This window comes from Nelumbo lutea, chromosome 1, assembly GCF_056320005.1.
Source record: "Nelumbo lutea isolate HS-2025 chromosome 1, American lotus-T2T, whole genome shotgun sequence".
NCBI classification, from domain to species: Eukaryota; Viridiplantae; Streptophyta; class Magnoliopsida; order Proteales; family Nelumbonaceae; genus Nelumbo; species Nelumbo lutea.
In genome coordinates, this window is record NC_142684.1 from 149,216,760 (window position 1) to 149,360,938 (window position 144,179).

A 144,179-nucleotide genomic window follows, 5' to 3' on the forward strand; every position below is an offset into this window, starting at 1 on the left:
TCTTTTCTTGTGTTGGATTGAATTGGAGACAAATTCGAGTGAAACAAGACAGCTGCTTTCTTCAAAATTCTAACTACTTTGATTCAAACAAGTAATATGCAATTTTTTTTCTGTATTCACAGATAATTAGGACCAAATTATTGAATTTAAACAATATAAAGAAAGAATGAAATTGTAATATGCTCTTTTACCGACCAAAAAAAAAAAGGAAAAAAAAAGACCTGTATAATCTCATCTTTTGCTTTTTTCCCCACCACAAAAAAAAAAACAAGGAAAAAACCCATCAAAGAATAAGAAAAGATGAAGATGAACTATGGTTTTAATTCCCTGGAAAAGTTGAGTTGCTAATTTTGTTGTTATTTCCATTGCTGTTGCTTGTGGTGGTGGTGTTTCCATTGTTGTTGCCGCTGTTGTTGTTATTATCGTTGCTGCTGCTGTTGTTGGTCGGACGGGCTCCTCCAATGATGGAGGTGATGGCAGCAGCAAGAGCCGCAGTGAAGTTTGGATCAGCGGTGATGGCCGCCGTCGCCGCGCTAACTGTGTCAGCCAATGAGGGCTGCTGTGCCTGGTGTGGTGCTGGAGCTGGCGATTGGTGGACGAACTGAGAAGGTTCTACATCCTGAGAGAGCTGTAGTCCAGAGAATTTTGTTTGATTGTAGAGAGCTTGGCCGAAGACCTGAGTCAGTGGGGGAGCTGGCTGAGAAGGGAAGCTCTGGGCTTGGTTAGGGAATGGAACATGGAATTGACTGGGTGGCCTTTGGAACTGCAAAAGGTTGGGAGTGTGGGTAAGGTCCAACGTCACGGTGGGAAACGGAGCCGAAGCAGAGATCGTTGCCATGCTTGATGAGCAAGGCAGAAGAGTCCTTGCCAGGAAATTTGAGTTCAGTAGCCCATCAGTACTGGACATTGATCCAGAGAGAAGCATGGAAGCTGCTGCCGATGTAGTCGATGCCATCGCCATAGCTGCTGGAGGGAGTGGGTGATTATGGTTTCCTTCGTAGGTTGTTATGAGGATTGATCGATCTTCTGCACATCTCTGAACCTGTTGAACACCATAATCCGGATTAATATCATATACACACTGGATTATATTGCCAATGATCAACGAACAGGAACGTCCATTTAAGTAAATAATTAGATTGGGAAACGTACTTGCTTCCGAACTGGACAACCAGCAGCCATGGTGCAGCGGTAATAAGCTCGAGGGCAAGGATTCCCTTTTGCCATCTTTTGTCCATACTTTCGCCATTGGCACCCATCAGTGATCTGAAATCGATCGAGTTTTGATTAATTGAGCTGTGACTTCATTAATTTCAATAAACTTAAACAGAGAAAATCTGACATGCGATAACTGCTTACCATGGGAGCCTCTGACCGTGCTCGAACCGAGACCCGAGCCTTCCTCATAGTGGCTTCTGTGGTTTGATCAGCGTTCTTGGAGGGATTCAGTTTTGGGATTTTGTTAGCAACCCATCCTTGGTCAGGGCTCTCTTCCCTGCCAATCCCTTTATCCTCTCCAAAATCACTCTTGTCCTGATCGAATGGAACAATCTCGTTGTTGCTGCTATTCTTCTGCTGCCGGTATTCCTTGGAGACCACTTCTGCATTATTATGAGGGGATCCAGAGTGATCACGGCTCCGCCCTTCAGAAGATGACTGTGAAGGCTCATCAGTCTCAGCTGTCGCAGCCGGGCCTAAATCCATAAATTGTCTTGGAACTATCAACCCTTCGCCGGCTTCATGTTTCTTCTCTTCTAGCTTTCCATCTAACATCTAAACAGAATAAGACACCCATGGAGAGAGGAAGTTAATTGCTAATTCACTAAAAAATTAAGTTAAAATATCAAAACTCGATTTCTAATTAGATGAAAGGCCCTAGATCTGAATCTGAATTGAGTAATAAAAAACAGAAAAAATATATATATATACCTCCTGATCTTGGGCGCTTTCAGCCTTGCGGTTCTGTTGCTGCATCAATGTTACGAGATGCATCTGTAGTGCGCTATAGTTGTTGGTAACCTGACTAAGCATCGCTCTCAAGCGTTGGTTCTCCTCGTTCATCCGGTCTAGCTCGGTTTGAAGGGCCGCCAGCTGAAACAATATAAGTGGGCAATCTTAAAAGTTAGAAAACCATCTTTAACCAAAACGATTAATTGATCCAGACCTAGCTAGAGACCATAAGAATTGAAAACCCCAATATTGAATTACAGGACTTCGCCTTCTTACCTCACTCTTGGCACGCTTGTCGTCGGCATTAGGTGAAATCCCGTCGTCCACCGTTGATTGGTCGCTGCCCGTGTTTGCCGTAAGAAGGTGCAAACCAGTCTGTAATTAATTAAAACAAGAAAAAAGGATGTTAATTGATAATATACTAATAGCGAGTGAGAATTGAGTACGTATCTCAAGCACACATGAAAGAGTATATATCGAAAAGATTGTTTACAGTATAATTTGAGCTGTTCCTGCTTACATTTACAGCCAAATCGAGTCTTGGTGCCACCCCACCATGGGAATCCTCCTTCTTAACATCGATAATGGATGCTTTGGCATCGAAATCTTTCAACCGATTCTTATCGGAAAAGAAGTCCATTTCATCGACCCGCTTCTCGTTGGACGGCACTGGAGAAGCTTGATCATCTCTACAATTAAGATTAACAGGAAAATCCATGGGATCGTGCTTCCACTTGGGATGATTGGTTGTCAGGAATGACTTGATCGCAGTAGGCTTGGTGACAAAGAACCCAATCTCGGAAGAATCAATAGTGAGTCCACCTCCTTTGTCCATAAATCAATGAAGGAAATAAGAAAGAGTGAGAAGGGATGGGAGATGAGAGAGAGAGAGAGAGAGAGAGAGAGAGAGAGAGAGAGAAGGTGTGATGAAGTCTGAAGTCTTTTACCGGTGCAATGGGCTCGGCAATAAAAAGGGTTCGGACGAAGACCAAACAAGTAGTAGATTTGAGAAGAAAAATGAAAGTGGAATGAAGAAGTGACGCCATGTGGTGCGTCAGATGGGACAGCTGGCATTAGAAGACCAGGGAAGGAGAGGAGTGGGGGGGGGGGTTCTTACGTTCGTTCGACAGATCGTCTCGTCTACTTTTCGTCAAAACTGGGTTTGACTCGTTCCACAAATCCACCGCCCCGATTGGCCCGGCGCGTTCCACGTGAGGAAAGCCAGAGGGGAGCCGAGTCAACGAATTTGACGGCCCGGCTCTGTGACGACTACTAGGCGGGGCCCGGTCCCCTTTTGACTGGCGCCACGTTTCAGATCGGCCGGAGGATGCAAAGTTGACTCTTTCGGTTCCAACTTGTGGGACCGAGTCCCCTGCTTACTGCTTCGATTTTTCCAACCCCACGCATACATCCCTACTCTCTAAACTTGTTCCCGATCTGCTATGCTTTAGCCTACCATATAAACTTGTTATCACAGTCCCCAGAAAAGCTATGAGCCTATGACCTATGACCTACGAATGAATCAATGGTTTTTGCTCGTTTTGGGATTTTGTTAATCGTTATCGGAGAGATTGATTTGGTTTTTATATCAAAATTTTAGAATTTTGAAAGAAAATTTATCCTCATAATCAGCAAAAAGTCTGAAATAGCTAAAATGTTCAAAGTTTAAAACCTTGATTCATTCAAAGGCAGACAGAACTAAACCTACTAGGGTTGAATTATCTTGTACACGAAATACTAATGAAACCCATGTAATTAGGTGGGTCCATGTCCATGACTAGTCCATATGATTGATGACATGAGATGTCAAGGTAGGAAATTCATTTGATCTGCCTGGACCCTCATCAATTGGAGGGAGAGAGAGGTTCAGGATGCGTCATCCAGGTCCAGCCATGTGGTCTCAAATTAAATGGCAAATAAAATAATCAGACATCCATTAATTTGTTCCAGTTCCACATGAGATGTGCAGTCCAGATTTCTTGTTGCATGATAATATACATGGGGCGGGTATAGATGCATGGATTGGACAAAAGTACTACAACCCACCCATTAATTCAACGGGTCAACCCAGTTATGTATCATCTATATACTTTGTAGTAGAGCCTAAATGGGTATGACCCATGCCCATTAGAAGCCAAAATGGGTTGGTCAACCCACAGTGCAAATGATGGGTAAAGAGTAAGTGGGTAGCATGGATTGGATGCATTTTGACAAATACCCCAAGTGACGGGTGAGTATTGATGGATATCCTACTTCCGTCGAGGATCATTACTCAAAAAGTACGTTGCATTTAGTGTTCAAAACGCGTATGTGATTGTGATTATTAGTTAGCCATACCATACATTAATAAGAAGAAGAAGAAGAAAGAAAATAAAGGAGAGAGAGGGGTGAAACTGAAGAGGTGAGATGAGCCATATTATTGGAAGAGAAGTCAAACCAACAATCAACAAAGTGACAGAGTACTGAGGGATGGAGATATATGCCTAGTCCCTAGTAGAGAGGATAAGTCTCCCGTCTGCGTCGTCTCCCCCCATGGACCATGTCATGTGATGATGGGATTAGGACGATTACCACCAGTTTCTTCCAGTCAGGTTCCTTACTTTTATAACTTCACCTTTTTTTTTTCTCTGTCTAATCCTATCACCAATTCCGCCTTTTCTTTTATTGCTTCATTTACAGCTCTCTTCTTTATTTGCTTCAATGTTTGACTTCTTTCTCTCACGAGTTCTCCATCAATCCGCATGGGAAAATAAAAAGTAAAAGTTTGGACGCCATGAACAAGACTCGGAGCGGGCAGGATTTAGGGGTAAAGGTATGGCTTTAAAGAGGAATTAATTTGGTAGATTTTCCTGAGGTAGACTTCATATCCTAAAAACCTTGAAAAATAAAAAATATATGTGACTGAATCGTAATCGTCGTATATAGAATATGCATAGTAACACAACGCTAATGGTATAAGTAACTTCTTTTCCTTATCTACGACCAATTAATCCCTCTCTTGCAGAGAAGCTTCCAGTCAGCGATATTCTCAAACATCTAATATTCAATTTCGTAGACCGATCCCTCCTCCCATCTCTCTTTTGACTGCTCAACACAGACGAAATATTAATTCGGCAGCAATCTCTCTCTCTTCCAATGTGAAGAAGGTCGATGTTTACGGTGTTCCCACCACCTGATCCGGGAAACTTAAAGGAAATATGCTTCACTCAAACAAACGGCGCCCAACGTAAAATGTTGATGCACGAAAAGGAATTAGAAGTCCAAGGAATAGATGCTATTCAAAAGGAAAAAAAAAAAAAAAGAATTCCCAGAATATGGAAAGAAAGGTTTCATTTCATTCACGGACAGTTCAAATCAACCAGCTGGTTTAAACTCAAAGCATTTTTCTTTCTTTTTCTCTCTCTACTTTCACGATAAAGAACACGCATAAATTCACTTTTTAATAACATTGATTTTGGTTTAAATCAATCTTATTAGACTGACATCTTTTCTTTTCATTTTCTGTTCCTACTCTTTTCCAAGTGACAAGTGTTGTTCGTCAATGTTCTCCTATGGACGAAGATAAGGTTTGGTCGTCAGCAGTTGAAAATAAGTGCAAGCTAAAGACAAAGGATTCACAAGTACAGGGCAGTGACAAATTAGAACGTCAACAATGTTTTTATTAGGCATTTGTTAATTGGGGGCTGGGGGTTGGATCAATTCTTAACAGCTCTTAAACCTGTGGACCTGAGTTGGACTAAGAAGTTAAGAACCCAAATAAATTATGCTTGGGAAATGGGTAGTCCAAAATTTGTGGATCCAGAACCTACTAATTGGCGCCAAGAGTGCCAGGTAGGGGAGGGCCCACCTGGGGCCAACCATCAACGCTTACGTGTGGGACCGAGACACCTCAATTAATCAAAGCCATCAAGATCAGATGGTTATATGGAACTATCATATTAATTAATTAAATAATCACCACCCAGTCTCCATTATTTATTATTTAATGGGTCTTGGTTCCACGAAAGTCCTCAAATGACGAAATAAACGCAATTCTGTTTCTTTCTTTTTTGTCATTACGTAATCGCAGCCATTGGTGAAAATACTTGGCACTATATACGTAAGAGTTATTGGACTCAGTTTAGGGCTTCCTTGGTGAAGAATACTCTACCTGCTAACCTACAAATGTGGAAAAGGGAAGTATGGATAGGTCGAACACGGTCAAGATTAAATTAAAAAAAGAAATGGAGAAATGGGTTGGACCTTTTGAGGCCCCCATCTCTTTCCCGTGAGGTGGACTTTTTATTTTAAATATTAATATAATTAACAGAAATATAAATACTATGAAAGAGAGAGAGAGAGAGAGGAAAAGGCTGAAGTAGCTGAATTAATCATATATAATAAAATATCAGGTAAATGGTATCCTTACATTCGGTAGTAGTTGGGAAGATTTGGCCAATTATAGGTTACCTGTTTTAAAGGTTAACGTTGTAGCTTAGCTAACATCATTGAGTTGGGGTGTGCATTTGATCGGTTTGGTTTGGTAATTAGGTTTTAAAATTGAATTGAATCGAATCCAAATTAGTTCGGTTTGGTTTTAAATTGGTAAATTTAGAATATTGAAATTCAAATATATGTTACATTTATAATTAAAATACGTATTATATATTAACAATAATATTAATCTATATATATACTAAAGTGTGGCCTCAACAGTCTCCTTTACCTCAACGGAAAACTCTCATTCCCTTTCATTTTTGCCTTTCTTATTCTCTCATTCTCTCATGAATCCACCTCATCACTCTCTTCTCCATCTCTCATATCGACACTTCAACCTAATAGGAATATTCATTTCTCTCATATCCACACCTCAACGTAATAGGAGTCTTGACAGAGTAAGAGTTGTCCCACCTCATCACTCCTCTCCCGACTTTCTCACTCTCTCATATCAGCAACTCAGCACGATAGGAGTCTTGACAAAGTAGGTCTTCCCACCTCTCATCGCTTTCAACTAGGAAGTTCATCTTTTTCCAATTGTTCTGGACAAAGCAGTTGCCCTAAAAAAAATAGCAACTTAATCTATCACGATTCACCATCGTGAAAGAATGATATGTTCGACTTTACTCTCTCTGTATTCTCTCTCAAATTAGGAAGATATCATTATGTATAGGGAGATCACAATTCATAGTTGCGATATGATAGGAAACAGGGTCAAATATAGTCTCTGCACCACGAACCAGACTTCACTATCCTACCGAAGAAAGGTACCTAGGAAGGAACTTTTTTCCGATCGTCCCTAACTTTCCATTGTCGCCCATTTTTTTTGGACAAAATAAACAACGTTGGTTACTTCTATCTCTCTTCCCTCACCTCTTCCTTTTCTTCCTATCTTCGCTCACCATTTTGGATGAAAAAGTAGGGCAGATTTGTTCACCACGAAGCTGGGGTAGAGCTACTTCACTCATTGTTCTAAACGAAAAACAAACTTTTAGGTATGTCTTTGCACTGGTTTACAATCATTTTTTGATGAAAATATTGGCCAAAACATTATTTGGGTATATCTTTGTTGTAAAATAATAATAACATAGGCAAAATGGAACTTATCAATAATAGCTTTCCAAAACGAGAGATGGTAGTATTACAAAAATGCGGTGATGAATATGAGAAATTGCAGAGAGAATGAGGGTTGAGTCGTGCCACTTTGTCACTCTCCTTAAAACCGCATTTCCCCCTACGATGCAGGTTGTCAAGATAAAACAACCCGCAAGCCACTAGTAGGCATGCACTCGCTTACTAGACCTCCACGAACCATTAGGAGTGATGCTTAGAGATCTGACACTCAATAGAGAATAGAACTGTATTGTGTGCATTGATCTGTGTTTCTAGGTCGACTGGCACTCTCTTATAGAATGCTCTTAGTCACTTGAATGGACACAAAAGTGTCTTTTCAGAGAGACGTCTCTTCAGAACAGTGCACCTAATCGAAGAGACACAAAGAAGAAGAGACAGGAAAAAGAAGAAATGTGGTACTAGTTCGATTTGCAAAAAATGCCCATAATTCGGTTAACCAAACCATCGATACCCCTAGATAGAGCAAGTTTATAGATACACTCAAACACAACTCCTTTCCCAAGCAATGTGGAACAAGGAGTTTTTCCATGCATTTAAAGGAGGAATGAGAAAAAGACAAAATGAGAACATAAAGGAGATGAGAGATTCTTGAAATTTTGAATCCCCTTTCAACAATCCCCCATAAGATTCAAAATTACAAGAATATCAGACATCCTAAGCATCATAATGAGAAAAGCTTTCATGGTGATGTCTTTTGGACTTTAATCAACACTTAAGTATCACAGACTATGTTACAAAGTACAAGTGGAGTTAGACTCCTTCAACCTTTCCTCTTTGTCGTAACTAACTAATCTGCCAACCAACTCAATTCACAAATTCTTTAGTGGTTCTTTTGTTTTGAAACATTTTGGCCTTGTTCCCCTCTTGGAATCATGAGTGTTTTAGAGAGTTAGCCCTTAGATATCTCCTAGAAACGATCACACTTCACACTCACTTAGGTCAATTATTTAACGTGTACTACACACACTGTTTTTAATCGATTAGGAGTCTTATACTTAACCTTCTCATTTTGCAGTCAACACCATTTTACTTTAGCATCTAGTAATGGGGCATAAATTGATAGTGCTTTCTCAAGTCATCTAGCAACTTGTTTTTACCCGTTCAACCTAATTCCAAGGATCTCCTTTTACATAGGTTGGGTGTCCATCACTAATGACTTATGTAATGGGCTTCAACCCTATTCCTACCAATGCCTCATAAACCACTTTAGAATTTTGTGGTTTGGTTAACGAATCTGCAAGGTTCTTTTCAAACCTCACAAAATATAGAGCGATTGTACATTCATTGACGTATTGTCTTACCAGGTTATGCCTTGGGCAAATGTGCATTCTTTTACCATTGTAAGTTTTGTTCTTGGCTTTATCTATCACTTCTTAACTATTACAATGGAGAGATATAGATAGAACCAATCGTGGCCAAAGTGGTATATCTACCAATAAGTTTTTTAGCCACTTTTCCTCGGACCTTGCTAATTCTAATGCAATGAATTCGGCCTCCATTGTCAAACTTGTATTGCTTGATTGTTTTACTGATTTCCACGATACTACTCACCCCTCCTAAGGTAAAGACATATCCACTAGTGGAAATACTATCTTTTGAATATAAAGTCCAGTTTGTATCAATAAAGCTTTTTAAAACAGGAGGAAAACCTGAGTAATGTAAACCAAAGTTTATGGTTCCCTTTTAAATATTTTAATAGCCTTATTAAAACATCCCAATGTTCATTTTCAGGATTTATTATGAGTATATTGACTTAATTTTCCAACAACTATTGCTATATCCGGTCTTGTGCAATTCATTAAGACATAGACCCGATTATACTTGCATACTCCCTTTGTGAAATAGGTTCTTCTATATGTTTCCTTAAGTGAATACTATAATCAAGTGATGTTTTAATAGGTTTACAGTCATAGTGTTTAAACTTTCTAAGAATACTCTCTACATAGTGTGATTGGGAGAGAATAAAAATTCATTGTTGATAGATTTCAATCCCTAAGATCACATCACCTTCACCCATGTCTTTGGTATCAAATTTGGACATTAAGAACTGTTTTGGTATTAAATTTGGACATAGATATCTATTAATATTTTATATTTTAAATATATTTTTTTTAACACGGAAAGTGTTAAAATTCCAATATTTCTTAGGCTAAAATAGTTTATATCATAAATTTAATTTTTAATAATGTCATTGTAATGTTTTTTTAAATTTGAACTTAACTTATAACTTTTATTTTTTTTTAAGTTTAAATCTTTTGAACCAACTGACCAAACTGAAAATTGACCCAAACCGATATAACCTAAGTGACCAACCCCCAACCTGACCAGGTTGATTTGGTTGGCTAAACAACCTACAACTGAACTGAACCAACCTGTGAATAATAGTTTAATCTCCAATAATTATTAAAAAATTATAGTGAAAATACACAATAAATTAAATTTAGAATGCTAAATAATAGTTGTTTCAACTCCAATAATTATTGAAATTTTTCTATTAAATAACAAAACAAAAATTGATTTATACATAATTATTGAAAATATATTTATCACAAAAAACAATAAATAATTACTAAAATACAATAAACATTAATTTTATTATAGATAAATATATATTTTCTAGAATTATTATTTGGTATAAATGAAATTAGTTATTTGCAATATAATTTATTTATTGAAATACTAACATTATTTAAAATTTTAAAATATTAATTACTCATTGAATTTAATAATCCGTAAAATTATAGTACTATTAATACATAATTTTGTTATTTTAACTATTTAAAATCTAGCTATGTTAAATATTTCATTATTTAAAATATTTAGTTTTTTAACTAAATATTTAAAATCTTAATCTATTTATTATAATTGAAAGTTATTCAATAACAATTTAAAATATATTATTAATTAATTTAAAATATTAATTTTAATATTTTGTTATTTAAGATATTTAGTTATTGAAATATTTAAATAATATTTCATTTTTAATGTTAGATTTTTATTAAGAATAACATTTAGATTGAATAACCTTGAAAATCATAATTTATATTGTTTGTACATAATTTTGTAATGAACTTTGTAAAAATATATAATTTTTAATAATATGAATATTATTAACTCGACTATAATTATTTTTTGTCTTTTTAATAAAAAGTGGGAAAAAAGATAAATAATAATTAGAGATAATTTAGGAGAGAAACTCTCTACTAAATTAGAAATAATTTTGGAGAAAGTTGGGGATAGTGGGGGAGGTTGTTTTGGAGAAATTTTAGGATATTAGATTATTTAAGTTATTGGAACATCTATAGAGAGAAAGAGAGAGATTTTAGGAAGACTTATTGAAAAAAGTATAGTTTCTAATTGATAGCTTCAAAAATGATATAAATTAAAAAAATAAAAAAATTCAAAATAAATCCATATAATGGATGATTGATTTGTTTGGACCAGATGGTTATATTACAGAAATTGAAATCGGAGGAAAAAACCGGCCCCGTTTTTGGATTGGTTTTTGAAACATTGGCCCAAAATTCCGTTCAGTCATTAAGGAAAGTTGACAAATCACAGCCTATTTGATGACTTGTTGAGTTGTTGGTCGAAGGACAAATTATTCTGTTCAGCTAATTCAGCCGTACGATACTTTTCACACGTTGACATGGTTTCTTGTCGACCGAGCCTGCCCTTCTTCACCGTTCTTTCTTACTCCCTTTCCTAATTTAGATAGTGATTCTTCATTTTCAATCAACGTTTTTGAACCGTTGTTGTTTCGGACGGCCGGACCGTTCGAATTGGAAATCGGTCACTCGAACGGTTCCGGGTTTACCTCGAACTGTCATTTAGCGAAAAAATGTTGACAAAGTAAAATAATTGTCGATCCGGCCGGTCGAACCGGCCAACGGTTAACGGTTCGGTATTTTATAAATTCTATTTTTTTATTTTAAAATAAAAATAAAACAAAAAAAAAATGCCAAATCTATCCTAACATCTAACCTTCGAAAGTCTTATCCAGTTAGCCTCTTAGGGTTTTGTTTTGCCAAACCCAAAACGAAAATCCTTCAGGCGGCGATACACCGAAACCACCCCTCCCAGAATCCGAGCAAACGCCTGCCGGCGACCAAAGTTGCAGCGGCAGGCGGCGACTAAAGCTTCATTGTGGCTGCCGGCGGACACTGTGAAACCATAAGCTTTCACTCTTTTTCAACAACATCTTGAAAGGAACGGCTCCGGCAATTATCTTCGCAGCGGTTACCGGCGAACACTGTTGACTCCAACTTTCGACGACTATCTTCAATTCTTCACTGCAGCTGCCGGCGAACAGTGTGATTTTTCAGGTAACTAAGTGAGCCGGTTACCACTGTTCAGTTCTGAACTATAAACTTTGTTAAGCGTTTTATTTCTCAGTTCGTTTTACCTCTTCTCTTCATTGTATTAAACAAAAAGTGAAAAAACAAGGAACTCATACTTTTTTTATTGGAATTATCATGTTGTAAAGCTACAGAAAGTTATATATGAGAATGAGTATAGGACCTATAGGTTCGGATTTGGTTTTCCTTGTACAGATCTTCGTTGTTCAGGGCTTTGTACTTTTTTAATATTTTTAATGAAATAAGAAAAAGCCTTGGATGCTAGGTGGTGGAAGGTATGTTCAACTGGTAAATTTTATCTAATGCTTTGTAATTTTCTGTATTTTTTGGATTTTTTTTGGATTTTTTCTATAATTTTTGGAATTTTTCTGTTTTTTTTTTGTATTTTATTATTTTTATATTTATTTTTTTCATATATTGTTTTATTTTCTGTATTTTATTTAATTTTTTATGATATTTTTGTTATATACAAATACTTTTTTGTTTTTTTAATTTATTTATAACATCACGCATCGAACCATTCGACCCAAACGGTTGAACCGTCGAACCGAAAAACAGTGCCCAAAACGGTTCCGTTTTCGGATCGATTTTTAACACCTTGTTTTCAACAACTGTGATAAGTTCATCCTGTTTTTTATACGCAAAAGAAAAGGACAGGGCAAGAACTTTGAAATTAAATAAATAAAAAAGATTAATACCAGAAACGGTCAGTCATAGGTTTCAACGTTCCAATAGACTTCTCTACTTTTCAAACTCTTGGTGACCCCAAAATTAAAACGAAAAAGTACGGATACATATCGTGAATTTGGCATCAACTCACGGTTAGGATGCATTCCCCTATACTTTAGGGTTATATATTCTGATTTGGACTGCTTGGTCATTCTCCCAAATTAAAAATCGCCCAAGCTTTACACTCTGCTGCTGCCCCTTTTCTTTAAAACGAGAATAAATCCCCATCACCATCTGTCACGGGGATAATCAGCGAGGCCCCGTGCGGCGCTCGATGGGGTCGAGGAAGTCTACGAAAGCAAGCAGCAACACACACCAGGCAACAAAAATGCACACAGATTAGACAAAAGGTAACTTGTATTGCATTAATCAATGGTAAGCACAAGCACACAGTATAGTGTCGAGGGGATCTCGTGCTTAACCTTTACACGCTCATGAACTCACTCGACTACCTACCTCCCCTCAAAGAGTACGTTAAGCTTTTGGGGGAGTGACAGTAAGAAATATCAAAAGAATGAAAATTCATACTATGTATTTACAATAACGCCATTGGCAGTCCCCCCTTACAAAATACATGCGTAGCCCACCCATGACACACATGTTGACACCTTGAAGGCACGCGGTTAACACTCTGATGGCTCATGGTAGGTGCTTGATGGCGCGGCAAAGGAGTCACTCGTGACATTCTCCCCCACTCATTTCGATCTACGTCCTCGGAGATCGGCTTCGGCTGGTCCCTTAGAGTCACTACTGCGGAAGGAAGGTTCTTTTGCTGCTCCCGAACCTGCTGTCGTCCAAGGCCGAGGTGTATAGTCTTGTAGCATGGTTGGGTTGGCCTAATCTGTTGTGGTTTCCTAGGGCTAAGTCCTTTCCTAGCGGCCTCAAGGTATGTTAATGGCTGATTCGACTTGGTTATTGGGTAGGTTTGGGCCAGGTAAGGGTCAAAATGATGGTTTGGATTGTTGGGGCGTTGGTTCCCATGAATATTTCCCCAAGGGTGACTCACAAGGCTCCTACATGATTCAGTCTGAGGGATGGTGCGAAAGTGGTCCCTAGGCAGCTTGGGTGGCACTCGCTTTCCCCTGTGGTTGTGGTGATAGGCGATGTTGAACTTGGACACGGCTTTGGGTCTTCTACTTTGCTTGATGGTTGTCAACGCGCACGAACTCTGTTGCTAGAGAGGTGTAGACGGCTGGATGGCCTGTTGTTTCCTACTGCTGCTGTAGTTGTTGGCTCGAGGTGCGGTTTCTTCAGCTTGTAGAGTGGGGAACTTCTTTGCTTCCTTCATGTTGGCGTTGAACAAGACTTCTTCATGAAAAAGTTGTAGTGCAGAAACTTGCTTCCCATGAACTCGGGTAGAAGTCACAACTAGTACCATGCAAGGGGAGCGTTCGTCCAAGATGCACAGAGAGTTGATGTGAGGCAGGAGCGCGGCTTCTGCTTGTCTCATGAAGTCCATTCCCAAGACAACTCAGAAGTCATCCAGGGGTACAACTGAAAGATTAATCTTGTCTGTCCACGGCCCAACTTGGAGGTCCCGTGCCTTCAATCGCCTTTGCCCCGGAGTTCACGGCCTTGATCCACCCAGTCTCTTTCACGGTGTTCAGCTTGAGTCGCTTGGCCTCGGTAACTAAAATGAAGTTGTGGGAGGCCCCTGTATCAACAAGGGCTTGAGTCGGCTTCCCGCCGAGGAGGATGTCTACATACTTCAACCCCCTTTGGGCTCTCTTTGGCCTTCCATGATTGGCCTCTTTCTTCACCGTGGCATTGAAGAGTTGAAGGGCGTCCACTCTTGGCGCCTGCACAGAGTTTTCCTCATCACTTTGCTCATCATCACTGAGCTTGGCAACAAGGGCATTGATCTTCTTCTTGGTTGGGCAGTTGCGAACCAAGTGATTTCCCCCACAAAGGAAGCAAGAAATTGGGGACCCAGCGGTTCTGGGCTTGTAATGGTGCTGAGGGCCTTGCTCTCCTTGTGGCTTCTTCCCGTAGTCTTGTCTTGCTGGCTTGTTGAAGCTGGTGTTGTCGTACGGAGGGCGTGAGCGACTTGCTCCCCCATTCAAATTAAGGGAACGCGGGCTTTCTGGCTTAGGAGCTTCTTCATCTGACAAGCTGGTCTCATTGAGTTGCTCTGCCACTGCCATTGCTGTGGCGAGGTCCTGTACGTGGTGGCGTTGGAGTTCTAGCTCGGCCCATGGCTTTAGTCCATCCATGAAGCTGAACAGTAGATCATTGTCGGACATGTCCGTGATCTCCAAGGTAAGGGCTAAAAACTCTTTAACGTAATCGTGGAGTGAGTCCCCATGTTGGAGTGCTTTCAACTTCTTCCGCGCCAAGTACTCCACGTTCTCTGGGTAGAATTGCCGCTTTAGTTCTCGTTTGAAATCAGCCCATGTCTCAATGGTGCATGTACCCTGTTCAATGTCTTGGCATCGCCTGCGCCACCATAGCATAGCAATGTCAGTCAAATACATGATCACTGTACGAATTTGTGTTAGGTCATCCACAATGCCAGCGGCATGGAAATATTGTTCCATCTGCCACAAGAAGTTGTCAAGTTCCCTAGCATCTCGGGAGCCGGCATAAGGTGTGGGCTCCCGAATCTTCACACGAGCAAGGGCTAGCGTTGTGGAGGGGCTTGGAGTGCTGGCCACCAGTCTCTTGAGGAGCGACATGTCTCCTCTTAGTTCATCCACTTGAGTCTAGATGTCGGAAGGAGAGGCCATGGCTGCTTTCATGGCCATCCATTCAGCTTTCATCTCATCCACCTGGTCTTGGATGTCGGATCGAGATGAGCTCCCTTCTTGTCGGGAATTTTGTTCCAAGGACTTCCTTAAGGGTTCTATTCAGGACGTCTTGGACCTCATTCATAATGTCATTTAAACGGGCTTCTAACTCCACCATGGAGGTCTCAATTGTTTCCCCATTCAAGTGGATTTCTTCTACACGGCCACGCATCTCCCCAACAGTCACTTCACTACGAAGGATGCGTGTGTCGAAAGCAGCAAGCATATCAGCTGACTTGCCAGGCTTGCTTGTCTTGGATGTGCGACCCTTTGGGGCCTTCTCTACAGCGGCTTCATCGCCTAGAGACTCATCAGTCTCCCTTGCATGGGCAAGGCCATGCCTAATCTCGTCAGTGAGTTCCTTGTTGTGCTTCATTGCGCCACCACTAGTGTTGCTATGCAAGGGTCATGAGCGTTGAGGAGCAACCTGCTCTGATACCAACTGTCACGGGGATAATCAACGAGGCCTCATGCGGCGCTCGATGGGGTCGAGGAAGCCTACAAAAGCAAGCAACAACACACACCAGGCAACAAAAATGCACACAAATTAGACAAAAGGTAACTTGTATTGCATTAATCAATGATAAGCACAAGCACACAGTACAATATCGAGGGGAGCTCGTGCTTAACCTTTACACGTTCATGAACTCACTCGACTACCTACCTCCCCTCAAAGAGTACATTAAGATTTTGAGGGAGTGACAGTAAAAAACATCAAAAGAATGAAAATTCATACTATGTATTTATGATAACGCCATTGACGATCCTCCCTTACAAAATACATACGTAGCCCACCCACGACACATATGCTGACACCTTGAAGGCACGCGATTGACACTGTGATGGTTCATGATAGGTGTGATGGCGCGGTAAAGGAGTCACTCGTGACAATCAGTCATCACACCTTACGACTATTAATACGAGACGACACTGGACCAACTTTGTTCCTGCTTTTCTCCCTTTCTCGTAAGTCGTAAGTCGTAAACCGCCATCTCCTTCGCGGGTTGTCGAGTCGGGTCAAGAAGTGGCTACCCATGTATGAGGTTTGACGGTGCGAAACCATGGGTTAGGCCTTGGGCCCTTCTAGATGTAAGCAACTAACTCATGGCTTTATTAGAGCGTCATCGTCTGATTAAGTCAAAATTCATGCCAAACAGATTTATTAACAATGTCAAAGGACCCTGACTCATAACGCCAGTCGGTGTAATTAATTAATCGTCTGACGTCAAAGGATTCGATGACAAACCATGAACTAACTACCCGGATGGACGACCATAAAGCGGATAAGAAGAGATTGATCCGCCCCCGTAGTCTGATGGAAAAGGAAAAGCTGTTGGTTGCTTGTGCAAGTTAAACACTGATGCTGTGCTTATGCTGTCATATCGTCACCCATTTGCGATTACGGGTCTGTTTGCTACTGACAGAAAATTTTTGGGATAAGTGGACTACAATCCACCTCAGAAAAAACCCCAAAATTTTTGTTGTCCCGTTCGATACTATTCGAACACGTCACATTCTCTCACTCATTTTGAAACTAACGGAATTAGGATTCTAATCGCAGTGTGAACGTCAGTTTTTATCAAATTTGTTTAATACCTTTTTAATTCCACCGTTTTCGTCCAGAGATCAGAGACGAAGCTGCATCTGAGCCCCGCTGCAATTCTCTCTCTTTTCTCCTCCCTCCCCACTGACACGTTGCATCGCGATGTAAATCGCAACTCAACCCTTCCGCTGCAACTTTCTCCGGTGCTGTATTCTGGCCTTTTCAGGAACCCTCCTCGCCGATGCTGAATTCCGGCCAGCTCCATAACCCTCGCTGGTGCTGATTACAATATATGCTTTGATTTGCTTTGTTTATGTTTCAGTCTTTCTGTTTTGAAGAATTTTAAATCTAACATGGATTGAAGATTGGATCTTCTTTTCAAGTTTGGGAAATATCATATCGACATGGTCTCTGTATTGCAGACGGGATGAAAATCTCACAATTGATAATTGAAACCTTACAGAGTTACAGGCCATAAATTCTATGTACACTGTATAGAACTGGATTGAAGAGAAACAAACGTGAACGGCTCTCTTCCCAATTTCTACGATGTTGACAGATAACTGTGTCACCATGTTGTTTAGAAAATAGACCCCTGAAATGGCCGAAATAAATAAAAAATAAAAAATCTGGCCGGAATACAACACATTAAACCTAAAGTGGCCGAAATAAGAACTATGAGAGTTGAAGGGGCGAGGCAGGGTTGCGGCGGTGGGGTTGGGTTGCGATTCGCGTCGCAATGCAGTGTGTTTGGTGGAGAGGGAAGAGAAGAGAAGAGAAGAGAGAGGGACTTGCAGTGGGGCTCAGATGCAGCTTCGTTTCCAATGACAGTGAGATATTCGCTTTTAGACATATGTGAAGATGAAAGGACGGTGGATGGAGAGGGAAAGAAGAGGAAGAGATCTCTCGACAGGAACGGTGGAATGAAAAGGAGGAATTAAACAAATTTAATAAAAAATGACGTCTACATATGCCGTTAGCATTCTAATTCCGTTAGTTTCGAAATGAGTGAGAGAATGTGACATGTTCAATAGTATTGGACGGGACAGACGATCCGAACTCTGGATTTAAGGCCCTAATCAGAGGCGTAGTAGATAAGGGTGAGAGTAGTACTGTAGCTAGTATAGTTGGGACTACTTGGGAGTTTGGGACTTGGGAAGAAAAGGCTTTTTGCCGAGTGCCTCACCCTCAGTGTACGAGATGATCCGATAGTTCTCAGCTCATACCCTGCCTCATAGGTCTTTCGTTAATTGTAATGGTTCATCAGATCATGTTTTAATTAATTATGGTTTGTGGTGACGATTGTCGATCTTGATGTGGCTATTATATCAACCCCGTTTTGTTTGATCGGACGTATGAGGATGATCCATTCATTCAAGTGTAGTGGGATGAATCATACTGCGACGAAACAACACACGCATGGAAATTGCCAGATGGCACCGCAAGGAAGTCATCCACGCGTCTCAACTATTCAACGAAGATGTTTGTACCAATTGGGGGTGGTTTGCGTACGAGCAGCTGCAGAGATAATCAAACAAGTTCGAAACTCCTTTCCTTTCCCTAGGCATAGTAGAGGGACTCGTGAAACATGTGAAACCAAACAGTAGAAAGTCGACTTTCTGGCTCATCCTCTTCCTTTGTTTACTATTTTTTGCTTTTGCGTGGGGTGTCGGGGACCGGTGCAGAGACTGAGAGCGCGTGGTGGGGGAGTCTTGGGCTTTGCCGTTGGCGTGGCCCAAGCCCAGCCATCCTCTTCTTACTTCTCTATTCTCCAACCACTACTTGGTCCATCCTTGCTGAAAAGTGAAGAATAACGTTGATAAGTGGTCCAAAAGCGCGGGCCTATTTAAGTGTGACTTGAATTCATGAGTTGGGCCCCCCAGAAGTACGTAGTGATCGGTTTTGGTCCAAGGCATTGGTGGGTTGGGTTGGGTTGGGATGTGTCACATGCGGCTTTTCAAGCTTCTTCTTGGTGGTCGTCGTCCACAATGAATGACTTTTGATTTGGCTTCACATAATGAGTGTACATCCATCTAGAGAACTCAGTACCCAATCGCTAACAAATGCCTACGAAAAGTAGAAAAGGAGGACCTCCCGGCCTTGGTTTTCAACCAGCAGAGACAGAATTGGAAGTTTTTGATAATTTTAATTCTTGTCCTTTTGGAGACAATCACATACACAGCTTCACACTTTCACAGTGAAGTGCAACAGCTACACATGCATTGTGAATAGGTTCCAGTTCAATGAGGGAGCGGTACCCTCACGCCCTCACCTCACCTGTCACACGCTGGTCCCTGCCTGGCTACGAAGATGACTTACATTCAGTGCATTTGGTTGGAACTTAGAAGGCGATAAGGAAATGAAAATGCAACTCATCTCAAAGTTTCAACAATTCAACATGGTTTGTTGTCATCCTATTACTTAATATATAGCTGCATAGATCATCACTTTTTTTTTTCATGAAAGCGGGATCTTGGGTTTGGGGCAAGAACCATGATCCACCACCACAAAAAGGGTTGGGTTCCATGGAAGAGATTGCATGCATTAATTAACATTTAACAGTGAATTATACTATCATCCATGTGAATATCATCATCATCATTTATCATACAAACTATTATGGGTCAGCTACATTGAATCCTGTTTCTCCATTTCATTCTATTAAATGCTATCTCCATCATTAAATTATGATCCCTTAAATCATTTAATGTCATCTCAATCAATGACCCCTATCTCAACCCATTTCATTTTTTAGCCTGCCCCTACCCCAGGCTTTTTTAGATTCTTCAAATTGTGATACATCATTTCTTCTTATAAGTGTCATATATGATATCTATATGAACATAGAATGTTTAGGTTGTCTTTGGTACCATTATAATTTTTACTTATAACGTTTTTAGATTGGTTAATATAAATTCTTGAGAAATTGTCTTGTTACATCACATTACATAATTGTCTTCATTAGAAAAATATAAACATTAATTAAATTGGGTGTTAACATTTATAATAGAAACATCAAACTTAACCTTTCCTGAAGAAACAGCAATGATACCAACTGTTGTATTAATAATTTAATAAGCATTTGTGGTAGAAAATTATTTACTTCAATTTCTATCTTATTAACTATAACTATTAACCTCTTAGATTAGAGGTGCAACTTGGGCAAACTTGGCCCGCTTGGGCCCAGATTTTGTCAAACATTGAATGGACTAGCCTGGAAACCCGGGCCAGATGTGGTGTGAAATGCTAAAATCGGGCACCTAACTTGCACCCGAATCTTATGATAGCAGTACCGATTAATAGTGTGACTCAATAATCTGTTAAGTTAAGCAGCTGAGGCACATGTGAGGGAGGCGCTTATTTACTTGACCCCATATATGCCCATCAGAAAAGCCTGCAATGGTGCTGTAACCTTGACCCCATATATGCCCATCAGAAAAGCCCTTGACCCCATGTAGGGTTTAGGTTGCACTTATTTACTTGAATTGTCCTTGTAAGGTTAGTTAACGACCTAATCTTTGCCATTTCATTTTAAATCCTGCTACCGTGTAAAAAAATTGGAAGTAGGAATCGGTTTGGGCCGGGTTGGCATGATACAACTTTGCGGGCCACCCATGCTTTGGCCAGCCGTGTTGGGCCATTCTTGTTTCTTTTGGGATACTTTAGAGGTCAGGCCCAGTTTGGCCCATGGCACGAGCCCAGGAGGGTCGTGCCCGGCCATGCTTGTCTCCTCAGAAATATTTCAGAGGTTAGGCACAGCCGAGCCTTGGGCCAGGCCAAACCATGAGAGCATATTTAAAAAATTGAGAAATCACAAAATTTTATTTTATATAAATTTTGATGTATACAATTATTTATATATGAAATAATAAAATGAAGTTGAAATAAAATAATTATAATATAATAAACGATATCAAACGCATAAAAAACATCATATAATTTACCTAAAAAACTTCAAATCACTTTATCATTGGTTCACAGAGCATCGTAGATTTTGCCTTTTTATTTTTGTGTTTTTTTACAAAGTAGCCACTTTAAAACTCGAAGCCAAATTCTTATGCTTGTCGGCAAGTAGTAACGCCTTTGTGATGAAAATAAAATTATAAAAAAAAAACTTAAAAATATGTATAGATTTTCAAATTGAATGTTCTGGAGGTTAGTAAAAATGCTGATAAGCTTATTTAGAAAAATTGGTGACTTTAGGCATTCGTACAAGTATATAGCATGTCAGAGAAGTCATGTTGATCGTGTCATTGCCAGTTCATACACCTCTTTTAAAGTTTACCAAATGCTACCGTCTAGAAATAGGAAAAAGCAATCCAGATAAACTTTATTTTATTGAAAGAAGGAACCTCATATGATAGGATTGACTGAATTAATTAGCTGGCCAACAATATTGCTTGAATTTTAATTTGCCTAAAGGTTAGGTCTGCAACCCCCTGGAGCTATGATGAGTTGGATCACTTGCGAGATTAACTAACCAGTTGATTCTTTGGCAAACATAACCCCTAATACCTCTAACTCCCTAGTGAATAGAGTATCTCCATCTTCTTTAATAATATTCACCTCCACAGCATTAGAAGGTAGTTTTTGGGCTAATTGGTGAAGATAAACCCTCTATTGCTTTGTAGTGTACCAAAAGGCAAGGGAGTTCCCCACTTCTGTTTAGGTCCTTTCAACGGCAAGGCTTCCAGGTGGATAAGCAGTGTCAGTTCGTTGCCATATAGGCGTTTGTACTAAAATGCTATTTAGTAATCATTTTTATCTAATAAACATTTATCTCATTTTATGTGTAAGTTTATCATTGGGGGAAGTTTCATTTTAACGTTTCCTCCGGCATCAAGATATTTATTTACTGTTCCACTTATGTGATGCTGAATGATGCCTAACTATCAATAAACAGTAGAAAAACGCTTACCAACCACTTTTTCTCATTTTGAAGATAAATCAAATACAAACGTTTTTTAAAAAAATGAAAACCATTCCAAACATCCCTAAAATTAAGGTAGATCCTTTTCTCTAGAGTAAATTTAAGACTTATATTATAACAGCTGTTTGTACATTTATCTACATACATGCTTCATCCTACATCAGATTTAGGGGGAAATTGGGAATTAGTCTATGGAACTTTGAGGCATATGGGGACCAAGCTAAGGCACTCCTTCAGTCCCCGCTGGCTTTGTCCCCAACAACATATGGATGAGAAGGATTTTTTCAAAACATCATGCATGAAAAGAAGGAGAAAAAAATAAATAAATCTTACATGTTGGCTGGTTTAATACATGGCATATTAACTATCGCAATTGACACTTTTATCCTTTTGCATATATATATATATATATATATATATATATATATATATATATATATGAACAGAAGAGCTGAAGTCTCAATGCCCACTTAAACATTGTTGGTTCTGTTACCCACTACTCTTTTTGAGTTAGCAGATTCAGGTGTTATAAACAAATTTCGAATTTTTGCATAAACAACTAAAGTTTGGCAAATTTATATGATATATTTTAATATAAATCTTTAGATCATGAAAAGGGATAATATATGAAATATTTAGATGCAAATAATTCATAATTATAATAACATAATTTACATGTAAAATATGCGATTTTATTATCCTGAACTTTATATATTATGAAAACATGTTACAAAGCCATTTATCTTAAGCTTATGCTTGACCAAATCTTGATTATTTATTTTTATTTTCCGTGACATATATGCCAAATTCCTAATTGCATATTTTTATTTTCCCTCTAGTTCCTTATAGGAAATAGTTTGCATGGAAGCCTAGAATTCATTTTATGGCTTCATACAGGCAATAATTATTTGAAAGAAATGTTTATTTTTTATTATGCTCTAAATAATGACACACATTCAAATAAAAATGAAAAGTTGTAGAAAACTATTGCCCTAATGAACAGATATTTCTTATTAATTAGCAAGAGGGGACCTGGGGAACTATAGACAAATAAATTATAGAGAAATTAAGAAGATAGAAGGAATAGGCTTTATACATGCCCAACTGATATTCCTTCATATTAGAGCTGAAAAAATCAAGCTATACTAAAACTCACTTTTTTTGTTTTATTGGTGGACAATTTGGACAAAGTGTTGGCATATATTATACATATATTCATGACCTTAGATGGCATTGAAAGGGATACATTTGGTCTTATTTGTCATCTCCATGCTACACCCACTTATGCAAAGCTACACCATATCAGACAATGACTGATAACTAAACGACACATACTGATGTGAGAGAGTTTTAAAGCAGCTGGAGGGGTGTTTTGGTAACTTAATTTGCACCCTAACGAATGCACCAAAATTGCACTAGTACAAACTTAAGCATTAGAGTCATGGTGGTCTTTTTCTCCTACTCAAAGAAAACATCTTTGGATCTTCACGATTTCCTTTCACGATCGATGTAGATGGATAGTCATTGACCGGAGACCCTCTTATGACCTAACTCGTTAGAAATCACAAAACCCATATCTGTTTTCCTTCTCTATAATTCTTAGAACTTGACTTAGGTCTGGAAATGGACAGCCACAAGATTTTTCACAAATGGCTCTGTCCAATTAGGAGGATTATTGTTTTTCTTTTAGACAACTTTTTCTCTGAGTTTCACTAAACTCAATATGTAGAATTCAACAAAGAAAAGAGACTTGTATAAAGAGAGAGACATTGGACGCTGATGGGTCATCCCAACCATCGAGTTACTTGGTGTGATGGAGATATGGATTCATAAAGCGATTTTTTTTGCCCTACCCCCCATTTGCATCTTTCAATTTCAACTTCAAGACAGTGGGTGTATAATATGACCTATTCTTCAAAAATCCTGATAATTCAATCAATCTCTATGATCATATATAGTTGTGAAGGTGATAAATAGGGATAACAATGCTCCTATGATCACTGACCAGACCAACAACCAACCACTGGTATAAATATATCAACTATAAAGCATGTTCAATTGTTCTCTCTGTGTATATATATATTCAACCAAGTTAGCAAGTATATCTGATCATTATATGGAGCAAAATAATTCAGTATGAGGATTTTCAAAAGTGCTAATCTAATACCTGCCATTAATCATCCATTAAGTGATATTTGAAAAGATACAAATGTCCTTCGAGTGTCATATAATTTTCTTTATCAACCATCCAAATGTTGGCAAAAAATTAACAATCCAAAATTCTTGTCTCCTCTAGTCAACAAAGTTGGGGTAATCAGAATGTCCACTGTGATGTGACCCTAACTTTATTGAATAGAAGAGCCAAGGATTTGGGACTGTTCATTTTATTTTTCAATGTTAGAATAGTTAATAAAGAAAATTAGATGATACTCAAAGGACATTTGTATCTTTTCAAATGTCACTAAAGTAACACTAGGCATAAAATACAGGTACTAATAGAGAATTTATTATTATAAACTTTATCTTTATAAATTTAACCAAACTCAAATCTTAATTGGATTGGATGAGTTAAGTCCATATATGACGTGATCTATCAATTGGATGCATCTTACGAAAATCCGAAGTGTTGAATTGGGTTATGAACTTTGAAAATCCATTGACAGCCCTACTCACATAAACTCTGGGAGAGTGATCTGGGCACATTCCATTTTTGGTAGATGTGCTACCTCTGATCATGTACCTGTTTTATAAGGCTAAATACGCTAACATGTCTTGACCTTTATCATAACAAATAAAGCTTTCATTTTCATTTCATTGCCGCCTGGGGATGTGATCTGTTTATCAAAATTATAATTTTAGGTCCGGTCCGGGGACCTTTCTTTGGTGGGTTGGGAGGGTTTCCCGCCCCGGAATACCCATGCCCAGACGACCCGGACTGGCCTCGGTAAGGTTGTCAACCAAAGCCCACGGACTTGCCGGGTCGCTTGTACTCAATTATAATTTATAATTACTTTGTGTATGAAAATACTTTGAGAAAGCAAAGAAAATTTAGGTTGCATTTGGATAAACATCTGGATTTATATTTTTAAAACCCTCAAAAAATAGACAATACCGCAATTTAAGTGCCCTTTTGGTGGTCTGAGTGGTGACTTAAGTTGTCTTAAAAAAATAAATAAATAAACTAGTTCAGCAGCTCCCATTAAATTATCCAAACAGGCTGAAGCAGACAGTTCAAAACCTTATTATTACATTTGGGCCCTCCGGATTTTTCACCGATCATAGCTTAAAGACTATCGATGTAGGACCTATCTCGGAAAGGTCAAAATTATTGCAATTCAGTGCTAGCTCCCAAACTAACACTTAGGCTTTGTTCCTTAGACTGTATTTGGAATCAGTGTAAAACGTCATTGATGATATTTTATGTTTAAGTATCATTAAGTGTGATCGTTGTATTTTTGAAAAACGTGATATAATTGGTGTAAAATTTTTATTACGTACTAATTCATGACATAAAACATGTACAAAACTGAACCGGAGTAGAATTTTATGTCAATTTTTATTATTACGTACTCTTTCCAAATGCAGCATTAAGGCTTAAAAGTTGAAAGTGTTTTGGTTCCAATTTTCAAACCAGTGATCGATATTTTCAAAAGCAACCTTTACCAATTGTTGAAAACACTTAATTGCCCAACCTCTCTTTATAGTTTTGTCAATGTATCCGCAATAACGACAATATTGATGCACCAGCAGAGACATTTTGTTCAATGAATTTGACTATGATAGTAGCTAATCAGATCAAAATCCAGAGATGATTTTGACTGGCCAAAGCCCTTCTTTTGATATCATACCTTTTCTGGCATCTGCTTGATCTCCTATAGGCTAGAAGTGTAGAACAATATTGGGACAGTTTGAACCCTAAGTGGCCTACCAATCAATAATGTATTGATATTGAATTCAAGTCTCATAACATTGACCCAAACCCTCTACGTCCGATAAAGGTAATTTGGAAAATAGGTGCATGGAAATCTTCACACAGCCCTTTTGCCTAGACGACTTAGAAGTTATATCAATCATTCAGAATATTGGTGCAAATTAGGACTGGGTAGGCTAGGTGAACCCTAGTCCAATCCAACGTATTAAAATCTTCAACTCAAGGGTTTCAACTTTCAACTAGGTTTAAACATTATCTATCAATTAGCACGTATTTTACATATAAACCCAATACAACTTTTATATCATATTAGCATTTTCCAACCTTTACCGGTTGAACCCAACCCTAAACCCACCCTTGTAGGTTGGGTTCGGTTCGGTCTGGCCTAATCCCCCTGATAGATTAGGCCACAACAAGTTTTTAGACATTAACGTGGGGAAAAAGGAACAACACTATGAATTAAGGGGACTAGATCGACCCCATGCACTGTGGAGATGTGAAACTTTAGTTGAAGAATGCAGAAAGATGGTGGAAGAGAATGAGCTGAAGGCCCCTCGTTCTCATATCTAGTGTAAAAGCAATCAGGCAGCGGACGGACTTGCCCGTTTCCCTCTTGCTCACATGTTGTATCTCTCTCTGGCTTGGATTAGAATTCCTGAACCTGACTTAAATGATTTCATATTTACATGTATAAATGTTATATAAATATGTATTTGTATATGTTTATTGATGCATGTATGTACATGCAACCATGCATCAATAAATGTATATATCTATATATTTATGTTTTTTTGCTACAAATATTTACATGTTTATTTATGTACATAATTATTTATGTATATATGTATATGCATGTATATTGTATTCCAAAGATTTTAGGTTTAAAGGCATTTTTTTTCTAAGTATGATAAATATGATATTTTTAGACATAGTAGTGCTAATATTGAATAACATGAACCCTTATAATCTAGTAAATAAATACATTTAACAAAAGAAAATAGAGAAATTAGACCAACCCGAACCAAACCTAACCTGGGCTGACTTACACCCCCCAAAACAAAACATATGGCGTACTTAGCAAGTCAAATTGTGGACCGGACTTGTATTAAAAGAAGATTAAACTAAGGCTGTGTTTGATTGCAGTGCAACATTATTTGCACTAACACAAATAAATGGGAGTGCAAATTTTGATTTAATTTTTATTTTGGGTTTTGTCTTATTTTATTTCATTTGTACTGTAATCAAATAAAATAAGGTAAAATTTGAAATAAAAATAAATCAAAATTTACACCCAAATCATTTACACTATCAATGTTTTGCAACAGTACAAATAAATTTGCACTACAATCATACGCAGCCTAAAGCAAACATCACATTGGGAAATGGGATCTGCTTAATCAAAGTTTGAAACGTTTGACCCGACAGATTAGGCCAAATTAATCGAAAGAAATGTGGCTTGGTACAAATATGACCGGCACATGAAACCAATTTGCCCCAATATATAATATGGGCACTCTTGTTGACCAAACATCCTTTGTTGGTCAAAGAATCAATGCAAGAAGGGATATATCATGTATGTGCAACAAACGCTTGGTCCACACATTGAACTGTTAATTAGACTTGGATGGAATATGCCAATCTCTACCTCAGTGATTCCTTTGACAAATACCATCATTTGGAACCTTTCAACATTTTTTTTTTCTTTTTCTTTGAAATTCTGACCCTTCAGAAATTTGGTCCTAAGATGTTATTTTTAGGTGAGGTGTTTGGCTGCTTAACTTTTAGCTCCCACTGGAATGCTTTCCAGTGTCAAACAATAAATCTTTAAGGAAGAGAGGGCTAAATTGAAGAAGATTCAACTAAGTTGGTTCAGCTGCTTCAAAGTGCTTTCCATAAACTATTCAAAGAGCTTAAGTGGATAGCCCTTCAAATAACTGATTGACAGTCTGTATGGGCTTTCCACTCCGGATTTTTCACCAAAGCTTATGGGCTGTCTGTATGAAGAAGCCCACCCTGAAAAAGGCACATGCTTGGTAACATGTGGAAAACTGCATTTTTTGTTTCAAACAGCCAATAGACTATGCTGTAGACTCGATGAAAGGCCACCACCTGTTCTCTACATGCTTGTGGTTTCCCCTCGTGTGATAAGCAATGGACACTATAAGCATCATGTCATGTGTTAACCTTTTCATATGTTTTTTAAACATCCTGAACCTGTCTCCCAAGTCCCATCTCGGCATCTCCTTCTCATCAGACTTGACCCTCTCCTTTCCCAGTTCACCGAATCACAACCCACCTGTCACTAAGGTTTTTCAAACAAAGCAGGCACATTTGCATCGCTAATCAGATCAAAAGGGAGTGGGCAAAACGAGATTAATTTAACCCAGTAAATAGATTCATGAGAATGCAATAAGATCTAGCCATGAAATGGAAACCAACCCATTCGGATGGAAATGTTAAGAAATCTAATGTTGTTTTTGAGTTTTGGAGTGTTTAAAATTCCTAAAATCCAAAGCATTAGGAATGCGGGTTTTGAAGGGGATTGTATTCTATGTTCTGTTTCAGAGTTGCTTGGTCGTGTAGTTTCTTCGTATGCTGTTGTTTTGGTTTAGTAGAATGGAATCGTTTTTCTACCAAACAACAACAACAACAAGCGCTAAAATTTTAGAATGCTGTGGAGAAACTGCAGAACTCAGCCCATTCATGACTCCCATAAACAAACCTTCACGATCTCTCATTTTCACCCCAAAAGATGCAAGCACTCTTCTTTTAGAAGCATCGTCACATTGTTTCTGGTTGGTTTATCAGCATTTTAATTGAAACAGAAACAGGAAGAGGGGGAAAAAGGAGAAGGATAATGGAATGTTTTATGGTGCCTTTCTATTGGGTCTACAGAAAAATCTACAGCTGTTAGACTACATCAGATCTGGATTCCCAGTTCACATATGGTTACGGCAATTCTTGCGACCCCCCATAAGTGTTGGTGCACATACACACATACACACAACTATTAAACAAAAATAAGATAATTCCTGTATTATTTGAAAATACTGCAACCATGGTCACAGCAGATGTCCTGGAACTAGGTGAGGCTTTGTTCAATATGATGTGAAAAACATACATGTGGTTTCATTTCATGGAGTTATCGTTTGTTGTTGGCTAAGAATTATTTGGTAAAATCTATAATGCCGAAAAGACAAGGTATCAAAACCTATCCAAAATTTTAATAAATTCCACATGGTTGAATAACAAGTTCGTGATACCAGTTAATTATTTTAAATATCATATTTTTCCGCCATCATAATCGTACTACGGCTTAGATCCCTGTTAAACATCATGACTAATGACCAACGAGAATGGCCCATCGCGGACCTGATCAGCCATGATTGGATGCATTATTCTACAAGCTTGTGTTTTCTTGACGGAGTTTCTTTGGGGGAAGTGAATTCACAATTTTGTAATGCGAGAAACAGCATTAGGAGTTCCATCTCGGTTGACACTGCTTTTGAACCACCGCAAGAAGGGCTTTAACAGGATGTCCGAACATGGTGTTATCTCTGGCGATTGTATAAAGATCAGGTTGGGCTCAGGTTGGCCCAACTTTTTTATTTCCTCTTGCCAAATGTACTTATCTGGCAGACTTGCTCATCTTAACTCAATATTAGCATTATTATCTGTGTAAAATACCCTAGTTATGATGTTTAGAAAATATTGCCTTAAACTGAAAATTTTTGACATACAATATACATGCATAAATGCATACATAATGCATAAATAGGTAAATAAATACAATATTAGACTATGATGCTGAAAGTTGTAACCAATCAACAGTGAGCTTTCATCAAAATTCACGAGTTTTGATTGGTCCTAGTCTTTCCAGTATATATCTTTTCTTTCCAGCATCATAGATTGATACATTTATATAATGTTTATACATGCAAATCAGGTTAGGGTTGGGCCAAGTTAATCAAGGCTAAAGCCCAAGTTGCAGCCCTATTTAGCAGAGTCCCTCGATACAAATTATTTTTATAGCATCCGCAAATCAGATGATATTTTCGATGACGCAGAGTGAATGAGTGAGTGAGTGTGTAGAATGCAGAAATATCGAAAAGCAAACATGGGTTATGAAATGCAACCACTAGACCTTCAATTCTCTATCTAAAGATGGATGCATTATTTTAAGATTTCTCAATTCTCAACCATCAACCATCGGTCCATCTAACACTAGAGATCCTAGGTAACATAGTGACAGGATAACGAGGTCAAATGCATCTTTTAACCAGTTGTTTTATATTGAAGCTCTTAAATTATGCACGCAAGTAGCGACTCATCCACGATTGAAAGCGAGACCATGCCAACTCCACTGCAGCACTGTCTTCATCTGTCAGTCCCATTCCTTTCCTCCTCTTCACAGCTTCAGGAGATGTGTTCAAAAAAGCATGCCCATTGCCTGGATAGATATGCACCTCATATGGAACTCCTGATGATTTAAGCTTCTCTTCCAAGGATTTAGCAGCCTGAGATTTCAAAGTTTGAGAGGGGGGGAGGGGGGATCAGTAAATACACATGTAACTTCTAATCTCGGATGTTGGAATTGAGATTTGCTCCTACCGACCTCACTGGCACATCCCACATCCCACCGTCTATTGGGAGCATCTCTAAACTCCAATGAATAATAACACACATGGACGGGAGATGTTCCCGATGTGGGGTTGAAACGTGCCGTGAGAAGCAGATCTGGACTCAAGATGTTGATACTCCTAAAATAATTTCAAATGGAACGCCAGGAATGGGGAGTGAATTTGATATTATCTAGCAATCTCTACAATATTTTATCAAAAAAAAAAAGCAATTCTCCAATATGCATTTGTTTTAAAAAAATGTGCCACATTTTTCCCCGTATTTACCAAAACAAAGCAACTGGGAAAAGATTCCACGTAGGAAGCTGGGGCATTTTACAGGCCTAGCAGAAAACGCCAAAACAACAATGCAATGCCACATGCTTATTTCATACAAAATTCCTTCAAAAGTGAATCAGAAACTAAACAAGAGGGCCTGACAAAATATTCCATATCACTCTCTTATTGAGCTTTTGATGTATAATACCCAGATAACTCTACATGCTTAGCGTGCCAATATCATATCTGATACTCTTCGGACATGATACCGGATACTACAATAGATACTTCTAGATGTACCCTGTAGCATTTAACACTTCTAACATACATAAAGTGTTATGCTTTAACCAAGGTTCAAAACATTGATACTCGCCATCGTCATCGTCCATGCCTTACCCACCTATATGGGAGACAGGATGGACTCCCCACACCCATCCCTCCCATGAATTGGGAACATCTCCCCATGGCAAGCACAGTAGTTATTCCCAATGCACCAGGGGGTTGGACTGTGGGGTGTGCTCTGTGGGAGCCCATCCGAACTCAACTATATGGGGTTGGCTACATGACTCTTGTTTTGCCATTCCTTTCTATTTAAAGCCATGTTGAATTATTAGTGATATGTAAAAAATGTGTATCATGAGTTTTCAACAAGCAATGCTCCTTTCTTTCTCTTTTTCTTTTTTTTTTTTACTATTGCAGTTTTCTTTTATTTTTTTTTTTTTACTCTTGCAGTTTGATACTTCACAGATAAGTATGTTAGGATGGGCATTAACATTTGAAATCATTAAAATGCTCCAACTCTAAGTATTTATCATTTTGGTGACCCTTGATACCAGTGTGATGCAATCCGTTGAACCTTAGCCTTAACAAATTATACTATAAAAATATTTGCATGTTTTAGAAATTTAAATAAATTTGGCAAGACATAAGTCTGGGAAATGATATTTTTCTTCAAAAACTAGATAAACACATGATATAAGAAATATTATATGGGATGCCTGTAACCATATCCCTGTCCAAAATTTTAGGAAATGGACTATAAAAATATTTGCATGTTTTAGAAATTTAAATAAATTTGGCAAGACATAAGTCTGGGAAATGATATTTTTCTTCAAAAACTAGATAAACACATGATATAAGAAATATTATATGGGATGCCTGTAACCATATCCCTGTCCAAAATTTTAGGAAATGGAGAGTTGTATCGTATTTCCTGTATCCAGGTTCATGTCTACATTCATACCTAAGCATCATAGCTTTTGATTATTTTCCAGTGATTTTCTGTTCAAATTGGGAGATATTAGGGGATACTATGGTGATCTAAGATCTTTGGGGCAAAAATTTAATTCCATGAGCATATTTCACATACATACACCCTTTAAATAATTATGGAAATGAGAAGTACTCAATGACAAATATGTGATAACTAAATATACTAGGAAACGAACAGAACGAAATTGATAAATGTTAACAAATGATCTTACCGTGACATCTGAAAACCCAACGAAGTTATCCAGCTCCCCAAAGTGAGCCTGCACTGAAGCCTTAGCTTGTGCAGGGTCAGCCAGCTCTGAGGAAGGAACTCCATAGAAAGCAACGACAGCATCAACTTCAGGAATCAAAACAGAACTTGCAATTGAGAGAGCACCGCCCATGCAAAATCCTGTCACACCTACCTATTACAGTAAAGCAAGATGGTTACATGTAGGGTTTAGTTCAATGCATAACGTTGTTATGCTAATTGATCATGACATCAAAACTAATTTGAATGGGAGCTGATGGAAACTTCTAAGGGGTTATCCTTTTATTTTCTTTTGGTTTCTGTATTTGTTAACAAATGCAATGCTATAATGTTTGATAACATCTAAGCCTTTTGTAAGCACCCTTTCATCAGTTTGTTGTTAGGTTGAAAGTGCACTTTTTTTCTTGATGACATAAATTATACATTACATAGGGTCTGTTTGGTTCACATACAGAATCAGAGTCCTTCGGAATCAGAGTCGGAATGGTCTATTCCCATAGCCTGTTTGGTCCAGACAGGAGTCGGAATCAGAAATGGAACCAGTTGGAATGGGATCTCATTCCTGAGGGGGAGGAATGGGGGAATGACCATTCCACCAGGAATGGGAATGGGATTCCGATTCCAGATCCCTATTACCACAAACTAAACAAGTCCTTACAAAGGAAGATATAAAAGGAAACTCCCTAACAGATCTACCATTCTACAAGAAAAGGAAGAACAATAAGGCCTTGAGAATAGAATCAAAATGTCTACAAGATTCATAATGAGTATAACAGTAATAGCAGAGGTCCATTAAATAACAGAAAGAATTATCATACCTTCTGTGAACCATTTGCCTTGAGCCAACTAACTGAAGCACGAATATCTTTAACAGCACCTTGCCAATCAAGACCATCCATTAAATGCTGTGCTTCAGCAACATCTAAACCAACCTTTCCACGATACAAACTGCAAACAGCAACAAGACACAAAAATTGGGTATGATGGTAACCAATACCGGAAGATTCATTATTTTCTTTGACAATTATTAGAAGCCTAACTTTTACATATCAGAAGATAAGTTTGCCACCTTCCAAACACAGGAAAAAGAATAAAAATACAATATCATTCATCACTGAAATCTAACTTTTGTGCAAAAGCAAGACAATATCAATAGGCACAAAGAAATCTTACTCTGGGATGAGTGCTTTAAAACCAGGATCCATCTGGGAAATTTTCAAAGCATGGTTCTTGACTTCATAATCAACCCCCCACCACTCTTGCAACACCACTATGCCAGGAGCACCTTCTTTGCCCACCACGTAAGCATCAAATGTCTGAAACAAAAATGAAAATTAGAAGGTATGTTCTTTACAAATAATCATAGGGTATTCTCTTGCAACACTACTATGCCAGGAGAACCTTCTTTACAAATAATCATAGAGTTCAGTCCACCACAGAATTGTTTTATTGGTTTCCCAAATGTATTTATGCCCACCCATATAAACAACCATCCCCCCGTGAATTGGGAATCGTTCCCCCTTGACATTGACCCGAATTGTACGATTGCATTAGGAATTCTGAGGTGGACCGAACTCAAATTACCCCATCATTTAAAAGCTTGCCATGTTCAATTCAGTCATGTCAATTACATTTCTAGAATGAACTACCTTGTACCTAGTAAATCAAAATACAGAAAGCATTTTCTGTGACTGTTGCATACGACCCCAATACCAAGCAGGCAAGCAGTAAATTTCTTCTCCTCAATATAAAGATGCATATCTTACAGATTTAATTTTGCAATTATACTTTGAAATATTTTTTCTGAACTTCTAGAACTATTCTTTTAATTCGTTTTTCTTTCACATTCATTTGGTAGATGCCCATGTCAGCTCTATAGTCATCGACCACCTCGTACCCAGTAATAACTCAAATAAAATTTCTTTTTCATTTTCTTTTTGAGCTTTTTTTTTTTATCAAAAAAATTTTTTGATCAATTTCTTTTTTGAGCTTTCCATGAGTTTAGGATGTGGCTCTTTATTTTTCTTGGAAGATAAGTGACTATATTAGAAAGAAGGCAAAAAGAGGGATAGGATGTGGCTTCTTTATCTGAAAAGAGAAAAAAAAAAAAATACACCTGATCCTGATGAAACTTAAAAATCGAAAGCACTGAACCCCAGTTTATGGAGTGTAATTTGTAGGAAAAACTCTCATTTTGGGGCATTTCCTTAAAATGGACATGATAGGACACATCTGACAAACAAACAATGCGCCATTGAAGAACTAAAATCGAGAAATCGATGCAGAATACTATTATTTAGAAAACCGCACAAAATCGATATCACAATCCATGAAATGAACACCGAAAAAAAGTGTACCTTAGTTAACAAAAAAAAAATCAAGAGACAAGAATAACTAAGTTACAGATAATGAAAAAGAAACAAAATGAGAGGTCCAGTAACTCACAATATCGTCTCTCTGAATCTGAATTTTCTTCAATTCGGAGGTCGCAGAACCCGCCATCGAGCGGATTTGGAATCGGCAACGAGAAGAAGAAGAAGATGAAGCAGAGAGTGCTCGGGGGTGGGTGAAGGTTCTTGAAGCGAGGGTTTTAACAGCTACTCCAACTACTCGTAACGCCATCTTTTTTTATTCCCAAAAATTTCTGATAGTATAAAGGGATGACTAAAATTTCCATCGGTCCCTATGATCGACGGATTGAGCATAAAATAGTTAGATCATATGAAACACGTGGCAGGCGTAACGAGTAGTTGCTGAAGTTGGGCCTTGGAGCTGATCCAACTCCAGTGGTTTATGTTAAACAACCTGGGCCTAGATCCAGTAGGCCGACTCAAAATAGGGTTATTTCATGGGTCCCACTCCCGCCCAATGTCTTGTCTATTACTCTACTCTACACGAAATGACGAAACTGAAAGCAGAGGTGTAAAAGCATAATTTATGCCACATTAGAAAGCAAAAGCAAAAAGCAAAAGATGTTGAATAAAAAGAAAAAGAAAGACTTGACCGAGATTCTCCATCTGTCTTTAACTTGAGAAACCATGATCACTTTCACTTCTGAGTTCTGTCGCTATCTCTCTAATGGGTTCTCTCTTGAGCCACAGACTGATATCAGAAACAGGGTCACCTTCTCGTTATTGGGTTGCTATAATCACCATTGTTGCTCTTTCCTTCTTCAAATCCACATTTGCGCAGTCAAGCCTCTGTAGGACCTCATGTGGCGATATCCCCATCAACTACCCTTTCGGCATCGACGATGGTTGTGGAAGCCCTTATTACCGACACGTCTTCATCTGCTCAGATTCTGGAAACCTTGAACTGAGAACCCCTTCCGGGAGATACCCAGTTCGGAATGTGAGCTACTCCGATCCCCACATTCTAGTTTCTGATCCATTCATGTGGAACTGCGACGATGGCGACAACTTCCGTCCAACCAGGCCGTTCAGTCTCGACACCAGCAATCCCTTCTCCCTCTCCTCCCAGAATGAATACCTCTTCTTCAACTGTAGCGAGGACGATGTGCTCATCGAGCCCAAGCCCAGCTTCTGCGAGCGGTTCCCAGAACGGTGCGACTCGTCGTGTGACAGTGCTAGCTATCTCTGCCGGCATCTACCCGACTGCCCCGCGGAACTGAGTGGGAGAAGTTCGTGCTGCTCTTACTACCCCAAGGCAACGGAGTCTCTGAGGCTGATGCTGCAGTATTGCGCATCTTACACAAGTGTTCACTGGAGAACCAGCGGTGCAGCTCCGCCTTATGATCAAGTCCCCGAGTACGGAATTCGGGTAGATTTTGATATTCCGGTGACCACCCGTTGCCTTCAGTGTCAGGATAACTCCAAGGGAGGTGGGACTTGTGGATTTGATACCCGCTCGCAGAGTTTCTTGTGCCTCTGTCGTGAAGGAAATGCCACCACTTTCTGTACAGGTATGTCATCCTTACCCATATATAGCTCATCAGCCATAGCTTTGAATAATGAATATTCAATGATTCATGAACATACAATAATGCCAAGAGCCAACCCAATTTTCTGATCAAGGCCCAACAAGAAGATTTCTTAGGTCTAAAATCATCTGACAGATGATCTGTGGTCTGAAGAACATCATAGTTTTTTAGCTTTGCATTCTTTCTTGGTTCTCTATTTGTGCACTTTTAATTTATGTAGGATCACTCATATCCACAGACCCCACCATTTTGATGAGCCCATGAATCCATGACATTATGTGGGGTGGGTAGAGGTATGACCGAAGACAGTGGCCCTGGTAATGGTAGACTTTACATGATCTTATTAAACTGATTTATATTTTCTTTTTTTTTTTTTTATGGCAGATCATGGAATTTCCGGACATAGTAAAAGGATAAGAGTAATTGCTGGTAAGAATCCCTTCTCAAAATGAAAAAAAGGCAAATTTATTAAACTACCTTACTCTCTTAGTTAATTGACTAACTCTACCCTTACTTTACATATTATGTTATAATTAGAAAGAAACAAAATGTCTAATTTACTCTTCACTATTCCTTAAATTTTTAAAATAAAACCCCTGATGAAAATTTTGCCCTCCCCTCTTTCCTTCCATCTTCTTTTCCCACTATTTGATCGATAGTCTTTGACATCTTCTGAATTCAAATACAGCCATGCCTTTGTATGTGTGTTGCAGCTCCTCCTCAGCCACAGCCTGCAAATTAAGGAGGACATGGAATGAGATTTCATTCCACAACTACTTCAATTTTTGGGTGGAAGTTGGCCGTTCTCTTCCGACCCTCCCTCCAATATAATGACGTTCATCGGAATGGGATAGCTTGCTGGCTGGTTTAGCTATCATCTTCGTCATCTCATCATAACCCACCACCATACGCCAGCCCCATACTCTCGTAGCCATAACACATTATTTCGTTTCACACGAGCCTTCTCAGCCTTTATTTTCAGGTAAAATTGATGATATGAGGCACCAACAATAAATAATTAACTCCAAACATTCTACAAAGAAATTTAGAGGCGAACAACGGTCAAAAAAGGAAAATATGGGTTCTAGGATGGCTCCTTAAACAACACCTGGATCCTTTATCAGATTGGTTTAAGACTGTTCAACATGTCTCTGCCCTTTGACTTCTTTGGTCGACCTTCATTTTTCAAAGAAAAATCCCACACATCATCAAGTAGCTCAGTAGAATGCTCATGCATTTCACCTCTGTCGTCCTTTCTTTTCTATTTCCTGTCTACCATTCAACCGTATCATGCTTCCAACCTTGATCACATGCCGCCTGTGGATTTCACTACTTCACGTTCCCGTCCATGGTGGGGTACATGCTGCCCTATGCTTGGGTGGGGATGGAGACGGTGAGAGGACATAGAGGAATCAGAAGAAGAAGAAGGGGTTGTTGTCATCGTCACTTTGCTCTTCGTCTTAAGGTTGAGGACGATGAACAGTCCACGGGAAGGGTATTTTAAGAATTTTAAAAAATTTAAGTGTAATAAAAAGTTAACAGCAAGAGAGGATTTAGACAATTGTCAAAAACAATAGAAATAATTCAAAACAATACATAAACAATAAGGATAGAGTTAGTTAACTAAATCATAAGCGTAGTTTAAGAAATTTTCCGAAAAAAAAATTATACATATAATTGATGTAACGATTAGTGTCCAAAATGGGCTTATGGCTATGTCTACGTTATTGCAGGGACGGCATCTGCAGCTTCTGTCGCTGCTGTGGGGGTTGCAGCTGCTGTGTGGTATATTAGAAAAGTGAGAGCTAAAGCACCAGTAACATGTGGAATTCAGAGCAATGAAAATAGGCTATTTTGATTTTTCAGCAGTTTTGACTTTTGAGGGTAGACAAACTTTTACTGCATTTTTTCAGGTCTCTCTCTCTCTTTGCTCTTATTTCCTTCTTTTTAGTCGGCTTATAAAGTCAGCACGGAGTATGGTTATTGACGGATCATCTCATACCAATGGACGTCAAGATTTTGAGTGAAAATTTCCCTTGTGCTTTTATGTGGCCCAAAATGAATTAGTGATAATATATTGTAGGAGATTTTGAGAATGTATTCTAGAGCAACTTGTACATGCACCATTTAACATTTAAACTAGTTCTCAAACAAATTTAGTTATCGGAAATTCGGAATTCTTCGAATTGTATAGCATTGTAAAAATATTCTAGAAACTAGAAAGCTTACGAAGAAGTAGAATTCTTTCTATATATATAACGATAATAGAATGGCAAAGGCAGCAGCCAGCAGGAAATGATCTCGATTCCTGAAACATCATATTTCCAAATTCCAAATTCCAATGCATTGGTGTTCGAACTCTGGATTTTCATATCAACTACCAAAAGAGTCTGTCGCTTGTACCATCAACAAAAAAACGTAGTGAGAATAAGTATCCAACTCTAGCAGATTCTATTTAGAATGACAATGGAAGGAGACCCATTATTTGTATATCCCTACGATTAGAAGTGAGGTTACATTGCATAGGCGTTGTGATGAAGAAACGACATTCTTGATGATCAAATGACTGCTTTACAAGCCTTTGTATTGATATTTTACCAAATTATAAGATGAAACCGTCAGTTATATTACAGATGAATAACTTAGGAGCCTCTGTAGAGGAAAAAAATACAAGCCTTTCACTAACATGTCCCTCAGACAACAACTACACACGCATCTCTCGAACAGGCTAAGTGTTTATCCAAGATGTTCAGTGTTGATAGCAGATACTTGTCGTTAGCATTCAAACAGGACTTTGCAATCTCCATTAGCCTAGAGCAGATTAGAGAGATTTCTGGATTTGCCTGCCAAACATACAAGAAATAATGGAGAATGAGAGAGCCGTGAACTATTTGCAGGTGGATACCAGTATCATCTTTATAAGAAAGATGTGCATCAGAGATAATAGCAAAAGAGGAGCCATTTTCTCTGCTTATCCCACAGATGCATTTTCTCACTGTCAGTAAATTCTCCTTTGGCCATCCAATAGAATGCAAATAACAAGTATCTTTGAGGTGGACATAATGGTGGATTCGACAACTATGTATATCCATCCATGTGCCTTACTTCTTTGACTCTTTCCAGAGATACAGATGGTTCTTCCAAATCCTCCCATACTTCTCAGGGACAGCACCAGTGGCTCATCCATAATTCCCAATTTGGTCAAATTTTATTTTATCTGTTCAGCTTTTTTAGGAAGCATCAAACCTACCTTGAAAGATGAGATGATGCAGTTACAAGCTTCAAGTGCCATAGTTCCTCGTGCAGCCTTGGTGCCACCATGACATTTTTTGAAATTATAATCAGTCCATTAAAACCATATTCTAAGAAATTAAGTCTAAAGTTCAATACTTACTTTGTATACCTCTTCTTGAATTCCTTCAACCAGGTTCTGCACAGAAATGCTGGAAATGGATGAAAGTTCTTGGTTATATGATGGATCGCCAAAGAATAGTATGTCATTACCCATAACCTGAATAGGATGGAACAGAGATATTTTGAGCAATAAGAGGTAATATGAGATTGTTCAGTGGTAATACAAGTATAGTAAGTTGATAATAGATGAAACTAGGAACAGAAAGAAGATTGTACTTCATGAAATTCAAGCACAAAAATGGATGTACTATCAACATTTGTAAGAGAATGTACTTGGTTAGTATGCAAGGAAAGATCAGTAGAATTGCACCTCAATTGGAAAATTAAATAAATAATAGAATTATTACACAAGTATTCTATGGATGAAGATCAGATAAGATTGGCAATTAATTTTAGGTTGATGGACAGCTGTAAGTTTGTCATTGAATGAGCCTGAGATCTTTTGTGTAAGAAGGTGCTAATGAAGACATCATTTTTACCTCTGTATTTTTTACATGGTATGGCAGCATATTTTGAGAGAATGTTGCTGATAAAGAAATAATAGCACAAAGCGTCCTTGCCCTCAATCTTGGCGTTACCCTACAACATTTTAGAAATGTTAAGCCAATACCAAAATAAACAAATGCATGCAGTTATCAATGTTAAAAGATGCAGTGAAGGCTAACCCTGGATCAGAAGTAACAAGGGATAATAAGCTCTTCGGAATGTAAAAAATTCCTTCTGTAGGATTACCTTCAAATTCGAAGAAAGAAAATGTCAGTGAACAAAACACACAAATGCACTCTGATATAAAATGAACTAGGAATATGCCAATGGGATAAATTCTTATTTCATGTCAACCATGGCTACAATCATTAATTTGCACTGTATCAAACGTTAAGAAAATACACCCTAGCAAATGGATCATGCTGAGGTCTCCTCCCATATACGTGATCATAAATTTCCAGGTTTCTCAGGTTTACCATTAGTAAACAAAAGATACAGGATAGGATGGATATGGCCCAAATGCATGAAAGTAGAACCGGGAAAAGATAAAAAGCATTCAATATATTTTTTATCAGTAGAAAATATATTTTATTTTATTATACTTGCTAACAGAAATTAGTACAACTTGGTAGTGGGAGTGTCATTCCCAACTTTCATCCCCAAAATATTACCACTTTCAACCTCAAGTTACATAGAAGCCCAAAAAAGTTGCTGCCTCAAATCCCAAGTTACATAAAAAGCATTCAATATTAAACAAATGCAATCAATATTACACTCAAAAATTATAAATAAAGCAAGCACCTAAAGCCAATGGCAATCAATTGTTATCTTGCTAAAAAGTTGTCTCAAACAAGAAGCAATAAAACTATTGAAAGGGATCAAATTTCCAACTCTCTTTAAAAAGCTATCAATAAAAACTTGCTTCTGGCCACAAAACACAGATTATAAATTTATAATACAAGTTAATTAGTAATGAAATATATGAATAACCTGGAACCATGATCAGGAGGCTGCATAGTTTCCGTATTGAGGAGATAATTCCATCAACATCAACATTTATTTGAGAGCCTAAACAAGGATAATAATGCAATTCAGCATCAGTAAAAACCACATGTCACATGAACAATTGGAATAGTAATATTTTTGCTTCCAACACTGATGTATAGAACTTACTGAGAAATAGAAAAAAAGAAAGTAAAAACATTGATGTATAGATGTATGTCTTTACATATGAATCACAACTTAAGGACCACCTACATTTTTTCTCTCTAGGGAGTTAATTTCTTGCCCTTTCTTACAAATCTCCTGTCTATTTGCCACTAGTATTTGGGAATTTTGTTTCTCTTTGCAGATAGACTCCCCCTTCAAATGTGGCTAGTTTGTTTGCTTCCTCTACCTTTAGTTCGCCAAAGAAGAGGGGGATCATTATGTGGAGATGCAAAACGCCTTGACTTTTAGCAACTAGGTGCCCTTCTAGGCGATTAAGCGCTCGCCTAGGCGACAAAAATGACAAGGCGGACGCCTTTTAATAATATCATTTATATTGCTGTATCTTATTAACGTATGTGCTCATACATTTTATTATATATATATATATATCAATTATATTTTGTTTTAATGTTTTACTATTGAAATTTAAAAGATCAATGGGTTTTGAGAAGAGAAAATGAAAGAAGGAAAAGAAAGGGGAAAGAAACAATAGAATAATAAAGTTCTTTTTTTTTCTATTCTCTCTCTAATTAAACAAAACAGAAACTCTATCCTTGTTTTTTTTCTATTTTACTTTCCATATTGAATATTTATCATATAAAGTTAATAACCTTCTTTAGCTGCTAATTAATATGAATTTGCTCTATTAAATACTTATTATAGTAGTATTATTTTTGAAAATAATGAAATTAATATATGTAAAAGATTTTTATCTTTTAGAAGTGATGATTTGACACATTTTTAGAAGAAATTTAATGTTCTTAATAATTGCTATTTTTCAATTAACATACATGCTGAATGGTATATAAAACTAGGAAACTAGCCAAAAGTCAGTTTTTCATATTATAAAACTTTTATCGCCTAGGCGTCGGCAACTAGGCACCCCAGTGTTGCCCAGAATCACCTAGATGCCTTGAAAACTATGTGGTCAGTATGGAAAGAAAGTAATGCAAGGCTCTTCAAAGATCAAGAAAAAAGTATAACGACCATCATTGAAACCATAACAGACAGTAACTCATTGGATAAAGTTTTTGAGTATCTTTTATCCTTTCTCTTCTGATGATATTGTGTGGAAATGAGGGACGCAGCATGTTCTTCCTCTAAGAATGTGGTGGCGAAAAATTCATGAAAATTGCTCAATAGGAGAACTATGAAATTCAACTTTGATGGAAGTAGTTTGAGGAACCCAGGTCCATCTGGAGTGTGTGGTGTGTTCAGTGATGAACATGGAGTTAAGGCAGTATTCTCAGGCCTAATAGGGATTGAAGATTCCATTAGAGCAGAACTGCTAGTTTCAGGGTATCAGTTTGGCAAAGCAAATAAACATCACTACTCTGCTCATCAAGGGTGATTTAAAGAATATAGTAAGCTGGTTATCTATGTGTTTATTGGCTGCCCCATGAGATTTTGTGCTGAAGTCAAAACTCATGTATTGTCCAAAGAAGAAAATTCACTTGGTGAACCGGGATAAGGTGTGCTCTCCAAAAGAAAAAAGGAGGTTTGGGTATCAGGAAGATGAGGATTTTCAACAAGGCTCTTCTTAGGAAGTGGATCTGGAGATTTGGAATGGAGAGAAACAATTGGTGGAGGAATATTGTTGCAGCTAAATACAACACAAACAGAGGAGACTGGATTACCATTTCTTCTCTCCCCTCCTTAGGTTGCTCCCTATGGAGGAAAATAATGGACATTCTTCCAAGTTTCAACTAGGGAAGGGTGATAGGCTGGCTTTTTGGAAAGATCCTTGGTGCGGAAATACCCCTCTATCAGCTTTATTCCCAGAGTTATTTCAGTTAGCTGAACTCCAAGATGCAGTGTTTGCAGACTGTTCTGAGGTATTTGGTAATTCTGTGATTTGGTGTCCTTCGTTTAGAAGGAACTTTCAGGATTGGGAAATTGCAAGCTTAGCTGAATTACTTGAGCTGATCTCCCTCCAGCCCCTGGACCTGTTCAAAGAAGATAGTTGGATCTGGACTTGGAGTACAGATGACCATTTCTCAGTCAAGACTTTTTCCCTTCACCTGTTGGAAAGTAACTTGGAAGACATGCCTGCTTCCGGAATTTGGAACCCAACCTCTTCCTCAAAAACTAATGCCCTGGTGTGGGCTGCAGCTTTAGAAAGGTGTTTAACCAAAGCCCATCTATCTAAGAGAGGCATGCAACTCCAGGATCAGAGATGTGTGATGTGTGGTCAAGATGTGGAGGATAACAGCTATCTGTTTCTTCACTGCCCTATCTCTGCTAGGATTTGAAATCATTATCTCTCTGCGCTGGGCCTTGCTTGGGTTATGCCTGCCTCAGTGAAAGAGATGTTGTGGAGTTGGGTTCCAAGGGCTGTCAAAGCTTACTACTGCTGTGCGGGTGTCCATTTCAGCTGCAGTAATCAGCACCATTTGGGCAGAAAGGAACAAAAGGCTTTTTTACAACATCTACAAGGACTCAGAGGATCTTAATCCATTTCATTTGGAAAGTTGATCTCTTGGGTCTTGGCATCAAAGGGGATTCAGGCCTCTCAGTTGGGAGATAGGCTGAATTCTAGGAACTTATGGCATTTGTAATCTTGCTTTGATTTGACTGCTCCCTGGCCAAGGTTTCTCCTTGGGGGCCTGTATACAATTATGTCTATATTAATAAAATTTACCTTACCCTTTCTCAAAAAAAAAAAATATGTATTGTCCACAAGAAGACTTCCTCCTCTTAATCATATACATGATTGATTATATCATTAATTTGAAGTTCATGGAAATAGCCATAGTTGTCAAGGCGGTGCCTAGGCTACTAGGTGGTTTTCAAACTTCGCCTCACCCAAATGCCATGTAAATTTGAATAAGGCACATGCCTAGGCGACTAAGTGGGCGCTTAACTCCAAGGTGGGCGCCTAGATGCAACTGCAAGACACATTAATACAGCCCTTAATACATTGATCATTTAATATTTTTATATTGTTTTTTTTACTTTTTTTTTGCTGCAAATAATTTTTATTGGTTTGTTTTTGTTATTATAATAGGACATATCACACATAATCACTCTTTTTATTAGAAGAATGATAGCAAACATTTTGTCTTTTTAAGGTTTTATTTTCAGAACTGAATAGAAGAGGGAGAGTTGTCCGGTCAGGTTTGTTTCAAACACAGTGCAACTACAACCTGTTGCTGCAATGCTGCATAACCAAGAAGGAAATCTAAACCATTTCAAATATGCCAGGTATATCAAATGAATCATCACTTCTTCTTCTTTCCGCCTTGGACCACTTAATCTTCTTCTTACCCTCTTCGTTTTCAGCCTTTTTTTCTTCCTTTTTGTTGGTTTTTTCCTCTTCTTTTTTTTTTTTTTTGTCTTTTCCCTACTTTTTTGCATGATTTTTTTTGGAATGAAACAGGGGCTCCGCCCCCTTCTTTTCTTCATTTTCCTGCAATCTTTTCACCCTTTTGATCTTATTCATTTACCTGCGCTTTTTTTTCCTCCTCGAAGGTGATCTGGAACATTCCGCCCCCTTTTCTTCTTCATTTCTCTGAGTTTTTTCATCTTTTTTCCCTCTTCATTGGTGGTCTGAAACAGGGGCTCTGCCCCCTTCTTTTCATTTTCTTCTTTTATGTGTTTCCCCGGTTTCTTGGTCTAAAACAGCAGTGGAGCCCCTTGTTCTTTTTCTTTTTTTGGTCTAAAACAGGCTCTCTGCCTCCCTGTGTTCTCCTTAAGTTATTTTTCTTTTCTTGGTCACACACAGGAGCTACTCCCTCTTCAGTTCTTTTAAGTCCGGATTTCTATTTCTAATACTCTGTGTTGCATACTTTAAGCATGACTGAAAGAATCATAAGCAGAAAATTTGGTTCAGAGGTTTGTAGGTTAATGTATAAAACCAAGTAACTAGCTCATGACGGGTAGAAACATGTAGGCTTCCTATTTTTTTTATTTCACCGCCTAGGTGCCTGGGCGCCCCATGGTTGCCTAGCCTCGCCTTGGCACCTTGAAAACTATGGAAATAGCTTCCAACAAATATTAAAGAAATTAAGAGAGTTTGAACTGAAAGGAAATCAACCTCATTGGAAGTTTCTAGAAGACAACCCCATTTTCCAAACTCTTTTTTTTTCTATTTAATAAATGGAACGACAAATCAATTTAAATGTCTTATATCAAATACTCAATTACCAAGAAAGACCACTTCTTTGAATAGTGAAAGACCATTTTCATGAAAAGAAAATACAACTCCAAAAACTATTAATCAATAGATCTTGTAAGCGACAATATTGATGCAAGTATTTATTTCATGTAAGTGCTGGCATTAGAAAAAAGTAATGAATCCCAACCTCTGGTTATGTCTAAACTTTGTAAAGAGCTGATTGCCGATTCAATTAGCCCATCTGTATGAGAAACCAAGCCACCTAATAAAGCAACCTGATATGTAGGATTATAACAGTGTCAACGAGTGTAAAGGGTAAGGTTAAATCATTGTTCTGTTTTCTGAAAACCAGATTGGACATCAAACCAGTCTGGTTTTCTCAGCTTAACAAGAAATCAACCACAAAAATCCCAGTTGTCTGAGTTTTCATTGAACCAAAAATGAGTCCAGTTCAACTGGCTGGCCCCATACAATTTTCCAAATATCAGGTTAAGTGGAACAACCCAAAGAAAAAAAAAAAAAGAAATTTGAGAAACAAAATGTGGATAAAAATAAAAGGAAAAATTACCTCTGCTGTTTCAAGATAGAGATTCATCTGTCTAATGCCAGCTGAAATAGAAGGTATTGTAACTTCACTAAATGCTATGCAAGACTTGACAAAACTGACATGTTTGTTCGTGCCTTTCATAGCTTTAATTGCTAAAGAATTGCTCGAGTGTACAAGGGTTCCCTGCCAGTTCATTCCTTTATACTAGTAAGCAGTTGTTATTAAGTAATCATTACATACTATTGAGACATGTAGCAAAATGGGCATCAGAGGAAAAAAAAATCAATGGGTTATCCAAGTACAAGACCACAAATTGTGCAAACCTTTAGCTCATTAATGCTACCAAAGGCTCCACGGCATTCAACTAAAAATGTTAAATGGCGATCCATCTCTGTACCATAGTCAACCTACAAAGTAATGTGCATGAATGCAAACAAATTATCTTCATAGCATGATAAGGATTTAGAATCTGAACTAACAGATAAATCTAGTCAATAAGAACATACCATCTGGATAAAATGAGAAATGAGGCGTGCTGACTGTTGATTATCATCATCTTTGATACTTGAAAAATCTATACCGTCATGAAGAGCCTGAGAAATTTCAAAAAGCAACTGTATGGTTGTTGGATCACGAATATAACCATTCCTGTCAAATGAAACTGGGATCAAATATGATCGATATTGAATACTTAACACACCAACAACCAACACGAATTGTAACATATGGTAGTGGGTGTATATAAATTCACTGGGAGATATAAAAGGCAACACATCTTGCCACAGACACACACACATGTACTTCTGAAGAAATACAAACAGGAACAATTATCATCTCAACCCAAATTTAAATTCATAACCTCGTGATTTCTCAGACAACTTAGTAATCTTAGTTCCTAACAGCTGACATATCTTTTAATAGAATTATGTTAAATGACTCCATTGGAAGTGAATCATCTTAAAATGGGTCTGACATCTGAACCCTCGTACATCTTTAGAACAATGACAAACAATTCTATAACTTGCACAAGTTCAAAGATGATTGCATCTAAATCAATAAACGCACCTGGTTGCCTTATTAAGGATATGCATATTGACAGCGTTTCGCGAAGTCCCATACATCACATCTAAGATCTCAACAAAATGATTCTACAAAACAAGCATGGCAAGTCACAGCCAATTTGGAATCCACATCTAAATCATTTATCATGGTGAACAAGTGAGCAAATCATTATAATCATAATAGAGAAAAAGTAACATGTTTATACTTTACAGGTAAAGGCTACTGTAAACATATTACATTACTAAAATAGTTCAGGAAAAAGGGAAGAAAAGGTATTGTTGCATGACTCACACTTACCAATGCAAATGCATCTTCCAAGTCGTTAAAATGAGTAAGAAGCTTTATAAAAATGGATTGCAAGCTGCCCAATTCACTTTCAGCAACCACTTTATCAGATGCTCGTTTTGAGATGCCATCTAGAATTATAGTTAAATAATTCTCCTGGCATAGATTAGACAACTTTTAAGGTAGCTATCAAGATAGGAACAGTATTGAAATTTGACAAAAATATGACTCTCCATTGAAAATGTGCATTGAAAACTTTGAGATATATAACCCAAATAAAGTTCAAATCTGTATCTCTGCAACAGTTGAAGAACTTGAAAAGAACAAGAAACCACATACACTGGAGCCCAGGTCTATCATAAAAACTAAAGCTTAAAGATCTAAATCAAATAAAGAATATTACTTTCCTGGTTCAAGCTCAACATGCATCAAGCAACAAATGAAACTACTTATGAGAAAGTATTACACAGCATTCACATGAATGCAAAGACAGATCATGATTCAATGGAGTAGGTGTTTGTGATGATATATTCATGACTCAGCCAATCATATAAGACAGTGGTTTCGTGGACAGGGAGGTGTGTTAAGGTGACCTTACCTAAGCATATAATAGTAAGTGGATGGTTCACAAGTGCTTACTAAAGAAATGTGTTCATCTCTGAAAAACCCTTTTTCAGCATGGTAGGTGTTTGGGTTATGGTTGAGCTGGCCCAGGGTGCCACATGTCACTTTCGCGGCCGTCTTATCTCTTCGGCCACGTTGGCACCACATAAGATGGATAAGCGCGACCAAGAAAGGAGAACCCCATACGGATAAGGACAGCTCTGCCAGGGATTAGGTCTTATCCCGAAGACCTTAGCGGACAACCTCATCCCGATAACCCTGGAAACCTCATCCGAATAGGACACGGATCTTCGGCTATAAGTAGGTAACCTCCGCTCAAGGTAAAGGACTTTTGACTCTTCAGCCTTGATATTGTTATTCTACCTCTGCTCGGACCAGCACGTTTCTCTCAACTACTTGGCCCGACTACCCATTCTTCTTACTGACTTGAGCATCGGAGTGCCTACCCGGGGAATAACTCCTCGGGCCTCTAATCACTTTCCTGATTCAGATCTTGCTGCGCGGCTTCGTCCTTCCACCTCGGCTTCGCCAGTTGGTAGGATTATCTGACTGCAACCTCAGTTTGGGACACCTCGGATCGAACAGCATCAATAGGCATTAATGAGGAGACAAACGTGCAGTCATTCAATTAGCCAAGGTTAGGACCAAGTACATTCACTGATCAATGCAGCCAACAAATAAATCCTGACTAGGGATTATGGTCAGCTACAAGCATGCCAAACACACTTCACCCAACAGGGTGCACATTAAAGATGTGGCACGCTTGATCGGGTATGGTTACCAGAGTCTGAAAGACTGGACCTTAAGTAGGCTATAAATACAGACAATTAACATGCATGTAAACACAACACTGGATGACTGTTGTCTTTAAGAATAGTAGTCCTGTCCTTAGATGATTTTCCTCTCTTTCCCTATCTCTTCCTAGTCATCACCCACCTCCATCCTCTGGCAGCTAATCAATCTTCCCATAGGTACACATTGTAAAGGAACCCTACATTAGGTAAAAACCATACTTCCATAACAAGATAACAGCAATAGACAGGTGATTTTTTTGAAGAGTAAAATAGAAATTTATTAAAAGAAAAAGATCAGTTACATGTAGTAGGTGACAAGATGACATCTAGCTTACAAAACAGAGCAAAACTGAACTGGGTACAGTCCAAAACTAAGACTGGTACGCATGCATCATTGAATCTTAAGCAAACTCCAGAAATTTCCCCCCAAATCTAATCTGTTTACTTGATTGAAATATGGTAACACCCAAACCCAATCTGCAATCACCTTCCCTACCAGAGCCACCAGAACTTCTGTGTTCTTGAGTTTGTCTTCAAAGATCCTCCTGTTCCTTTCGTTCCATAGTGTCCAGCACACAGCAAATGGGATGCAACTCTAAACTATCCCTGCTTTCCTACCTCCCCCAAATCTTGGCCAGGTGGAGAAAATTTCTGCTGCTGAGCTTGGCTAAATTGCACTTTTCCCAAATAAAGAAGTGTAATAACTCCACATGATTCTTGCATTCTTGCAAGTGGAATGTAAGTAACAGATTCTTCACTTATCCCTGCCTCCCTTCATCTCCCCCCTCCTTACTATATTGAAATCACCTCCCACACACCAAGGTCCCTCCCAAACCCCCCTTAGACTCTTCAAGTCATCTAGAAATTATGCTCTTTCCCCCTCTGAATTTGGCCAGTAGACATTTGTTACCCCCTAACACCAATCTCCATTCACCTCCTTCAAGCAGACTGAGACTGAATACTTACCCACCTCTTCACCAATTTTTCTGAAAACCCCCAGATCCCAAAAAATGATTAAACCCCCTGACAACCCTTCAGCATCCTTCTCCACCCATTCCCCGCTTCCCTTTCCCCAAATCTCCTCCATCATACTCATGTTGAAGGAAACTAGCTTTGTTTCCTGCAGCTTGACTACTTCTGGACGGTAGTGCTGAATCAGGTTGCTCACTGATGCCCTCTTGTTACTTCCCCTAAGGCCCCCAACGTTCCAGCTCAGTATCCTCATCCTCGCTTCCCTCTTCTACCCCTCCTTGATCAGCTCTTACTCCCCTCTCACATATCCTCTTCTAACATTTCCTCTTCGCCCCCTTCCTCATCCTACTCTTTGTTCAGCCCATTTAGTTCCTTTCTCTTACCCTTCTCCTCCCTCCTGTCCCTTTCAAATTGTGTGAAGGCTCTTCCTGCAAATTCCTCTCCTCCCCAGAAAAACAATCCTAGAGGCTTACCAATTGTTACCTCCCTCTCTGCAAGTTTGTTAATCTCCACTTCACCTTTTTGAGCACTCTCCAACCCACCCGGCTTCTCACCCCTTCTCCCCTCCTCCTCCCTCTCCCCTCTTCGAATCTCCTGCCCATCTTCCTTATCTGTTTCCCTCGGCTCCTTTCCTTCTTCAATACCTAGGCTGCCTCCCTCCAATCTTCTCTTTCTATTGTACACTTTCCTCATTTCTTCTCCCTTCCCCCCCCCCTGTAGGATACTTTCTTTTCCTTCCCCCGACTCCTCCTTCCCATTCCCCTGCCTTCCTCTTCTCCCTCAATTGGTGCTCTCCCTCCAACCTAGAGACTGAAGGAACTGAGCTTTCAGGAATTTGTACCTCATCCACTGTTTGGGTCACATGGGATGAAGTCGAACCTTCCCAACTCTCTCTCTCTCTCTCTCTGATCTGAGATTGATCTTGCTTCTCTATGGTTTTCTTTGTTTTTTGGTTTTTTTTTTTTGAAAATTTTAAATAAAACATATTGGACTGCAAACCGTTGCCAGGGTCGAACGGTTCAATGGTTAGACCATCTTGGTCAACAGTTTGTTGACCAATTAAACGATTATTAATAAGATAACAATTCAGAACTAAAACAGAACCAGTACCTTAACCAGTTTCCGGTCCAAACAGTCCGACCGTCCGGGTCAATGGCAGTTCGAAAACACTTCTCAAAACCATATGGCAAGAGATAGATCATTTCAAGACTATGGTTTGGGAAAGTAGCAAAGATGCAGCAACTTATCAGAAGTTGGTAGAGAAGAATAGGATTTTTGAGTTTCTAGTAGGACTTAACCCTGAGTATGACATTGCACGACAGCATATTCTTTATCGAGACAGTCACTCTCTCTCAGGCATATGCCTTTGTGTCAGGCAGAGATAGAGTTTCCACAGACGATCTGACAAAAAGCAAAATAAAAAAAAAAAGTAATAAATCCACTTTTCCTTTCCATCCCACATTTCTGTATCCACTGCAATCCAAATACTGCTTCACTATAGCCTAGTTTCTACTCATGCAGTCAGCCAGTCATGCTTGTTACAAACACACATGCAATCCAAATTCTTTACGTTTTTGGACTCTAAACTCTAAAGCATCATTTTATAGGTATTTATATCTTCTACTCTTGCTGACCAACACCATGTCACAATATAAATAGATCATGACATCGACAGGCTGGCCTACAACACACAAAAGTTTGGATCTGCTATGCCCATCACCATTCAAGGGCCATGAAATGTGGAACAGCATCCATCTGTAGAGAAGATGGAGGGTAGTTATGTCACTTTATCTTTCTTGTATTTTAGTAGGCGTGTACATTAGTGTACATCTTCCTTAATTAGTTTGTAAGGACAAATTTGTCCATTCATATTTCTTTAATATAAATACTCTCTTTTTGGGTTGGTTCAATCAGATTGACCCTAACAGATCTGGACTATTGTTCTTCCTCTTATCTCCTCACTTTCTCACAAACTAACATGGTATCAGAGCAAGTTGTTCTCTGATCCATTACTTGTTCTTCTAATCTGTTTGAGAGCTGTTTAGGACTAAAAATATATGATGTAAAAAAAATAATATAAATAAATATCAATGTTTTAAAACACGGAGGCGTGACGCGAGGTGTAGTTCAGAACGCAAGAGGCGTAAGCCCCCTTAAGAGAGGAGGGGGGGGTTAGGAGGAGGACGAAGGGTAAGGGGGGATATCATTTTTTCTTTACTTTTAATAAAAATTTTTTATATTAAGAAGAATAAAGATGCATAACATTAGTTGAAAGGGGGGGTCTTGTCGAAACGGAGCAAGACCCCCCTAACTCAAAAAAACAAATTGGGCTGCATAGTAAAGGGGGCGGGGGGCAAACCACTTTCTTTCCCCTTATCTTTTCTTCCCTCCCCTTTCCTTTTCTTTTCTTTCCTTCTCTTTTTTTCTTCTCTTTCTTTTTCTTTCCCTTCCCCTTATTTTCCTTTCCTTTCCTTTCCCTTTTTTTTTCTTTTTACTTTTTTCTTTTTTCTTTTTTTTGTCTTTTTATATAAGATGTGCATGAGGCGCATGAGTACACCTCATGAAAAAAACGCAAGAGACGTACGCCTTAGAGGTGTCAGTGCCTCTGGCATACGCCTCAGGGCATTTTGGGAGCACCTCCAGGCGTATGCCTCCCACGCCTTTTAAAACACTGATAAATATAAGGCTTGAGGGGGGGGGGCAAATTTGACAGTTGGCCCACTCCACATAAGTTCAAATTTTAAGTTCTGGTTATGGGCAGAAGTTAAAAGCAACCACCCCACGTATGAAAAGTGGGAAGGTTGCTCTAACCTCCCTACCCCATAACTGTCTCCCTCTATATAAGAGGGAGAGGAGAAGAGAATTGGGCGGCATATAGAAGAGAGAAGAGAAAGAGATAAAAAAGAAAGAGAAAAAAAAGGAGAGAAGAGAGAGGAAGAGAAGAAATAGAAGAGGGAATTTGAAGTTCGACTGATTGATGTGTAAGGATAGACTTACACAGGTATAAATCATATCATTTTCTTCTATCCTTTTAAAATCTTATCTACTTTAATCCTTATCTTATTCTCTCTCTCTAGAGTTCTATTAGAACTATAAATCTTATTACTATAGTTTTATTAGAGTTCTCTCTCATTCTTTCTTTAATTAGTTGTATTATATCCGGTGGATTCTATCCACTACAAAAGAAATATTAAAACAGATAAAAAAAAATTAATTAACACTTGGGAATCACTACCCTGTTCGGTGGATCTTATTTACCTCAAAGAACAGGATTATCAGTGAATTTCTCAGTTTGTTAACAGCAGATTATAAATAAAGCTGTACCTGGGACCCACTGTGGTTCGGTGGATTTTATCCACCTCAAAAGAACAGGACTTTTAGTGGATTGCCCACTATTACAGCAGATAAAAACAAAAGAAAGAAAACAAAATCTCATGCTTGGGACCCACTGTGATCGAGCTGTCAAGTTTTCAACAGGTGTATTAATACCTGTAAACAAAACAAAAAAGGTCAATATGAAGCACACCACATTCGGTGGATTTCATCCACCTCAAAAGGATATACTCCACTCTTATAACAGATACAAATAATTATGGGTGGATTGGATGGGTCCCACCCATAATTAGGGGGACCCATTGTCACATTCGGTGGATCTTATCCACCTAAAAGAAAGTCAAAAATGGACCATCTACTGTTTTAAATAACATGATTTAGTGGGGTCTCATTCAGCATAGTAGGTCCTACTACCAAAGTAACAGTTGGTCCCACCTATAAGTGGGCCCACTATGGAATTTTTTTTTTACTTTAAAATATTCAAGTGGGTTATGCCCACTATCAAACCAACTTAGCGGGTCCCACCTGTCAGTGGGCCCACTGTTAAAACGTTCAATATAAAAACATTAAAATGGGCCACACCCACAACCAAACCAGTCTAGTGGGGCCCACTATCAAAATATTTAAGTTTTAAGTCTTAAAGTGGGCTATGCCAACTAACAAATCAAACTAGTGGGTCCCACCTATCAGCGGGGCCCACCGTCAAAATATTTAAGTTTAAAATCTCAAAGTGGGCCATGCCCACTAACAAATCAACATAGTGGGTCCCACCTACTGTCAACGGAGCCCATTGTCAAAATATTTAAATTTAAAATCTTAGTGGGCCATGCCCACTATCAAATCAAACTAGTGGGGCCCACTGTCAAAATATTTAAGTTTTAAATCTTAAAGTTGGCCACACCCACTAACAAATCAACCTAGTGGGTCCCACCTGTCAGCGGGGCCCACTTTCGAAGTATTTAAGTTTAAAACCTTAAAGTGAGTCATACCCACTATAATATCAAACTAGTGGGTCCCATCTGTCAACGGGGCCCACTGTCAAAATATTTAAGTTTAAAATCTTAAAGTAGGCCACACCCACTAACAAATCAACCTAGTGGGTTCCACCTATCAGCAGGGCCCACTGTCAAATATTTAAGTTTAAAACATTAAAGTGGGCCATGTCCACTATCAAATCAAACTATGGGTCCCACCTGTCAGCGGGGCTCACTATCAAAATATTAAAGTTCAAAACATTAAAGTGGGCCATGCCCACCATCAAATCAAACTAGTGGGTCTCACCTATCAGCGGGGCCCTCTGTCAAAATATTTAAGTTTAAAATATTAAGGTGGGTCATGCCCACCACCAAATCAATATAATGGGTCCCACTTTTTACTGATTAACAGGACTCACTGTTAAGATATATAAGTTTAAATACATAAGTACCCAATGGTGTATGGGTCCCATGACCTATCTACAAACTGTGGGGCCCACTCATGGTATAACCCGCTAGGAGTCCAAGCTGATGGCAATGCTTATACCTGTTATTGGGTTTAACCCTTACAAAGTAGCTCTTTCATATAAAATCAAAATAAAAGGGTATTTCGTCTAAGGAATATAATTAAGGGGCTTTAGCAAACATGGTGCATACTTATACACCCTGAATAGGGAATCCCTAATTCTACTCAAGTTCTTTTTTTTTTGTGAATTATGATCAAAACAAGAGCTATCTTCATCATTGATTGGTTCTAGACTGTTCTGATCATTCTAGGAACCAATTTTCTGTGTTTTGTGCATCCAGCAAGAGAGATCCATTGGACCTCTCTCAGAAGACATCTGTTTGCAGTGAAAATTAAAAGGAAGTGTCGTCTGGTCCTCTTCTTCATCCCTTGAAAGTTTCAGCGAGATCAGAGAAGTATTGAGAGAAATCTATACATCTCTTCTGGGCGACAGCAACCAGTCTTTCCTTTTTTGGACTGTCTTCTCAGTTTTCAACTATTGTTGTATCTTGGACACTTTCTTTCAACTATAAGAGATTTTTTCTGTTGGTTTTGACTATCTTGAATTGGTTTTCTGCTTATATTCCTTACTTCGACTGTTTTTTTTTGTTTTGTGTTCTTACTCGACATGGGTCTAGAAAAGAATGAGATTATTTTTGTTATGTTTGATGGAAGCAACTATGCTCTCTGGAAGTTTCACTTTCAGTATTTTGTTCAAGGGAAGGGTATGTAGGGTTATATTGATGGTTCCACATCCATTCCCGAAGTCGATGATATCAAAGGGATGAAACAGTAGAAAACTGAGAATGCACAGGTTGTTTCATGGATTCTCGATTCTGTTACTATGGATGTCAGTATTCCAATGAGGGGACATAAATCTGCCCATGACATATTCAAATACCTTGAAAAGGTTTATCAGCAATCGAATATGTCTAGGCATATCAGATTAAAGTTAATATTCTCTTATTGTCAAGGGGAGAAGTGGATTCAGGAATACTACATTGGGTTTGTGAACCTTTGGGCTGAAATATGAATTAGCTCACTTTGGAAATCTCTCTAAGGACTATTGTGTGAAAACTATGAAGAAACATCTCAATAAGAGAAAGACTGCATTTTTTTTATGCATCTCAGATCTGATTATGAAACCCTATGCTCTATACTCGGCAGGGAGCCTATACTAGATCTTGATATTATACTTGGTGAGTTATTAAGAGAGGAAACTTGTCTCCTCACTCAGTTTGCACTTGATTAGAAGAAGGAACATGGAATAGATACTGTCTTCTTGGCCACCAAACAGAAGGGGAAGAAGGATTTCTCGAAGATGCAATGTTATGAATGCAAGGAATATGGACACATGCATCCCACTGCAAGAAGAAAATTTTCTACACCTATTGCAAACAGCAGGGACACGTTATTGTGGAATGCCCAGTCAGGCCCCCCAAGAAAGAACAACATAAGGCTTATCAAGCCTCAGCTGAACCAACTCCAACTGATACTGCATCATCCTCATCAGCTCACAAACCAAATGCACAGCGAAATTTGACTGAATATAAGATTCGTGAGCTCATATCCTCAGCTATTTTCTCTGCTTTTTCTGCTATTGGGCTAGCTGGTAAGTCTGCTTATTTGTGTTCTTCTCCTTCACACATGTGGATCATTGACTCTGGAGCCTCAAACCATATGATTGGGGCCTCTTTTGGTCAATCTTCTAACCTTACACCTCTGTCAACCACATTACTACTGTTAATGGTGATTCTCTTCCTATATGTGGGTGGGTGTAATGATTTATTTCTGTCCACTTCGAAGTCTACACCCTTGCATCTTCCTAAAACCATTCTCTTCCTATATGTGGGTGGGTGTAATGATTTATTTCTATCCACTTCGAAGTCTACACCCTTACATCTTCCTAAAACCATTTTTGTGCCTAAGTTGACTACTAGCCTTATTTCTGTTGGAAAACTTGTTGATGATGGTAATAATGTTTTGTTTACTCGTGATGGTTGTTTTATCCAGGACCAGCACACTGGGGAACTGAAGGGGAAGGGGCATAGGCTTGGAAGACTATTTGCTCTAGAATTTGAGAATAAGAAAGCTCCACCAGATCCTTGTTTGCTATCTACTACTTCTAGTTTTTCTCCTACCTTTTGTAATAATTTGTGGCATTTATGGCATGGACGTTTGGGTCACAGTCATGCTAAAAACTTGAATTATTTATTTTCTTCTGGTTGTTTGCCCATGACGTTACTTCTTTTAAGAATGTTGATAATGTTAGACAGTGTATGCCCTTAGCTCCAATCAGCTTGATGTACATTATGACATTTTTTGTAAATGAATAAAAGTACATATTTGATTCATGTTATATGGTGTGTTTATGTGTAATACCCTTAAACTGGACACTATGAGACTCGTGTTAGTTTAGAATCTTCATAACCATTGGATAGACCTGGGGAGGTTTATCCTGCCAAGGCTGACACTGATGTGTTGCCAAGTGGGTTGGGTGGCTTGTCTCAGCTACCAACGTGAGACCTAAACCACATGCAATGTGGGTTTGCTTAAAACTATGAACTGGACCAAATTCCAGTATTGCCCTGGACCTTGGAGAAAGATGGGCAAAACTGGAATGTTACATCTAACCCCTAGACTCGATTATGGTACTACAATAGGTATCGGATTGGGTTGTCTTTGATATGCCAATTAGTGAGATCCTTAACCGGGTCAAAACCTGGGTATGTTGGGGCAGTCCAACAATTCACCTAAGTGGGTGATTATAGTGATAGGATCATCCCCTTTGTCGAACAAAGTGAATGATCAGGGAATGCACTCTCTCTGATGGAAACTTAAACTGTCGGCAGTTGATTTCAAATTGTTGAGATTTGTTTTGCAAAATATATTTATATAGAGACATACATATATATTATGGTTTCACAAAATATTTGCAAAAAGGTTTTAATTCCCGGGATCCATGTGAGTAGAGAGTGCAACACTGTACCTTGCAACCAAGGGAGAGGTCCTCACTTGTTAGGCAGTGTTTGATCATTATGGGCTGAGAGGTTAAGTGTAAGACCATTAAGGGTTATACTTGATGGGCTAATCTTGCATCTGCCCACAGTCCTTGGACCCAATGACCATTTAGTGTAAATGTTGGGCCCATTAGGAGCCCATATTGATGGACTCAGGGGTTCACTGTGTTCTGCGGTGAATTTGGCCAGGCCTTGTAACAAAAGCTGGACTGAACCCATGTGGCTAATGTGTAGATCAATGCTAGGGTTTCACACCATACAAAGATAGCCAAACTAGCCAGCATTAAAAGGGTAAAGTGAGCACTGTGACTTAATGGGCCTAAGGCCCATTTCGAACCAGGCTTAAGTGATTTAATTAAATGGGCGAATTTGGGTTTATAACCTGATTAGGATTAGCAAATGGATAAGATAAGTCTTATCCAACTTGAGAGTCCAGATCCAAATATTAGATTTGGATCAAGAAACTCATTCCTAATTGGATTAGGAAGCTGATCCAAAGAAGGTTATAAATAAGGGGGCAAATTCTATAGAGAGGTCACTTCTTCTCTGCAATCTTTTTCTTCCTCTGCTCTTGCCGCCCTACCCAGTTTGATCTCCACCCCTTGGAGTGATCAAGAACTGTTCTTGATATTGTTTCTTGGTGAAGAAACAATCTGAAGTCGTGCTCACACAACCCTACACGATTCTTGCTGAAGAATCCTCAACATTTGTTGTGTCATCTTCAGTGGAGGCAAATTTGGTAACCTCTTTGGGCATGAACACCTACGTTGAGAGTTTTACATTGATTCCGTATCAGGTACTACCCTCTCCCCAATCTTGGTTTCAGATTTGGTCCGATTTGTTTCAAGAACGAACCTTGAAAAATGCAGTTTTTCTAAATCAAGGAATAGAATTCCTGGATGGGAGAAAGAAATTTTTGAAATTTCGCCCAGCCACCCTACATGGTTCATCCATCCATATGATGGATCTCCCATCCCTTCAGATAAATCTTTTTTAAGTTGTTGCAATAGTAAAATCCATCTTTTTCCTTTTCCATCTTCTACTGAACATGCTTCTACACCTTTTTATCTTATTCACAGTGATGTGTGGTCGTCTCCAATTATTCCACATTTGGGTTGTAAATATTTGTATTTTTATTGATGACTGTATTCGACATACGTGGGTTTACTTCCTTCGTAAGAAATCAAAGGTCTTACCCATTTTAAGAACTTCCATGCTATGATTATGACCCTATTTAAAAGCACTATAAACATTTTGAGGTCAGGTTCAACGGCGAAGTAGTTAGATGGAGAGAATGGTGAGTTTCAAACCTACCTCAAACAACATGGCATTCAGTCACAGAGATCTTGCCCAAGTACACCTCAACAGAATGGGGTAATTGAGCGCAAGAATCATCACATTGCTAGTATTGTGAGATCCTTGTTACAAGACTCCCATGTTCCCATTACCTTCTGGGTGGAGGCGACCCACACTATTGTTCATCTCATCAACATTCTTCCTACTACTATCCTTTAAAATTCCTCCCCCCATCAATCCTTGTTTCATCGTCCCCCTAATCTATCCATGCTTCATGTCTTTGGTTGTGTCTATTTTGTCCATCTTCCTCCTCATGAACGCACTAAGCTAACAGCTCAATCAGCTATGTGCGCATTCATGGGAAATAGTATGGAACACAAGGGGTTTCTCTGTTATGATCCTGAAGTCCAAAGACTACGCATTTCTCATAATGTCATTTTTCTTGATAACCTTTCATTCTTTGCACATATTAGTAAATTACCTACACCATCCTTTTCTGTTCTACAACATTTTGGCTCTACAGGTGATCCTCCTCCCACATCACTACCACTTCAGGTTTATTTCAGGAAGCATCCAACTCACCCATCGCTTATCCCTCCTCCACCTCCAATACCAGTGACTTGTGATTCCTCTCCACCCATCACTGTTGTAAGTTCCTCTTCCCATCCTGTTGATTTGCCTTCATCCGTTCCTTTGCATCGATCATCTCGTGTTTCTCGTCCACCTGACCACTATGGCTTCTTTTCTAGCCATAGCTCCTTCTCACTATTCTATCATCTACAGATATTCCGAAGTCTTACAACCAAGTTGTAGCAATTAAGCATTGGAAAGATGCTATGGACTCCGAGGTTCAGGCCTTATTGGAGAATGCAAGAAACAACAAACCGTTTCCAAGTCATCTATAGAAGCAGAGTATAGAGCAATGTCCTCAGTATGCAGTGAAATAGTTTGGATCAAAGATCTACTTCATGACTTAGACATTATCAATCACCTACCATCCCCCTGTTTGCTGACAACATGAGTGCAATCAAGATTGCATCCAACCCAGTATTTCATGAGTGCACTAAACATATTGAGGTGGATTGCCACTTCATTCGTGATCTTCTCCTTATGGGTTATATCTCTCTCCCACATGTCTTCTTAGGCTTATAGCTTGCAGACCTCTTCACCAAAGCTATGACCAAAGCCCGACATAATTTTCTTATAGACAAACTGATTCTTATCCCCCAACATCAATTTGAGGGGGAGTGTAGAGAAGATGGAGGGTAGCTATGTAATTTTATCTTTCTTTATTGTATTTTAGTAGGCATGTACATTAGTGCACAACACCTTTAATTCTTTTGTAAGGACAAATTTGTCCATTCATATTTCTTTAATATAAATACTCTCTTTTTGGGTTGGTTCGATTAGATTGATCAACCCTAACAGATCTGGACTATTATTCTTCCTCTTGTCTCTTCACTTTCTCACAAACTAACACCATCATGGAGTGATGTGCATATCAATGTTTACAGCCTTCTCTATACAATAGATCCCAACCATGGCTGTTTTCCTTTATTGTTCTTTGTGAGCAAATTGTACCCCGTCAGAGGTATGAAAAATGCACAGGTGAGATTGACTTATGGCTTATGTCTTGGGTTAATGGTTATCAAGGAACCTTACCAACTGAATTAGGTTGACAGCTGTTAAACAACCTCAAATGCTTTACTCTTTTTTTTTTTTTTGATAATTAAGAAGAAGCATATATAGAAATGCCATCCATAACTACAAGAAATGTGATTGAACAATACCTTTTTCAACTTAATCAGAATGGAAATCTCCCCGACAATCTAACCAATGACAATCTCAAATAATAGAACAAATCCCATATCTTGGAAAAGAGAAAAGGAGGATGCTGTAGTCCATGAAGCTCTGTTACCCAGATATGGCAAGAATGATGCATGGATATGGAATTTACAAAAGAAATAATAATAACAGATAAGAAACTCGTTTTAAGTATCTGGTTAAAGTACACACCAAGAAATGAAAATTACATAAAGCAAACTGCAAAATAGGAAAGACAAATAATTTAGATCAAAAGGATGGAAATAAAAAAAAAATCATGTAATTAAAAATGATAAGTCCTTTCAAACTTACCATTTGATATTGAAGAACAATATCCAAGTAAGCATCGACAACTTTTAAGTACTCATCAAGGCTATCGTATTGAGAAACCACCTACAGTGCAAAAGAAGGGAAGGGACATTTATATCATATCAATATAATTAAAACTCTTGCACCAATGGGCAACTCAAAACTAATGCCTATTTGAAGGGAAAAGATGTTCACATATTTTAAACCTTGTATTACTGTAAGATAAAGGGAAAAAGTCATCACATATCACCAGGGAAGTAAATGTCAAACATTAAGGGTGCAACTTGGGTGGGATCAGATTTAGGTTCTATTAAATTTTGAATAGGCCAGGCCCAAGTGCCTTAGGGACCCACTGTTTGCATTCCCCCATCATTCCAATCTTACAGTAAGTTATTTTTGACTTCATGTTGATAGAATAAATTTCACCTATCAGGCATGGAAGGAAAGATGCCCAAGCATGAATGGAGATAAAATAAATAAATTTTATAAGCAACAGTTAAAAAATGATCCGTTGCTGTAAAAAGAAATTCCATCCTATCCAGAGTTTTGGACAGCCAGAAATAAACAAAAATGGCAATAATGCTAGTTACCCTGTTTAGTTCCTAAGTAGGAAATACTCTGGCCTACATACTCCCCACACAAGAATGTCTCTTGAACTCCAGATTTAGCTAGAAAATCAGCTAGATTACTGACTGCTCTAGGAACCCACCTGAACAAGGCACTCAGATTGGAAGCCAAAACATTATCTTCTCTGACTAGAAATGTAAGTATCTAAGTTGCCTCTTCCCTTGCCTTTAACCAATTTATGACTACTTAGACAGCTCCCTTCAACAAGTAGATCCATGCAGCCAGTTGTTCAAGCAAGTTTTAATCTTTGAATTATAGCCAACTACTCTGCTTTTAAGTGAGTCTCCAAGCTGAGCCTTCATTGGGTTATTTGGTTTTTCATTTGATTGATAGCAACAATTTTGTGTTTTATTGGATGGTCACAAGTAATTGTTGCAACTGTGTGAACTCATAAGAACACAATCACCCAAGCATACACTCACTAGTGATTTGGTTTATCTTTTGACTTATAGCATGTCCAGGTTTTCCTAGAGACAACAAGAAAGCATTGTGATTATGTGAACTCACCGCTCCACATATTAGGCTACCTTCATATTTCTTTGATATTCCTAGTAAGGTAGTGGGTCCTATGAAAGACACAAAGTTATAAAACCTTTTCTATAGGGATTAAGAATTTAAGACCCTAATATAGACTTGTTTGGGCATGCCTCAAGGGGCTTGATACAAAGGCAACTCGTAGAATCAGGAATTCATAGTGTTTAACATCATATTAGCTATTTGAAGTAATGCACTTATGAAAAATAAATAAAGAGATGAAATGTGGGAGGAGTTGTTTGCAATTAAAGGTTTATGGGATGATCCTTGGTGTGTGTGAGGGGATTTCAATGTAATAAGGTTTTCAGATGAAACTAGTACCTCCCAAAAGTCAATTACAACAAGCATGAGGAAATTTAACGACTTTATAGCTGAATGCGAATTGAAAGAGATTTCACTGTTGCAAAATAGGTTCACTTGATCTAACCTCTAGGTAAATCCTTTGTATTCGAAGATGTATAGGTTCCTCTTCAACTTAGCTTGGGAAAATCATTGGGGTAACCTGGCTTCTAGAGAACTGCCTAAGGTTACATCTGACCATTGTCCAATTAAGATAGGTTGAGAATCCCTTATCACTGGTCCTAGACTCTTTAGATTTGAAAAAACATGCTTAACACATCCAGAGTTTGAGGCTAAAGCGAAGGAATAGGTGTAGAATCCTTTACCAGTGGTCCTAGACCCTTGAGATTTGAAAACATGTGCTTAACACAGGTTTTGGGATTCTACAACCCATACAGGTACAGGTAGGGTGCAGTATTAGGCTAAACCTAACCCTCCCCGACCCGCATATTGTTGGAAAGCATATAAACTTTATGTATTTGGTGTTGAATTTAATAATATTCTGAATCTTATGTGAAGGATAATTGATCGTTTATGTGTTTTTACATGTTTTAATCAAATAATTGGGAAGTTTATTGTTTGTTTGTGTTATTTTACTTATTCATTGCTTATACAAGAATAATAGGAAATCAGATGCGGGTTCTAAACCCAATCCACCCTACCCTTGAATGTGAAGAGGGTAGGGTCAGGGAGGGTTTTGCATTTTCATGTGCTGGGAGGGTTTGGATTCTCAAAATTCAACCCACTATAGGTTTTGGGGCAGGTACAGGTTTGGAGGTTTAGGGAGGTGGGTAGGGTCTAGAATTTACAAAACCCTCCATGAACCTGCCTCATTGCCATCCCTACAAAGGAGTGGTGGAAGGAAGAGTAAATGGAAGGGAGTGAGATTCCATAAGAAACTGCAAAGGCTAAGATTCAAATTAAAGTAGTGGAATAGAGACCATTTCAAAAGAGTGGAGGAACAAAAGTTGAACCTTATCACTCAAGTTGAAGAGCTGGATGAGAAGGAATCCTAAGGATCGTTGAATGAACAAGATAGAGAATAGAGAAGACGGCTGAAAAAGGACCTAAAAGATGTGTTGCTAAGGGAGGAGATTTGTTGGAAGCAAAAATCAAGGCATCAATGGATTAAGGAAGGTAATGGGAACACCAAATTTTTCCATGATTTGGCAAATGGACATCGAAAGAAGAACTTTGTAGCCAAATTAGAATTAGAAAGGGGAAGTAATCACTAACCAAGAGAAAATAGCCAAAACCCATGTCAATCATTTCAAATCCTTTTATGGATGACCTTTGAATGAGAAGTTACCTTTGGAGGGGCTGGTGTGGCCAAGTTTGGGAGATGAGAAGGCTTGCTGGTTCGAAAGAAGTTTTGAAGAAGAGGAGATTAAAAGGGCAGTGTTTTTTATGGATAGGTCTAAGGCACCAGGCCCATATGATTTTAAATGGCCTCCTATCAAGATTATTGGGAGATTCTAAAAGATGATCTTTGGGAGGTGTTTAGAGAGTTCACAGACAATCACATAGTAAGTCCAAAAGTCAATGCTACCTTTTTGGCTTTCCCTAAGAAGATTGGTGCTATTCAACCTAAGGACCTTAGACCAAGCACCTTGGTGATTAGTATCTACAAAATTTTAGCTAAGGTATTGTCCTTGAGGACAAAAGAAGTTATCCCTTCCTTGATCAACAAATCCCAAGGGGCCTTTGTACAAGGGAGACAAATTACAAACCAAATCCTAGTAGCTAATGAGTGCTTGGAGGAAATGAGAAGATCTAAGAACAAAGGTTTTTCTTGGGAGTTGGATATGGAAAAGGCCTATGATTTGGTGGGTTGGCAACTCCTTTACAAGTTTTGAGGAACTGTGGGTTTGGAGAGAGATGGTCTATGTGGATTCATCATTGTGTCAGCTCTAGTCACTTCTCTATTTTGGTCAAAGGAGTGGTAAAGGATTTCTTCCCAGCTTGTAGGGGTATAAGACAAGGGGATACTTTTCTCCTTTCCTTTTTCACCTTATTAGTAAATGGGTGGAAAATAGGCAGGGTTGGAGTGTTAGTGGCTCATCTTCAATTTGCAGATGATTTTACTAATTTTCTGTGAAGGAGGAGATCTTGAGAAGGTAAGGAATTTAAAGGCATTGGTAAAAAGATTTGAAAAGAAAAATATCAGATGTTCCCACTGGGTAAAAACTGTTGATATCTTCAAAGACATTTCAACAAATGATATAGCAAGGAAATGGAAGGAAGTGGCACAAATGGAAACACATAAAGAAATTATAAAGATGGTTTGGAAACCACCAGAGCCAAATAGATTGAAGCTGAATTTTGATGGAAGCTCCCTAGGAAACCCTGGGAGGGCAGGAATAGGGGGAGTTTTCATAAATCATCATGGAGATGTTGTGGCCTTATTCTCAGGACCAATTGGGTTTGGAGACTCAGTTCAGGCAGAGACAATGGCACTCTTACAAGGCCTGAAATTAGCAGAACAATTAGAAGCAAGAGAATTGGAAGTGGAAGGGGACTCACTTTTGGTCATCTCTTGGGCTAAGCAAGCAAAAGTAACACCACGGAAATACTGACATGCATTTAGGGAGGTCGACATTCTTGCTAAGAGTTTTAACACTACATTTGGGTGGATTAAAAGGACAGCAAATGGAATGGCAGATACTCTAGCAAAACAGGGAATTGATAGAACTACTTTATTTTGGGCAAAACTGTAACTAGTTGTATCAAACAGAGGGGTGTTTATCTATGTAATATGGGAGTTTTTGTAAAGCGATGTACTCTAGAAGAAGAGTAGCAAAGTAACTGTAATCTACTTTTAAATTAATTAATAAATTCTACTTTACTGATAAAAAAAAAAGATTTGAAAGGATCTCCAACCTGAAAGTCAACCTTGAAAAGAGTAGTGTGGTAGGGGTAAATTTATAAACTAGAGAGGTGGAGGCTATTGCAGGGTGTTTAGAGTGTTATATCTCTATTTGGCCTATGACCTACCTGGGACTTCCATTAAGGAAAAACCCTAAGGAGTAGGGGTGTAAACAGATCGAATTCAAACCAAATCAGGCAATATCTGAATTCGAATATGATTAAAAAATTAAACATCTAAATTCGATTCAATATCTGACGGATATTGAAAATTAATATTTGAATTTGAATTCTAATTCAATTAAATATTCAAGTATTTGTTCATTTCGAATTCGACAAATTTTTTAGGTAATTAATAAATATATAAAATAAATATTTTATTTATATAAAGTATATAAATATATAATTATATATAAAACATTTAAATATTCTATATATTATATATAAGAATTAAATAATCAGTCAAATTCTGATATTTATCGAATTGAATCAGGTCATATCCGAATTCGAATCCGATTAGCTTTTTGGTATGAATAGGATATCCAAATTCGACTGATTAGATATTCGAATTATCTGAATACGATTCAATTATGTCGAATCTCGAATTCGAAATCGGATTTTCAAATACCATTGACACCCCTACTAGGGAGAGTAGTTTCTAGTGCCTAGTTGTAAAGAAGTTTGAAAAGAGATTAGCTTCATGGAAGAATAATTGCATCTCTTTGGGGAGTAGAATCACCTTGATTAGAGCCACCCTAGTTGTTGAGTGGCCCGGTTTGTTTTTTTGAGTGGCCCGGTTTGTCTTTAGTTTGCTTTTATTTAATTAGGAAGTTGTTGGGCCTTAGGCCCATTAGTTTTTTATTTCTTAAAGTTGTGACTATTCAGTTTTAGTAGCCGCCCTACCAAGGGCATCTTTGTAACATCTCATATTTAAGTTAAATATAAATATAATGAGGGGCTGGCGGCTAGGGTTAAGTTTCTCATAATCCTAGTTGACCTCCTACTCTTTTCTTCTCCTTCCCTCTCTACTGTTGAAATCTTCATCTTCCACCTCTTTCTTTCACAAAAAGCTTGACCGAATCAGCAAATAGTGATCTCTACTTGGTATAAGAGCAGGTTGAAGGTTCTTGAAGTTGTTCTCTCATGCAGCCCTAGATCGGCCGACTGCATGGTGATTTAAGAGGCTGATCGAAGCTCTCAGGTAAGCCCAGTTTTTTTATTTTCTTGATGGATCTGTGTGCCCTGTAGCTGGTCTAGGGTTTCTCATCAGAATTGGGAAAAAGTGGAGAAAGGGGAAGAGTCATGGTTTTGTTGGACTCTTCAATTTTGACCTAGGAAGAGGTGCCCTAGATTTTTAGAGTTCCTTGGAGTTTTTTGTAAGGGGCGATTCAAGTCCTACGTGGTCTGGAGGCTTCTAGAGAGGGCGGTTGTCTTTTCTCTCTCTTCTCCCAACCCACAGAAAAGGAATCTTTTGTGGAAAGAAAGCCCAGGACACCAAGAAAGTGTTGTTGGTTCCAAAAGGTGTCTTGTTTGATCTTGCTGCAATTTTTAGTTATTTTCTTTAGCTTTTTTGAGAAGCATGGAGGGCCACAGAGTTGAAAATAAGCCCGGGAGTGAAATGGGACCAGTGGGAGGGGGTGTTGGAGACCCCTTCGGGGCTGGAACCATTACTACAGTTAGGTTGGATGGTGCAAACTACATGGAATGGTCACAATCTGCAAAGATGGCCATTGGGGCTCATGGGAAATTAGGGTATATCACTGGTGAAGAGGTGAAACCCGAAACCAGCAACTCCCGATGGGTGCAGGAAAATTATATGGTGATGACTTGGCTGTGTAATTCCATGTTGCCACATATAAGTAAAAATTTCTTATGGGCAAATACTGCCAAGGAGATATAAGATGGGGTTGCAGAAACCTATTCACAAAGGGAGAATGTTGCTAGGGTTTATCAATTGAGAAATCAGATTATTGCCATAAGGCGGGGAGATAGATCTGTTGCAGCCTATTTTCCAGCCCTTAAGACCCTGTGGCAGGAGATTGACCATTTGGAGACCTTTGTTTGGGAAGCCACCAAGGATGCAGCTACCTATCAGAGACATTTAGAGAAGTATAGGGTGTTTGAATTCCTTGTTGGCCTTAACCCTGAGTATGATATTGCACGACAGCATCTTCTTTCCAGGGATAGTGTCACTCTCTCCCAAGCATATCCTTTTGTGTCAGGGGAGGAGTGCAAGAGGAATGTGATGATGAAAACCCAAATTTCTGATCAGTCTGCCATGGTTTGTGACTACTATAAGAATCCTAAACAGACAAGAGATACTTGTTAGAAGCTTCACCCACATCTTGTGCCAACTAGATTGAAAAATAAGAAGGGAAATGCGCACATGGCAGTTACTGGTGACACTCCGGCCCCTCCTACTACAGCTGCTTTGGAGTCTATTGCAGTTGCTGCAGTAAGAGCCAAACTTGAGAGGTATGGGCTACTTCTAAACCAGCGGGATACAGCTAGTTCCAGTTCAGCCACAAGCGGACAACAAGGTACAGGTGGCACTGGTGGAGCTCACTCTACCTCCTTTGCTCACACAGGTAGTTCATACATCACTGCAAATTATGTTTCCACTTCAGGTAAGGAGGGACCTCCTTGGATTATAGATTCTAGAGCCTCAGAGCACATGACCCATAGCTCCACTATTTTTTCCTCTTACAAGCTTTGTTTTGGAAGAGATAGGGTCTCCACAGCTGATGGATCCCATGTTCCTATTGCTGGAAAGGGATCTGTCAAGATTAATGATTCTATTTGTTTACCCTCAGTCCTTCATGTTCCCAGATTGAGCATTAATTTGTTATCTGTTAGTAGTTTGACTAAGAATCTATATTGTTCAGTAATTTTTTCTCCTGGACGTTGTATTTTGCAGGATCTGGATTCAAAAAGGATGATTGGGAGTGGTCGTGAAGTGAATGGAATCTACCTCCTGGATGTTCTTTCCCCTCACCAGAGTCATCATGTTAGCAGGGACAGTGAGTCAGGATCTGTGAGTCAGGTTATGTTTTGGCATAACCGTTTGGGCCATTTATCTTTTTCTTCTTTGAGTTCTTTGTTTCCAAAACTCTTTGAGTCTGTTAGTCTGTCAAGTCTGGAGTGTGAAGATTGTCAACTTGGAAAGCATTGTAGACATTCTTTTAAACCTAGTAATAAAAGATGTTTTTCTTCTTTTGATGTTATTCATTCGGATGTGTGGGGCCCTTACCATGTTCCTTCTATGCGAGGTTATTGTTGTTTTTTCCTATTTGTGGATGATTTCTCTCGATACTCTTGGATTTACCTGATGAAATCCCGTGATGAAGTACCACCCTTGGTGAGGCAATTTCATCAGATGGTGCTAACACAGTTTGGAACAAGAATAAAGGTGTTCAGATCCGACAATGCCAAGGAATATTTTGAAAGACACCTTGCCTCATATCTGTTAGAATATGGTGTTGTCCATCAGAGCAATTGTCCCTACAGTCCACAACAGAATGGTGTTGCAGAAAGGAAGAACAGACACATTGTTGAGATTGCAAGAAGCATGATGATCACATCTACAGTTCCAGTTCGGTTTTGGGGTGATGTAGTTCTCACAACAGTATATTTGATTAACAGGGTGCCCTCTGGTATACTTGGATTCAGCACCCCATTCAATCTCCTTTTTCCTCAGGGGGAGATGTTTCATATTCCTCTCAGGGTGTTTGGGTGTGTCTGCTTTGCACACATCCTTGATCCTCACTGCTCGAAGCTTGATCCCAAGGCAAAGAAGTGTGTCTTCCTTGGATATGCAGAGAATCAGAAAGGGTACCGCTGCTATGATCCAGTCTCTGGAAACCGATATGTTACCATGGATGTCACCTTTTTTGAATCCATGTACTTCTTCTCACTGAATCCTTCTTAGGGGGAGTGTTTGGGGGAAGTAAGTCAACAATCTATCCCTCCCAGATCTAGTCCCTGTGTCACCTCCTGTGCTTGACCACCACCTGGTGCCACCTACCTTGCCACCTCCTTTGCATTCTGTCTCTCAGCATTACTCACGATAGAGACTTCACAAGGCGATTGATTCCACTACAGCAGAACTCACACCACTTCCTATCGATCCCTTGGAGACTCCAGATTCGGCTTATACGAATTCAGGTATTCCTCTTGATCCCGCTACTATTTCAGTTCCCATTGATCTTACTAACTCTGTTACAGATAACCTTGATCTCCCTATTGCTCTTAGAAAAGGGAAGAGAAAGTGTACTGCTCATTGTATTTCACAATACTTATCCTACAGTGGACATTCTCCTTCCTACCGTGCTTTTCTCTCTTCTCTTGATTCAATGTCAATACCCAAGGGTGTTAGTGAGGCTCTCTCCAAACCTGAGTGGAAGACAGCTATGCAAGAAGAGATGGAAGCTTTGATTAAGAATCAGACATGGGACATTGTGGACCTACTAGAAGGCAAGGAGACAGTTGGATGCAGATGGGTTTACACAGTAAAATATAAGGCAGATGGAAGTATAGAGAGGTACAAGGCAAGACTTGTCGCAAAAGGGTACACACAGACCTATGGCATTGATTATTTAGAGACCTTTGCGCCAGTTGCATAGATGACCTCCATTCGGATACTCCTTTCCCTTGTTGCCTCATACTCTTGGCCCTTGTTTCAACTAGATGTGAAGAATGCTTTCCTAAATGGGGATCTGCAAGAAGAAGTGTATATGGATCTTCCTGCTGGTTTTTACAATGATACTGAAAAGGGAAAGGTATGCAGGCTTAAGAAGTCACTATATGGCATGAAACAATCTCCCAGAGCATGGTTTGACAGATTCAGAAATGCCTTGATTGATTTTGGCTACACTCAAACTCAATCCGATCAAACTTTGTTTGTGAAGCGCAGGGGATCTTTGGTGTCAGTCCTAATTGTTTATGTGGATGATATTGTTGTCACTGGGAATGATTTGAGTGAGATTGATAGTCTGAAGAGAAACCTACATAAGGAATTTGAAATTAAGGATCTTGGAGAACTGAGATACTTCTTAGGCATTGAAGTTGCAAGATCGAAACATGGAATTTTTATCTCTCAAAGGAAGTATGTGTTGGACCTTCTTCAAGAGATAGGGAAGCTTGGAACAAAGGCAATTAGCACCCCTATTGATCATAACCATAAAATCAGTGCAACAGAAAGTGAACCAGTAAAGGACATCGGGAGATATCAGAGACTTGTGGGTCGGCTGCTATACTTGTGTATGGCAAGACCAGACATCTCCTATGCAGTGAGTGTAGTAAGTCAATACATGCATGCCCCACGAGTCCAGCATTGGGATGCAGTTACCAAGATCCTTGCTTATCTGAAGGGACACCCAGGCAGAGGCATATTGTTTACTGATCATGGACAGTTGAAACTAGAGGCTTATACAGATGTCGATTGGGCAGGATGCCTTGATGACAGGAGATCAACTTTAGGATTGTGCACCCTAGTTGGGGGTAACCTAGTCTCATGGAAGAGTAAGAAACAAACAATGGTGGCAAGATCAAGTGCTAAATCCGAATACAAGGCCATGGCGCATGGAGTTTCAGAAATTCTCTGGATCCGTTCTCTGTTAGAAGAAATTGGTGTACAGGCAAAAGAACCCATGATGCTATACTGTGATAACCAGGCAGCAATTAACATTGCCCATAACCCAGTCCAGCATGACCGAACTAAGCACATTGAAGTGGATAGACATTTTATCAAAGAAAGGGTAACTTCTGGAGAAGTCTGCCTTCCATACATTGCTTCTTTGAAGGACCTCTCTCTGTCCTTGTTCACTATTTCTCTTTTCTTGTTTAAATTATCAAAACAAGGAGCATGTTTCAAAATTATTTTCCCCTTAGGAAACTCCTTCGGCACTTATCTAGGACTTTGGTTTCCAAAGAAGCTTAAGGGATGAAGAGATTATTCAATCTTCTTGATAAAGTTTGTTTGGATCCCATGGAGTCAAACAAAAGGATTTCAACACCTCTGCCCTCAAGTTAGTTCTTTTGTGCTTCTTTCTTTAAGGCCCTTTGTCATTCTGTGTCTCAATAGTTTTTTTCCTTTTAAGGAGTTTTGTTGCAGGCTTGTTCCCCCTAAGGTCTTGGCATTCTGTTGGGAAGTGTTTTATGAGAAAGTAAACACCTTGGATAATCTACAAAGAGAAGACATTATCTTTGCCTCTCACCTAACTGGTGTATTCTTTGCAGGTCTCATGGTGAGGATTGTTACCATTTACTAATTTCCTATCCTATTGCTGCAGAGTTGTAGGATTGGCTCTTCTTGATTTTTGGGTGCAGGTGAAATAGGATAGCAGAAGTAAGCATGCTTTTTGATCCATCCACCTTCACTTGGCATCAACAAAGAGGGAGAATAATGTGGAGGTGTGCAAGAGCAGCATTGCTATGGATAGTGTGGGAAGGAATGCCAGGATATTCCAAGAGGAGAAAAGCCAACAAGAACTGAAAGAGTGTATCTTGTATATCGCTATCTCGTGGCTGAAATCTTTGGACTTGTTTCATCAATTTTCTTTTAATGATCTTTGGAGGCATTGGGTAGTAGTGGCATGCAACTCCTCTGATCCCCTCTAAAGAACAAGGTGCACATGAGTTGGGTACCCCCTTCTGAAGGCTTTGTGAAACTAAATTTCGATGGTAGCAGTCAGGGTCACCTAGGTCCCTCTAGGATGGGAGGGGTTCTAAGGAATGAAAGTGGTAATGTGGCTCTCTTATACTCAGGCCCTTTAGGTGAGGGGGACTCCACTAGGGTGGAATTACTACCTGCCCTCCAAAGAGTACAGTTTGCAGTACAACTAGGAAAGGAACAGCTAGCAATAGAAGGTACTCCAAGGTGGTTGTGGGGTGGCTACAGAACCCAGAGACTGTGGTTCGGTGTTTTAAGAATGAAATGAGTGGGGAGATCAGCTAATGCTAAGGCTGATAGTTTAGCCAAGCAAGGGGCAAATAGGAAACAATTATATTGGGCATAACTGTAATCTGTTTTAATTTTTTTATTTTTTATTGTTTGGAGAGGTTACAGTTCCTGCCTCTCCATGGATCTCTTGTATTTGTTATTCTCTTGTTTCAAATAAAATTTTCTCATTTATCAAAAAAAAATAAAGAGATTAAGAGTTTTCATGCTTGAATATGTTTTATATTTAATGCTTGATTTTATTTTTAAATTTTCTTTTTAAATATGTTTAACATGTTATGTTTATGCATTTTAATTTGAGATAAATCGGTTTTATAAAACATTTATTTTAAATTTCAAGTTTATATTTTTAATTAATATTGTGTTTAATATTTTTAATATTTTGCATTTTTTGGCATTTTTTGAATTTTTTTAGCATTTTTGCACCTTGCTTCAAAAAGATGCATACCTCACCTTGCGCCTTGCGCCTCAAGCACAAAATGTCCCTTGCACTTTTAAAGCATTGCATCTATCACTTCAGGTAACAATAGCAAGCATGCATTCACCGAGTAATTTCATCTTTCATTTGATTGATACTTGATAGAATGCCTATGTTTTTATTGGAGTGTTTTTTTGTTTTTGATGAATAATGAGTGATTTTATTAATAGATTAGAGGCAAAAAGATACACAGAGAAAGTTCCCAAGATGAGACATGAGATGCAGCCTCAGAATAAAACACAGAATTACAATTTAGCCCAAAACATCTGGTTCCTATGCACCCCTTGTTTAGCTAGTGAATCTGCTAACCCATTTGCTGATCTTCTTTCCCATTGGAATTGACTAACATGTTTGTAGTTAGCCATTTAAACCTTCGTAAAGCCCCTTTATAGGACCAGGCTGCTGTTTCTGATTCTTTTAACTACTGAATCACCAGCTTGGAATCACCTTCGATTAACAGCTGTTCACAAGTCAGCACCTTGTACCACAGCTTTAATTTCTGCATTAACTGAATCCCCTACTCCTATAGGTCCAGAATATAAAACAACGATTAGTCCGTCTGTATTTTTTAACATGTTATTCAGGTCTGCCTTAGAGTTCGGCCTGACTGAGTTCAGTTATGTAGAAGAAGAAAAAGTGATAAAGAAAAAGAGAAAGAGAGAAAGAGAGGAGAGAATTCTGGTTCGAACTGAAAGAGTCAACTTGACTTCTCCCAGTCGGCCAATAAGTATTTATATTATTATTAAACATGACTGAAAAGACCTATGTGCCCTTACTTAAGTTAAGAGCACATGTTTCAACACAACATTACAGATCAGCAACATCAATCAAGGTATAAAGACAGAAATACCCCTACGCTAACACTCCCCCTCAAGCTAGTGAGTATATATCATATACTCCCAACTTGTTAAATATGTAGTCCACTCTTCCCCGACTCAAGCCTTTTGTAAATAAGTCAGCCCACTGATTTCCTGTATTAACATGTGTAGTATCTAGCTCTCCATTCAGCACCTTCTCCCTCACAAAGTGACAGTCAACCTCAATGTGCTTGGTTCTTTCATGAAACACTGGATTAGAGGAGATATGAACTGCAGCCTAATTATCACAACAGAGCTTCATTGGAGTGTTAATGTTGTACCCTACTTCCTGTAGAAGGTTCCTTAGCCACACTAATTCACAAGCGGTATGCGCCATAGCCCTATATTCTGCTTCTACACTGCTTCTTGCCATAACCGCCTGCTTCTTACTTTTCCATGTCACCAGGTTACCTCCCAGAAGCATGCAATAGCCTGTAGTAGACCGCCTATCAAACATAGAACCGGCCCAATCAGCATCAGAATACCCTTCTATTTCAAGTTTTCCCCCACTCTTGTATATCAAACCACGACCCGGGGCCCCTTTTAGATATTTCACAATTCTCATAACCGCATTCCAATGAGAAATCAGAGGTTTTTGCATGAACTGACTTACCACACTAACTACAAATGAGATGTATGGTTTGGTAATGGTTAGGTAGTTCAGTTTGCCCACAAGTCGTCGGTATCTGCAAGGGTCTTCAAACACTTCACCCATATCACTGCTTAGCTTGGTATTTGTGTCCATGGGTGTTTCAGCTGGTTTGGCACCCAACAAGCCTGTTTCTTCCAGTAAATCAAGCACATACTTCCTCTGGCACAGGTTAATCCCATACTTGGATCTCGCTACCTCTATCCCCAAGAAGTATTTCAGTTTACCCAGATCCTTTGTCTGAAAGTGACCCTATAGATAAGTCTTCAGCCTGTCAATACCAATGTTATCATTCCCAGTAATAACAATATCATCTACATACACCACCAAAAGTATTTTTCCTCCCACTAAGCAACAAACCCTGGAGGTTGCTCCATGTAGACCTCCTCGAGTAAGTCACAATGCAAAAAGGCATTCTTGATATCAAGCTGATATAGTGACCACTCAGACATGGCTAAAAGAGAGATCACAACACGAACTGACCCTATCTTAGCAACCGGTGAGAAGGTCTCTGTGTAGTCAATGCCATAGGTTTGGGAGTACCCTTTTGCAACTAATCACGCTTTCAGGCGTTAAACACTATCATCAGGCAGATACTTAACTATATAAACCCACTTACAACCAACAGCTTGCTTCCCAAGAGGAAGAGCAGTGAGGTCCCAAGTATGATTATGATGAAGGGCTGAGAGTTCTTCTTCCATGGCACGGCACCACCCTAGAGAGGCAAGGGCTTCCTGGACATCATTAGGAACAATAACTGATGATAACAAGGTAACAAACTGGCGATGGGAAGCGAAAAGGTGAGTAAGAGAAACATAATTAGAAATGGGATGAAGGGTGCAAGTACGTTTACCTTTCCGCAAAGCAATGGGTAAATCAATCTCAGATGCTAAGTGGGGGTCTGGTGTCGGATCCGTCAAAGGAGATGTAGCCAGAGGAGTAGTAGCTAGTGCACGTGGGTGATGTGTATACACATGACGGATAGGTGGGCGTTCAACAGGTGGTGGCACCGAAGGCAAGGATTTGGTCATGACTGGAACAAAGGGAAGAGGATCGACAACGGGAAGTGGAAGAGGAGGAGGTGATGAGGAGGAAGAAGCATCACCAGACCCCAAAAAGAACGGAGTGGACTCAAAGAAACTGACATCAGCACACACAAAGGACCGTTGAGAACCAAGATGGTAATACCTATACCCTTTTTGGGTCCGAGAATAGCTAAGGAAGATGCACTTGAAAGAACGGGCATCAAACTTGTTGTTCCCAGGACCCAAATTATGGACAAAACACACACCCAAAAACTCTCGGTGTAAGAGGGAACGGAGACAAAGTGGGAAACAAGACCTAAAACGGAGACTGACCATCAATGATGAACATGGGCATCCAATTAATCAGAAAACAAGAGGTAAGCACTTCATCACTCCAAAAAGGTTTGGGAACATGCATGTGATGCATTAGGGATCTTGTTGTTTCAAGGAGATGGCGATTCTTTCTCTCAGCCACCCCGTTTCGTTGTGGGGTGTAGGTACACGAGGTCTGATGTATAATGCCGTGTTGGTCTAGGTGTTCCTGAAATGATGAGGATAAATATTTGCGGCCATTATCAGAACAAAAAACTTTGATGTGGGTACCAAATTGGTTACGAATTTCAGCATAAAATTTTTGAAAAATGTAAACAATTCACTTCTTTCTTTCATTAAATAGAGCCACGTCATCCTTGAAAAATCATCCACAAAAATGACAATATTTGTATCCATTATATGACATTACTTTATAAGGACCCCAAACATCTGAATGAACTAAAGAAAAAGGACTCGACACGGTTATCAACCCTAGAACTAAAGGGAACACGATGGTGTTTCCCAAACTGACACGACTCACAATCCAAAACAGAAAGCTGACTCAAGGACGGAACCAAGGACTTCAAGACTTTGAGCGACGGATAACCAAATCAGCAGTGCCACTGGAGAGGAGAAAGAGATGACTGAAGAGCTGTTGAAGTTCTACCACCACCACCGTCAAGATAATACAGTCCACCTGCTTCATGCCCTCCACCAATCTTCATCCCTGTCTTGAGATCCTGAAAGACACACATAGAAGGATAAAAGGTAATGGAGCAGTTAAGTGATTTGGTCAGCTTACTAACAAACATAAGGTTAAAAGGCAATTTCGGAACATACAGAACTGATGAGAGGGATACAAGATCTAGGTCAACATTACCAACACCACAAATTGAGGATGTGGAACCATTAGCAAGGGTGACAGAGTGTGATGTTGAGCAATGAGATAAGGAGGAAAACACACCTGGAGTTCCAGTCATGTGATCGGAGGCTCCAGAGTCAATGATCCAGGGATTGGGTGTAGATGCCAGACAAGCCATACCTGAGTGAGCAAAAGTCGTCGTGTTCTGCTGTGATTGGATAAACCTCTCATATTCATCAAGGGGAGCACTCACCATCTCCTTCATGGGACCATATGTGGATGTAGGAGGCAACTGGTCAAATGAATGATTCTCCTGTCTAAAGCTGGAACTTGAGTCACCGGTCGTGGCATGATTGGCCCAGGTTGAGGGAGGACCATGTAAATCATAACAATAGTTGATGGTATGTCCATCCATACCACAATGAGTGCACTTCCTCGGGCCTGAGCTACGTCCTCTACCACGGGCTCCCCCTGAATCTCTGCTCCCAGTACGACCACCACAACGATTATAAGTAGACCCACCATTGCCATTCGGCTATATGCAGAACCACTACCACCACCACGGCCAGACTGAGCTCCCCGAGCTCCACCTCTACCACCACGACCTCTCGATGCAGCAAAGGCATCTATCTGAGATATTAGAGTTCTCAGTAGATCCAATAGAAATCCTCCGAAGTCGAGCAAATACCTCTTCTAGGGACGGAAGAGCTGATCCCCCTAATATCTGAGCCCGTACTGGTTCATATTCAGACTTTAGTCCCACCAAAAATCTAGTCACATCAAGTTGCTCTCTCTGTTGTTGCTGAATCTTGACATCAGAAGTGAGAGGATGATAGACATTCAACTCATTACGTATGTTCCTCATGTTGGCATAGTACTCCTCAAGACTCTGATTGCCCTGTTGCAGATTAAAGTACTCTTATAAAGCTGATAAACCCTGGTTGTATTGTCCTGCCCCGAATACAATTTCTCTGCATGGTCCCACACATCTTTGGCAGTATCAAGGAACATGAAGTTCACACTAATCTTGTGTTCCATAACCATGTGATGATCTGAGCGCCCTCTTGCTCCCAGTCTTCATACTCGTGAGAGTCAGAGGATGGTTTCTCCTCTCTGATGTGTTTTACCTTCTTTGCCTTCAGAAAGACTTCAACGGATTTAGCCCAAGGCACATAATTCTCTTCATTTAACCTAATGGAGGTCATCTGAACATCCAGATAGTCTGTAGGCACCATCACACTAGGTTTATAATCATTATTGTCTCCCATTATGTAATCACCAATTCTGCACACTTGCTGAATTCTATTATCATTGAGATCTACACATTACACACCACTAGGTCACACCTGTCACACTGATTACAGCACTAATTGTTGCTAGAATGTGTGCTCTTTACACCACAAACCCTAGATCACACCTATCACACTGATTTTAGCACTTGTTGTTGCTGAAAAGTGTGCTCACACCACAAACCCTACTCCTACAACTACCTGAAATCTCACCACTATATGATCATTTCTCTTCCTTCAAAATGCACAAAGAAACCAGCATAAACCCTAGTAGTTACTGGCCGAAGCCCTAGCAAATGGTCTGAAACACACCTCCTATTTAATCCATAACAGAAATCATGCACTGAAATCTCTTACCTCATCGCTGAAGTAACACCCATGCGAGCAGGAGAGCAGTCCACACACAACAGCCGCTTCACACACAACAGCCACTACCCACACAGTTCGGCCCTCTTCACACACAACAGCCACTGCCCACACAGTTCGGCCCTCTATTCTTCCTCTACTAGGAGAGGGCGATCTCAGAAATCACAGCAACCAACCACATACGACCTGACTGGAGGCATAGAGACCCCCAAGGGAAGAGGGCGATCACTCCTTTTCAGCTCTTTCCCTTATCTCCAATCAAACACAAAAAAAAAAGAGGAAAACCCTAGATAGGGCAGAGAATGAACCCTAGGCAAGTTGAAACGAAGGCAGATTTAACCTGGCTCTGATACCATGTTATAATTCAGGTTTGCCTTAAAGTTCGGCCTAACTGAGTTCAGTTATGTAGAAGAAGAAAAAGTGATAAAGAAAAAGAGAAAGAGAGAAAGAGAGAAGAGAGAATTCTGGTTTGAACTGAAAGAGTCAACTTGACTTCTCCCAGTCGGCCAGTAAGTATTTATATTATTATTAAACATGACTGAAAAGACCTATGTGCCCTTACTTAAGTTAAGAGCACATGTTTCAACACAACATTACAGATCAGCAACATCAATCAAGGTATAAAGACAGAAATACCCCTACGCTAACAGAACACTCCCCCAACACCAAAAGGACCCGGATTGCCTAAACTACTACCATCAAAGTTGAGCTTAATGATACCCTCTTGAGGAGGCTTCCACTCTATTGACGGTTTAGGTCTCATGCTAGAACTTTTGGCCACCGCTTCCCAATTTCTCCATAAATCATCAAAGGAAAAAGGAGAAAATAGTTCCAAGGTTTTCACCCAACTGATTTCTCTATTAATTAAACACTCCCATACAATTACCTCATTCCTCTCCTAGTCAAAAATCCTGGCATTTCTTTTCTCCCAGACAGTCCAAACCAGTGCAGCCCAAGCACTAAGGGTGTCAATGGACCGGTTTTGGATTGGACCCCACCCAGTCCAAAATCAATTTGGACAGATCAGACGGACCAACAAGACATATTGGACTGGACCAATCCGGTCCAAAATATTTATTGGATTGGATTGGACCTGGTCCGTCCGTAACAAATTTATATTGGATTGGGTTGGATTAAGCCAATATCTGGTCCATTGATATAAGATAAGAACATGTGTCAATGGACCAGGTTTGGGTTGAAACCAATCTAAATCAAAATGAATTTGAACAGATTGAACGGTCCAGACATCGAATTGGACCGATCCAAATTGGTCCAAAACATTCATCGGACTGGATTGGACCTAGTCCATTTCTAATGGACTCACATTGGACTGGATAGGGTTGGACCAAATCCAGTCCAATTGACACCCCTACCTAGCACACCTCCACAAGACTCTACCTCTTTTCTTGGGCCATCTGAAAGTTGTAGGTTCAAATAGATTCTAACCTACATCGGCATTGTCCACCTATGCCCAAAGAGACAAAAACTTTTCCCATAGACCCACAACAAAAGGCATGCTTTTATTGGAGCGTTGTAAAAAAGTTTTGTGACCATGTTGGCTAATTGAAACCAAATCACCAAGGCATGCATCCACAAGGTGATTTGGTATAAGAAAGTGTTGACCATGTGAAGTTGTGAACTCATCGAAAGCAAATCACCCAAGCATAAGAAAGTGTTGACCCGTGACGATGTGAACACATTAGAACACACGTTAGGCTACCTTGGCATTTCTTGATTGTCATAGTAAGGTAGTAGGTAGGACTGCAATTGAATTGAGCTCTAATTGAATAGATCAAGCTCGAGATTGATTATGTTCCGTTTGAATTCGATTCTAATCGAGTTCAAATCTCAAGGCAAGCTCGACTAGTTATTCGAACTTGACCTCGGGTAATAAAAAGTTTGGCTCGGAAGCTCATGAGCTAGGCTCGATTAACATATAAATACATAGATATATATAATATAATATAATATATATTTTTATATTCTATATAATATAAGAATATACTATATATTATAATATATTTATAAAATATAAAAATATATTCATTTTTGAGCCAAAGTCGAGCTCATCGAATATTTAATCGAACCGAGCTCGAATCAAGAAATAGAGTTTGAATATAACTTGAGCTTAGCAATATTTTAGTTGAACCAAGCCAAGACATACAGAAGTTTGGCTCGGCTCAACTTGATTGCACCCCTAGTAGTAGGCCTTAGAGGTAGTCTCTATTTTTTCATATGTTAGTTTATTCTTTTTTTGTATCATTTCAGATTAGAAAAAAGGCATGCACTCATTGAGTGATTTGATTGTTAGTATTTATGTTTTTTATTGCAGGGTTGGAAGAAAGTGGTGTAACCAAGTCAACTCATTGAAACCAAGTCACCCACACATGCACTCATTTAGTGATTTAGTTTTTCATTTGATCGATAGAATGCTTGTGCTTCATTGGAGGGTCACTTGAAAGTGTTCCTTTCATGTAAACTCATCATTCAACATGTTAGGCTACTTTGCACTTCTAAATTGTCATAGTAAGGTAGTAGACATCAAAACATGTTAGACTACCCTTATGGCTGCATTTGGAAACGATGCAAATAGTGTGAATGCTAATGCATGGTGTAAAAATGTAGGGCTGTAATCAGATCGGATGCAACAAAATCCGCATCCGATCCGATTACTGATATAATACATCCGAATCCAATCGGATTTAAAGACTCGAATTCGAATCCAAATCCTAATGGACTCGGATCGGATTTGGATTTAATCTGACTCCACTACAAATTTTCTAAAATATCTGAAATATTGAAATTTTTTATTATTTTTTAACCTTTATATATAATAAATTAATATAAATATAACACCCTAAATTTATTATATACATAAATTTATTAATAAATGTTATATTATAATCGGATTCGGATTTTAATCGGATCGGATGATGTCTGTTTGCTGAAATAGGGCTGTCGAATGAGAGTAGAAGAGGAAGAAGAGGAACATAAATAAAATGGGCGGCAATGATCACTTCGGCCAGCCCTAATCTATTATATATAAAGGCATTACATAATGTTACATGAATGGACAAGACTGCCCCTAATTAGTGATGGGACACCTAGTCGAAATAAACATTAAGTAAGATTAGGCCCAGTAACAAGGCCCACTAACTAATGACTTGAGACCCAACAAAAAGTAAACATACAAACTAAGACAGCCGAACCAACACTCCCCCTCAAGCTAAGCATGGATGTCAATCATGTTTAGCTTGCCAAGTAAGTCCACGAATTTCACTGTAGCTAGCCCTTTAGTCAGAACATTTGCAATCTGCATCTCGGAGGGAGTATAAGGAATGCAGAACTCTCCTGAGACAATTCTTTCTCTAACAAAGTGACGGTCTATCTCAATATGTTTTGTTCTATCATGTTGCACTGGGTTATTTGCAATGTTGATGGCTGCCTTGTTGTCACAGTACAACCTGAGAGGGCACTCAAACTTTATTCCAAGTTCACCAAGCGGGATCTTCAGCCATAAGAGTTCAGCAACACCATGAGCCATAGCTCGGTACTCAACCTCTGCACTAGATCTTGCAACCACATTCTGTTTTTTACTCATCCATGTAACTAAATTTCCTCCAACAAAGGCACAGTACCCAGAGGTAGACTTCTTGTCCCCAACAGAGCCAGCCCAATCTGCATCAATATATCCTTCAACTTCAATTTTACTGTTTTTCCCGAACTGAATCCCTTTCCCTGGGCAAGACTTCAAATATCTGAGGATCCTTTCCATAGCTTTCATGTGAGGGATCTTAGGAGTGTGCATGAACTGACTTACAACATGTAAAGCATAAGCAATGTCAGGACGAGTAAGGGACAGGTAAATCAACTTCCCCACCAGCTTTTGGAATCTTTCCTTATCAGGGTAGTCCTCTCCTACTCACACCTGTAGACCATGATTCTGTTCTATTGGAGTATCGGCTGGCCTACACCCCATCATGCCTGTCTCTTGAAGAAGATCAAGGATGTATTTCCGCTGACATATATAGATGCCCTCTTTGGATCTTGCAACTTCAATCCCAAGAAAGTATCTCAGTTGGCCAAGATCTTTGATCTCAAATTCAACAACCAAAAACTCTTTTAGTCTTTTAATCTCTTCCTGATCATTCCATGTAATTACCATGTCATCCACATAGAAAGTGTGTCGTAAGTTTGCCATTTCTCTTCCTTATGAATAGGGTATGATCTGCTCCACTTTGAGTGTAACCCCCTTTCTTCATGACTCCACATAGCTTCTCAAACCAAGCTCGAGGGGACTGCTTAAGGCCGTAAAGGGCCTTTCTCAGTCTACATACCTTCTTGCCAAAGACATAACCTGGTGGAGGATCCATGAACAACTCTTCATGCAGGTCGCCATTCAAGAAAAAATTCTTCACGTCCAATTGATGTAGCTCCCATGAGAAATTTGCAGCTAAAGATAATAGAACTCGGATTGTGTTCAGTTTTTCCACCGGAGCAAAAGTTTCATTGTAGTCAATCCCGTCTTTTTGAGTAAACCCTTTTGCTACCAGTCTAGCCTTGTACCTCTCAATGGACCCATCCTCCCTGTGCTTCACAGTGAACACCCACTTGCATCCAACAGTGCTTTTCCCGTCTAGTAGATCCACTAATTCTCAAGTCCTTGCTTTCATTTCTTCATCCAAAGCTTCTTTCCATTTTGGGGCAGATACTGCCTCAGTATACCTGGTAGGAACATGCACAGAAGATAGAGCAGACACAAAAGAACAATAACGAGGAGACAACTGTAAGACACAAAATCAGCAATGGGGTATTTGATAGTACAAGAACGAGTAGACTTACGAAGGGCAATAGGAAGATCTAAGTGAGAGGAACTAATAGGATTATCTTGAGTTTCTGAGACAGGTTGATCCGAGTCCAATTGGTCGCTGTCATGAGTTAGAGGACCCTTCTTCCTTCTGTTGTAGGTGATTCTGATATCTCTTTGCACCTTGCCCGAGTCTTCAGTAATATTTGCAACATCACTAGTAGTAGCTGGTATAATGGAAGCCTCACTAGATTCACCCGGGATACCACAACTAGGTGGATCAGGAGGAGAAGATGGAAGACCTGAGGTCGAGAAAGGTACAAAGAATGGGGAAACAGAAGAATTCTCTTCCATCTCACTAGTCTCCCCCTGAAGAGGATTCTGGGAAGATTGAAAATAGGATTGAGACTCAAAGAATACCACATCCTTTGTGACATATTTTTTCTTCTTGACTGGATCATAACACTTGTATCCCTTTTGAGTAGGGGAGTACCCCAAAAAGATTCCCTTTGTAGCCCTAGGATCCAATTTGGTCTTCTTCGAATCCTTGACATGTATAAAGCATACACAACCAAAGACTCTCGGTGGAAGAGAGAAGTCAGGAAGATGGGGGCAAAGAACAGAGAAAGGAGTTTTCATCCCCAATACCTTGGATGGCATTCGATTTATCAGATATGATGCAGTAAGGATTGCTTGAGACCAATAGCTTTTAGGAACTTTGTGCTGAAATAGTAAGGCTCGAGCAGTCTCCGATAGGTGCCTGTTCTTGCGCTCAACAACCCCATTCTGTTGGGGGTACTAGCACAAGATAACTGATGAATCATTCCAGCATCCTCCATAAACAGATTCAAGGACCTTTCAAAATATTTTGCAGCATTATCTGACCTGAATTGTTTGACCTTCGTACCAAATTGTGTTTCAATCATTTTGCAAAATGTCATGGTTACCCGCGGCACTTCCTCTCGTGCTTTTAATAAGTATATCCATGTGCATCGAGAATAGTGATCAATAAAGCTGATAAAATATCGAAAGCCATCAACAGAAATAATGGGAGAAGGACCCCAAACATCAGAGTGGACTAAGTCAAAAGAAGCTCGAATTTCATTACTTGAAGTTGAATAAACAGTTCTACACTGCTTTGATAGTTGACAGACTTCACAAACTAACTCTTGACTTGAAACACTTGTGAATAGTTCTGGAAACAACACTTCCAATGATGAAAAAGGTAAATGACCTAGCCTAGCATGCAATAGATGTAACCTAGCTATTGACTCCATATTGGACTGTCTACACATAGCAGATGTTTGCAAGGCCGAACTGATGTTTGCATTAAGGTAGTAGAGACCTCCACACTCATGACCGCTCCCAATCGTTCTCTTCGTCAAACTGTCCTGAAAGACAGTGAGTAGGAAAAAAGGTTATGCTACAATTCAAATTTTTGGTAAAGCTTGGAAACAGATAAGAGATTTGAAGAAAGATTGGAAACATGCAAGACAAATTTTAGTGAGAGGTCCTTGCTTAGGTCAACCATTCCCTTCCCAGAGATGGTAGAGAGAGAACCATCAGCAGCCCTCATTTTATCATGGCCAGACATTAAATGATAGGAAGAAAATAGAGAAGACATGTGTATCATGTGGTCAGTTGCACCAGAATCAATAATCCAAAAGGCAGGATCAATAGAACTAGTTGCACTAAAGGCAGAGACAATACCTGATCTGGCAAGGGAGGAGGATGGAAGAGAATTGGTCCTTAGACGGGCTAGGGCCCGGCTAAGTACCTCTACCTCATCGGCAGTAAAACCTAAGGACTCGGTTCGAGGGGAATTAGAAGTCTGTCCCATTGAAGAGGAAGTAACTGTAGATGTGTGTTTTGAACCATCATCACTTTGACCCATAGCCAAATTCACACTTGCAGATTGACCCTTTTGATGCTTCTTATCTTTCCTCAATGCAGCTGGCTTCAGATGCGGATGGAGAACCCAGTAGGTCTCTTTCACATGCCTTTCCCCTCCACAGTGGGTGCACTTCAGATGTCTCTTGTCAGAGTACCTGTTTCCCCTTTGATTTGTAGAGATTAGGGCCGAATGCTCCACAGGCTGTTCAGCTAGTTTTGTTTGAGTATCAACTTGCATCTCTTTTCTTCTCACCTCTTCATTCCTCACAAGGTAGTAGACATGATGTAAGTCTGGCATTTCATCCCTTCCCAGAATTTGGGATCTTATGCTCTCATATATAGGATCTAGGCCAGCAAGAAACTTAAATGCTCTACCCTCTTCAGTTTGTTTGTCATGCTTCTCTTTGTCTCCAGCACTCTCCAAGTCAATGATAAGGTGGTGATCTAACTATTCCCATAGTCCTTCTAGTGTAGCAAAATATGTTGCAACACTCATATCTCCTTGCCTCAAGGCAGCAATATCTTGATTCAATCTGTAAACTCTGGCATTATTCTTTTTCCGCCCAAAGGTTTTAGAAACATTTTCCCATATCTTGGCAGTCGTGGAAAAATATTGAACAGTCTTGGCTACTCTTGGAGTCATTGAGGCAAGTAGCCCGGACATAACTGTAGCATTCACTTTGCGCCAAGTTCCATATTCAGCACTTCCCACTTCTGGTTCCTTCTTCTGCCCGTCTAAGTAACCAGTGAGTTCATGGGATGTGATGAAAAGCATGGTTGAGACAGACATTCCCTGAAGTTGTACTCATCCAACAACACACTTGTGATTTGTAGGCTATGCATATTTGGATTCTCCAGATTAGGAGACCTCCCACAAGCCCTAACATCTCTAGAAGACACTTCCCCGGATATCGAAGACATCTTCACTTACTTGTAAGTATCAAGACTATAACTGCAATGTATAGAGAACTGTTTCACACTTACGGAACTTGCTGCACTGTAAACTCAGTCCTGAGAACCAGACACAGAGCTGAAACACTGCACATTGTGCCCAAATTACTGTTGTCACCGAGTACTACACTGCAACTTGTTGTGTTGGCTTCTACTGTGTGCTAAACACTGCTGCCGCAGGTTATAACTTCACCCACGAACAGTTCTAGGACTGCTGAAATCAGTCCTTCCGCCTAGATCTGTTCTACACAGATCTATCTTAGTCGAATGGCTACAGTCTGTTGTACTGTGTCTATTAGGGCATCAGCCTCTGGGTCTAACTCCCCTTGGGCCCTACAACCAAGGGAAACCCTAGATGTAGGTCTAGTTGTGTTCTACGACCAACCCTAGGGTTTCTTTGCAGCAACCAACAAGAAGAATGGGAGAGTTACCTGCGAGTCGAAGAAGATGTGGCTGCTGTAACCAGTCGTAAGATCAGTGCTCTGATACCATGATTGCTGAAATAGGGTTGTCGAATGAGAGTAGAAGAGGAAGAAGAAGAGGAACAGAAATAAAATGGGCGGCAATGATCACTTCGGCCAGCCCTAATCTATTATATATAAAGGCATTACATAATGTTACATGAATGGACAAGACTGCCCCTGATTAGTGATGGGACACCTAGTCGAAATAAACATTAAGTAAGATTAGGCCCAGTAACAAGGCCCACTAACTAATGACTTAAGACCCAACAAAAAGTAAACATACAAACTAAGATAGCCGAACCAACAGGGTCAAATCCAAATTCGATCCGATTATTAATCGGATGTAGATTGTAACATCCAAATCTGATCCAATTACATATATACATCATCCGAATCCAAGATAATCGGATTAGATGTTGGATCGGGTCTCGGATTTTTGGGTACCATTGACAACCCTAGTAAAATGGTTCATGAAAATACAAAGTTGGGTTAGTTTTGCATTGACAAATTTACTTCTTACCAAACATGCTTTTAGCTGCAATGGATGCAAACACAAATTCCAATAAAGCATATGCCTTTTTTATCAAAAACCCACTTGAATGTAAATTTACTTCTTTTTGTTGATGTACTTTTACATCCCATTATCGATGTAAACATGCATTGGAAAATGTGTTTTATGTCATTTGTCAATGCATAAATGCATTTTTACCAAACACAAGAAAAAATGAACCATAGTGTAAATTTACCCTGAACCGGGATTTACACTCCATTTACATCGTTTCGAAGCACAGCCTATATTTCTAAATTGATAGCAAGTTACTATTTTATTGAAGAGTCACAAGAAAGTATTGTGACCACGTGAACACATCACAACACATGTTAGGTTACCTTAGCAATTCATGATAGTCATAAAAAGGTAGTAGAACATAGACCTTATAGGTAGTCTCTATTTTTTCACATGTTACCAGATTGTTTTTATATCATTTGGGGTAGGAAAAAGGCATGCACTCAGTAGGTGATTTGATTTTTCATTTGAGTGTTAGCATTTCTGAGTATTATTGTAGGGTTGCAAAAAATGTTGCGACCATGTCAACCCATCAAAACCAAATTACCCAGACATGCACTCATTTAGTGATTTAGTTTTTCATTTGATTGGTAGCATGCTTATGTTTCATTGGGGTAGCAACAACAGAATGCACTCACTAGTTAATTTGGATTTTCATTTGATCAATACCATGTCTATGTTTTATTAAAAGGTCGCAAGTTAGTGTTGTGGCCATGTGAACACATTGAAACCAAATCACCCAAGCAAGCACTCATTGGGTGATTTGGTTTTTCACTTGGTTGATAACATGTCGTGTTTTATTTGAAGGGTCAAAAGAAAGTGGTGTAACCATGAAAACTCATTGCTCCACATGTTAAGCTATCTTTGTATTTCTTGACTGTCAAAGTGAGGGAATGGACTCTAGAGGCATAATTTTCAAGGTTTGAGGCGAGGCTAGGTGATGACTTCGTTTTAATAAAATCCATCTTTTACTATTAACCATCTCTTTTTTAATGTTATTTTACTTTACCTGTTCTCAAAAAAGACTACTAACTGTTGCCTAATCACCTAGGCGATGGGTTTTTATGAATAGAAGTCAAGAATCCTATGGTAATTCCTTAAGTTCCATGGAAAATAGAAAGCATCTTTCACATAATTGTCTATAATCTTCATAGAAAATGTAAAAGCTTCATTTGAAGCATAGAAAATCAACATATTCATGAAAATAAATAAACGAAACAAAAGAAATTTCAGAAAATAGAGGGGCTGAGCCTCTATTTTTGTCCTAGGAAAAGAAGAAAAGAAAGGATGAAAGAAGATGACGGTGATGATGATGATAGAAATAGTCAACGTGTTGATTGGATAAAATTTTGAATTCTTCCATGCTTATCAATTCATGTTTTCAAGCCTTTTTATGGGAAACAGTAACTTTCATCAATAATAATAGTTAGAGGATACAACTATCACCATCCAAAGGCCGGACGAAAAGCCCTTTGACAATATCAGACTTACAAACAAGTCCAAAACAACTCCTGCCTATTAACTCCTTGCCTAGCTAAAGCATCAAACATTCCATTTACTGATCTTCTTGCCCATTTAAACTGCACCCCAGTCTCTTCCTAAGCTCAAGATTTCTCTAAGCTATTGTCTGTGTTAGAGTGAGCCGAATAAGGGTAATTTAGTAATCTTATGTCAGTTAAGTACTTTGCTTATGTGGCTGTTTTATTAGAGTACTCTGCCCCACACTTAAGTGAGGGGAGTTTAGTCTTTGTAAGTGTAATTAGAACCTAATAAACACAAGGGGGTCGACTGAATGGGTGACTAATCAGTTCGACTAAACCCTCCTGTTCTCTCTCTCTTGTCTTCTTCCTCATCTTCTTCTTCCTTCTTCACTGGTTCGGACTACTGTAGCTGCTCCAAAATATGGTATCAGAGCCAGGTTTCTGACCTGCTTCCGCTTGCAAAGCATCTCAGCTGTGTTCGTGACACCCTCCTCTTCGTTTCTAGTTGGTTAATGGAGAGAGCTGGTTCGCCCTAGGTCTGAGACATCACAGTTCGTTGCTCTCTGCTGCGCACAGTTTTCTTCATCAAGGAAGGTGATTTCAGCAGTGAATGGTTGGCTGATACTCTCAAAGGAAGGTTGGTTATTTAGTCCTCTTGTGTTGCTGGTATTTCTGGGTAGGAACCCTTCAAGAATCAGTTAGTACTGATTAGAACCTAGAGAACTAGGTTCATTGTTGCCCTAAAAAGGGTTGTGTGTGCAGTAGCCGAATGGTGTAGGGCTGCTGTGAGTTGTTGAGTGGTGTTAGGGCTGCTGTAGGTGGCCGAGTGGTGTAAGGTGGAATGCAGTGACCTTGCCAAGCTCCTTGTGGTCGTGTAATGCCCTCTTAAGTGTGTTAAACAAATCTGAACTGGGTGTAGCAGTTTGACTGTGTTGTGGTGCTTGTGATGCGCAATTTTTTTTATTGAGTGGTTGTAAGAGGGCCTACTGTTGTGTTGTGGTGCTTGTGATGCTTATGTGGGTCGTAGGTGTGTGAAGTCAACAGTAGTGTAAAGAAGAACAAGTGTGTGCTCCCACTGTTGTGTTTAGGGGCTGCAATAGGTGCTGAAGTATCAAACTGTGAACAACATCAATCAGCTTGTAGCTGAGAAGTAAGGTTAGAGGCAACTGTGAAAGAGTACAATGGCAGCAATAGGAGATGGCTACAATGATCAGAAACCTAATGTGGTAATTTCCTCCGACTACCTAAGGGTACAAATGACCTCAATTAAGCTGAATGGGGAGAACTATGTTCCATGGGCCAAATCAGTGGAAGTGTTTCTCAAGGCAAAGAAGAAAGTAAAGCATGTAAGAGATGAAAAGCCATCGGAGGACTCTCCAGGGTTTGATGATTGGGAGCAAGAAGATGCTCAAATCATGACTTGGCTGTGGAATAGTATGGAACCTAAAATTAGTGCCAACTTCATGTTTCTTGATACGGCTAAGGATATATGGGAGCATGCTAAGAAGCTATATTCTGGACAAGATAACACAACAAGAGTGTATCAGCTTTATCAGGAGTATTTTGATTTACAACAAAGAACCAAAACACTAGAAGAGTACTATGCCAACATGAAGAATATAAGGAATGAACTCAATGTCTATCACCCCCTTACTCCAGATATTAAAGTTCAGCAACAGCAAAGGGAGCAACTAGATGTTACAAGATTTTTAGTGGGGCTGAAGTCGGAATATGAACCAGTTAGAGCCCAAATATTGGGGGGCTCTACTCTTCCTACACTTGAGGAAGTATTCTCAAGGCTTCGTAGAATCTCTTTGGGAGAGACAGAGAACTCCACACAGTCTGATAGATCAGCACTTGTGACAGCTCTGTTAGACAGTTTTGTATGCCCTTAGCTTCAATCTGATTTGATGTACTTTTGTTATTTAGTGGAAATAAATAAAGTGCATGTTTGATTCATGTTGTTTGGTTTAATTCTATGTAAAACCCTAAAACTGGACATTTATAGAGACTCATGTTAGTTTTAAATGTTCACAGCCGTTGGATAAGTCTAGGGAGATTTATCCTGCCAAGGCTGATACTGGTGTGCCACCAAGTGTTGGGATGGCCTGTCTCAGCCATCAGGGTAAGACCCGATGCACATGCAGTATGGGATTACTTGAATCCTTGAACCGGACCAGATTTCTAGTATTGCCCTGGACCTTGGAGATAGATGGGCAAAACTGGAAAGTTACACCTGACCCCTAGACTCGATTATGACATTTCACTAGGTGTTAGATCAGGCTGCCTTTGATATGCCAATCAGTGAGATCCTTAGCGGGGATCAAAACCTGGGTATGTTGGGGCAGTTTGAGAATTCATCTGAGTGGGTGATCATAGTGACAAAATCAGCCACTTTGTCGGGCAAAGGGTAATGATCGGGACTGCACTCTCTCTGATGGAAACCAAACTGCCGGTAGTTGATTTCAATCGTTGGAATTTTGTTTTGCAAAATTAATATATTTATATATATATGTACGGTTTCAAATTGTTTGCAAATGGTTTTAATTCCCGGGATCCATGTGAGAGGAGAGTGCGGCACTGTTCCTTGCAACCGAGGGAGAGGTCCTCTCTTGTCGGGCAGTGCTTGATCATTAAGGGCTGAGAGGTTAAGTGTAAGACCATTGAGGATAATACCTGATGGGCTAATCTTGCACCTGCCCACAGTCCCTGGGTTTTTATAAGATGGCTTGGCCCAGGGACCACTTAATGTAAGTGTTGGGCCCATAGGGTCCATATGATGGACTCAAGGGGTTCATTGAGTTTTTCAGTGAATTCGGCTGGGCCTTGTTTTAGAGGCTGGGCCGAACCCATGTGGCTGGTGTGTAGATCAATGCTTGGGTCCCACGCCATACAAAGAAGCCCAACTGGGCAACAGATTGGAAAGTAATTAGACACTGAACACTTAATGCTTGAGATTAAAGTTAGTAAAAGGATTGGGCCTTTAGCCTTATCCACTCTTAGAGACCAAATTCAAATTAGATTTGAATCTGGTAACCTCCTGATAAGATCAGGAGTAAGCTAACTCTATCTGCAGAAAGGATTAAGATTATCCCCTATCCAAATACTGATTTGGATTGGGATAACTCCTAAAAAGGAGGTTTCTTAATCAAGAAGAAAGGAGGAGATTTCGAACCACGAACCACTTTGAAGAGGTATAGGATATCTCCTGCGAATTGAGATCAGATCAAATTCATACTCTCCAGAAAAAGAGAAAAAGCAGTTTAGCCTTTTTTTTTGTTTTGGAGATCTCCTCCTGCCGCCGCCATCTGCCATTGCAAGATTAGATCTTTGCAGAAAAGAAAGTCAAGAAATCTGATCTTGACATCAGTCTTGCAAGAAAGACTGAAAAGGATTCAGTGTTTAGTGTTTCCAAAGGATTCTTGTGAAGGATCCAGTGTGTAGGACGCACCCTGCTGGTTCTGTTCCATCCACAGCTGTGTCATCTTCAGCAGGAACGGATCTTGGAGCATTCTTTGGGCGTGAACACCAACTTTGGGAGATACTGCTTCTCCGGATCAGGTATATTCCTCCCATTTATCTTTTGGTACAGATCTGGTTTGATTATGGTTCAAGTAGGATCCTTGAATATTGTATTCTAAACTTAGGGAATATGATTCCCAGTTGGGAGAAGGTAGAAAATTTTTGAAATTCGCCCACCCATTCCGCAACCTTTATGGCGTCTATTAGATGGATCCTACCATTCTTTCAAGCTCGAGGGGTTGGATATAGTACAAGAGGGGGAGGTCATGCTCCCCGAGGAGGCCGTGGCAGTTCCATGATTAGTCGGGGTGGTCGTGACTCAGGGGGAGGTCGTGGAAGAGGGAAGAATTACTCTACAAGGAAATGCACTCATTGTGGTAGAGAGGGACACACAGTGAATTTCTGTTATGATCTACATGGCCCTCCCTCTAAATGGGCTAATCATGCTGTAGCGGGTGAGGTTGATATCAGTGACAGTAAACCGGCAGACCGAACTCATCCCACATCTACATCTACCTCTGGGAGGGAAATGGTGAGCGTACCGCGTGATGAGTATGAACGGTTCCTTCAAACTACTTCACAGCATACCACTGCCACACTTGCCCAATTAGGTATTGCTTGCATGTCATCTAAAACCTCTCCCTGGATTATTGACTCTGGAGCCTCAGATCATATGACCGGGACTCCAGGTGTATTCTCTTCTCTCTCTGAAACCTCCACATCACAAACTGTTACACTTGCCAATGGGTCCTCATCTCCCATATGTGGTGTTGGTAATATTGACATGGCTCCTGTGCCCTTATCATCTGTTTTATATGTCCCTAAGTTTCCATTCAATCTTATGTCTGTTAGTAAAATAACCAAAGCTCTTAACTGTTCCGTTACCTTCTTTCCTTCCACCTGTGCTTTTCAGGATCTCAAGACGGGGAAGAAGATTGGTGGGGGGCATGAAGCTGGTGGACTGTACTATCTTGACGGTGGTGGATCTTCAATTGCTCTTCAGACTTCGCTTACTCCTCTACAATGGCATTGCCGACTGAGACATCCATCTATCAAGGCTCTCAAGATTTTGGTCCCGTCATTGAGTCATTTGTCAGTTTTGCAATGTGAGTCATGTCAGTTTGGGAAACATCGTCGTGTGTCCTTCAGTCCAAGAGTTGAGAGTCGTATGTTGAGTCATTTTTCTTTGGTTCACTCAGATGTTTGGGGTCCAATCAAAATAGAGTCTTATAATGGGTACAAGTATTTTGTCTCCTTTATTGATGATTGTTCAAGAATGACATGGATTTACTTAATGAAAGAAAGAAGTGAATTGTTTTCTATTTTTCAAAAATTCCATGCTGAAATACGCACACAATTTGGTGTTCCAATCAAAATTCTCCGTTTAGATAATGGTCGTGAATACTTTCTTACTTCATTTCAACAGTATTTAGAACAGCATGGCATTATTCATCAGACATCATGTGCATACACCCCTCAACAAAATGGGGTAGCTGAACGGAAGAACCGTCAGCTTCTTGAAACTGCTCGGTCTATTCTTCACCACATGAATGTTCCTAAACGTTTTTGGAGTGATGTTGTACTCACTGCATGTTTTCTCATTAATCGGATGCCCTCCTTCATTCTTCATGGTCGGTCCCCCTTCTCTATCTTGTTTCCCACTTTATCTCCATTCCCATTAATTCCTCGTGTCTTTGGTTGTGTGTGCTTTGTCCACAATCTGAGCCCTGGAATAGACAAGCTAGATGCACGCTCAATTAAATGTGTCTTCCTTGGCTACTCACGGACTCAGAAAGGGTACAAGTGTTATAATCCCATTACCCGGAAGTGCTATGTCTGTCCTGATGTCACCTTTTTTGAGTCAGTCCCCTTCTTCTCAAGTCCTGAAGCACCCTCGTCTCCACCCACACTTACTCTTCCTCTCCCTGTCAGTGATCCAGTTCCAGATGTTGTTGTTGGAGTAGACTCATCACCTCATCCCATGCAGATCACCACCGAACGTCCACCAATCCAGCAAGTGTATACACGTCGAACGGCACCGGCCCCTCCTCCAGCTTCTACCTCATCTACGGATCCTCTCATGGCTCCTATTGTTGAACCCTCAAACCTTGATCTACCCATTGCCTTACGGAAAGGTAAACGCAGTTCTACCCTCCATCCCATTTCCAATTTCGTTTCATTATCTCGCCTTTCTACATCACATCGCCAGTTTGTTTCCCTTTTATCCTCTATTTCCATACCTAACAATGTCCAAGAAGCTCTCAGTTCACCTGATTGGCGGCAGGCAATGGAGGAGGAACTTTCTGCTCTTCAACATACTCAAACGTGGGAACTTACTACTCTCCCACCTGGTAAGCATGCTGTGGGATGTAAATGGGTGTATACTGTGAAATACTTGCCAGATGGTAGTGTAGAGCGTCTAAAGGCCAGACTTGTTGCTAAAGGTTACTCCCAGTTGTATGGAGTAGACTACATGGAGACATTCTCTCCGGTGGCTAAGATTGGTTCTGTTCGTGTACTAATTTCCCTGGCAGCTATGTATGATTGGCCTCTGTTTCAGCTTGATATCAAGAATGCCTTTCTCCATGGTGATCTTGTGGAGGAGGTATATATGGAGCAACCACCTGGGTTTGTTGCTCAGGGGGAGGATGGTAAGGTATGCAGATTGAAAAAGGCAATTTATGGGTTGAAACAATCGCGCGTGCTTGGTTTGGGAAGTTCAGTGAAGTGGTGAAGAGTTTTGGAATGAAGCAGTGCCAGGTAGATCACTCAGTGTTCAGCTATGACTCAGAAGCTGGGAAGATTCTATTAGTGGTCTATGTGGATGATATTGTCATTACTGGCAGTGATAAATTGGGGATTGGCAAATTAAAGGTATTTTTGCAAAACCATTTCCAAACAAAAGATCTTGGAACATTGAAATATTTCTTGGGAATAGAGGTTGCCAGGTCAAAACAAGGTGTAAATCTGTGCCAAAGAAAATATGTTCTTGATTTATTGGAAGAAACAGGACTGTTAGGTGCAAAACCGGCTGAGACCCCTATGGAACCAAATGTTAAGTTGAGCAGTGATACAGGAGAAGTATTTGAAGATCCTGGAAGGTATAGACGACTAGTGGGGAAGCTGAACTATCTAACTATCACGAGACCCGACATATCCTTTGCAGTCAGTGTGGTGAGCCAATTCATGCAGGACCCTCGTATACCTCACTGGGATGCAATTCTTAGAATTGTGAGGTATCTGAAAGGAGCTCCAGGCCGTGGACTATTGTATAAACCAGGAGGAAAACTTGAAGTAGTGGGGTATACAGATGCAGACTGGGCAGGCTCAGTGAATGATAGAAGATCTACTACGGGCTATTGCACATTTCTTGGAGGAAATCTTGTGACGTGGAAGAGTAAAAAGCAGACGGTTGTGGCCAGAAGTAGTGCTGAAGCTGAGTATAGGGCCATGGCACATACTACCTGTGAGTTAGTGTGGTTGAGGAATCTTCTACAAGAAATTGGGTTTCACATGGATAAACCTATGAGACTGTATTGTGACAACCAAGCTGCACTCCATATCTCATCCAATCCTGTATTTCATGAGAGAACAAAGCACATAGAGGTCGATTGCCACTTTGTGAGGGAGAAGGTCCTTGCTGGAGAGATAAACACAGAACATGTGGGCTCGAATGATCAATGGGCAGATTTGTTTACAAAAGCTCTAAACTCAGGGAAAGTGAATCATCTATGTAACAAGCTGGGATTATATGACATATATTCTCCAGCTTGAGGGGGAGTGTTAGAGTGAGCCGAATAAGGGTAATTTAGTAATCTTATGTCAGTTAAGTACTTTGCTTATGTGGCTGTTTTATTAGAGTACTCTGCCCCACACTTAAGTGAGGGCAGTTTAGTCTTTGTAAGTGTAATTAGAACCTAATAAACACAAGGGGGTCGACTGAATGGGTGACTAATCAGTTTGACTAAACCCTCCTGTTCTCTCTTTCTCTTGTCTTCTTCCTCATCTTCTTCTTCCTTCTTCACTGGTTCGGACTACTGTAGCTGCTCCAAAATAGTCTGAAAAGCCATATGCCCAAGCTTCTTGCTTGCATCCAGCCTATTACCGGTTTGGAATCTCCCCCCACTTTTAACTGTTGCATTCTCCATTGCTTTACCAGTCTGAGACCTTGGAGTAAGGTGAAAACTTCTGCCCTTAAGGAGTCTCCCACCCCTAAAGGGCCTGAGTAAAGCACCAACACTCTGCCCTCCTCATCTCTAAAGTCATCCCATATACCTAAGGGGCCTGAGTTACCTAGAGAGATTCCATCAAAATTCAGTTTCACTCTAAAGCAAGACAGTGGGGCCAACTTTCCTGTACCATAGGAGAAAAGGATGAGGATCCAGCTATGGCACTCCATCCTCTAGTGAAGTCGGTATAAAATAAGTCTTTGAACTTCTTCTTTTTTTTTTATCAGCAAAGGTAACTTTTATTAATCATAATGAGAAAGATGAGCTTACAAATTTTCGGGTAGTTTACCCACACCCATAATGTAAATAGATAAAACTAGAGATGCAACCCCCCAAATTCATCCTTACAATATAACCCAAAAAGTGTTGCCTCTTTGCTCCTTGTTTAGCTAATGTATCTATCATGCCATTTGCAGTTCTCACCCATTTAAATGTAACACTCAGTTCCCTTGTTACCGTTTCAATTTCTCTAATCCTTTGCCTGTATATCCAAGGGGTTTGGCAATGAAAATTTGTCCAGGAAATCACCACCACAGACTTCCCTTCCACTTCTAACCTTTGGAAGCCAAGCTGTTTTGCAATTTTCAGCCCTTGAAGCAGAGCCATTAATTCTGCTGTCAGTGAGTCCCCTTGCTCTACAGGACCCGAGTAGAGCACTAGTACCTCACCTTCCTGAACCTCGGAATACACCCCCTAGACCAGCACTTCATTTCCTAAAATACTTCCATCAAAATTTAATTTTACAGAGTTAGGTGCTGGCGGCCTCCACTCCATAACAATCCTTTCTTTCTCTTGACCCGAGCTTGCCACTTCCTTCCATGATCTCAGAATATCATTGAAGGAGAAACCATGGAATATTTCCAAAGTTTTTACCCAATGTGCAACTTTTATCTTTATGGCTTCTATGACTTCCAACTCTGATCTACACCTTTCATTGAAAATCCTCCCATTTCTTTCTTCCCAAATAGTCCAAACCAGTGCTGCTCTCAATGCTTTCCACAGAATCCTACCTCTTTTCTTTGCCTGCCTCAGGAAATTTGGGTCAAAGAGACCCACCACATCTTGGGGAGGAGTCCCCCCTGCATTCAAAAAGAGAACAGAAGTGCTCCCAAACACCAAGTGCGAAGGTACATTGAATAAACAAATGGGAAATATTCTCTCCACTAGCTTTGCAGAGGCAACAAACATGTGGGGAAAGGCATTTACTTGGCCTTCCCTTCTGCAGCAAGTCACAGGTATTTATCTTCCCAAGAAAAATCTCCCACCAAAGGGCCTGAATTTTTTGGGGGAATTGGCTTACTCCAGATTTCTTTAACCGAGAGGTTCAAACCCAAGGTGGTGGGCTGAATTAGGTTATTGAAAAAAGAAGCACACGTGAAGCTGCCATCAGTAGAAAGAGCCCACACCCTTGTATCCTCTATACTTTGGTCTAGGAAAACAGAATCTAACTTGGCCAAAAGGGTTGTCAGAGACTCACATTCTGAGTCCCTAAGACCCCTTCTGAACCCAAAATCCCAGTTCAACCCTAAGGTATTGAGTCACAAATTTTGAAATGGGTTCATATTTATAGATTGACAAAGTAAAAAAGTATGGGGAATTGGGTCTTTAGTGGTTGTTCTCCCAGCCATAGGTCTTCCCAAAATAGGACCTTGTTCCTGTTTCCCACATCAAATCGAATATGATTGAGGAAGGAAGGAAACACCTCTTAGATAGCTTTCCAAGGTGATGAAGAAGAGGCATTAAGGGCTACGTTTACATCCCAGCCATTGTCCGAACGCCCATGTATACTTACAATCACCTTGTGCCAGAAACTTTCACGTTCCAGGGGAAATCACCAAAGCCACTTTCCTAAGAGGATTGAATTTTTCTGGACTAGGTTTCCTATCCCAAGCCCCCCTTTGCCCTTTGGTCTACAAACCAGCTCCCATTTCACCAAATGATCTCTTCTCCTCCCCTGGTTCCCATAGGAAGTCCCTCGTCAACTTCTCCTACTTTCTTGCCATTTTGAACAGTTCCAAAACTTTTGGCCAATGTATAAACTTGATGGTAATGCCCCCAACGAGTGCTTCCTTAGATTTTTCTTTTTCCTTGGAAGATCTTATTATTCATCTCCTCCCACACCAACCAAATGACAGCTGCTCTTGTAGTTTGCCACATCACCCTACCTCTATTCTTTGGTAACTAGAAGAAACTAGAGTCAAAGAGGTTCCACACACGAAGGAGTCCACCTGCAACCAAAGAGAGAGGAGACTCAGGCAAAGACAACAGACATGTGGGGAAAGGCACCAATCTGGCCTTTTTCTTTGAAGTACGTCCAAAGTATTAACCTTTTAGAGAACCACTTCCCAACAGAAAGCCCCAACCTTTGGTGGAACAGGAGTACACCACACTTGTTTAGCAAGGAACAGGTTAGGCACAATATCATAACGAAGTAAAGCATTGAAAAATGAAGAGCAAGAAAAGACACCTAAGGGGGACGCTGACCAAACTCTATTATATGGGCAAGACTGATCTAGAAAAAACAGTAATCAATAGAGAGAACAATTCATCTGCAAATGCCACTTTTGAGTCCCTTGACCCTCTCTTCAGTCCCAAATCCCAAGAGCCCTTATTCACACAGAGGAAATAACCTTAAATTTATTTAAAGAAAGAGACAACCAGGAACCTATCCTTAAGAGGATGTTCCCTACCCAAGTATCCTCCCAAAACAAAATTTTGTTACCTGAGCAAGCATCATACCTAATAAAAGGTTGAATAGAAGGTGGGACTCTGACGATTGATTTCCAAGGGGAGAAGTGAGAAGCCATGGGGTCAATACCAGTGTCCCATCCATTTGCTGCCAAGCCTTGAATACTCGCCACCACTTGATGCCACAAGCTATCCTACTCTAGGGGAAACCTCCATAACCATGTCCCTAACAAGGCTAAGTTTCTTAATCTAATATTACCAATGCCTAAGCCCCCGAGTTCTCACTTCCTAGAGACAACTCCCCACTTCACTAGACAATATAAACATATCCAAGAGCACTGTGTAAAAAATCTCTTAGTGATTAAGCAAGGTGACCCTCCATGAGTGCATTATCACCTAGGCAACCCCTTGACAACTATGGCCCCACTTGGATTTGATAGACTAGAGGGACAAGCAAAATCCAGCAGTGTCATTTGGTTAGATTGCTAGTCACCAGAGGTTCCTTGGTAAGTTATCCAAGTACTCAAGAGTCTCTATTCATGACATCCAAATTCAAAAAATATATATATATATATATATCTCTTAGATTCCACAATCAGAAAATGTATTAGTTGAACTTTTGCCTAGAAGTGGAATGACTAGGGAAGCGTTATTCTTGTTTGATGGATATGACTTCCCTTTACGGTGGATGATATTTTCCCCTTTTTCTTCCAAAGTAAAAACTCTGCTACTCTAGCTACATTCATAATTAGCAATTAAAATAGTGTGGCATATTTACAAACACCAAAATAGAAATTGTGTTTAGGATGCATGCAGAAAATAGTTAAAATAAACATGTCTTTCAGAAAATGGAAAGAAAAACAACAAATACCTAGAAAAGACGCTAATTCACAATCCCAAAACAAACAAACAAACAACTTAAAATGCTATTAAATCAAAATATTCATAGCACGTGTGGAAAGAAGTACAAAACTGTAATGCAGAAAAAGGAAAAAAAAAAGAAAGAAACAAGGAAAGACTTGGAATCTGTTAAGAGGGACAGATCACAATAAAGACAAACCGTGGACATTGCTTATTTAAATAACAAGGAAGAAATTTGGATACCTGAAAAACTTTTACCAATACAGCATCGACAGAATCCATTTGAGGCCTCCTTTCACACAGCTTAAATCCAAGCAATGTATAATTCAAATGCTGCACATTGTCAAAAAAGGCAGTACAATTGTCAAAAGAAATCACAATAAGCAGTGGTCTATATAGAGAAGTTTATCTGACACAAGGGCCATGTGAAGAATACCTGATCAAAAGAAAAATCCTTGCTAGACTCAATAAGCTGCACAATCTCCAATGCATCAGAGCTGACAATCTCAGCAGGAAGTTCCTTGATAATATGATGTAGAACAATTGATATACAGGGGGGATTCTGAGATGATTCTGATAGATTCCCCCCTAAACCCAGTTCTGCAAATAGGTTACCTATTTCCCACTTTTTGACAGTATTACAAATAATTATGATCAGCAGTTTGCAGTGATATGTAACTTGGATCAATAGAATTAATTTATACAATACCAAGAAGAATCATGCAAAGATTTCTCTATTTTGGGGGAACGATAATTCGATAAAAAAGTTGTGTATCCTTCCCCTTTCCCTTAAAAATAGAAAAAGAAAGAAAAAGTGAAAGAAGGAAAAAAATAAATTCTATATTTTATAAATAAAACTGAAATATCTATCAGAAAGAGGCATGTGCAGTCATTTTTTCCATATCCCAGGTAAAGGAATTTCATTGACTAGGAAAGACCATTGTTAATGAATACCTTCTTCCTTTGGTTTGATAGATAAGGTACTAGTTTATCAAAGCCAGGTTGTCCCATCACATGAATCTAACTTTGATACCTCTAGAAGCACTAATTTTAAGTTGTAAGCACTCATGTCAACTGTCAATTCATCAAAGAGTGAAAGTGTGAAACTATATATTTCAGCCTAGGATCTGAACACATTAGCTGATGCACAAGGCATTTCTACAGTGACATGATAACTCAACTATAGCTACACTAGATTTCTGAAACACGAATTAATTTAAGATTGTTCAGATAACTGAGACCTTAACTTCTTGTCCAGAAGAAATGGTAATAATATTCATTAGCTTTTAAATTGCAGGATTTTGAGGTGCCAAGCAGAAAAAAGCAATGAATTGATTCACATTACTAAAAGAAGTTACAGTGAGGGAGGGAAAATAAGGGGAAAAAAAAGGATAGTATTGCAGTGTTGAGGATTAAAGATATCTGCTAAAGGAAGAGTATAATGTCTTTTAATTCCCTCCCTCCCTCCTACACAGACATATGCAATATATATATATATATATATATATATATATATATATATATATATATATATATATATATATATATTGGTTAGATTCATTAGCTTTTGAAGTGCAGGAATATTAAGATGCCAAGCAGAAAAAACAATTGTATTTTGTTCACACATATAAAAGAAGTTCCATGGAGAGAATGGGGAAAAGGAGGATAATGTTGAGGAACCATTTCACATGAATCATGAATTACAAATTTAATGAGGGGATAGGTAGCTGGGTCTGGTGGTCTGGCCTATCATATAAATGGCGTGAAGCATATTTGCACTCTATTGCAAATCATTTTTTCACATATTAAAAAAAAAAAAAAAAAAAAAAAAAGAAAACTCAAGTTAACAATAAAAAAAGGATGGTATTGCAGCCTTGAGGATTAAAGATATCCAATAAAAGGAGGGAAAAGATGTCTTCTAATTGCCTCCCTCTGACATAGGTACATGTAGATATATTATTATCCAATTTGAAAGGAGGGATATCTACTTTCTACTTTCTCCTTTTTCCACATTAAGAATGACATATGGGAAAAACATACGTTTTCAAACATGCAATGGAATACAGATACAGCATTAAAGTATCAAAGCTGGAAAGGAAAAGTTTTAATATCCAACTCCTCCACTGACCTGATACGTAAACATGCATTTCACAGACCACTCAATAGTAGGTTCAATTAGGCTGATAAGCAACTTTTTATTTCCTGAAGAATATCTGCTTATGGTTTCTTTTCCCAAAATAATCCGCATCAATATAATACTGATGTCATTAATACAAGTAATAAGATATCCTGTAACAAGATTGTTAAAAAACCATTATATTAAGACAATTTGAAAAAGTGACCAAGGTAAGAATAAATATGGCAGGTAGTTTGACTGCCTACTGGTAGAACCATCAATGAGAGAGATCTAGAAGGAAGAGTGACCAACATTGAAAGCTACATTACCCAGATACAGCAAGGGCAGGTTATGAAGTCATGGAGAGGATGTCTGGACACATAATTTCACTAAAAATTGAAGTGTCCAACACAATCAACAAACCCAGTTTGAAGTGTTCATGCAACAGAGTTGAAAAGCTTGCATATGTTCTTAGTTCTTACAAATACATGCATGCAATGTTTTAACACTTTCTGCATCATGTGCAATGCTTGTATACAAGTGTATATATTTGTGAGAAGCAAGCATTGTATATGATAATTATACCTCTATCACATGGAAGCAATTTTTGAGCACACCGGACCAGATAAAGATGACAATAAACTGATGCCAATGGATCTGCTAATCCTCTCATCATCATAACCAGACGCTGAAGACTTTCACAAGGTTGGTCGTGCAGAAAACGCCAGCAATGTAATATCGCCAGTTCCAAGTAACTGAAATACAACACCATTTAAAGAATAACAGCATGAAAAAATTCTTAACTAACTTTACATTAGTCAAATACATGCATGAAATATCAAAGTAGAAATCGACACTGTATTCAAATACATATGTTTCTTTATTATATTGCTTTTGGAGTTAAATAAAAAGATTTTTCAGAATACTTAAAATCAAACATCTCCATGCCAGGAGTTATATCACATATAAATGAAAGAATGAAAACACGTAGACAAAAATGTGTAATGGAAACAGAAAAAGCATAAGATCCCCCCAGTATTAAGGATGCAAACACAGACATTGGAAGCAAGGATTATCATTATTTCTTCCCTTAAAATCAAAGGTTGATACAAACACAAGTAACTCAGCCAATATGTTAATTCTTTCTTCTAGGATCAAATAAGACAACAGCAAGACTAGAGAAAATAATCAATAACAAAAAGAGGATACAAGGCTACAAACAAACTGAATAAAATAAGTACCCACACTGCATGCAGTAAAGTACACCAGTGTTTCTACCACATCCTAATGAAATGGGTAAGCTATGCAAGTTGAATTACCCAGGCCTTCCATATGCAGGCACTTTTTTTTGGATCAGCAAAGTAGGTCATTCATTAATTAATTGAAATAAAAAAGGTTACAACAAGAGATTGTGAAAATTTGAAACAACCCATGACATAACATACACAACCACCACCCTATTACGATTGTGCTCAATACATTTGCTGTTGGTGAACTCCTTTAGCCAAACCATATGCCAGGTTATTAGCAAATCTCCTAACCCATCTTATCTGAATGTTCATGTCTTTTGAGAGCCACTTAAAGCGTCTAATCTCATTTCAAAATTGCCAAACCAACCCCCTTATGTTTGTTCAACCACCCTACTACAATCTTTGAGTCCCCTTCAATAACCAATCTTCCAATTCCCATTTCTTTAGCTTTTGGTACCCCAAAAACTACTGCTAAAAGTTCTGCCCTTACTGAATCACCTCATTCTGTTGGACCCAAAAACAAAGCACAAATAGTACCACCCTTATCCCTTATCACTCCCCAATTCTTGAGGAACTAGGATTGTCCAAATTGTTGCCATCAAAGTTCAATTTCATCCAGCCACCAATTGGTGGTGACCAAGCCTCAAGGACTTTTTGTTTCCTAGAGGAAGAGCCAGCTATTGCCCCCCAGTTCCTGAAGAAATCTTTCACTGTGCAGTCTGAGAAAAGTTTCAATGTCTTCACCCAATGTGCAACTCTTAGGTTTATGATCTCAACAAATGTCTCCTTACTCCTTTCTCCCCAAAAATTCTTGTATTTATTTCTTCCCAAACTGTCCAAATCACCACTGTCCTTGTACATCTCTACATAATTCCGTCCCTTCTTTTTGTGCTCCTCAAAACAGATGGCAAAACAACTTGTCCAAACTAGCAGGGGGATTTCACCTACAGCCAAAAAGAGAAAAGAACCATTCCCAAATACAGCAAACAAAAGGGCAAGAGATTAAGAGATGGAAGGCACTTTCGCCATTCAACTTGCACAAAAAAACACCAATTAGTGGACAAGATTCAATTTGGTCTTTTCCTTTGCAGTAAGTCACAAGTATTCATACAAGCATGGAAGACTTCCCCGCAAAAAGCATTGACTTTTGGGGGGATAGGAACACACCAAACTTCATTCACAAGAAAGGGAGGAGAAGAGGTGGATACAAGAGAAGTGAAAAAAGATTTGCAAGAAACAACCCAGTAGGATTAAGGGACCACGCACAATTATCCTTCACTGTATCATCAAAGACTAAATTATCCAAGATGCTCAACAAGTTAGACATAGAGGAAATTTCAGGCTCTCTAAGAATCCTTGTTAAACTCAAATTCCAATTCAGCCCTAAAGAGGAAGGAGGAAATTGAATGAACTCAGACACAGGTCTTTCTTTAAGGTTGGAGAGAACAAAGAAAAAAACACATCTTTCAAAGGAGACTCCCCAAATCCAAACATCCTACTAGAACCTAATCCTATTCAGGCACTTTGCTGCTGGTGACTTGATGAGGAAGTGGTTTGAAATTGCATGCTCTTCTTCTTGTAAGGTTGTCACCAGGCCCTCTTGGTCCCCACCTAATGAGAGTTTCATAAAGTTGAACTTCAATGGCAGCAGGGAAGGAAACCTAGGTCCCTGCAGCATTGGAGGAGCTTTTAGGGATAAGGAAGGAAGAGTTCCTTTGAATCTGCCTCCAACTTGAAGATAAATTGGGGAAAGAGTTGTATAGCAGGGATCAACCTGGAAGAAGAAAAGATGAGAGTGTTTTTTTTTCTTTTTTGATAGATGAGATGAGAGTGTTAGCCAAGATCCTGGGATGTGAGGTTAACAGTGGCCATTGGAGTACTTGGGTCTTCCATTGGGAGGGAAACCCAAGATCAGAGGTTTTTTGGAAACCAATGGTATAGAGATTAACAAAGAAGTTGGCCTTGCGGAAGAGGAACTATTTGTCCCTATGCGGGAGAATAACCTTGATTAGAGCTACTTTAGCCAACCTACCAACCTATTTCCTTTCAACATTCAGAATTCCAACTAAGATAGCAAGCTAGCTAGAGAAATTATGAGGGATTTCCTTTGGAAGCCTACAGATGAAAAAAGGGACCACCTAGTAAAATGGGAACAAGTTAGTAAAACCAATGTTTTCAACCCGGCATTGACCCAGCCTGTCGAACCATTTGAACCGTCACCCGGCCAGGATTCCAGGTCCGGTTCAGTCAAGACCCATCAGATGGTCAAAAACCATTGACTTGGGCAAGAACTATTCGAACCAGCCAGTTCAACCGTTGACTCGTTTGACCCAATGGCAAGGTCACGGGTTGCACACTAAATACATGCAAACTTTTGGAGGCCATAACTTTGAACTCCGATGTCCGATTGGGGTGATTTTTTTTATTTTGGGTAACTTTTCAAGATCTATGTGTCCCAAGGCACCATAGCCCACTATTTTTGCGAAAAAAAAAAAACCTTTTTTGGCCTCAAATTGCAATTTTTAATGTTTTTTATAAATAAAAAATTAAAAACTGAATTAAAAACATATGTTAAATATAAAATAATACATATAACATATCTAGAACATATTTATACATTATTTATTGCCAAAATATATATTTACACACACACACACACACACACACACACACACACACACACACACACACATATATATATATATACTTAATACATATATATGCCGACGTGGCACGGTCTGAACCGTTCGACCTGGCTGGTCGAACCAGTGACCCACAACTCGGAGGCAAAAACGGTTCGACCTCCGGGTCGGTTTTTAAAACATTGAGTAAAACAAAGGAGAAGGGATGTCTAGGAATGGGAAACCTAACCCACAAGAACACATCTTTGTTAGAAAAGTAGCTTTGGAGGTTTCTGGTGGAAAGTGACAAGCTATAGCACAAGGTCATAGAACACATTCACAGGTAGATGAACAGTGGTTGGGATGCAAAGGTAGCTTCTTCTTCAACCTCAATCTCTCCTTAGAAAGCAATTCAAGAGGTATATCCAACCTTTATTAACTTCATCAGATTTGATGTGGGATGTGGGTCTCTTTTGGGAAGATCTTTGGTTGGGTAAAACTCCTTACTGTTCTCTATCCCCTGAACTTTATTCAGTGTCTGAATAATAAGCCTCAACCTATTTCAAACTTTGTTACCTTCTCTCAATCAGGCTTGTGTTGGGCGTTGGGACTTTCGTTTTGGGAGGGGTTGAGGGATAATGAGTGTGAGACCCTTATTCAACTGCTAGACAATCTTAAGCCAGCCTTCTTTGATCAATCTGTAATTTTAGGAAATGGAGTGTCATATCCCCATTTCCTGCACGTATCAATGTCAATATACATATCCGGGATTCATAGATAACTTCTGTATAGTTGTCAGTTGTCACCCTTTTCTTCCTCATTAACAAAGAAAAAATTAAAAAAAAAAAAAAAAAAACTCTGATCCATCCTCTATGTTCAAAAGAAACACTCTTGGTCTTTCCTACAGGCATCACTCTGACCCTAACAAGCCATCCATCAACCACATAGGGGTGAAATAACAAGACAGAAATGGTGAGCTGATATTCGAGAATGGTGATTTCAAAATCTTTTAGACTTTTTTTTGAACAATAAATCTATTAGACTATTAGAACTATGCATTTTTCACAAAATCAGTAACCAATCTCCATAGAGAGAGAGAGAAAGAGAGAGAGATTACATGCGTGGAAGAAGCTCGCTGATTGAACCTATTTTGCAAAACCAGTTATTACAGGTTTCTTTTGCATCAGGGCAGACATCTATGGCTTTAAAGTTCTCTGCAATAAATCCAGGAGGAGACACTACAAATTGTTAGTTTTCAGTATAACAAAAACAAACAACAGAGGCAACATATTGCAAGCATCTAGATTCTAAGAGAAAAATATGATTATGAAAATACAAAATCAAATTCGTACAGGTAACTTTCTCGCCTCCAAAGTCAGTGGTTGTTTCCTATATTGGGATATTGCTACTCATAGGGCCAAAGGCCATTCACAAAAAGAATTATGCCTCGATTCATAAAACAAAATAGACATATTAACCTGGCAAAGAGCAGATTATAGTTCCATCATCAGCATACTCTGCCCTCCTTTTTATGCGTTCCCACACAAGATCTCCAAGCATATCCATTACATCTGCAACTAAAACAAATAATGTAGGATAAAATTGCAAAACAGATGTGTCCATCAGAAGCCTAGCAACCTGCATAAAAAAAGAAGTAATATTATGTATAAATAATTATTGAGTATAAACAATTATTATTTTCTAAGAAGGACCTCAGCTGCTTAAAAGATTTTCTTTACTATCAGCAATAGCAATCAGAAATTTTATTATAGAAACATAATAAAAAAAAAAAAGATAACAGATTGTTTGGAAAGGAGGAAAGTAGTGCTCACAAAACTACACAATTGAATCATATGACAATCCTCTGGACCATGTGCCCCCCCCCCCAACTTGTCCAGTGAATCAAGTCACATATGCTCCTACAAATCACTATTATATTTGAGAATTGTCAACTACACTGAAAATCAACCTTCTCCCAAGTTCTATATCTGAAGGCACAAATTGAAGGATGAGCATTCTTGTTGAACAGGGAGTGGAAACTCTTCCCATTGTGATACTGAGACTCCATTCTAACTTTAAATTTGACCATCCTTGTATAGATTTTTACCCCTATTACCTCATATTTTATCTTTCCTTTTTACTCTTCAGTTTTTTACTAAACCTTCATTCTGTTTCCAATCATAAGCACATGATGATAGTTGACTGGTAACATTTCAATGCTTAAAATAGAAATCCATACTTTGTATGCCTGACTTAACATTGTAGTAAACCTCAAAATACTATGATACAAACACATAAATTGTTACCTTGATGGATAATTTCAAAGATGTTACACGATCATCGGCTTGCCAGGCATGGCATATTTCATCTTTAAGTTCATGTAATCTTGAAACGTACTCCTGGCATGTAATGACTTTGACATCCTCCTCCGCAATTTTCTGTGGATCATCAAGTTCCTCTAGATGCATGCTTGTTGAAGACTTATCATGTGCTGCAAGATTCCTCATCGAAAAACTGAACTAAGAAACTATATTGTACATTTACTGAAATCTATGTACCAGGAAGCAGCAATAAATGAATTAATACTTCCTAATGTCCAGAATGAGTTAAAAATAAGAAAAAAAAAATGTAGGGGAAACATACCCTTGCCACTTTTTACTATTACATCAGACATCTGTAATAGAAACAAGATCTCAGTGTCTCAAGCAGAAAACAGAAAAAATAGAAGTCTCTTTACAAGATAGAGATATAGTCCCTCATAGAATAAAAAATGACTTTGAAAGCATATTTGTATTAATTATAATTGCAAACAATCGGAACAGTTACAGGTAGAAAGGTATAAAAAACTATGTTTCTTTCCACTCTTGACATAGTTAAAGACTAGCTGACTAGGATGCTCACTACTCAGACAAGGACTAATAAACAAAACAAGAATAAGACTTGTCATTCCCCAAAATCTAGAATATCAATGTGAATATGAGTATATACAATATAATGATTAGTGATGATTAAGAAGTGTTCACACTGAATAACATGCCAAGTCATCCATAACATGTATACCACTCATTGGCTAGAAAATGAGTGACAAAAATGGCTTACAGGAGATATTAGTGTAAGTGCTTGCTTCATCATCACCTCTATGATGGCATCATGTCTTGTCTGTTAGGTTCTTTTTTTTATTATGGTAACTCTGAACATTATTAATTGTTAGAAAAGACTTAGTTACAATAAAATTCTTGACTGTGTCAAGATTCTTGACTGCCACCATTTAGCCAGCCCACAATTACTATACAGGCCCCTTCAACCATCGCATGTTTAAAATTATAAAAAAAAAAAAAAAAAATTGTCATGATATATTTGATGAAGCCTCAAATAGTAACAGGTTTTCACAAAATAAAACATACTACAGTGTATTAGTTTCATCATACTTAAGGTAAGATGTGGCACAACAGGAAACTCAAATAATTATATTCTACAGATATATATAAATCATACAATACCCATATTAGAATCCTTTTAAGTCAATACTACACTAAGTATGATGAAGTAATTTGGGTATTAGAGAATTAATACATATCCTGCACATTATAACCAGGTGAAAATTTTATGAAATATTATCTAACAAAGAATTACAAGCTCACCGACGAAATTGAGACTGTCTTTGTGGCTGAAAATTTCTGCATCAGTGATCTCTTAAAAGAGGCCCACTCTTTTTCTGACAGCTGCAGAGCAGCTTCATTAGATAGCTTTCTATTATAAGTACTCTGAACATCTTCTACATCCCCAATATGCATTGCCATATTTGCACCCAATCCTCTCAAAGGATCACAGAAATGATCCTTCCTATTGTCAGTAACATCAACCTGAAATAGTATATATCCACTAAATTTTCAGAAATCACTGTGACGTAGATATTTATTCAAGATCAAAATCTGAAAGATATTGGGAACTCAGACTCCTTAAGCTGTTAAAAAAAAATTAAAAAAAAAAAAAAAAAGCATGGATTCAAGGGGAGAGAAATGCTAGAATTTTCAATGATAGGGAGAGGAATGAGGATTCTATCTGGGACTGCATCTTAAGTAGGGCAATCCATGGGCTAAAACTATGGATATTATTTCTTTGTTTTCCTATGATGATATTTGGAGGAATTGGGGAGTTGTAGTAAGGAGCTTGGAACTAAAGGTAAAGCCGGCTAAAGCTTGGGTATCTCCTGACAAAGGTTTCATTAAGCTTAACTTTGATGGTAGCAGTTTGGGGAACCCAGGACCCTCAGGAATTGAGGGTGTTTTAAGGAATGCAAATGGCAGTATAGTTTCTTTGTTTTCAGGTCCTATTGGTGTGGGGGACTCTATTCAAGCCAAGCTTCAAGCTGTTCTACAGGGGGCACAACTTGCTAGGGAGCTGAACATTGACAGACTGCTAATTGAAGGGGATTTGAAGCTGATAATTGATTGGCTAAGGAATCCAGATACCGTTGTTTGGGCCTACAGGGAAGCTATAAAAAGAGTCAAATGGTTGACCTCCAAACAGTAAGATTTCAGTGAGAAAGGAGGTCATCTAATGGAATAGCTGACTCTTTAGCTAAGCAACAGGTGCATATGGATCATCTTTGCTAGGATCAATTGTAATGTGGTGCTTTTGGGGAGGCTGCATCCTGTGCCTCCCCTTGGGGAATCATTTGTATTTTTCTATTATGATATTCCATTTATAAAATCCTTTTCTATTATTGATCAAAAAAATGGGAGATAACAGAAAGGAAAGGAAAGGAAAACAAAGGAAAAAGAAAAAATAAACATTAAACAACCAGATATCTTGTGAATTCCAACACTGGAATTCTATGGAATGGCACAAAAGAATGTAAAAATTTCATTTGCCACCTAAAAACTTTCTAAAGGAAAGATGATACTTTTCATGTACAATAAGTGTACATTTAACTCTGAAAAGGAGGTCATTATCCAATGCTGGTCCCAGTTAATCCAAGGTCTTGGCTCTTGGGATGGGTGGATTGGATATCAACCTAACCTCCAACATCTTTGAATTAAGTGGCAGCTATGAGACTCAAACCCACATTCTCAAATTTTTCATCCCAAGATTTCACCATCATACCAAGCAGTGGTCCCTTTCCTTCAGCTTCGAAAATAAGAAATAAGGAAGAAACAAATAAAAATGCTGAAGTGTCACTTAGGAATCCATGAAGTATAGGAACCTACAGTATTTCCAATAATGACAACTCCACCATTTAGAAGAACATAATGACAAGGCATGTGAAATGGCCAAACAAATGATATATGGAATATGGAACCACTAGCACCTCCCTGTGGATTCAAAAATCCACTAAAATGGTGGAAATGCAGCAACAAGAAATCAGCTCCTCTCCCAGTTCTGAGCAACGTAGTTTTCAAGGCTCCAAGGAAAAGCTAGGCAACTAGGGAGCATGTTGTATGGAGTCTCCTAAATGGACTGTGTCAGACATGCATCAGATTCCAACACTGCATGAATTCTTGAGGGCACTTCTATGTGATATTTCCTTTTTATCTCCAAGCTTATTTGACATAAATGAACAGCTAATGTACAATTCAAGCAACTAGGGAGCATGTTGTATGGAGTCTCCTAAATGGACTGTGTCAGACATGGATCAGATTCCAACACTCCATGAATTCTTGAGGGCATTTCTATGTGATATTTCCTTTTTATCTCCAAGCTTATTTGACATAAATGAACAGCTAATGTACAATTCAATATATACATACATATATATATATATATATATATCAAGAAAAAAGTTTATTAAAAGAAAAGAGAAATTACATCAGAGAGGTGATAAGTCATCACCAGGAGAAGAATGGTCTCAACACCCCCAAACAGACCCTCAAACCTCACACTTTACATCCTCAAGACCCCTAAACAGATCCGCTAACTTCACACTTTACAAACATGAGGTTACCCCACCCATTCCAATCGAAGATCAAATCAAAACCCCCCAAAGAAAAGCACCCTAGAATACACAGGCCCTTAACCCAACAAACAATGCCATGAGTCCACGTTTTCTCATCATGCCAAGTCAAACTCTTGAACATGTGTCAGATTCCAACTCTTGTGTTTGTGTCCATGCAGCATTGCTAGGAGACACCTAGATGGGCACCTATGCAATGAGTTTTGCAAGTTAAAAACACCTAAATCCTAATTTCAATATTGTAAATATCATATTGAAAATAATAATAGCAATTCAATAAAGTAACTATATTAAAAAACTAAACTAATGAATATTTCTTTATTGGAAATAGTAACTTCATTAATACAACTAAAGAATAACTTTCCAGAGTTAAGTACAGCTGTCAACCCCTAAACAGGTGTTGAGCCCCCAGTAAGCTTTCTTACAAAACTGCCCAGAACATCCTCTCCCTCACAGTTCCTTGTTTAGCCAACGTGTCAGCTAAACCATTAGCTGATCTCTTTGTCCATTTGAAGCATGCACCATCTCCCTTATTGTGTTGAGTATTTCCCCCTTATGGGCTGTCTATAAATCCAGACTCCCAACTTACCAGATTACAGCCACTCAATCAACAATTTAGAGTCTCCCTCTATCTCAATTTGGTGTAACACCAATTGTTTGGCATATCTTACACCTTGAAGCAAGGCCATCACCTCCGCTCTCAATGAATCCCCACTCCTATTGGTCCTGAAAACATAGCTACAATTCTGCCATTTTCATCTCTGAATACTCCTCCTATACCTGAAGAGCCCGGGTTACCTCTAGAATTCCCGTCGAAGTTCAATTTCACTCCTTGTTGTGTTGGTGGGGACCACAATTCCTGCACAATAGGTTTTATGGAAGTTGTATATTCCACCACTTCCCAATTCCTGTAGATGTCTTCAGCTGAGAAGTCTTTAAACAAATCCAAAGTTTTCAACCATTGAATAGTCATAATGATTATCCTTTCTACAATTGCCTCCTTGGATTTCTCCACTCCTTTAAAGATTCTATTGTTCCTTTCTTCCCAAACTGACCATAAGATAGCTGCTCTTGTGGCTCTCCACATTAAAAGTACCTTCATAGTTTGTACCAATTAGCCCCTATGATAAGTTTTCACATAATTGTTCTACAAACATTTCCAAGAACATGATGTTCACTAAAAGAAAAAAGCAATAGCCATAAGCTGGTAAACCATTGGATTCAGCCATTTTATCATCTTTCCCCAAGATAAGTTTCCACATAATTTTTCCTCAATTAAAACATTAGTATTGTCTGTTTACATTATCTTAATTTAGAATTTAGAGTATAAAAAGACTGAAAAGGGGGAAAATGTTCAAGTATAAAACAGAAGTAGATGAAGAGAGAGAGAGAGAGAGAAAGAGAGAGAGAGAGAGTTGTTAATAACTATTCAGTATATCATGCTTATTTTAATAGAATGAGTTAACCAATTAAAATATGTTGAGAAGGTCGTAAAGTGCCACCTAGTATTTTTAGACTCCTAGGCACTTGTCTTTTTTTTTATGAATTCCTAGGCACTTGTCTTGTCACTTAGGCATGCGCCTTATGCGTTGAAGATTAAGCACCATTTTCTAAAATATTTAAGACAATGCGATTAGATGACCCCCAAATGGTAAGATCAAGGAATAGCAGATTCACAATCCTACCTCAATCCAAATACATACTAAGAGAATATTTTACATGCCCTCATAATACATAATATCAGATTCATAACCTGTTTCTGTCCCACTTTACCAATTTCACCCCAATCCAAATGCATACTAGGAGAATATTTTACACATCTTCGGTTTGCTGATGATATCATTTTGTTTTGTGAAGGGGATGACATTAGCAAGGTTAGGAATCTGAAGTTGGTAGTACAGTTATTTGAGAGGGTGTCAAATCTCAAAATAAATTTCAGCAAGAATTGTGTGGTGGGGGTCAACATGAATGACAGAGAGATACAGGAATGTGCTTCCGTATTGGGTTGTGAGATTTCTTAGTGGCCGATGAAATATTTGGGACTCCCCTTGGGTGATAACTCTAGAAGTACCAGTTTTTGGAACCCTGTGATAGACAAATTTACCAAAAGGTTGGCCACATGGAAGAAAAATTACCTTTCTTTGGGAGGGAGAATCACTTTGATTCGGTCTACTTTGGCAAACTTACCGGTGTATTTTCTCTCTGTATTTAGAATTCCGGAGTGGGCAGAAGTCTAGAAAAATTGATGAGGGATTTTTTGGGGGAGCCAGGGGAGGAGAAGAAGGACCATAGAGTCAATTGGGAGATTGTTTGTAGAAGCAGAGAGGATGGGGGTTTAGGTCTTGGGAATGTCCAGACGAGGAATCAAGCTCTCTTGGGGAAGTGATTGTGGAGACTGCCTCTGGAGAAGGATAAGTTATGGGCTAAAGTAATTGTAAGTATTCATGGGCTGTCGACTGACGGTTGGGATGCTGGAGTGCTGAATAGGGCTACAAATGCTTCTCCTTGGTGGGCTATACACACTATACTTCCACTCTTTCGTCCCTTTGTCAGGTACAATCTTCGTTCAAGAGACCTTGTTAAATTCTGGGAACGTGTTTAGGTGGTTGAAAGTCTAGTTTCCCATGTTGTTCTCCATTTCTAACCAGAAGGATGAGACTGTCTCTTCCTTTTTGATTCCTTCTGACTCAAACTCCAGGTTTGTTGGGATTTGGGATTTTGGAGGGGGTTAAGAGATTCTGAGTTGAATTTTGTGTTGGAATTAATCAAACTATTACAAGGAATCTTCTTGGACCCCTCTAAGCCAGACAGAAGTAGATTATGGACCCTTGCCCCTTCTGGTTCCTTTTCCTGTGCCTCTTTTAGGAGAGCCTTGTCTCAACCTTTAGCAAATTTGGGGTCAACCTTTCCTGTTAAAGAAGTGTGGGGAAGGCCAAATCCTCCAAGAATAGGGGCCTTCTGTTGGGAAGCTCTTTTGGAGAAGATCAATACTTGCGACATACTTCAAAGGAAAAGACCGTCTTGGTGCTTGTCTCCTAACTGGTGCACTCTCTGTAAAGCCAATGGTGAGAACTGCTATCACTTGTTGATACCTTGCCCTTTCTTTCTTTCTATTTAGGTTTGGTTTGCTTCTTTGTTTGGTTGCAGGTGGAACTCTCCTCCGAACTTACAAAGCTTGTTCACTTCCTGGGTTTCTAGTGGGATGAAGAGAAGGGATAGAATACTTTGGAGGTGTACCAGAGCTGCCATTTGCTGGACAGTTTGGGAGGAAAGGAATCAAAGGGTATTTCAGAATAAAGAAGGGAGCTTCAGTGCAATTGTGGAGATGGTTACAGCTAGAGTAATACATTGGGTGAAATCCCTGAAAGTATTTGAGGGTATCTCAACAGATTCGCTGCTTAATAATTGGGAGGAAGTGGTCAAATCAGCACCAAGGAAAAGGTGCTCCTTTCCCACTGTGGCCCCCACCAACTGAAGGGTTTACTAAACCAAATTTTGACGGAAGCAGTGAAGGTAATCTAGGACCTTCAGGTATTAGAGGGGTCTTTAGGAAAGAGGAGGGACAGGTTTTAGCATTATTCTCTGAGTCAGTGGGTGGAGGTGATTCTCTCAGGGCTGAGGTCTTGGCTGTGTTGGAAGGGGTAAGAAGAGCAAAAGAACTAAATATATGGAATCTAATCACTGAAGGTGACTCCAAGTTAGTTATCTGCTGGCTGGATAAAGAAGAGAATGGACTTTGGGAATAAGCAAATGAAAAAACAGGAATTTAAGTGCCTGTCAAGGGGTATGGTCTTAAGGTTTCAGTGGATTAAAAGGAGTGCTAACTCCTTTGCTGATGCCTTAGCTAAACAAGGGGTGGGAAGGGTTCATTCATTCTGGGCATGCCTGTAAATCATTGACTGTACCTTATCTATCCTTGGGGAGGGTTAAGAGAGTTTACCCCTTCCCTTGGATGCTGTATTCTTACTTTATTTCAATTAATGAATTTCTGGTTATTGATAAAAAAAAATGTTTTACATGCCCTCGTAATCCTTCTTTTCCTAAAATAGGAAATTTTATGACCACCATTCGCTGTCTTTATTGGAAACTAGTAATTCCTCTTCTTTGCTTACTGTTTATAACTATACAAGGAAGATATATAAATTATTACTTCAACTAACCTGCTACTTTTCTAGCCTTTGCAGTTACTAATGATCTCATGGATATTCTTTTCGGCACAAGCTCGTTAGGTTAATCATTGGAATTGTTGAATTAACCTATATATCAATGATAAAACTATACAACGTTTAATACTACTTCCATGTCTCAAATTGTTAGGATTGACATTATGCAATTTTCAGAATTTAGCTACCTCTTACCCCAAAAATAATCAGAACTTTGCACAAAAAAAAAAAATAAACCTATAATGAAGGACGAATGCCAAGAAGAACTAAATAACGACTATGATAGCTGAACCTGGTATGGGAGAGATCGAGCGAAGAGAGGATGATTCTCTGCGGGCACGCGAGGAAGTGAGTATGCTGATTCTTCGGCACCGTAATCCCGCTCCCTGAATTCCATGGAGTGCGAAAGCACTTCGATCTCTCTCTCTATCTCTCTCCTGGCTTATGTTTTTTTGTGTTCTATGCTTCTCTGATTCTCAGTGAAACACTGAAACCTCGTTCTGAGTACTATCTAGGCAAGAACTAACCGTCTATGTCTATTGAGAGACCATCACTCGCCATGTGCGTGCGCTCACACGCACGAGATGTGTTGTGGAGCAGCTGGAGAAAATGCAGATTCGATCTGCCAATGAGATCTCTCGTGCGAACGTGTGAAGGAACTGTGATCATGCATGGATCTGGATCAGTTACAGAATCATTAATAGTGAATCGTGCAGACTTCGAAATATCAGATGGTTGAGATCATTCGATTATTTTGATACTTCCTTACTGGAACTTTAACGAATTGATGAGCATCGAGGTTGTTTGATACTTCCTTACTGGATCGTCATTAATGGATCGCTGGTTGTTTGATAACTGCTGAAGTGGCTGAACTGAAGCAGTTTTTAGGTCAGTAAGGATTGGCTAAACCAGTAGTAACTCTTTAAGCCGTAGAACCAATAATAACGCCCCACACCATAATAAAATACTGGGCAAATTTCTTAGCGCTTTGGCAATTCGATGTATTATAAGATCCGATGGTTAAAAGATAATGTGAGTTTTGTATAGATCAAAGATTGTTTGGTTGAAATATTTTATATAGATCTCACAAAAGATCATAAAAGGGACATTTGTTAATGTGATGAAAATGTGTTATGTATATATGAATGTCTTGTGTATGGTCCAACAAACCTTTTATTTAACACATGGGACTCGTATACATTTTCTAAAGTGGAATCCACATATCATTGGTGGATATGTATGTGGGGCCCACATACATTTTACAAGGTGAGCCCCACATGCCATTGGTAGATATGCATGTGGGCCCATGTGTGTGGGGCCCACATACATTTTTCAAGGTGGGCCTCACATACAATTGGTGGACATGTATGTGGTGCCCACATATATTTTGCAATGTGAGCCTCACATACCATTGGTGGACATGCATGTAGGGTCTATGTGTGGGCATAATGTGGGGCCCACATACATTTTACAAGGTGGGGCCATGTGAGGACATGTATGTGGGGCCTACATACATTTTTACAATGTGGATCCTACATAATACCTAATGTGGGCCCCACATACCATTGGTAGGTCTCACTTACACATTCAAATAGTTTTTGTGGAAAGATAACTCATGTTCTCCCAACTGTGTGCATCGTAACACATGCTCGAAGAATACAGGGCACTAAAAGACTATAAAAGCTTCATTTGAAGTTTCCTAAAAAAGCCCAAATTCAGGCTTATGGTGTCTTTTATGGGTGGGAGCTTTTCTTGAATAGATCTTTCTATTGCCAAACGAGAAAAGCCTAGAATTCAGGCTTTTGGGATTCTAAGCAGCCCGAAGCCCACGTGGAAATACTTGCCAAACGCAGCCTTAGTTAATTGACAAACTGTGTTATTGTTGTTTAACTATTATTTTAAACCACCTTTACTATTTCTAGCAATTGACTAGCTCTACCCTTATCGTTAGGGTCCATTAATGTTTTGTCAAAATCGGGATCAGATCTAGTAGGCACAACAAAATAAAATTTTGTAAGTGCTCATTTAACGTGCTTACTTTGTTGTGCCTACTAGATCCGGTCCTGTCAAAATCTGCACATATGTGACTTATAAATTTTTCTAAAACTCAATATTACCCTTCATCCCTCTCCCTCTCCCTTCTTCTTCCTTACCGTCTTCTTATTGTGGCAAATCGGATGAGATGGCGGTGATGTTACAGTATTTCAAACCAAAATGCACTAAGATTGAGGGAAGGCAGCCCCACCCTGAAACAAAGGTGTATGTCTAGTTATGTCCATCTCCTTCCCATCTATCTTGACTAAGAAGAGGGGGAGCCTCTTGCAGAAGCCCTGCCTGCCCTTCTCTATTTTGAGAGATCCCTCATATTGATGATTCTAGGCTTACTAAACTTGTAACAAACGGCTAGAAACAAGAGTAGGGTCAATAGTCTTTGCCATTGCATGTCCTTCTCCTTCCGCTAAGATGGCTCTTTTTGGTTTTGTTCATTCACCATGGCATGAAATCATGAAGAAGTTGGATTGCGATGTTGAAAGCGTCTATTGTCTTTGTAGAGGAACTGTACACGCTATGGAATCCTCCAACCCCACTACCACTTTCTCTAGACTTTACCTGGTTAATGGTGATTCCGACCGGCTAGAGAAACGCGTCTTCAAGAGTTCATCAGGCTTCCGATAGTCCTTCGGTTGCATTCCCACGAAAGCTACCCCATCAAAGACAAGCTACCCGATATTGGATCAGAATGAAACTCCCATGTTTCACCTATTGAGTGCATACCGAAATCAAATAAAGGACAATTTTATTTGCATTGTTTTTTTTTCTTTTTTTTTTATTTGTTCCTCTTTATTTTTTGTTTTCTTCTTGCCTTTGGCTGTGAAGCAGTTGGGATATGAGGATGGAGGAGTGGGTTTATTACCTTTTGCCGCACAATCAATCATACCATCAATCACAATAGATGCTGTTGAAGATTGTAAAAGGGTTTTTGGTAGGACGGGCAGTGGCGACGAACACCAATAGGACGCAGAGTGCAAACAAGATTAGCATTGATGGTTCAAGATGGGGATCTGGGTTACAATGACTATGATAGGCATGAACCAGGAAGGAGGTACAAACATTTGAGAAAATATTTAATGAAAGGGTAAAATTGACTTTTCATCCTTTCCATTAGAATCTAACGACGATGAAAATTGTTAGAAACAGTAGGGGTGGTGCAAGACAATAGTTAAATAGTAAGAGTATAGTTTGTCATTAGTTAAACAATATGGGTAGTTTAAGAAATTTGCCCTAAAATATTTAGGATCTATGACCAATAATAATGTGCCACCAATTTTTAGGTCATCAGCTCGACCATCTGGTCTAAATAGACAATATGTTGCAATTTAAAAACAAAATATAATTAAAATAAAAAAATGGCTAAAACCATTGTCTAGGTTATGTGGGTCAATGGTCAATAGCCCGCACCAATGGGCCACTAACCAAGTCAATGGTTTTTGGCAAAAGAATGGTTTAAGGATGAAATGGAACCAATTGCCTATAGGGTTTTTGGGCCAAACAGTCCAACCATCTAGGTCAACAATGGCTTGAAATCCATGGTGAACCCTATGCATTCATTGAGCGCTATATTGATTGCACAGTCGTAGTTAACTCATCCAAACTTCAAATAATCTGAACAAACCAAGTTTAGATCCAAGTTAAGTGAAACCTAAAGTTTTTTGGATTTGGATTAGTTAGATCTAACCTGCTACATGTACTAGTAGCTAAAATCTTTTATTATGAATAGGGATACTCTTTTATTATGACCAAACAGCTTTCCAAAATTCCACCTTGTTTGGGTTGTGAAAGAACAAGGAACTTTTGTTAAAGGTAGAAATATAATGGAAAATATAGCCTTGGTTAAGGAATTGGTGATGGACATTGAAAAGAAAATTCCATATGGTAATGTCATTGTTAAATTAGATAATGGCCAAAGCATATGACCCACTATCTTGGGTTTTTTTTTTTTTTTTGTGGAAGCTTTGTGCATGTTTGGTTTTTGTGAGAGGTAGATACATATGGTTCAAAAAACTTTATAGAATTATTGATTCTCTCTGCTTTGGAATGGTGCAATCACAAGATTCTTCAAATCGACAAGAGGATTGCAACAAGGGGACCCCTTGAGTCCATACTACTTATCTTGTCCGAGGAGGTGTTAAGTAGAAGCTTGACAAAGCTAGGTAGTTAGATACAAAATAGTGTATGGACAATGCAAAGTGGTTACCCAATTATCACTTATTGCTTATACGCAGATGAACTCTAATTTTCACTTAGAGAGTGATGGATTGCATACACATATGAGAGGTGATAAGGTCAATTAGTTAATACAGACAAAAGTTGCTTTCTCACCTCTTCAAAAGCATCTCATAGTAGATTATAGGTTATTGAGAGGTTCAATTATGAAAGGTCAAAGAAAGCTATATGTTCTAGAGATATTGTGGATAAAGTAATTAAAAAAGTGGAGGCGACTATATCCTTATAAGACATGTGTTGAATAGCATTCCTTTGCATATTATGACAACTGTTGATGTACCTAAAAAAGTAAAAAAAAAAAGGATAGAACAACTTATCCCATACATCTTTCCTAGGGGTGGATTCGAGCCAAGCTGAGCCGAATAGTACGAGGCTTGATCTCGGCTCGCCAAGGTTGTATAAGGCTCGAGCTTGGTTCGTGCCAGAACATTGAGCTCAAGCTCAACTCGAGTAAAAAACTCATAAGCTTAAGCTCGGCTCGGCTTGAGCTCGATTTGAGAAAAAAGGTTTTATAAAAATAAAAAATTATATATAAAAAATATTTTTATGTGATATTTAAAAAAATAAGAATTATAATATTTTTATTATATATATATATCATTTTCTATAATTTTATTACATATAATATATATATATATATATATATATTCGAGCTCAGCTCGTGAGGCTATTAGGCTCGAGTTTGGCTCGTTTATTAATCAAGCCTATAAATTGGGCTCGGACTCAATTGATACCGAGCCGAGCCGAGTATGAGTAGCTCGTGAAGAGCTCAGCTCATGGCCACCCCTATTCTTTCCTTTGGTTGAGTAAAGACCTTGAGAGGAAACATATAGCTGGATGGCCTAGGATAAAATAACTCCTCTTGAGGAAGGAGAGCTGTAGATTAAAAAAGCAAGTTTTTAGAATTAAGGCCTTTTAGAAAGCAATATATGAAGGTTCTATTTGGGCTGATTTTTTTAAAGGCTAAATTTCTCATATATGGTCATTGTATATTGCTATTTTGCCACTAAAAACTTCAAAGATGTGAAAAAAAAAATCGGTTTTAATGGAAGACATGGTCAATGCATCCAAATGGTTGGTTGGTCAAGGGATAGTAAACTTTTGTTTGGACAAATGGGTCGATGTAGGTCCTCTTATTGACCTTGTCAACAATATGGATAGTTTGAGTATTGATTTACAGGCTTAGGACATTTTTAGTGAGGATGGCATTTGACATTTAGATGAAGTTTCGGTTATTCTTTCTCCTGATATCATAAATGTTATAAAAAACTTGGGGGTCCGAGTTTCATCAAAAAAAGATAGTCATTTGCTACACTCATTGAATGAAGAGTTCACAAGTTTAAGTGCTTGGAATTGTGTCTACATCTCGAGACATCGAGTGGACTAGAGTACGATGATCTGGAATAGAGCTCTCCCCTTTAAAATTTCTTTCTTCATTTTGAAGATAAAGATATTTAATAGTTGGGTATTTCACTTATTTCTCAGTGTTGTTGTAAGGTTCATTCAGTTGAAGATTGTGATCATCTATTTGTTCATAGCTTCCTAGCAAAGAAGCTCTAGATGTTTTTTAGTAGATGCTTGGTGATTGAATCCAGAGGCACTAAAACCTAATCGGGAGCTATGCTATAAATGGCTACATAAGGCTTTCCATTCTAGGAACCAATGGGCTTGGATAATGACACATATAGTTTTCTTTATTTTTTGGGAGATCTACAAAGAGAGAAATAGGAGACGAATGGAAGGTGTTTATAGAAGTTCATAGTTTGTGATTCTCTCTATCACTAAATGGTTACATGAAACCGTCTCTTTGATAGCTTCAATGGAGCTTTAAATATGTAGAAGAAACTTGCCATTCAATCATTGGGACTTCTAATTATCTCACCAAAATCAAGGATTGTTGAAGTTGTTCACTTGAATCCCATTCCCCAAGATTTTGTAAAGCTAGCTGAATGTGGATGGAGCCTTTCAAGGAAATCCAAGGCCTAATGGTGGTGGTGGCAGCACTATAAGGTATGGGAATAATTGCTTTTATTGATGTGTTTTGTGATGGTTATGGAATGGTTACTAATGTTTGAGTAGAAGCTCAAGCCTTACTCGATGGCTTGAGATTGGCTAAATGTTTGGCCTTGTAAAAATTTATTGTGGAGACAGGCTTGATGAAGGGAAATTTGGCCCGACCTCGTAACAGGGAGACACGTGGAAGTGACTCGACAAAGGTGACAACTCTTTATGATCAATTTGCTATAAAGCAACCTCGGGTGCCCTGTTACCCCGAACTAGAGTTACTTCAAAGTGAAGGACATCCCGAACTAAGAACACCTCAGTACCAGTTCGCGACTAGGATAGCGGTACCAAGTCCACTGTAGACCGAGCGCAGACAGCTGGGCCCACCTTGAAAAGAGTTCACCTTGGGACAAGTCTACCTCGAGCCAAGATCATTAGTACTAAGGCACTTCAACATTCAGAGCAGGTTGATCTGAAGAACACAAGCTCATGCAACTCGCCACTAGGCAACTCACCACCAAGTAGCCCAGCACTTCACAGGCAGCTCGCTACCTAGCCAGGCTGACCTCCGCGTGACAACCCTGAGGAGCTCACCGTCGTACCCCGCATTTTACGGGATTATGACTTGTAACGGCTATATTAGCTCACCTACTCCTCGATTCAGATAGAAGTGGGCAACCTTACCAGTTGATGGCATTATCCCCACCTAACATGCAAACAGATCCCATCACAGCAAGGATCCAAGAACCACTCCACCAAACCTGCATGGACTTTGGTATATAAGGACCTCACCCCCTAGGGGCGAAGGTATGTGTGTGTATGCGTAATCTTCACTCTCTAGCTCTCTAACTCTCTGATATCATCTCCAAGCTCTCTACTAGCAAATGCTAACTTAGCCATCAAAGTGTCCCCACTGGGTAAGCCACCATGGGATCTTTGACTCCTTTCTTGCAGAAACCTCAGTTTCCATCATTGCTGGCTACCAGATCATCTCCAACAGGGAGCAGCCAGATTATGCCACATAGAGGTTCAATGTTGACTTATAATACAATGCATGGATCAATGGTTCTCCCTTTGGCAATTATGGTATTGGAACTTGGAGTTGCTTGAGGTAACGTAGAACTTAATTAGATATTAGCATTGTGCATATCTTTCTATAAGCTAATTAGGTAGTGGATGCTCTAGCTTGAGTTGGTTGCACGGTTGCCCAACGGACTTTCTATGGATCTACCATGTCATGTTTAGACATTCTTGCTTAGTGATGCAAGTGGTCCCATGTATAGATTTTTTGAGGGGTAAGGCTTCTATGTCCTCCCCTCCTAGTCCTAGGTATATATTTTTTAATTATTAATTAAACCATGGTGGCCAATCCTCCATTAGGAGTATACCTATTCATGGGTCGGGCTTGGGCTTGCCTTTTGTTAAAATTTGAATGGGGCCCAACCCAAAGCCCAAGCCTGACACAGTGTAAGTCAGGCCCAAAGCCCGATCCATGAACATGTCTAACTGGGAGTAAATTTTGGGACTTTAAAAAACTAAAAATGTTTGTAGTGCACAATTGCAAATGTAAACAGGCTAGACTCAATAGAGTTTTAGTTGAGTCGAGCCGAGTTGAGATGAGTATTGGGTTATTTAAGCCTAATTCAATTGAAAAGTTTGGAGTTCGAAGCTCAATTTGAGTTTGATCAAGATTCGAATTTTCTATTCTAACTTGACTCAAGTCGATATTCAACATACTTGAGCATCAATTTGAATTGATTAAAAATTTATTTATTTATATTATAAACAAATTTTAAAAATTAATATTTATTTATATTATAAGTAAAAAATACTAAAAATTAATATTTTTATTATATACTTGATTAGGCTTGCAAGCTACTTGAGCTAGGTATTAAGAAGATCAAACTTAACTTGATTAACTATGATTCACTCAAACTTGTCTATCTAAGTTGAGTTTGAGTATTTAGTGAGCTGAGTTCAAATAGCTCATGAGTAATCTCTCTTCGATTACACTTTGGGGTTGAATTTGGTATATCAGTGAATGAATAATCCATAAGTGTGATGGATTTTTTTTTTAAAGTTCCATAAGTATTTTGAGTTTATAATCCATCAAAATGAAGGGATGAGAGATCCATCATATGGATTGCCGAACCCTGCAGGAAGGTAGGGCGAAATTTCAAAAATCTCTCTCTCCCATGTGGGAATCACATTCATTGTATTTAGAAAAATTGCATTTTTCAAGGATCAATCTTGAACCAAGAACCGAACCAGATCTAAACCAAAACAATAGGAGAGGGATATACCTAATACGAAGAAATAATATCTTCCAATGGAGGTGTTCACGCCCAAGGAAGGATCTAAAGACTACTCCCACTGAAAATGACACAGTGTAGGATGGAGCAGAATCAGTAGTGTTCTTCCAAAGAACCAAATCCTTCACCAAGAATTTGCTGGAGGGTAGGTGAGCACGACTCCCAATTAATTTTTCACCAAAACTGATATCAATAATGCTTCTTGATCGCTCCTACAACAATGGAGATCGAACTGGTTGTGGTAGCAATTAGAGGAAAACACAGGGAGAAGATGGCGCAGTCACATTGTTGCTATCTTCTCTCTAGGTGCTCTGAGATCTGATCTTTGAGATTTTTGGGATGGGCTGAATGGTTCACCCCCTCCTCCTTTTATAGGCTTAAATAGAGCTCCTAATCTCCTTAGGAGTTTCCTAATCCAAATATGTATTTGGATAAAGAGTTCTCTTTAAGAGATAAGGATAAGTCCTTATCTTATCTGTAGCTTAGATCATCTCTCTCATAATTTCATTAGAAGGTTTCCAGATCCAAATTCAGATCTAGACTCTTTGAGTGGATAGGGTCTTACCCTATCCTATTTGCTGATCCAATCCCAGATCCACCCCACTTCTAATTAGTCCATTTAAACCAGTTCGAAATGGGCTTCAGGCCCAATAAGTCTAAGTGCTCATTAACCTTCCAAATAGTTGCCCAGTTTGGCTTCTTTGTATGGCGTGGGACTCAAACATTGATCTACACATCAACCACATGGGTTCAACCCAGCCTCTGTTATAAGGCCAGGCCGAATTCACTGAAAAGACAACGAACCCTCTAAAGCCCATCACATGGGCTCCTAAAGGGCCGAACACTTACACTAAGTGGTCTCTGGGCCAAGCCACCTTATAAAAACCTAGGGACTGTGAGCAGATGCAAGATTAGCCCATCAGGTATTACCCTCAATGGTCTTACACTTAACCTCTCAGCCCATAATGATCAAACACTGCTAGATAAGAGATGACCTCTCCCTCTGCTACAAGGAACAGTGTTGCACTCTCTACTCACATGGATCACAGGAATTAAAACATTTTGCAAACATTTTGATACCATAATATATATGTATATCCGTATATAAATATATTTTGCAAAACAAAATTCAACGATTGAAATCGGTTGCTGACAGTCTTGGTTTCCATAAGAGAGAGTGCATCCCCGATCATTGCCTTTATCCGACAAAGGGGCTGATCCTGTTAGTATGATCACCCACTCAGATGATACCCAGGTTTTGACCCCCTCTAAGGATCTCACTGATTGGCATATCGAAGACAGCCAATCTGACACCTAGTGCAGTATCATAATCGAGTCTGGGGTCAAGTGTAACATTCCAATTTTGCCCACTAATCACATGGGTCTAGGGCAATATTGGAATTCTAGTCCGGTTCAAGGTCTCAAGTATACCTACACTGCATGTACCTCGGGCCTCACCCTGGCAGCTGAGACAAGCCACCCCAACACTTGGCGGCACATCAGTGTCAGCCTTAGTAGGATAAATGTCCCCAAACTTATCCAACGGCTATGAATATTCTAAACTAACACGAATCTCATAAGTGTCTAGTTTAAGGGTATTACACAGAAACACCACTATAGCATGAATCAAATATGTACTTTATTCATTTACAATAAATGTCATAATGTACATCAATCTGATTGGAACTAAGGGCATACACTGTCTAACACAAAATTCATTAATTGCTTGAAGATACAAATAAATGATTTGTCCATTAAGATTCTAGGCCAGAAATATAGGATTTTTGCTTTATTATTCATATTCTAAAGGAATTTGAATTATCACATTTCATTCAAACTTGATGAGATTCAGATATTATATATCATCGATAACTTCAATCAATTGAAGTTTCACATGACCATATATTCAACTAAAAATGATAACATCTGGATTAAAAGTTGACAAAGCACCCAAAATGATAACTTCTCATATCTTAAGAAGAATATTGAAGTTATGTGGCAATTCAAGACCATTGTTCAAAACTATTGGTTGGTACTCTTGAATGAAATGTGTCATAAAAGGCAAGTAAATCAAGTTATAAATTGGATGACACGTTAAGCTCTTTTCTTGTTTTTATCCTCCCCTTCTCAATATCTTTTCTCTTCCTTTAGTGTCCATGGGTGTATCCATGGGAGTGATGTATGGGGCTATCTCGTAGTGCCTCCTAATTTTATAAAAAAAGTCTCCATTTTGTCATGACTAAATTGGGCTCAAATAAATGAGTTGACGGCCCATGTGTAATTCAGGATCGAGGACTAGAAGATGGGAGGTAGAAAAGGTTTACATTGTGGAATAGATTTTATAGTCTGAAGTTGTTTATGAGTTGAAACGGAGGTTGATGCACTTCTTGAAGGTATTTGCTTTTTGCAGTGGGATACCCATTCTTTAGTCTTTAGCGTATGAGGTAGATGTAATGGTTGTAATTAAAGCTTAATTTGTTGGAGGAACTTTATATATATATATATTTGAAAAGGTAAAATAATTTTATTGAATAATGAAAAAAAAGATAAAGAAGAAGTCAATCTACAATGGGAATGACTAGAAATAACAGAAATTACAGCCACCAAAGGGATTGAGATCTGAGCTCTTGGACTACATTTACATGACTGAATGCTAAATAAACAACAACCCAAGACACCAACTTACTGATTGCACACTACATAATCTCATCATGATTTTTCTTTTTGTTGTTGAAAACTCTACTATTTCTTTCATTCCAAATAGCCTAAGGCACAGCTGCGGGAATGACCTTTCACACCAGCTTTCCTTTTTTCTTCAAACCCTTGATCTTCCAACAATATAGGAGATCTTTGATAGAATTCAGCATAACCCAACAAACCCCCACAACACTAAGAAAGTGAAGCCACACCTGGGCAGCGTAAACATAGATGCTCTATAGTTTCAGGCTATTGACCACACAGACCACAAGAGATGTTTGATACTTGAACCCCTCTTCTTACAAGATTGACTCTTTGTTGAGGGCCATAAACCACAATAGGAAGTTGACTTTTGAAGGGCTAATTGGATTCCAAACCTATTTGTTTGGAAAGTTCACAGCACCTAACTATTAAGCTTGAGAGCCATAAATTTCCGAAAGGCACCCATCTCTATTCCACTTCCATTTCCATTCATCCTCCAAAATGGTATCAATACATTGATCTTATAGTGTAGCTAGTAGGCCCAATACCTCTTCCAATTCCCAATCATACAAATTCCTTCTAAACTGAGGAGCCTAAGTTACCATATTCTCTGAGACGGAGTATGAATAAACAACCAAGAGTCCTTCTAGAATTTGGTTCTGTCTCCTTTACCAACTTTGAAGCTTAGACCTTCACCGAAAAAGGGGAAGCATTTCATATTGCCCTTCCAAATGAAACAACCACAGTTTGGGAGGGAGTCCAAAGACCTTCAATCTCCCCTAGCCACTCCAAATTTATCTACAATCAGATTTCTCCACTAGTCATTTTTTTTTCTTTTGCAAATCTCCAAAATCCACTTACTAAGAAGAGCTAGGTAAAAGTTTTTGATTTTCCTTAGTCCTAGCTTTCCTTCCTTCATGGGAAGACATACCTGATCCCACTTGATCAGATGCATTTTCTTCTCTTCCTCCCAACCTTTTTAGAGAAAATCCTTTTGTAATTTTTCCAATTTCTTAACAACTTTAGCTAGAATGGGAAAAAATGGACAGAAAATAAGTGGGAAGATTAGTCAGAGTGCTTTTCAAAAGTGCAACTCTATCCCCAAAGAAAAGATATTTGGCTTTCCAATAAGAGAGTTTTTCTCCATTCTTTTAACAATTGGATCCCAAATAGCAGAGGACATACATTTAGCACCTAGGGGAAGAGCCAAATATTTGATAGGAAGGAACTCCACCTGATAGGCCATCAAACTAGTACACTTCACACTAGGCACTTGTCCTATTGGAATTATCATACTTTTATTAAGGTTAACCTTCAGCCTTGTGACAACTTCAAACTAGTTGAGAATTCCAAGAAGTGCTTCCAATTACATAGGGGAGGCATCAATGAAACAAAGTGTATCATTTACAAATTTTAGAATGTTGACCTTTTCACCCCTGGTTTGATTGCAAAACATTACCACAAGCCAAATTCCGTAGCCCTCAAGCTAAAAGGAGTGAGAATTTTAGTAACACAAATAAACAACAAAGGAGAAAGAGGGTCTCGCTGCCTCATCCCTTGGAGTTTTCAAAAAAACCTGTTGATTGTCCATTAATAAGAACAACAAATTTTAAGAGTAGATGTACATAATTTCATCCAATTTCTCCATTTTTTCCCAAAGATCACCATTTCCAACACAAAATCCAAGCATCTCCAATTGACACAGTCATAGGCTTTTTCAATATCCAGTTTGCAAACTAGTCCTGGAGTTCCCTCTCTCTTTCGAGAATCTATCAACTCATTAGCAAATAGAACAGAATCAAGCATTTGTCTTCCCAGTATGAAAGCACTTTGATTGCTAGATATTACACTGTTCACCACCTTCTTCATCCTTTCAGCCAATACATTTACTAACTTTTATAGAATTTGTTCAAAAAACTTATTGGTCTAAAATCTTTTAGATTTACTGTTCCTTCAACCTTCGGGATGAGAGTGATTAAAGTGTTTTTTAGACTTCTTTGCAAAAATGCATTTGAGTGAAATTCCTAGAAACCATTGATCATGTTAGATTTCACCTCCTCCCAACACTTAATATAAAAGAGGTTTGAAAAGTTATCCGGCCCTGGAGATTTTTCAACCTCCATATTACTAACTGCTAATCTGATTTCTTCCTCAGTGAACAACCTTTCAAGGAAAGTTTTTTCTCTTCACTAAGCTGCTTGAAGGAAAGGTCCATAGGAAGAGGTCTACTCTTCTAATTTTCTTTATACAAATTTTTATAAAAAGATGTTGTAATCAACTTGATTTTTGCCACTGTTTCCTCCCACACTAGCTTAATAATTAAGGATATTCTATTTCGGGCATTTTCCATTTTATGAAAAAATTTGGGAATTCTTATCCCCTACTTTAAGCCAAGTAGATTTGGCTCTTTGCCTCTATTTCAGCTCTTCCTTGACTGCTAATCTGTCATATAAGTCTTTATCTTGAAGTCCTTTCAATTTTAACTCCTCTAAAATTAGCCCAAGCTCTTCAAATCTGTTAGTATCCTCGATCAAATTCAAACAAGTTTTTTTTTTATATTATTTTTTTAATTTTTTTCAGTTTTTGAATTCAAATTGCTCTCTAGATTCTAGACTTTGATATTTTCTTTGACTATCTTTAGCTTTTTTGATATGATAAACAAGTTGGATCCAACCACTCGATGGTCACACCATGTAGCCCTAACCATAAGGATGAAAACTAGTTTGCTCGAGCCATGCATTTTCCAAAAGGGGGTTTTCACCTTGTCTCTTTTTCCACTGGTTAGCTGGATTGGAGAATGATATGAAATTGGCCTAGGCAATATCATTTGCTTAAAATCTAAGAATAATTAATCCTAGTTTGAGGAGACAAAAAATTTGTCCAATCTAACTAAAGTGGGTGCAACTTAGTTGTTTGTCCAAGTGAAATTACAACCCACAAGAGGAAGATCAAGCAGTTCAAAATTACTGACAAAATTAGCAAAGAGATTTGTAGATCTTGTCATTCTATTTCTAGTGTTCTCAGTTGACATGATAACATTGAAATTTCCTCCTATTGCCCAAGGTCAAGTAGAAACGCTTCTCACAACCACTAATTCCTCCCAAAAAACACTCATCTAGTTTGTTTCCAACGACCCATATACATTTGTTACCTAACATACACTTCCATTAGCAAGCTCTAACAAAAGAGAAATAGAACCTCGATTTTGTGGGACACAACCCTACATATCAAAGGATGCGATTGAACTACTAGACCACTTGCACTACCCTTAGTCGGTTTTGCTTTTCATCTCACATGGACTTCATCCCAGATACTTCGAACTATTGAAGCATCCATGACTTCTAGCTTGGTTTCTTGTAGCAATACAATATTTACTTTGGATCTTTTCAATACATCACACACCACCAACCTCCTCCTTCCCGACCCTAAACCTCTAATATTCCACAATGAGATTTTTAACTACATTTAAATTTATTTGGCTTCACAAACGAACACCACCTACTCTTCTCAATTTTTTTGTTCCCCCTCAGTCCCCCTTCACTACTCCCAACCTTGTCATTTAGTCCCCAAGTAAGTTGAATAATTTCCCTACTCTATTTTGTAGAGGTACTCCCCTTTTTTGTTGCAATTTTCCCCCTCTCCATAAGTATCCTTTGTTCCAAGCCCTCCAAATAAGTAATGGTCTCCTCTTCCAAACCTCCAGCAAAACTCCTAAGAAATTTCCTAGGCCAATCAGCTTTGAAGAGATCCAAGTGGAAGAAGAAAAAGGGGGTTTAGAAGACTTACCCCCTTGCTCCAACGGTCTTACTACTTTGCCCTTATTACTGATCAACGGATTGGACTTCTCACCAAGAGGTATAATTGTCAATTGTCTGATTGATTGCTAATAAGTTCTTTGAAAAACATTTTGGTTGTCATTCACAACAACAACTAAGGGGGTTCACAACAATGCATGATCATCCTCCACTTTTTATCAGCATGAGTGAGGGGACTACAACTACATCTCCAAAGACTGAGAGAATCGAACCAAAGGAGAGGAAATACCATTTCCTTTGTTTTCCATCTTCTTCTGGTTGACATAAGTGCATTTCTGTTCATTAGACTCTACAGGTGTCCTTTCTCTTCAAAAGTTGGCTCTGCCACCCAAGGACCTGGGTGAACTAGGTTTAAGTTTGGTATACTCAGCTTAGCTCTAGTCTCACTTTGGGCTTTTTTTGCTTGTTATATTTCCTTACCTCGCATCGGACTAACAACCAAATGGGTCTGCTGCAACTCAAGTGGAATTGCCCGCATACCCAAATCCGTGACTTCAATAGGACACAAGACTAACATGTTTCCTATTTCCCTTGTATTCGTCAATGTTTCTCCTCCTTTGAATGCCACTTGCATTTCTACGAGGCATTCTTTAATTAACTTCTTCAGATGGTTTGCCGCCACTACACCCCTTGACCTTCTTTTAAAATTTGAAATTCCCCCACATGTTTACCCCAACTCTCCCATCTTGACCATCCATTCTCTTACAGATTGGACTGCCCGAGGATCTCTCATCTGTGCTGCCATCGTCCCCATCCCTGGTCACCTGCACAAGGGAGTTCTCTGACTAGCAAAGTTGCGGCCAAGGAAAGCTGGAGGTTCCTTCTTTTTGAAAAAAATTTGATTGTTGACTCTATTCTAACACTAGAGCTTTCAAGACCATTGAGCCCATTTCCCCTACTTTCTAGTTGACTCCTCTTCCACAAGACCTGGGTTCCATTTGCTTGCACTCAAAAGGTGTTATTGCCATACTATGACCGAGAAAAGGATCTCCCCCACTATGATGTCTACTTTCTTCGTAATAGAGCTTCCTCATCTCACCTTTGTATGGACCCATTCACAAGTTTGGAGTTCTGGTGGAGAGTTGTTTGTCTCTAAAAAGCCTACGCACCTATCTCTGATTGATTTTATCACACTTGGACACCAAAGTATTAGAGGGAGACCAAATATTCTTATCTAGATTAAGTCACTCGTGTTGGAATCTAACTCCGATTGAGGATAGAAACAACCAACACTTGCCCTAACCAATCGAGCAACAGTGAGTTCCTACCCATCCACCAATGACCATTTTTGAGGACCCTATCTACTTCAGCCTTTGATGAGAGGATGAACAAGAATAGTTTATCTGCCATTTTTTTTATCACTTCAACACCTCCCACTTCCCTCCAATCTTTATTTGCCCAACTCTCCACTTCTCTAGTTCCGGTTCCCCACCCAAATCTTCCCACTAGACAACCCTGCAAAAACAACTTTCTATATTCCACCCCTTGGGTCTCTGTCACAACCACCAAATTGTCCCTAACTTTTCTCAGTTCTGAGGCTCCATATCTTGGCCACGCACCAGCCGCAGTTGCTTTATTATAGGAGAAGTCTTTCTTGATTCTCGCATGTGATCCCCATCTGTAATACCAGTTTTTAACCTCTCATCTCCTTTTCCCATCAAAGACATCCTTGGAAATCCCCTACAAAACATCTATGCATCGCACACCATAGCTTTCTTGCTTCATCAAAGATTTGTAAAACCTCACTGGAGTTCGTCTCATCGGATTCCTCTCATCTCACCATAGTTTATGGATCTCTAGTCTCACTCAATTTATGATGAAAACTTTGGTTTCCTTTCCATTTATATAAAAACAAAATGGAAACAACTTATCTCGTTTGACATTGTCTTGCCAAGTGCACAACTGCTTTAGTTAATTTCTCCCGATGCTCAGTGGGCCTTGTTCCAAGAGTTGTCAATAGAGTAGGAGCTGATCTTGTGGCAAAACATGCTCTATATCTTGGGTTTAGACTTGCACAACCCCTGATTTTATTGATTTGTATTCAAATTGATTGTACTTTGAGCACCTAGTAATGAATTCTCCTTCTTAGCATTCAAAGTTCAAAAAAAAAAAAAAAATCCCTATATTAACTAGGGGCGCAATTTGGGTTGAATTGAAGATTGGGTTAGATATAAGAAATGCCAATCCAATATAGAGTCAAGTTGGGTTAGACCATTCAATTATTCAAATCCAACATGTCTAATTGTATATTCTTGTGCATTATGTATGATGCATACACATATGGTTATGTTAGATGGGAAGAGAGGATGATTAATAGTGTTCTATTGTAAGACATTTACTATAATATGATATCCAAGCACCATCGTCCATTCCCGTGCATGTACTAGTTAAGTATCACAAGCATTTACAAAATGCAAGAAGAAAGAGATTACTAGTAGGGAAAGAAAAAATGGACAAAATTTTGGAATGGTTATTATTGACATAAGACCAAAGAAAGTGCCAACATTATATGGTAAATAGTTGTGTTACTGCCTATAAGAAATTAGCTTTTACAAGTGTAATGGGATAAAGGAGCTAGAGAAAGCCCCAAAAGGACATGGATTTAGGTAATAAGGAAAGATTTAGGAGCTCATAATTTGACAGGAATTTAATACTCGATAGAATGGAATGGTGAAATAAGATTCATGTAGCCAGTCCCATATAATTGGAAATAGGCTTATACGATGATATATATATATATATAGACTTTCCTACCATTATCTTAATTATTCCACCATATCATGGTATCTCCTATATGCATGTCATTGCCTTAATCTTGCACCAAACCATACATATAAATTATCCAAATTTTTAATATTTTATTTTTAAAAATGACACAAAAGAGGATCATGCCCTTTTGTCTATAAATTAGAAATACACACATAGATCAAATTGGGAATTAATCTCTTCATGAAGGGGAATCAAGAATAAAGGTGTGAAAGTCTTGATGGTACAAGTTGATCATGTGAAGTATTTAATGCGATAGGTTGAAATCTTGATTTGACGTGCAATAAATAGTCTTAAATACACAATAGTTGAACTCTTTTAACAATCCTGAAATGGGGTTTGGAGCCTCTCTAATCCATGGAACATCTATATTCTAGACCTGTTCTCCAAGAATCAAAGAATAAAGATGTGAAAAAAAAAGAAGTCATTGTATCTAAATGATGTGGATGGGGATGGCAATGGGGCAGGACTGGGGAGGATTGGATTTTTAGAATTTAAATCTCTCTGCCCTGCTCCCTTCTTGCATTTGAGGGTGGGGCAGATTGGTCCAAAATCCACATCTAAAAATTTCTTGTTATTTAATTTTCTATTATATATAAGCAAAATAACATGAACAAACATAAAAAATTTCAATTATTTAAATGAAACATGTAAAAATAATATGAACCATCAATTATTTTTCACAAAGCATTATTAAATTCAACAAATAATACATAAGTTTATATGCCTTTCAACAAAAATATATGGGTTGGGGTGGTTTGGATTCAGCCTAATATCATACCCTATTTGATGGAGTGTCTTTTTTTTTTTTTCTCAAGTCCAAATCCTGAAGGTAAGGCAGTAAACTGTCGGCAACGAAAAGAGGAACACGAAGTGAATTTCAAGTGTTCGCTGCCAAGAAGTCAAAACCAGAAGTTAGCTGATGGCCACGGTTACGGCCTACGGGATAGGGTTTCAGGGGAGTAAAATGCATACATATTCAAGGGTTTAGAAGAAGGTTAGCTTATTAATTATATGATTAGAGATTGAGAGGATTGTATGTGGTGAAGGGGTGTATATTTGACCATATATATGATCTATGTATGTATTCACAGCGTTATCAAATGAATCCTGTTGTAACTGAGTGTATCGGTGTGAGTCCATTGCACCTGTAGGTGACTCTTGGCTTAATTGCTAATAAGGTCATGCTCGTTTTTTTTTGGGTGGAGGGGAAAATTGATAAATAGTATTTTGGTTTTCATTGAACAAGATATTTATATTTTTTTTCAGATTTATGTAAAGTTCATGGAAAATTTGTTTTTTCTAAGTATTAATTATTTGGGTAAGTGATACCAATCTTCTATGTGGGTAAGTAACGTTCCCATTCTAAAGGAAAAATTGCAAACACATGAATGGACAAAATTATCCCTTTTAATAATGACTTTTTATAGCTAAAGTGGTCATTGTCTTATTTATCTAAAAAATAAAAGAACATAGATAAGTAACTTCTTTAAAAGTGAACAGTGCCTAAGAGTATTAGATGATCGACACCCAATCATGATCTTGGAATCTTTTTCATTGGAGTAGAATGGATAAATACCTAGCTAAATTCTTTTTTGGGCAAAGTTCTCATGCTTGACAGCCCTAGGGGTGCAAGTCGGGTGGGTTGGGTTGGGTTTACGGTCAACCCTGGGCCTGACCCTAAATTTTGGGTTTAAGGCTTGAGCCCGATTTTTCCAACCTGAGCCCAGCCTGTATTGTAATTTGATGCACTTGGGTTGGGCTCGGGCCTAGGCCGGGTTTAGGTTGGTCAATGAATCCACTCCAAAAATATACATATATGTATTTATACAAATATGTATACATATACTTATGTATATATCTATGCAAAATGTGTATATAAATAAGTAAATATGTATACAAACACAAATATGTATGGATATACATACGTACATATATGTAAATATATATAAAAAATTAACATATATACATATGTGTATGGTTGGGCCGGGCTTGAGCTACTTAAGAGCTAGGCTTGGGCTCAGCCCAAAAAATAAAAAAAGTCTGATTTCTTGTGCCCGAACCTAACCCGAAGACCAAAAATCTAAGCCCAGCCCATATAAAATTTCGGGCTAGTGCATGTGAAAGTCCACTGCCTTTATCATGGGGAGCCTACAGTTCTGTGTACTTGATACCGGGCCTCCATTTTCTTTTTTTTAATATCTTTTTGAAGGGCCACACAATGGGGTAGCCCATCCCCAACCCAGATGCAGTGGGATTCGATCCTAAATCTCCATTACGACAAGCAGAGACCCAGTTGGTTGGCACATTGCATACCAATCCACTTGTAGTTGAAATGATGATAAGGGAATCCCTCAATACATGAATGGATGCACAGGCTTCTACGCAATATTGCACCAATGGGCCTTATTTGCACCCATGCCATTGTCTATAGCTAGAATACAGTCGTTTCCACCTCTGTGGGGGCTAAAGCGACATTAGATCGAATACCGTGATCATGAAGTATGTTTTCTCATAAGAAAAGCCAAACAAGAGGTTTGATATTTGAAATGGATGCTATGATGGGACGAATAGTCAATAATGTTATAGACCTAACATGTACACATAGCTATATTTTCAAGCACAACTACCATTCTCTATTGAGCAGTCTCTATCCAGACGACCTGGATTGTTAGCTCGATGGGCAAATGGTTTACTAAGGCATGTGATATGGTAGGAGTATATTCCTACTGGGCAAATGCATGGTTTATTAAAACATGTGGCATATTATAACTAAGAAACTATAGTGTCTAGATTATGGAGTAAATTAACTTAACCTTGTGATATTGGAGATCCTTCTCTGTGGCCACAGTATTTTGATGAGTCACTGGCTATTAGTGATTTATTCTCCACATGACATATAATTTCTCCATGCATGTTCCGTTCTAGCTAACTAGCTAGTATTCAGTTTAGGTCCATTACTAGGTTTACTTTGGCTGTGTTTGGTGATAGAAAATAAGAGATAAAAACATAGCCTTTTAGAGGTGTTTATCAATGTTTATGGTTTTATATATGTTCACTCAGCTTTATCTTTATTAATTTTTATTGTAAATGTTAATATTTGTCTTGGCTTCACATCCAGATCACCATATGAAAAATCTAATATAAGTCCGTTTACCTTTTCTCTCCGGCACCCATTTTCCTCTCTCTCCTCTTGCATGTGTATTTCCACGTGCTTCTCTATGAGTGCAATTGAAGGCATAACCACAGCTCGAGTTTGCATGATGAGTACTAATTAAACCAAGACTGATCTAATGATGTAGAACTGGTCATATTTTTAGGTGAAACTTGTTATGAAGAATAAAAAAGATCAAGTGATTAAGGTTTTAATTAAGTACCATTGCTAATTCAGGCTTAAACGTTTAGAGAGGCAATTACATTTCATGTTAAAATGCCAACACAGGCATTTTTTAATGAAACTTGTTTGGTTGCTACTTAACTACTTATTCTTACTAGTCATTGAACAAGTTTTTGGAATAATATTAACTTTGCTATTGCCCGCTACTAGGGGTGTCAATTGGACTGGATTTGGTCCAATCCGATCCAATCCAATGTGAGTCCATTATAATGGACCATGTCCAATTCAATCCAATGAATATTTTGGACTGGTCCAATTCAATGTCTGGACCATCCAATTTGTTCAAATTCATTTTGATTTAGATTGGTTTGAATCCAAACTCGATCCATTGAGACCAGATATTGACTTAATCCAACCCAATCCAATATAAATTTATTATAGATGGACCAGGTCTAATCCAATCTAATAAATATTTTGGACCTGATTGGTCCAATCCAATATAATATGTCTTGTTGGTCTATCTAATTTGTCCAAATTGATTTTGGATTGGATGGGGTCCGATCCAAAACCAGTCCATTGGCACCCTTCTTGCTACCTAAGATGTTTAAATGAAATGTTTATATTCTGGAAGCCAAAAAAAAAAAAAAGAAATATTAATTTATATTTAATTTAACACCACCCAAGTATATGGACTCTGATCATCCAATAATCAAATTAAAAATAAATGTTTAGCATCTAGATGCAGATATGATGGTTCTAGAAGAATAGCTAGAACCAAAAAAGAACTATTTTAGAGGTGGGATTTGAGTATTTGATGGTGTATATCCATCTATCATGCATTATCAGTATTCAATAATGCACCGGAATACATCCCTATGCCTAAATGGGCAGCTGATGGAGGAAACACCATTTTGATGTTCTCTCATTACTCCCAGGTTTATATTTCTAGTAAAAGCTTTATGAATTAAAAGCAGTCTCAATCAGAAATTTAATGTTTAACTTAAAATCCTAAGTGACACTGATGTAACAGTATTTCAAATAGAAACAGTCATGTTATCAAACATCATCCAAAAGTAAGGGTGTCAATGGACCGGTTGGATTGGATCCTACTTCAAAATCAATTTGGATGGATTGGATGAATCAACAAGACATATTGGATTGGAGCAATTCGATCCAAAAAATTTATTAGATTGGATTGTTCGTAACAAATTTATATTCAATTGGGTTGGATTAAGCCAATATCTGATCTATTGATATAAGATAAGAATATATGTGTCAATGAACTAGGTTTGGGTTGAAATGACCAATCTAAATCAAAATGAATTTAAATAAATTGGACGGTTCAGACATTGAATTGAACTGATCTAAATTGGTTCAAAACATTCATTAGATTGAATTGGATCTAGTCCATTTATAATGGATTCACATTATTTGACTGGACCGATTGGATGAAATCCAGTCCAATTGACACCCCTACTCAAAAGGTCATAAATCTGTTTATTTTTTACGGGCTAAAAGACTTTTTATGTGGACCTTGATATTGTGGGTCTTGACCCTACAACGTGTAAAGGGTACAAGGTAGAATATGTGAAAAAGTTGACCCAAAATTTGATTCTGTAATTTACTTGCCCTTTTCTAATATGACTCGCTCAATCAACATCAGAAAATTCTTTTTTCTGCCTAAGATTTATTATTTTAAGCGATCTCATCAATACCTAGCTAATTAAACTCTATTAAGAATATGACCTACTAATGAATCCTTGCTTAATTAATTAAACTACCAAGGATCTAAGGGACCAGTATCTCCAATTCCCTACCTTTGAACCCACCTACAATTGTTGGATTTCATAGGCTTGAATTAAATGCAATAAGACTGGCATCAGTGGAGATCGTCTCTCTCAAACGTCTACTTACATTAGGAACCGTGCCCATGGAACCATATGAATTAAAAAAAAAAAAAAAACCCATATTCATCAGATGTAAGTAAGTTAATAACTTTAAAACCTCTAATATCTCAATATTTAATTCGGCAACACTTTCGATGCTTCAACCCAATATTTTGCATTAAATTATTCAGTACTACTCAGTGTGACCACGTTAAGGCCGCCCATTCTTCAGTGCCAATTAACTTGCAAAAAATTATAGTTTGTACTTTGTAGAGATCATCAGCTGTTTGGGTGGCCTTCTTTTAGCTCACGCATCGAGCTGATCACGACGGTTGGAGTGTGGACGGTACGTTTACTTACAAAAACTACAAAGAAACTCCTCCCTTTGCTGATTTTATAAAGTGCTTAATCAGTGTTGCCTACATGGTTTACATCTCCCTTTACTTGAACCAACAAAATCGCCACCTATTTGTTTAATTCGTAAGCTATAACTTAAAGCTTTAATTTTCAAACCCTCCTTTGAATTACATCATACACATGGCAGCATTCCCCAAAGGCCTTTCCTTTCAAGCATTTCTCCCGCGTCAACAATCCCCCCCTCCTCCCTCTCCATGCCGATCGGCGATTGCCGCCCTATAAAACTCTCCTAGATCCTACTCTCACTACCTATCTCCTAGGCAATAACCAAGAACAAGACTCCTTCTATAGTCTTCTGATCCATCCTCGTCTTCCCTCCCTCCCTCTCTCATCTCCCTTCCCTTCCGCCCCTTCCACCTTCAAACCCATGAAGACCATGAAGCTAATCTTCACCATAGCCATAGCCACGGCCGTAGTCATCAGTACCCTGACGATCATGACTCCTGCAGCTACCAAAGGGAAACAAGAACAACAGGAAGAGGAGCTACCGATTGCTGCGTATAATGGTTCAGAAACTTCACCTAGAGACCTTTCTTCATCTGAAACATTGCATCATGATCAATCAATTGCAAGCAGAAATAAAAAGATGGTGAGTCGATTCCTCGCTCAAAACAACAACAACAACCCAAAGGCAAGGGCTGCATCGTCGTCCCATTGCAACAATGATATCTCAGTGTGTCTGGCGGAAGGCAGCCCAGGGCCTAGCTGTTGCAACAACAAATGTGTGAACGTGACGATAGACAGCAACAACTGTGGAGCTTGCAAGAACAAGTGCAAGTACACAGAGGCATGTTGCAGAGGTGAGTGCGTGAACTTGTCATTCGACAAGAGACACTGCGGCCGTTGCAACAACAGGTGCATGCCTGGTGGCTACTGTATATACGGGATGTGCGACTACGCTTAATTAATCAAACCGTATTGACTCGCCGCAGGTTCGTCAATATTCTTTCGCATACAATAAAAACACCACATTTGTCATGGTGGTGCATCTTGTCAAAATTAATTACTACTATTTATTATGCCTGGACTAGAGCTTCTTCAATTGTAATGCTGCTTTTAATAGCTTTTAAGTAATTAATTAATATGTATCAGTGTATCAGCTCTTTCTACAAGTGCCTGGTGTATGTATAGTATAGACTATGTACTTTCTGTAGGACTAGAGAGAGAGAGAGAGACCCTTAATTCATGTAAGTGCAGCAGTTTCATTGGTTGAACAAATTGTAGGGAAGTTCTTTTTTGTTCCCTATATACCCTTCTAAAACCTAACATGAATCATCGCTCCTGGATCCAACATAGCGGATCGATCCTCATTAGCTTTACGGTTCATTGGATATGAGATTATAACTATGGTCAATAATCCATAAAAAAAATGCATATAATATATTCGATTAAACGGTGAGATTAGGATCTTTCTACATTAATAGTTTTGGACCGTTCCCATATTTTAGTATTTGGAATTAACGCCTCTTAATAATACAACCCAGCCTGAAGGGCAAGGGTGTCAGGAATTCAAAGCCCACAGGCCTCTGATCTCTTCGTTTTTAATTTGTTTCAAAACTAGACTTCTTCATGTACTAGCTAGTATTTAATTGTTAATTGCCAGCTTTGCAAGCAAAAGCTTAAAGCCAGCTTTAACAATAACTAATTACCCAGCTAGCGTTAAGTTGGTGTTACTTCAAAGCAACAAAAAAGAAATGGAAAGCTCGCAGTCAAAGGCTGTTAAATTGGCATGAAGCCCGGGTATAATCACATGTAAGCTCGTAAAAACACGGATTATGTTTTCATCGACCAAAGATGGCCGTGGCACCTGCTCTCCTTGATTCCGTACTCCCAGGGAGTATGGTAATTACGCCGCCATTAAAATCCTAGCTGTTAGCCAGCCTACTGGTTAAGATCTGATGCATGGCTATGCCATGCCATGGACTTTATATATGGTAGACAAATTAAAGCAGTATATTTGGATCAATACACTGAATTCATGATTCCTAAAACATCCTTCCTCTTAATTGTCAGTGGGTCAGGTTAGGGTAATTATATTTGGTTTTAGGGTTGGGTTAGAATTTTAATTATTCAACCTGATCCGGATTTGGATTTGGCCTGACCCACTTGCGGGATCATGATGTCCTGCACATATACAAAATATTCTTATAACTTTTTTGACTTCCAACTCTATAGATTTATTTACATGTCGGTTTTGATTTTTTTTTTTCTTTTTTAATAGTATAAGTGACATTTTCGATTTTATAAAGCAATTTCCTAACTTAAATTAATAAAATTTAGGTCTTTAAAACGTATTAAAAAAATACAATTGAAATACTACGTGAGTCATGTCGGGTCAGTATTGGGTAGTGTCGGGTCAGGTCATGTTTAAGTTAGAGTTGAGGTAAACCCGTGCCAAATCCGACCTTCACATCCCTACATTTGTATATGTAATATTACTATATGTAAATTGCCTAAGATGTCAAAAATGTTTCTATATGTTTCAAAATATTCATTTGGAACTAATTAAATTTTGGGTGGTGAACAAAAATTCAGTTCAATCTTATAGCTAGTCAAGAATTTATTAAATCTAACGATCCACTGAAAATAAAACTCATTGAAAGTTTTGAGGGCCCCATACCATCAACCATGGGAGATTGAAAGTAGGAATGGCAACGGGGCGGGGTGGCCCGTCCCTGCGAAAATACCCATCCCCGCTAACGGGGACAAGGTTATCCCCATCCCCATCCCCACGAGGATCCCCATCTTTGCGGGATCCCCATTCCCTGTAATTTTTTATAATGTTAATAACTTTGTTTTTTGTTTTTTATTTTATTTAAAAAAGTAAAAATAAAATAATTAAAATTTACAATCTATTAAAAAAGATTTAGACATCTTCAATCATATTTTTAAAATATTAATATATAGACTTATGTATATATATATAACGTATACATACATATATACATATATATTAGTGGGGATCCCATGGGCGGGGATTGGGGTCCCCGTGGGGCGGGGAGTGCTCTCCCTGTCCCCGCTAACGGGGATGAAAATTTCTCTATTCCTATCATCGCCCCATTCGGGGCGGATCCCCACGGGGATCGGGGAAATGGGGAAAATTACCATCTCTAATTGAAAGGATGTTTAGGTCCCATTCATCGTTTAGGGTCTATTTGTTTCGTTGAAAATTTAGGCGATGTTTGGTAACACTGCTCCGGAAACAACACTAGAAAGAAAGTTACCAAATGTTGCATTGTTTTCTAGTTTTGGAGAACAATTTGAGAAATAAAGATTCCTCTCAGGGCAATAATTTCAATGTGGACCCAGTCTCATTGTTGGGACTAGGAGTAGGAGAGCAGAGGACAACTGAACAATAAAACATCTTGGCAAAGAATATAATAAGAACCCTGTATTCTTACTCATTTCCTCATTTTGGGAAAACAACTTCCAATTAAAATATTAGAAACTAAGGGTCCCTTTGGTTTGTGATGGGAATCGGAATGGAAATCCCTTAGAATCAGAATTGGTATGAGAATAGTCTATTCTCCCTATCTATTTGGTTCAGACAGGAATTAGAATCGGATTCCGATTGATGCTGTTTGGTTCATTAAGAGGCTGAAATCGGTTTGTGTGTCAAATACAATGCATACACATCATGTGGTGAGCAAACACATTAAATGTTTTTTAAATATATTTTGACCTAGAGACTATTTTGGGACCCCCCCCCCCAAAAAAAAAAAAAAAACCCCAAAACCGTGTTGACATAAACCACAAATTTGGGAATGATAAAGAAGTCAGTCTCTATTATGTAATCACATTCCCAAAAATAGCGTTGATGGTGTCCGTCAACTACATTCAAACTTTAAACTCCCAGGATCTCAGCCTCTGTTATGTAATCACGATTTGGGAATGTGATTCCCATTCTGGGGGAAGGGTTGGGAATGGCCATTCCCCCATCCTTCTACTCATTTCCATTTTGATCGACTAAACATCCAGAAATGGAATGACCCATTCTAATTCCGATTCCAGGGTTCTATTCTCTTGAACCAAACAGACCCTAAGTTGTATGCCTGATTTTTCTTAGGCTCAGTTTGGAAGGAATACAAAAATAAATATGTAGAGTGCAAAACCTTATATTTTATATTATTTTATATGTATTTGCATTTATAGTATTTCCAAACTGAGCATTAATAACTAAACATCATGATTTTTAGTTACTTGAAATTCCTTTGTCAATATATTAAACCTAACACATATTAATAACTTGACAAATATTTGACAAACTTTTTATTAAATCCAATGAATTGGAATGCACGTGTGAGAATATGGAATGAAGATTAGGGGGTTATTATTCAATCCCAATCAGAAATCCTAATGCATTCGTACATATCGGAACTGTTAAAAGAGGAATTTATCACATTTCACCGGCGGGGTGTAAGATAGGGGTTGTGGGTAAATATATTTGGAAAATCAATAGAAAATTTTGAAGGGAAACTGAACTAAAAGTAGGACAAAAAGAAAAGAAATGTTAGGGAATTGAATACAAGCATTGACCCAATTTAATGACTTAAGCTTTCATGTTAGAGGTGATGTTGTAAATCTTATATGCATATACAAACTTCTTGATTTTGGCAACAACCAACAAATCATTTAAAAAAAGTTGTATTATTCTAAAACATTAGAAACATGTGTTTTATTCATTGTTTTTTAATCGTCATTGACCCAAATGGTCGGACCGTTCAGCCTAAGAACTCTCCAGCCAATTGGTTCTGTTTTACTCCAAATTTGGTCTCCGGCCAAAAACTATTGAATTGATCAACGACATGCTGATCCAGGTGGTCAAACTGTTAATCTATTTGACCTATTTAATATTTTTGACCGTTTATTATTTTAATTATTTTTTGTTTTTCATTGAAATAGGTTATCCATTTGAACCGGATGGTCGAACTATCGACCCAAAAACTAGTGGCCAGAACGATTCCAGTTTATAGTAAGTTTTTAAAA

The 144,179-nt window shown here is 38.8% G+C and overlaps 5 protein-coding genes and 1 long non-coding RNA gene across 8 annotated transcripts; 3 read left to right on the forward strand and 3 right to left on the reverse strand.

Annotated features, from left to right (window-relative positions):
- Nucleotides 1-56: 56 nt before the first annotated feature.
- LOC148878300 (putative WRKY transcription factor 31) lies at nt 57-2,933 on the reverse strand. The gene is made up of 6 exons (XM_088952649.1): nt 2,471-2,933; nt 2,227-2,325; nt 1,930-2,091; nt 1,360-1,773; nt 1,153-1,266; nt 57-1,042 (listed from the first exon to the last, which is right to left on the reverse strand). Exons 1-6 carry the CDS (start codon nt 2,783-2,785, stop codon nt 320-322), a joined length of 1,827 nt encoding a protein of 608 aa, XP_088808775.1. The 5' UTR covers nt 2,786-2,933; the 3' UTR covers nt 57-319.
- A 1,296-nt stretch (nt 2,934-4,229) lies between these two features.
- LOC148878301 (uncharacterized) lies at nt 4,230-5,254 on the forward strand. Its single transcript, XR_016101516.1, has 2 exons — nt 4,230-4,541; nt 4,630-5,254. It is a non-coding gene; the product is annotated as an uncharacterized LOC148878301 (long non-coding RNA).
- Nucleotides 5,255-29,987: 24,733 nt separating this feature from the next.
- On the reverse strand, nt 29,988-34,886 carry LOC148878302 (alpha/beta-Hydrolases superfamily protein). Its single transcript, XM_088952652.1, has 5 exons — nt 34,703-34,886; nt 33,431-33,573; nt 33,076-33,205; nt 32,220-32,411; nt 29,988-30,354 (listed from the first exon to the last, which is right to left on the reverse strand). The coding sequence occupies exons 1-5, from the start codon at nt 34,877-34,879 to the stop codon at nt 30,145-30,147; spliced, it is 852 nt and encodes a 283-aa protein (XP_088808778.1). The 5' UTR covers nt 34,880-34,886; the 3' UTR covers nt 29,988-30,144.
- A 382-nt stretch (nt 34,887-35,268) lies between these two features.
- On the forward strand, nt 35,269-38,367 carry LOC148878303 (wall-associated receptor kinase-like 15). The gene is made up of 3 exons (XM_088952651.1): nt 35,269-36,179; nt 36,582-36,626; nt 37,931-38,367. Exons 1-3 carry the CDS (start codon nt 35,336-35,338, stop codon nt 38,053-38,055), a joined length of 1,014 nt encoding a protein of 337 aa, XP_088808777.1. The 5' UTR covers nt 35,269-35,335; the 3' UTR covers nt 38,056-38,367.
- A 365-nt stretch (nt 38,368-38,732) lies between these two features.
- Nucleotides 38,733-116,444, reverse strand: LOC148878304 (uncharacterized). Of its 3 annotated transcripts, none has more exons than XM_088952654.1 (23): nt 115,986-116,444; nt 109,219-109,440; nt 108,221-108,251; nt 107,884-108,068; nt 107,056-107,215; nt 106,695-106,791; nt 102,292-102,461; nt 101,719-101,879; nt 100,027-100,215; nt 99,834-99,923; nt 60,972-61,052; nt 47,330-47,473; nt 47,036-47,118; nt 46,477-46,618; nt 46,294-46,377; nt 45,992-46,153; nt 45,611-45,698; nt 41,088-41,165; nt 40,277-40,343; nt 40,091-40,190; nt 39,592-39,708; nt 39,448-39,504; nt 38,733-39,040 (listed from the first exon to the last, which is right to left on the reverse strand). In XM_088952654.1, the coding sequence occupies exons 1-23, from the start codon at nt 116,088-116,090 to the stop codon at nt 38,891-38,893; spliced, it is 2,763 nt and encodes a 920-aa protein (XP_088808780.1). In that variant the 5' UTR covers nt 116,091-116,444; the 3' UTR covers nt 38,733-38,890. The 3 variants fall into 3 exon arrangements, with proteins under 3 accessions (XP_088808780.1, XP_088808781.1, XP_088808782.1); XM_088952655.1 differs by having other exon boundaries at nt 39,601-39,708; nt 115,986-116,200; XM_088952656.1 differs by lacking the exon at nt 39,448-39,504 and having other exon boundaries at nt 115,986-116,200.
- A 22,877-nt stretch (nt 116,445-139,321) lies between these two features.
- Nucleotides 139,322-140,305, forward strand: LOC148878305 (Stigma-specific Stig1 family protein). Its single transcript, XM_088966509.1, has one exon. It carries the CDS (start codon nt 139,561-139,563, stop codon nt 140,095-140,097), a length of 537 nt encoding a protein of 178 aa, XP_088822635.1. The 5' UTR covers nt 139,322-139,560; the 3' UTR covers nt 140,098-140,305.
- Nucleotides 140,306-144,179: the final 3,874 nt, after the last annotated feature.

What these genes read in the sequence shown, in the direction of transcription:
- LOC148878303 (XM_088952651.1), top strand. Translation starts at nt 35,336, where the DNA reads ATGGGTTCTCTCTTGAGCCACAGACTGATATCAGAAACAGGGTCACCT. An exon ending in TGCCACCACTTTCTGTACAG is followed by an intron (nt 36,180 to 36,581) that starts GTATGTCATCCT and finishes TTTTTATGGCAG; the next exon opens with ATCATGGAATTTCCGGACAT. An exon ending in AAGGATAAGAGTAATTGCTG is followed by an intron (nt 36,627 to 37,930) that starts GTAAGAATCCCT and finishes ACGTTATTGCAG; the next exon opens with GGACGGCATCTGCAGCTTCT.
- LOC148878305 (XM_088966509.1), top strand. Translation starts at nt 139,561, where the DNA reads ATGAAGACCATGAAGCTAATCTTCACCATAGCCATAGCCACGGCCGTA.
- LOC148878300 (XM_088952649.1), bottom strand. Translation starts at nt 2,785, where the DNA reads ATGGACAAAGGAGGTGGACTCACTATTGATTCTTCCGAGATTGGGTTC. An exon ending in GACTCGATTTGGCTGTAAAT is followed by an intron (nt 2,326 to 2,470) that starts GTAAGCAGGAAC and finishes AATTAATTACAG; the next exon opens with ACTGGTTTGCACCTTCTTAC. An exon ending in GTTGTCCAGTTCGGAAGCAA is followed by an intron (nt 1,043 to 1,152) that starts GTACGTTTCCCA and finishes GGTGTTCAACAG; the next exon opens with GTTCAGAGATGTGCAGAAGA.
- LOC148878304 (XM_088952654.1), bottom strand. Translation starts at nt 116,090, where the DNA reads ATGGAATTCAGGGAGCGGGATTACGGTGCCGAAGAATCAGCATACTCA. An exon ending in CTTTGAAATTATCCATCAAG is followed by an intron (nt 107,216 to 107,883) that starts GTAACAATTTAT and finishes TTTTTTATGCAG; the next exon opens with GTTGCTAGGCTTCTGATGGA. An exon ending in ATTGCTTCCATGTGATAGAG is followed by an intron (nt 101,880 to 102,291) that starts GTATAATTATCA and finishes ATCTTGTTACAG; the next exon opens with GATATCTTATTACTTGTATT.
- LOC148878302 (XM_088952652.1), bottom strand. Translation starts at nt 34,879, where the DNA reads ATGGCGTTACGAGTAGTTGGAGTAGCTGTTAAAACCCTCGCTTCAAGA. An exon ending in AGATTCAGAGAGACGATATT is followed by an intron (nt 33,574 to 34,702) that starts GTGAGTTACTGG and finishes TTTTTGTTTCAG; the next exon opens with ACATTTGATGCTTACGTGGT. An exon ending in TTTAAAGCACTCATCCCAGA is followed by an intron (nt 33,206 to 33,430) that starts GTAAGATTTCTT and finishes TGCTGTTTGCAG; the next exon opens with TTTGTATCGTGGAAAGGTTG.